The sequence below is a fragment of the Macrotis lagotis genome, chromosome 4, assembly GCF_037893015.1.
Source record: "Macrotis lagotis isolate mMagLag1 chromosome 4, bilby.v1.9.chrom.fasta, whole genome shotgun sequence".
Classification (NCBI taxonomy): Eukaryota; Metazoa; Chordata; class Mammalia; order Peramelemorphia; family Peramelidae; genus Macrotis; species Macrotis lagotis.
This window is the reverse complement of record NC_133661.1, coordinates 173,240,494-173,384,672: the sequence shown is the minus strand read 5'-3', so window position 1 is coordinate 173,384,672 and position 144,179 is coordinate 173,240,494. Positions and strand designations below refer to the sequence as shown.

The 144,179-nt window shown below is 35.6% G+C and overlaps 1 protein-coding gene across 1 annotated transcript; it reads left to right on the top strand.

Moving 5' to 3' along the window:
• The first annotated feature begins 36,571 nt into the window (after window positions 1-36,571).
• AP4E1 (adaptor related protein complex 4 subunit epsilon 1) lies at window positions 36,572-108,879 on the top strand. The gene is made up of 21 exons (XM_074234682.1): window positions 36,572-36,727; window positions 43,054-43,125; window positions 47,370-47,493; window positions 52,773-52,846; window positions 54,904-55,025; window positions 60,767-60,926; window positions 61,986-62,152; window positions 65,590-65,663; window positions 68,696-68,818; window positions 68,919-69,028; window positions 71,497-71,636; window positions 72,462-72,574; window positions 72,678-72,796; window positions 77,783-78,085; window positions 78,893-79,007; window positions 88,701-88,836; window positions 89,915-90,173; window positions 101,735-102,304; window positions 103,541-103,731; window positions 105,889-106,046; window positions 108,055-108,879. Exons 1-21 carry the CDS (start codon window positions 36,578-36,580, stop codon window positions 108,213-108,215), a joined length of 3,441 nt encoding a protein of 1,146 aa, XP_074090783.1. The 5' UTR covers window positions 36,572-36,577; the 3' UTR covers window positions 108,216-108,879.
• The last annotated feature ends 35,300 nt before the right edge of the window (window positions 108,880-144,179 follow it).

Genomic DNA, 144,179 nt, shown 5'->3' with positions numbered 1-144,179 from the left:
TGACTCATTTTCCAATTTTTTAAAAGGTTTGTCAAAGAACAATTTTTGTACACATTTGATTGCATGTCTGATAAATTTATTTTGCTCCATTGATGCACATCCCCCTCACCCAAGTACCAGACAATTTTGATAACTACATTGTAACATTTTAAAATCTCTTCCTTGTACCATTTAATATTTTCTCTGCTTGTTTTTTCCATATAAATTTCATTATGACTTTATCTGGTCATATTTCATTGAAAATATATTCCCCTCCCCTGTACTCTCTTTCAATGCCCTTAGATTGTATCATTTAGATTGGATGGTAACTGTCTTTGTGTTCTGTGGGTCTGCACTGTTAAAAATATAGCTCATGAGCATCCACTGATAGATTGAACTTTAATAGTCATCTAGTAGACACAATTAATTCAAAGCAAAGTTATATACTGAGATGGTATTATAAGAAAAATAGGAATAAAACTCCCCCCACCCCGTAAACCTAGGGTGCTCTCTGTCACAAATACTATATCAAAGTCAAGAAGAGGAATAGTGTACACTAGTTAAAATGGTATATTCATAGCTTTCTTTAGAAACCTGTACCAGGAGCTAGGATGATCTGAGTTCTAATATTTCTTCAGATATTTGGCCTCTGTTTATTCCAATTTCCTCTGTAAAATGGGGATAATAATAGTGTCTACTTTCCTGGGTTATTGTGAGGATTAATTGAGATAATATGCATAAAGCACTTTGCAAATGTTGAAGTGCTATGTAAAGGCTATTATTATTATTATTATTATCATTAGAGTATACTTATAGAGAATCATATATAAATTTTATGTATCTAAGGTAAAGTCATGTCTCTAGTACTGGATGGCCCCAAAGTCTTTTTCTTCCTTGTTATGTTTTCTTGCTGCTACCTGGGTCTCAGTTGGGTAGGTTACTCATTTGGGCTGCCTGTGTCCATTCTCTGTAGCTCAACTCTTTTTTTTTATTTCAATTTTAATTTTTTAGGTTTTTGCAAGGCAAATGGGGTTAAGTGGCTTGCCCAAGGCCACACAGCTAGGTAATTATTAAGTGTCTGAGGCGGGATTTGAACTCAGGTACGTACTCCTGACTCCAGGACCTGTGTTCTATCCACTGTGCCACCTAGCCACCCCTCAACTCTTGATAACTAGGGATATCTCTGTTCTCCATTGCTAGAATTTGCACTCTTCAAGAATACCTTTTTTCCCCCCCCCCAGGGTCAGATTCTTCTACTGGGGAAGCAGTTCTATTGCAAGATACCATAGTATGACCAATGAAGAAGGGGAAGAGATGGACATCCTAAACCCTTTACTGACTCTTCTATGCTGGGGGAAGGAAGGATCATACTTTTGAAAGCTGTCTCCTGCCCTGCCTTCACTGCCTCCAGAACTGGCAAGTCTATTGATTAAAGTCCATCAGGATCACAGTCAAACTGGTCAGTTGACAATTAGCTGCCTTTTAATTTCATCAAGAACTTTTTTACTTTGATAAGGGAATAATGAGGGAAGTCACTGTGGTGGGCTAAATTTGAACTTTGTATGTTTCTAAACCTAGATAATTTTTTTATCTTTATACAAAATGAGGGGATGATATCCTTGCAATTCCCATGTATTTCTTTTCTTTTCTTTTCTTTTTTGCAAGGAAATGGGGTTAAGTGACTTGCCCAAGATCTTACAGCCTGGTAATTATTGTATCTAAGGTTGAATTTGAACCCAGGTCCTCCTGATTCCAGGGCCAGTGCTCTATCCACTGTGCCACCTAGCTGTCCCCCCATATATTTCTAATTATTATTATATGATACTATGAAAATGTGAAGCAGTTTTTTGCATTTCATTGACACAGAGATATAGTGTTATTCAAAGTGTTATTCAAAAGAAAACTCATTATATTCCCATAATACAGTAAAGCCATAGAGGTAAAGTTCATGGTACAAGAATTGTATTTTTTTTTAGATTTTTTTTAAGGCAATGGGGTTAAGTGGCTTGCCCAAGGCCACACAGCTAGATAATTAAGTGTCTGAGGTCAGATTTGAACCCAGGTACACCTGACTCCAAGGCCAGTGCTCTATTCACTGTGCCCCCTAGCCGCCCAAAGAATTGTATTTTTAAAAACAATTAATTTTGATTGATAACTTTTATTTTTATATCAGATTCATTTATGAATACATCCTTCTCTTGCCTCCCAAAAGAGTTACTTAAATCAAGACATCAAGAATTTATTAGCACCAGCCCTGGAGTCAGGAGGATTTGAGTTCTATCTGGTCTCAGGCATTTCACACTTACTACATGTGTAACCATAAGCAAGCTTTTAACCCCAATTGCCTTGCAAAAAAAGAATATATTAAATTGATTAAAGTCTATCAGGGTCATATGCCAGGCCCATATCCTCATATGCAAAGAAAGGAAAAAAATCAGTTTCTACTTTCAAGGAGAGGGGGAAATTCCAGGGTCAGATCTAGAGGGGGAGACTACATAGTTGCAAACATCTGGGTACAATCAAATTACATACAGGATAGATTGGACTTAATCTCAGGGAGAAAGCATTAAGATTAAGGAGGTCTGATCATGTTACCTCCCCTACTCAACAAATTCCAGTGCTTCCCCATTGCTTTGAGGATCCAATACAAAATGCTCTGTTTAGTATTCAAAGTCCTTTATAACCTACCCCTCTCCTATCTTTCCTGTAGTCAGACTGTCCTCCCCAACATATATTCTTCAACCTAATGGCATGGGTCTCTTGGTTGTCTATAAGCAAGACACTTCATTTTTCAGGGGATTTTCTGTGGCAGTCCCCATGTCTGGAGCCTCTGCCTCTTCTGCTCCAACTAACGACCTCTGTGGCCTCCTTTAAATGCCAACTAAAATTCTACTTTCTATATTGAGGAAGCCTTCCCCAATACTTTTTAATTCTAGCGCTTTCCCTTTTGTTAATTATTTCCTATTGATTCTTTATGTAGCTTTCTTTGAATATATTTGTTTGTATGTTGTCTTCCCCATTAGATTGTAAGCTCTGAGAAGGAAGAGAAATTTTTTTGACTCTTTTTGTATCCTAGAACATAGTAGGCAGTTAATATTAATTAAATGACTTCTAGCAGAAGAGAGAACTTCAGTTGAAACTTGAAGTCAGGGAAGACAAGGAGTAGAAATGAGTATATATAGAGAGAGTTCTCGTCATCGTAGACAACTGGTGAAATGCCTTTTTCAGGAGGGAGTGTTTTGTACAAGGAATAGTAGCCAGTACTACTGGACCTCAGAGTAAGTGGAAGAGTTGTATACCAATGGTATCAATCTCCAATAGAAATGGAGCCAATATTTCATACGTAAGGATATTTGCAGACTGCATATTGACTTAATTTTAACATGTAAAGTTACATGTTTTACTATATTTTCATTAATTTTGTTAAATAGTCCCCAATTACATTTTAATCTGATTCTAAGGGAGCCGAGAAGTGTTGTAGACCCTGTGGAGTTTAACTACCCCTTATAACAAAGGATAACATCCCCCCCCAAATTTAGTAAAATTAATTATCACATCAAAGGACTTTGACAATATATGCAATGCACTTCCCTCAAAGTATTACACCTATTCTGGAAAAGATGGAAGTACATTTTCTATTACTTTTCTGGAACCAATTATAATTATTCAGTATTTCTTTCCTTTCCTTTACCCTCCATCTTTCTCTCCTTCCTTCCTTAGGTCTCATTCCATTTAGCTCATTGAAAAAGTTGCATGTCATTTCATGTTGAGTGCCAGTGTGTTATAATGGAAAGAACCCTAGATTAAGAATCAGGAGACCTGGGTCTAAACTTGCCTCACATAACTTGCCTCCCTGTCTGACCTTGGATACTTAACCTCTTTGGATTTTATTTTCCTCCTATGCAGACGATTCTGATTCTAAGATCTCACTCAAAACATTCTGTGACTCTTTATGTTGGCCTGACGAGGTTTTTGTCCTTTAGAAAGCTTTGAAGATAAGAGGGGCCTTGACTTTCCTAAAGGCTTCATTGTTGTCTTGATTTATTCTTGCCATTGAGATTTGGAATTTTAAATGATTTCTTGTAACCTGCTTTAGACAAAAATGAGGTAGTATATTTAAGACTCTGGGCAAGTCACTTCATCTCATTTGTCTCAGTTTCCTCATCTTTAAAATGAACTGGAGAACGAAATGGCAAACCACTCCAGTATCTTGCCAAGAAAATTCCAAATAGGGTCACAAAGAGTCAGACATGATTGAAAGAAGACTGAAAAACAAAAACCCATGTGACTTTGGGGAAAGTGCTTAACCTCCCTGGCCTCAATTTCCTCATCTGCAAAATGAGAGAGTGAACTAAAGGACCCTTTCCAGTGCAACTAGAAGTTTCTTGCTTTTAGCATGCGAGGGGTTTCTTCTAGCTCTTAATCAGATCTTTCAGGTATATCCTACAGTTGAAAGTTCTAGAACTTTTTCAATTACTATCTAAAGCGAAACAATAAACCAGACAGAATGAACTACTCTTTCTCAATCTCCGTGTGCTTCTTTTTCTTTAGTGACTAGTCAAATTATAGGTTTAATTGTAAGACTAAAACTAGACCTCTAGATAACCCAGTATTAGAATGGATTTGGGATCTCATCAGTATAGGTATTTCCTTCAATGATACAAATTCACAACTCACTCATACTTGCCTAGTCTGTGTAGTTCTTGTTCATATTACCCCATAAATTTTTCCCAGGAGCTGGTGGCCTTCCACTTATTTTCCTGACATTGCAGGGATATCAGTGGAGCACATGGTTATTCAATGGCATAGACCTTTAGGTACACAGCAATTACATTTGACTTTTGATGAATTTAAAGTTAAAAGTTAACAACAGTCTATCACCATCAATTAACTTAATGCAAATTGAATCCTGTTTGATGGCTGAAATCCCCTGTTTGTCTTAAGTTTTTTTTTTTAAAGTGTGCTAGTAAGTGAAAGGAACAGTAAAAATGGGAGTTGGGAAATTTGAGTCCTAGGGCCAGCTCTTACACTAACTAGCTTTGTGACCTTGGTCAGATCACTTTTCTCTCTGAGCATTAGTTTTATTACCTATAAAATCTCATCTATGAAAGAGAATTGGACCAGATAATAATGAGACATAAAATGTTAAGTGTGTACTAGGATCAAATGTAAATCCCTTTGTTTGACTTTTGAAACTCTACACAATTTGTCCCTTTCCTATCTTTCCCATCTTCCTTCACTTTACTCCCCTCTATATATTCCAGGGTCAAGTGACTGGTCTTCTTCCATGTTCTTATGCAATACTCCATTTTTTTTAAATTTTTTTAGGCTTTTGCAAGGCAAATGGGCTTGCCCAAGGCCACATAGCTAGGTAACTATTAAATGTCTCAGACCAGATTTAGAACTCAGGTACTCCTGACTCCAGGGCCAGTGCTTTATCCACTGCACCACCTAGCTGCCCTACAATACTCCATTTCTTGACCAAAAGTCTTTTCAATGACTGTTCCACATGCCTGAAATGTTCTCCCTCATTATCTGCACTCCAGATTTTCTTCAAGATTCATCATAAATCCCACCTTCAACCAGAGGTCTTTCTGCTTCCACACTGTTTCACTCTCTCAAACTACAGGTGCTTTTTCTCACAGATTACCTCCCATTTACATTGGCTATATCTTCTATGTATCTAGTTGTTTGTATGTGGTCTCTCCAATTATAATATAGACTTGTTGACCTTTGTGATTCCTTCTTATTCCCAGTGCTTAACATGAAGTCTAGCATATATAATATAATAATATAAGTCTAGCTTATAAATGATTATAGAGAAGGATGAGGATGATAATAATGTTATAAAGTGCTAAGCACCATGTTAGTTTTGGGGATACAAATAGAAGAACTGAAATAATCCTGGCTTTCAGACATCTTGCAATCTAACCTAGGGAGATACTTCTAAAAGAGAGATCAGTTGATAGAATATTTGAACTGGGATCAGGACTGAGTTCAAATCCAGCTCAGACCTTACCAGCTATTGTGATGCTAGGCAAATAATTTAACCTCATCCTGGTTCAGTTTCTTCATCTGTAAAATAAGAATAATAATAGCACCAACCTCACAGAGCTGTTCTGACAATAAATAAGATTTTTTTTGTAAAACTCTTTTTAAACCCTAAAATGCTACATAAATATCATTTATATTTTTTAATATTTTTACTTTTATAGGTATAAAGATATAGAAATTCCAAGAATCCAGAAACAAAGAGTATGGCAAGACCCCAGGTTATTAAGGGTAGATCAGCAGACTATATGACAGTTCCTCTGGGCTCTGGTTGTCAGAGGGAATATTGTATTAGGAAAATAGTGGTGGAGAATATTGTAAGGCTAACTGCTCTTACCTGGAGAATTAGAATTGGTATGGAAGCTTCTCTAAATAGTGAAAGAAGTCATATTGCTCTTTTTTTAAAATGGCTGCCCTTTTTGGAATATAGATTCTAGAGATTAAAGGAAGGGCAAAGGAAAGGCAAGGGGACCTTGCCCAGGGACACCAGATGGGATCTGGAGGAATTGGGATGTGGTTGGGGCAGGGAGTAAAGGGAAGGCAAGAAGAAAGGTTCAATCCTTTAAAGAATATTTCTACCTCCCTATACCTATAAGGTCTGGACTTAGGCTAGATAAGAGATAAAGGCTCAAAAAGTCTATGATCAAATGATATTTAGGCAATATGACTGCTATTGCCTAAGCCAAACCATATATTTGGAATTTTGCCCTACTCTAATACTCAATCTTCTCAGACACAAAAGCTATCTTCCTATTTTCAGAATTTGTACCATTGATTGCACAGGGCTAATGGACACTGGCACAGAACCCACTAGGAGGGGAGAATGCTCAGGACAGTAGGACAAAGCCTCTGGACTTGAAGGAGCTCATGGGGCAGGAGGGGCCCCAGGCAGGCAGCTGAGGTTGGTATAGACATCATGGGGTCGAGAATAATAGAAGGTGGGACCTGGATCTTGACCAAATAGAGCACCAAGGCTACAGAAACCACCAAGGGACAGGTTCATCATGACAGCCTGTTGGGAGCCCACAAACAAGGCCAGTGTGCAAGGCTGATCTAGAATCTGACAAACATCCTGGAATGTTACTGGCCTCAGGCTGTGGCTTGAAGGGAAGCAGGGGGTCCAGGGGGGGTCTGGAGGGGTAGGTCTGGGAGGCATCATTTAAAGTTGGGAATGTTGGAAAGAGGGGAAAATAAAGTTCTCTCTATCTGACCTTCTTTCATATCCCCTTCACCTCCCTAAGAGCCAGGAAAGAACCACCACCACCATCTTGGAAAAGGGCTGGGGGTGGCCTCATAATTTCTTGATGACATCTTTTACTTAAGTTCTTTTCTGAAGTTTTCTCTAGATTATACAATATAGGTTTCTCATACCTACTGTAGACTCTCTATTGCACTCGGAGTGAGATCAATTTTTAGCTAGCTATGTTAATTTTTAATTCTTTAGAGATAATCATTTTTCATATCATTGCAAAATGGCAAAAATGGTAGACTTCATATTAAAAGATGGGTCTTTGTTTTAATGAGAAACTTGAGGTCAATAAAGGAACTTTGAAATTTCCTAATGGTTACTCAGCTCACTCTTCTCCTCTTGCTTAATTTTGGGTCCAACCTGTCCATCTATTCTGTCTGTCCCAAATATAAATAGTGATAAATAAGCTATATATGTTGTCCATAGATTAATGTAAATAAAGCAATAGACATTCTTTATCTACTTGGTTTTTCCTTTCAGGTCATACTTCTTTGAGTGATTGCAGATCTCTTCTAAAAGGCTTTGAAATGTTCTGGGGATTGATTTAATAGGTACATTATTATTTAAAATCTAACCTGTAGGACTTCATCAGCTACATAGAATTCCTCCTCAACTGAGACTGTGCCATCACATCATTTCACCCATCATAGTAGAGGACACCTTTAGTGAGCTACTTGTCTCTTTTATATGTCTTTTTTTGATATTATGACTAGAGATTGTTGAACAGGGTTATTTATATTTTTCCAAAAACCTTGAATTATTTTGATTTTTGGATGAGTTCCTCCTAGCAAAAAACTGGTTTAAAGCAGCATTTTGCAACATCAATCCAAATGCTTGTTTTGTGCCTAACAAACAAGCACTATAGAACATATATTCTTTCTCAGTTAACTATTAAATGGTAAAGCTAGGGTACATTGTTGAATATGGTTTGTAAAACTGCTTTTTTTCTCTACCAGTTCTCTTATTGAGGAAGCCCTCCATGAATGCATCTCATGATTTTATATAGATAAGAGAGTGGACATTGGTTGTATTGATATTCTCTTAATCATCTTTTATTAGTATTAATTAGGCCTGAGATTTTTTTTTTCACATCTTTGAATTCTTCTTTTTATTTCAGTCCCCCCCCACCATGCCCTCCAAACATAATTCTCCTCTCTATACAGATCATCCAATCCAGCTGCTTTTACCATCTCTGCTCTCTTTAGAGCTATTTCTTCTATAGATATAGCCTCTATGAGCACATCCAAGACTGTGACATTAGGGTCCAAGTTTGGAGGTTTCATTGTCCTTGGTGGATAAAATAATTTGTCATGATTATTTTTGCAAATTTTTTCCCTATCTTTCTTCTGTTTGTTGTCCTTCCAATTTCATTTCTAAATTCCCCTGGGATGACTTTGTTTAGCTAGATATCTTGCCAAACTTTTTAAAAATTGGTTTTTATCCTCCCTGCTTCTCCCTGTTTTATGAGACAATGCTGCCCATAATTGTCCATCATTCTTATTTTTAAAATTTACAAATGAGTTTATATTTTAACTCAATATTGCCTTTGGCAGCCATTTATTTGGCAGGTAAGTCAGATGTTTGCTGACTAATATGCTTTCTGGACTCCTTTTGGTCCCCTTATAGTGTTGACTAATTTACATTGGTTAAACTTCTGACTGACTGATGACTGATGTCATTATTTTTATTTTCTGCTTTCTATCTCTGATCATCAATTGCTTGTTCAGATTGTTTAAGTTGTTCGATTTTATCTTTTTTCTCATTATTTTTCATTTTGCTAATTCTGAATCATAACTGACTCAGAAATAACTCCCACAGAAACAAATCTTTTTCTATCAAAATATAATCAATTTTGTTCTTTATTGTATTTCCTTGTGTTAACTTTGGCCAGAGTCTATTAATTTTTTCCCAAAGATATTGTTCTTGATATAATAGCTTGAGGCTTCCATGTCATTTCCATGTCTCTCTTTGTTCCTAAACCATATTTTGTTTTTCAAATTAAATCTAAAATGTCATCTCCTCCATGAGCCTGCCTAGAGGAATGGCATTTCCCTGTCATCTTGGCTATTTATTCTTTTTTTTTTTTTTTTTTTTACCATTTCCTACCCTTCCCCAATTATGTATTTGAATGTTCATTCAGTAGTACTATGTGTAAGACACAATGATAGATGTTGGGGTTAAAAAAACATAATTCTTAAGAAGTTTGCATTCTATTAGATGGAATTGAAATGCAAAAAGATAAATATAATATAAGATAATGAATGGAGGATAAAAGAGACAGTATCAGAGGTGAGTTGGAGGCAGCTCCTATAAGTTGAGAAAACTGATGACTAAATTTCCAGTATACCATGAAAACTGGTAAACACTACAAATCAGGATTGATTTAATGTTTTGTTTATTATCTAGGTTTAAGAAAGAGATGGATAAAATATTAATAATGATTAACTTTTTTAAAAGTGTGTCCTGAATTTTCTTAGTTTTTTTGTCTTTTGTGTATTTATTATTTTACAGCAGAATTGCCCAACACAGATAATCATAACTACCAAATAGTCAGCTTTGTGAAATAATATATTTAGTGCTTAAGGAAAAAATGGGAGACATGATTTTTTTAAAATAAATACTTAAACAGAGATTTATGGTCCTATAAAAGAGCATTTAAAGTAGATCGTCAGGGCAGCTAGGTGGCACAGTGGATAGAGCATGGGCCCTGGAGTCAGGAGTACCTGAGTTCAAATCTGACCTCAGACACTTAATAATTACCTAGCTGTGTCGTCTTGGGCAAGCCACTTAAACCCATTGCCTTGCAAAAAAAAAAAATAAATAAAGTAGATGGTCTAAGATTATCTGCTTCCTTGGACCCACAGCAACTGTTATTTTTTCTAAAAACCAATAGAATCATCATCAGTTCCATTGTGAATAATGTATCACATAAATGAGTCCCTTTTACTAAGGGTTTTTTCCTGGTTTCTCTATAAATATGATCTGACCTAGATAAAACAACAACAGGAATTTCTTAAAGCTCAATGGTCCAAAATGTTAAGTATGGTCAAGTATTCTACATGATCTATTTTTACTGTTTCCATTTTTAGTTGGGATGTACTTAGATTACTTTCTTCCATTCATCACGCAGGACAAGCATGAAAACTCCATCCATGCCTCTTAGAACACTGGATCAGGCATCCTTGAAGAAAGCTTTGCCACCCTCATCTTTAGCAATCTTCCTCCAACAGTCAATTGCCTCAGTGTGAATAATTTCAGCTCCTTTGCATCAAGACTGCATTATCATTCGCCACCTTACTGTATCAAAGAGATAGGAGCCTACACCTGTTACAGCGGGTTGTTCAATTGTTCAATCATCCCACTTACCACAATATATGTATTCTCAAATCTGGGAGCATTCCTTTTTGTTGTATAATAGATTCCAAAGTAGGCTACTCTATAGATAATGATACCCTGTACTGAAACACCAAAACTTTGATACAAGCCACAAATTCCATTAGACTTGGTGATTTTCACAAGGTAATCTCCCAGACTTTGAATCTCTCAGGTCTGGATTTCCCAACATCAGCTGCCAAGTGAGTTCTAAATCCAAGGGATAGAAAAAAGCAGAGAGCTCTGGTTGCAACACCAAAAGTAAGATTGCCAGTAAAATACCTCCAAAATTGTGTGTGCTTGTCCACTCCTTCCCAAAACATCTGCTTATACTTATCCTTAAGGGCAAAGGGACTGGGTGTGGAAATATCCGATGACAATTGCTAAGTTACTCCCCCCCTCCCTCAAAAGAAAAGCATCCTTTGGAATTCCAACTATAAAATCCTTTATGTCTTTATACTGCTTATCTGCAGCTATTTGTTTACTTGCATGCCGCACCTGTAATAGTTCTTGATGGGGCCATTGCAGTCTTAGAGATAGCAGCAATGATACCACCAGCCAAGAAGTCCTTGGCAAAAGTAACAGCCTGTTCCATCACAATTACAGAGGGAGAAGGTGTTGGAATTGGAGGAAGAAAGCAGTAAGAAAGGGTCGAAAACTGAGGAACTCATTGTTATCTGCACAGTGACTTGCTATATAACTTGGATTGAAAAAAAGCTAGTCAGTTGTTAAACATTTAAAAAAAGACCTGGATTAGCCCACCAAATATTACACAAAAATTAGAGGAAGGCAGAGAACACCAGTAACTTGGGATCTAAGAAAACAACACAGGTTATGATGATGATAATGATGATGAGAAATGGCATCTGAGTCAAACCTTGAAAAAAAAATAAGGAATTTGAAAGGTGGGAGATGTAGATGGAGGCCTGTAAAAATTCTCAGAGTTGGGTTTTGTAATGCTGAATTTGAGGAATGCCTAGTAGTCTAGTTTGTGTGACAGACTTAAGAGTGTATGAAGGTGAGTACTGAACACATAGGCCAGAAATGTAGTTTGGAGTTAGATTGTACAAAGTTTCAAAGGTCAGGCTAAGAAATTTCCATTTTACCCTTATTGTTGTTTGCCTTTTGTTTTCGAAGACTAGTGACATCATGGGTGATATCTTGTCTTTTGTGTAAATTAGATTTAAGTGAGGCAAAGCTGCATAAAATCATTAGCCTCCCTTTCTCTTCCAGAATCATTGAAGTCCAATGGCAATACAAAAGTCAGGGCAATGGCCCAGGATGCAATGAATGACCTTGACATCTTCAATGTCTTACCAAACTCAAAGTGTCCCACAGGGTCTGCTTTAGCTGTCTTCATGGGACAAATTGTTCTCATCTACCCATTTTGGGGGTAGATATCCTCAATCTGGTGAGTTGTTTATCCTCAACCTGGGGTGTGGCGGCTGTGCATGCCATAACTTCTTAGAGCCATGGTAGGATAATTGAAAGAACTGAACTTATAGGTCATCTAGTCCATTAAATGCAGAAATCTATTTTATATAACTGTCTACTCTTTGCTTGAATATCTCCAATTACAGGTAACTTATTACTTCATAGATTACTCCATGATTAGTCAGCTCTAATTGTTAGGAAGTTTTTCCTTGTACTGATCAATAATTTTTCCTTCTTCCCATTTCTTTTAATTTTATTCTCTGGACCAAAAAGAAGGATGGAAAGAAAGAATGAAACAAGGCGTTTATTAAGTACCTATTATGTCCTAAAAGCTTCACCAATATTATCTGATTTGATCCTCACAACAACCTTGGGGGGTAGGTGCTATTGTTAACCTTATTTTACAGTTGATAAAACTGAGCCAGACAAAAGTGAAATGACTAGCCCAAGATCACATAGATAAGAATTGTCAGAGGTTGAATTTGATCTTGGGTTTTTTCTTACTCTGGGTCTAATACTCTATCCATTGAACCACCAACTGCCTCTAGTCTCTGGATACTCTCTTGACTTCTTCCCAGAAAGTTAAGTCCAAAAACAAAATCCCAGAGGTCTAGGGAACTCTGGATAGTTTACCTGCCATGGTAACCCATGGGAGACAGAAAGGTAAGGTTCTGGGGGAAGGAGACAGTCCAAGCCTGAGGGATTCAATTCTATCCCCTTTCCAAAAGAGAAAGGGGGGGGGGGGGTAATAGAAAGGAGTGAATATCTGTCAACTCACTTTTTCTTTCAAAGTATCTGCTGATTACCTTGAGCTAGAGTCCAAAGCATGTTTGTAGACAGCAAAGGAAGAACCAGGAGGGAGATACTGAAAATGAGAGAAAGAGAGACAGAGAGAGACAGAGAGACAGAGAGACAGAGAGAGAGAGAGAGAGAGAGAGAGAGAGAGAGAGAGAGAGAGAGAATAAATTTTCAAAGAAGATAAGAGGGAACAGGATAGTCTTGGCAAAGAGAACGTCCACTTTACAGAACTTAAGAAATAAGTAAAAGGTCTAAAAGGATTTATGGGTACAATTTCAATATGATGGTGCAATATAAATTTTGAAAAAAACTGAATCAATTTTAAGCCCCTACCCCTAAGTGCTGTTCTGACTGTACCTGTTCATACACAGCTCTAGCACCTTTGTTGCCTCCTTGCATGCCCCACTACAGTAATCTATTGGAACCTTATTAGCTATGATGAGATATTCTCAAACACCTACAAGAATCTTGAGATCAAGAATTGGGCATTGCTTGGAGGTAGAGAACATGGTCAGTAGATACTCATTGGTGAAATCACTTCTGCTGATTATCCTAAGATTAAAGGATGCCATTTGTAATCTCTGGAGTTGATATTGTAATGGTAGTAGCTGCTTCACAAAAAAGTTCCACAAAAAGTACATCTAAGATAAGATGAAACCTATCTAAGACACATTTGAAGAACAGAAACCAGAGTAAAATCCGTATCTATTATTAGTTATTTATAAGGTCTCTTCCAATAAAATGCATATTCCATGTAGAGAGAAACTGAGTTTTTTGCCTTTCTTTGGATAACCAGAACTTAACTCAATGTCCAACACAATAGAAAGCACTAGCTGATTGACTGACTCACCAGAGACAGAGAATACAGAGGGAATAGACATTGTATCAATGCATGTCCTGATATATTCCATGTAAGCTTGCTTCCAGTTTCAACAGCAGCCTGCCCTCTAGCCTAAAATAGCCCCATATCCCCAGGATCTACAAAGTATGCAAAGGAAAGGGGGAAGGGGATAGGTAGCAGGCTAAGGAGAATGTTCATTAAATAAGGAACTTTGGGGGCGGCTAGGTGGCGTAGTGGATAAAGCACCGGCCTTGGAGTCAGGAGTACCTGGGAACTGCAGAATAAGTCAAATCTAGCTATGCTAATGTAAAAAACTAACACTTCTTTAGGGGGAAGTCTTTCATCCAGGCAGCATGGTGACATGATTGGACTTCCATGAGGATTGTATAACTCCATTTATGATTTTCATTAAAAATGGCTTAGAAATGGAAACAAATTCAACTTGTCACTATGGGTCACCTCTTAATATAACTTTCTGATATTTTTCTCATCTACACAACACTAGCTAGGACTTAGACAAACTTAAACTGTCATTTTCACCTTTGTTCTTATTTTTACCCTGATTTTTTTTTGAAATGGAGACATTGTTTAAAAAACCTGACATGTAGATTGTCTAATATAATATGCATTGGAACAGTTAGGTGGTGCAGTGGATAGAGCACCCTCCCTGGAATCACCCTCTCTGGAATCAGAAGAACCTGAGTTCATATCTGGCCTCAGATGCTTAAAAATTACTTAGCTGTGTGACCTTGGACAAGTCACTTAACCTTATTACCTTGCAAAAAATAAAACCAAAATTAAAATAATTTGTATTTAAACCCATTTGAGAAAATTCCTCTTTGTCTAATTTTTTTAAGTTCAAATTCCAATAATTTGCTACAATGTACCTCAAGGTTCATTGTAGAAATCATTCCCTAGCCTTAGTTTATTTCATACTAAGACAGTCTTTAGGTATAACTTTCTCCAGTTGATTCTTCTAAAAATAGAATCTAAATTCTTTATCTAATTAAATCTGACTTGAATAAGAAGGGGGATGCTCACAAATGGTTCAGCAATATGAAATGCTACTTTTTATATTTTGTTTCTCCATCTATAAACTGAAGTAGAGTTAACTTTGGTAGAGCTGACTGCCTCCAAAACAAAAAAAGCAAATGAAGAAAGGAATGCAAGAAAGAGGGAAGAAAGGAAGAAACAATTAATGAACAAACTGAATGTGACTTTAGTAAGACATAGAAGGAGATAAAATTTTTTACTTATCTGTTATATGTTAATTCACTCATTTCTACTTTGTTAAATGATAAAATTGTGGCAGATAGCTAATATGTTGAATAAGAGGATCAGGATTCAGGTAGATAGTAATAAGCTAGAATGTTGGGCCAAACCTAGTGAAATGAAACATTGTAGGGAGAAATTAAAAGTTAGTTTCAGAAAATCAACTTCCTAAATAAACTATATGAGGAATGGGTAACTTACTGTTAATATTCCTGTACACTTACTCATATCTGAAAAAATCTGGAGATTTTAGTAGATGTCAAGTCAACCAGAAAGTGAGTGCTATTTTAGATTGCATTAGTAACCAGATTGAAGAAGGCAATAGTCCCACAGTCCTCTGTTCTGATTTGAGTATGTCTGGAATATTTTTAGTTTCTATGAGAAAGAAAATTGATAAGATGGAAAGCATCCAAAGGAGGGCAGCAAGGAGAGTGAAGGGCCTTGAGATCATGCCTTTTGAGAATTGGCTAAAGGAGCTAGGAATGTTTAACTTGGAGAAGATACAGTTTAGGGCAAAAGATCTTAACCTTTTTTGTATCATGGACACTCTTGTCAGTCTGGTGAAGTCAATGAACCACTTCTCAGAAAAATGTTTTAAATGCATAAAACCAAACACATAGAATTACAAAAAAACCCCAATTATTGCAATCATCAATATAAAAAAAATAAAAATAAGGTTATAGGGTCTCAAGTTAAGAACCATTGACTTGGCAGAATATTTTTAGATGTCTTTGAGTATTGAAGCATCCTCATGTGGCACAGAGATTAAATTTGATATATTTCAGTCCTAGTTTAATACCCTAGACAGTGAATTCCTTTTCATTCAAAGCAAAGATTAGATGACCACTTACTTATTGGGCATGTAGTTGAAGGGACCTTTCATCTAAGTATAAGTTGGGTGACATGACTTCTGTGGTGCCTCCAAACTCTGAGTTTCTATTATTTTATCATTCAGTGATTCTAATATTTATTTTATATATTTACCTATTTGTTTTTATTGATTGTTATTAAATTCATAATGATTAAACCCCCCCCCAATTTAAATCACCTTTGTTTTGGAAAAGTCAGTTTTTGAGGTAAGATCCACATATCTTAAAAAAAAAATAGAAGATCTATAAACAACTTATCTGAATTACTTCATATCACTCATTCTACTGGAAAACATATTTGACTGGTAAATAAAAGAACAATTCTATCCTTAATAAATACTGTTATAACATCATGTTCTATGTAATGAGTTCATTTCCATGTCTTGGTTAACAATCCTTACAAGCATGGCCTTGTTCCTGTTCTATCAAATGAAAAATCTTTAACTATTTAACAGTTGATTTAACAAAGCTGTTTTCCTTTGGGCACAATTTTTTATGTGCAGTCACTTTACTTGAACACTGTATTATGTATAGCAGAAAGCAGTTTGGCATGATGTAAAGGTCTTAGAATCAGGGATTGCTGAGTTTAATGAAGCTGAAGTAAAGTTTTCTGGCTTAACATAGAGGTGGCAGTCTGTGGATGTGGAATGAGGACTGTAAGACATGGCCTACGGGTTGGCTTGTTTAGTATAACTATTCTTCATTTTAAGGAAGAGATCTATTGCCTACAGAATAGGGGAGTCAGATGGGGGTAATAGTAAAAAAGGAAGGGGGCATTAATAAAACTTTAATTTTTTTTAAAAGTCCTGACCTTTATGACATTTCATAGTTGTGAGATCCTGGGCAAGTTACTGAATTCTGTCTGTGCCTCAAACAATTCCCTAGGATTGTATACTAAATCTGAGATATATTGTAGGAGAGAGTCCCTTTTTCAGACAAAATCACATAATTGTATATAACATTTGTCATTATATTGGTTCTCATTAATATTGGTACTCAAAACAATGCTTTGGAATACTCTTTCTGCCAAAATAGACCGTGCAAAACCGCAAACATCTTAGTACAGAGGTGTTAAACACAGACCACAAGCAATATGTGTTCTATAATACTTCTGAGATAATAATTTAAAGGGAAAATAAATAAAAATAATAAATAAGAATACAATAAAACACTGTTGTTGTTGTTGTTAAGATAATGTTAGTTTTATAGATTAACATATGGCCTTCAGGGACAGCTAGGTGGTCCAGTAGATTGAATACCTGAAGTCAGAAAGACTCATCTTCTAGAATTCATATCCTACCTCAGACACTTGTTAGTTGTTTGACTCTGGAAAAGTCACTTCACCCTAATTGACTCATTTTACTCATCTGTAAAATGAATTGGAGAAGGAAATAAAGAAATCCCCAAGGGGTTACAAAGAGTCAAATATGACTGAAATGAATGAACAATAACAATGGCCTGCAGAGATCCTTATATACATTTTAATGCCCCCTCCCATTTCTATATGAGTTTCATGCCACGTAGCCTTAGTGGAGAAATAGTTTGTGAACATTTACAAAGTGAAATTCTGATTACCAAGAGCTAGTCTAGCTTCATGCAAATTGTGCTAGAGTAATCTAGTCACTTGATAAAGTCTTTCTTGTTATCTTTGAGCTTGGTGATAGTACAATTAGATGGATTTGAGATTGGTTGAATGACTAGACTTGTAAAGTAGGTACAAATGAATCAATATCCACCTGGAGGGAGATCTTTAATACAATATCCCCAGGACATGGGATGGTCAAAGTTTATATCAATGACTTGGATAAAAGCATAGATGTGATTCTCAAATTTGTAAATGATACAAACTTGGATGACTCCTAGCAAGTATCAAAAGGATCTTGATAGGTGAGAGTATTTTGTACAAATCTATTGTACTGCAATTAGTAGGTGTGACCATAAAGTCCCACAACTCAGTTTAAAATAAAACAACCTAGACACATAAATATGGGCTGGGAAAAGTATGACTGAATAGCAGTTTGTGAGGGGAAAAAACCTTGGAATTTTAGAGGATAGCAAACTCAATTTGAATCCTGGGATCTTAGATCTAAAGCTGGATGGAAACTAAGAGGTCATTTATTCCAATTGTCTCAATTTGTAGATGAGGAAACTGAGTCTGACAGAGGTTAAATTGCTTTCCAAGGTCATATAGCCATTAACTGACAGAGGTAGGATTTTATGTCAAGAATATTATATGGCAGCCCCTCAAAGGCTCTCTTAGTCGTCATTGAGAGACATAGTATCCCCCCCAAAAAAGGAAGATAATTGCTCTGGTCAAACTACATCTGGAGTATTGTGTTCAGTTCTGGTTATCATTGACGTCATTGTGCCTTTTGAGAATAGATACTCAACTTTCAAATCATCCAGAGCTGGTAAAATTACAAAATATCAAATAGTACGCTAGCATCTGGTCCAGGAAAACTTTAGAATACTTTAAAGAAAATTTAGAGAAGAAAGAATTTAGTTTTGCTCAAACTGTTGGAGTAGAATGACATGGAGAAACAAGAATGTCTCCAGATACTGGGACCATGCCTTATGGAAATTGCCTGAAGAATTGGAGATATTTGGTAAAGAGATGATTTAATGGGCAATCCTATCAACTCTTTGTGATTCTGTGGACTATAGTACACCAATATTGTCCTCACTATTTTCTTGGCAAAGATATGGTAGTGGTTTGCCATTTTCTTCTTCAGTGGATTAAGACAAATAAAAATTAAGTCACTTGCTCAGCTCATATAGCTACTAAGTCTGAGGCAAGATTTGAACTCAGGTCTTCCTGACTCCAGGTTCAGTGCTCTATTGACTGATCTAGCTTCCTCCAAGGCAAACAGAGTGATTTAATTAAGTGATTTAATAGAGGGTCACATGGCCAGTGAGGCAGGATTTGAGCATTTATTAAGTACCTACTATTAATAAATATTCACTATTCACCAGACTCTGTGCTAAGTGCTTTATATACATTATTTCATTTGATCTCATAATAATCCCAGGAGATAAGCACTATTAATTATTATCTCCATGTTACAGTTGAGGAAACTGAGGCAGGCAGGTTAGGTGACTAAACCAAGGTCACACAGGTAAGAAGTCTTTAAAGCTGGTCTTACTGATTCCATGTCCACTGTATAATCTAGTTTAAATTCTTCCCCCATGAATCCTTCACTTCAATTCCAGTCCCTACTGCTTCTCTGAGGCTCATGCAGTTTTAGTACTATTTTGCTTTCTAATAGTTTAATGTCTGTCAGTTGTTTCTTCATTTTAATGGAAAGATCATGTCATATACTTCGCCCCCATTTTTCTCAGAGCAAGGACACATAGTGCTCTTAATTAAGAAGAAGTCATTATAGAAATTTTCTTAGGTTATGGAGTGCTATAGAAAATTTCTTCTCGCTAATTTTCTAGGCAAGGTATCCAGGGAAGTGATTTGTGAGCCCTGTGATATCAAGGAACTGAAGAGAAAATTGTATTAGCCCTGAATTGGGAATTATATCCAAATCAGAGAAAAGGGGCTTATATCCAAGTTCTGCTCCTTGCCACCTCTTTGACCATGGACAAGTCACTTAATCAATATAATTCTCAGTTTTCCCACCAGTAAAAGAGGGGGTTATGTTTGAAGATCTATAAAATACTTTCCAAATCCAAGTCTATGCGTCTTTGATCATACTTCAAGAATAAAGGCTAAATGAGAAAGCCAAACTGTCCAGGAGTGGTGGTTAGGATCAGAAGCTAAGACTTATATGTTTAGCTGTGCCCAACTGGATTCTTTGACTGTATTATGAATTTGTAAACTGCCTGATATTACTACACTTTTATTAAGGCATAAAAAACATTTTTTGCTAAATAATTACATAAAAATATTAAGAGCTGAGTTATTGCCATAAAGAAAGGATGGTGACTGGCAAGTGGTAGGAACCTGAATGCTTATTACTTTCCCATCAGAAATAATAAAGGCATCCAAGCATGTAAATAGGAGATACATTCTTAAAACCAGGTCTCTGACTTCCACATCAGAATAATGGATCCCACTCACAAAAACTAAGAGAGAACAGGAAAAAAAAACAACAAACAAATCCCATTATTACATCTGACTCTTCACTAATCTACACTTTGCCTTGAGGCAAAGGAAGATGTGGATAACTCAGCCTCTCATTTCAGCTCATGGGAAAAATAACAGAACTTTAAGGCTTCTTAACCTTTGAATTACCAAAGGGAATGAACAGCTGAAACTAGGCTTCTTCTTTTGTGTCTATTTTCCCCACTGAATGCCATCAAACTTGACTTTCAAATTGCACAAGCCATCCCTCTGAGATTATATTTCAGTTACATTGTATGATTTTGTAGAATGTAAGCTCCTTGAGGCCAGGGACCAAGTTTTGACTTTTCTTTCTGTCCCTAATCACTTAGCAGAGTATCTGACACATAGTAAATGATTAATAATTGCTTGTTGACTGACTTCTCTCTGTGTTCTCCCTCTTCATTCTACATTGTAAAATCCTTTCTTGTTGTTGGTCAGTTCAGTCATGTACGACTCTTCATGACCCCATGGGACATAACCTGCCAGGCCCTTCTATCTTCCACTATCACCTGGAATCCGTTCAAGCTTATATTTATTGCTTCCATGACATTATCTAGCCAAGTTATCTTCTGTCATTCCCTTCTCCTTTTGTCTTCAATCTTTCTGAACATCAGAGTTTTTCCAAAGAATTCAGTCTTTTCATTATGTAGCTAAAGTATTTAAGCATTAGCTTTAGTATTTGAAAATCCCTAGCCTCCTTTAAAGGGTCAGTTCAAATGTTGCCTTCTACACAAGTTCTTTTCTTACCCGAATAGTTCAAGGGATTTTAACCTTTTTTATGTATCAAGAATCCCCTTCTTCAATCTGTTGTAATCTTTGGATCCCTTTTAAGAATAATGTTTAAATGCATAAAAGAAAATACAAAGAATTACTTATCTGAGCTCACAAACCCTCTGAAATATATTCAGGGATCCTTTAGGATCCAAAGTTAAGTATTCCTGCACTAAGAGGACAAAAAATATGAGACTAGTAAATGTTGGAGGGTTTGTGGGAAGATAAGGCACACCAGTACATATTTAGTGGAGCTGTGAATCAGTACAAGCATTTTGTAAAGCTATTTGAAATTATGCAAACGTAGCAGCCCTTTTTTGTGGTGGCAAAGAATTGGAAATTGAGGGGATGCCCATCAACTGGATAATGACTGAACAAGTTATGGTACATGAAGGTAATGGAATATCATTGTTCTATAAGAAATCATGAGCAGACAGATTTCAGAAAAACCTGGAAAGAATTACATGAACTGAGAGAAATGAGCAGAACCAGAAGAACCATGTACACAGTAACAACATTGTGTGAAGATCAACTATGATAGACTTAGTTCTTCTCAACAGTAACAGTGATCAAAGACAATTCTAAAAGATTTGTGATAGAAAAGATCATCTACATCCAGAGAAAGAACAATGGAATCTTAAAGAAGTATAGTATTTTAACTTTTTTAAATTTGTTTTTTCATTCTCATGGTTTCTCCCCTTTTAATCTGATTCTTCTTTCATAACATGTTTAATATGAAAATATGTTTAACACAATTGTACATGTATCATCCATATCAGATTACTCACTGTCAAGGGATGGGGAAAGGGAAGGGAGGGAGGAAGAAAAATGTGAAATTCAAAATCTTACAAAAAATTTATGTTGAAAACTTTCTATATGTAATTGGAAAAAAATTAAATTTAAAAAAGAAAAATGTTTCCTATTTGTACTAGGCATAGCATATCAGAATTAGTGCAGGCATTTTTATCTTTATTCTTTTCTACAGTAGCCAGAATAATATTTTGGGGAACAAGATGCAAATTTTACACTAAATATTTTTTAAATGCATTAAAATCAACCCAAAGTCAATCCTCTATGTTTTTTCAATGGAAGAAAGGGAACAGAATCAGTTTCTTATTTTAAGATTTTCCTCATTAGCATTAAAGTACCCAAAAGAAGCTAGCATCATAGCCCAAGCCCACATACAACCTCAGAGTTTAGTCATAAGCTTCATACGACATTATGTAATTTTTCAAATTACCAGGAGACATTTCTGTAGACACAGCATAGAGACCCACCCAGGACTCTATCCCAATGGCTCTATTGAACATACAGCCCAGAGTGAATTCTGCAAAATCACTTTTTTCCAGTTATTCTTTTTTTTTTTTAGTTTTTGCTAGGCAATGGGGTTAAATGGCTTCTTGCCCAAGGCCACACAGCTAGGTAATTATTAAGTGTCTGAGGCTGTATTTGAACTGAGGTACTCCTGACTCCAGGGCCCGTGCTCTATCCACTGCACCACCTAGCCGCCCCGTCATTCATTTTTTAAATTAAATTTTATTTTTTCCATCAGTAAAAATCTTACTTCTCTCTCTCACTGTGTCCCTTCTCACTAACTGAGAAAGAAAAGGGAAAAACCTATTACAAAAGTGCATAAATCAAGCAAAATAATTCTCACATTGGCCACATCCAAAAAAAGATAAGTCTCAATCTGCATTCTGAGTCTGTCATCTCTCTGTCAAGAAGTATGCAGCATGTTTCAACATAAATTCTCTGGAATCTGTAGCTAGTCATGTGTCGATCAAAATCCTTGTCTTTCAAAGTTGTCTTTACAATATTATTTTTGTTGTGTTAATTATTCCCTTGCTTTTGTTTATTTCACTCTATATCAGTTCATACAACTCTTCTCAGGTTTCTCTGAATTTTCTCCTTGGACTTTTTTTTTTTGCTATAAAATAGTATTATAACACATTCATTTACCATAACTTATCTAGTCGTTTCTTAATTGATGGGCAACTTCTTAGTTTCCAAATTTTTGTCACCACTAAAAGAGTTGCTATAAATATTTGCATACATGTGGATCTAGTTACTTATTTTTAAAAATCTCTTTGGGAGTATAGGCCTAGTAGTGATAACTCTGGATCAAAAGGTTTGTTCTTCAATCATGTCCAACTCTTCCTACTCAGTCTGAGTATTGAGTAAGAAGGAACTGGTTTCCGAGTACCCAGTCCCTAACCCTTATTTTTAGTCATTGATATTAGTTGATTTGGATGCCAGCTGGCTGTTCACCTCTCCCAGATTCCTAGGCTCCAACTTTAGTTCCAGCTGGCCTTTCTTTTCCCCAGTGACATTGCTAAGCTTTGTCCAGTTAATTAACCCATTTTGACCATTTCAGCCTACCATTCACTCACTTCTCTTCACTCTCCCCTAGGATTTTTATTTGTTGTTTCCCAGCTCATACTTTCCTTCCTTCTTTTTTCCTTTCTTCCTCCCTCCCTTCCTTTCTTCATTTTTCCTTTTATTATTTTCTTCCTATTTTCTTTCCTCTCTCCTTCCCTTTCCCCTTTCTTCTCATTCCTCTTCCCTCCAATTGTTCCTCTTTTCTTCTCTTCCTTCTGCTTCCCTTTCTTTTCCTCCTTTCTTTATGGCCAGTCTCTTTACCTCAGATCCCAGTCTCCTAATTACAGTTTGCTTATATTTATCCAGGGATTTCCTTGTCTGAGTGCAGGTGAGGGAGAGAGCACTATTATGTTGCAGAAATTTAATTCAATCCAAAGTAATTTATTGTATTATTATTATATATTACATACACTCACTATATACTAAGTACTGTGTTAGTTGCTGGGGTATAAAGACAAAAACAAAATAATTCTTGTCCTCAAGGAGCTTACAATCTGTAGTGCGTGTTGGAGTCTTCATATCTTCATGGTTTGAGGACACACCTCTTGGTACGTGTACTTCTAGATTCAAGGAAACTAAAGGAAAAGTGGGGAAAGCTAAGTGGAACAGTTCTCTGGATATGAACACCTGAGTTAAAATCTAGCCTTAATACTTAGTAGCTGTGTGACCCTTGGCAAGTCATTTAACCTCTGCTTCAATGTTCTCATCTATAATATGGGGATAATAATAATACCTAGATCCCAAGGTTGTGATAATTTTGCCAACTTACAGACTGTAAATTCCTTGAGAGCAAGATTTATTTTGTTTTTTCTCTTCAAACCTCAGTGTTTGACACTATGCCTCATAGAGTGGGTGCATAATAAATGATTTTAAATTGGATTCCTACAGAGTAATAGTTCCCCTTCTCCTACTACATAATAAGTTTTTGCTCAGTCTAGAGTGGGGAGAAATCTGTGGATAGAAATGTGAGATTGTCATCAGGAGATGGGGATCTGTAACAAATCTTAGAGACTTGAATCTAAATACCATACCTTTAGACTATTCTATATCTCATTAGGTAATATCCAGTCCTCTTTTCTGTTTCATGTCTTTTAGCTATTATTTCTAACTCTTCTAACTTGATTAATTTCTAGGGCCTGCAGTGCTCTGGATCATTGCCTATCTGAATATTTAGAAAACTTTCATTATTTCCTGCTAGTTGAATCTGGAGCTGATTTCCCCCCCTCTTATACTGGATAGGGTGGGCTATTGGGACAAAGTCCTTGCAAAGTTTTCCTGGGAACTGAATTTTTTTTTTTAACATTATGTGTGGGAAAATATTCTCAAAGAATTGAAGGGGGACTGTTTTTTTCAACCACTTACTTCTCAAGTTCCATTGGGAAAAGAAGGTAATACAGGTCAAATCCTATTACAGGGCGAGTTCAAATACTTTCATTGGACTGAACTGTTGCTGTGGTGAATATTTCTTGGAATAAGCGGTCCTGAAGATCTTTGGGTTAGATAGAGAATATATTGGTGTTGTTAAGCAGCTGGATCTATAAACATGGATCCCTCTTTGCCTGGGGTACTTACCAACCTTAGCCCAATAGCTGGAATAGGAAAACAGGCTTGTCGATCCTGTCTCCTGGCTAGCAGTCAAAACAAAGGAAGGAAACACAGGCAAAAGTTTCTGTGAACTGAACATCTGACTCACCAAGGGAGAGTAGAAAAATAGCATGTGTCAGCCTGGGATGGTCTTGGTTTGGGCAGTTTCTTTTGGCTAAAGTGTTAGGGGCCCCCTGGAGAGGACCAGAAGGCCTCATTTGACTCTTTCTAGCTGAATTTTTGGATTTAGGATGAAACCATATTCAGTCAAATTCTATCTTCCTCATGAAGAAAGAAAATAGTAGTAAATCGAGGTCCTTATGTCTCTGATTAACTGATACCATTTTCTGAATGAGGGGGTCATTGTGTTAAAATCAGTCAAGAAATCCCCTCCCCCCTCTAGAAAAAACAAAAACCCCAAAGCCTTCCTGGCATTTGGTGCTGGTGATTTTGGCTGCCATCACCCAAGGGATTAGGAGTTTCTATTCCAAAGGCCATGAATTTGGGACGATAGCTTTCCCCTTTTACTTCTGTCTGGTGTTTTCTTTTTTGGTTAGAAATAGAGTCTTGTGTGTTTTACCAACAAAGGTCAGTACTTCCTCTATAATGTCTTAGAAGGTTGCCTAATTACCCATGATTTTTCAAAGGTGGATTCAGTCAGGTCTTCCTGGCAATTAAATACAAAATGAAAATAAAAACAGTAGGTATTTCCTCATAATCCCAAAGATTATCACAAATGCTTCTTAAAAAAGATTTTAAATTAATCAACAAACATTAAACACATCATTTGCGATCACTGTGTTAGATAGCTGAACTAACAAAGAAAAAATAAAATAATTCCTGTTTTCAAAGAATTTATATTCTTTTGAGGATTCTTTTAAATCCATAGTTAAATTCGAGTCTATGAACTTTAAAAAAATTATTATTTGAATAGCTGTGTTTCAATATAATTATTTTCCTTTGTAATTCTATATATTTTATTTAACATATTTAAACATATTTAAAAATATTCTGAGAAGGGTTACATAGGCATCACCAGACTACCATGAAAAAAAAACTAAGAATTCCTGCTCTATGAATGAATATTGAGACCACCTTTCATATAAATGCCATCACAGCACTGTTTACCAATTATTAAAGACACTAACTTGATTATAGTGAACTAAATCCATTATTCAGATTTATTCTTTCATATTTTTCAACTCAAGTACGCTAAAGGTCACTAAATATAGCGCTATTGCCACTATGGTGTCATATTTATGACAATTATTTAATTGGAATTAATTGTCAGTACAAATGTGTTGACCAAACTTCTCTCTGAAACAAAATCCATCATTTTAAGCCTAATGTTCTTTTAGAACATTTCTTAAATACCCCTTTCCCACAACACATTCTCTTAAAAAATAAAAACTGAAGTTCACTCAAAAAGCAATGCAGAGGGGTGGCTAGGTGGCACAGTGGATAGAGCACTGGTCATGAAGTCAGGAGTACCTGGGTTCAAATCCAGCCTCAGACACTTAATAATTACCTAGCTGTGTGGCCTTGGGCAAGCCACTTAACCCCATTGCCTTGAAAAATCTAAAAACAAACAAACAAACAAAAAACCAATGGAGAGACACATGGTAGGCAGGCTCCAGCACATCATAAACAAAAAATTGCATTAAGAATGTTATCAAAGAAATATTAAATCAAAAAAGAAGATAGGCTGGTCATTTGGCCAAAGGGAAGGATAACTATAAACAATCCAGGTCATGCACTATTATCCTTGAGATTACAAACCTTCTGAATTCATATTGGTCTGATTCACCACAGTCAGTTATATTGTGCCTCAACCTCAACAAAATGACAAAATGGTGTTATTTTGGTCCTCTTCAAGACAACTAATGTAGCAATGGATCTCCAGATATTTTATATGTAAACATATTTCACTCTATGCCAAAAATATATTTCTGTAAAATAGAATGTAAATTAATTTTGGTAAGTAAATTTTCCCATTAATTTGCATCATATTTCTGAAAAAATCAGTTTTAATTAATCTTTTTTTATGTTTATTTATTTATTTAAGGCAATGAGGTTGAGTGACTTGCCCAAGGTCACACAACTAGGCAATTATTAAGTGTTTGAGGTTAAATTTGAACTCAGATCCTCCTGACTCCACAGCTGGTGCTCTATCCATTGTACCACTTAGCTGCCCCAGTTTTAATGAATCTTAATAGGCAATAGCTACTGCCCTTTATCTTTAAGGTTTTTTTTATTATTGTTTTTTTTTTAGGATTTTTGCAAGGCAAATGGGGTTAAGTGACTTGCCCAAGGCCACACAGCTAGATAATTATTAAGTGTCTGAGGCAGGATTTGAACCCAAGTACTCCTGACTCCAGGGCTGGTGCTCTATCCACTGCACCACCTAGCCACTCCTTATTGTTTTTTCTTGATTAGCAAATAAACACTAAAATCAGTTTATAGATGAGAAAGCAGAAGCTAGAGAGGACAATTGATGTGTCCAGGGTTATACAGTAAAGTCACAGAGGTAGGATTTGAAACTGGGTCCTCTGACCCAACATACAGAGTTTGCTTTCAATACTTGTTGCCTTCCCCTTACTGGTTATCTTTAATCTTTAATTAATCCTGTATTTTTTGTGATCATACATAATGATTATATGTGATCTTCCACATTAGATTCTAAACTTCTTGAGGGCACAGACTATCGTAAGCTTTTCTTCATATTGTTAGCACTTACTAGAGAGTTAGGTACACAGTAAGTGCCTAATAAATGTTAATTGATTAACTTTCCAGAATATCATAATTTCTCTTTAAATTTAATAATATACACTCCCAATGAAAGAAATTTCTGTGGTGAATACACCTGTGTTTTAGCCATACCTAACCTTAGGTTACTGTCTTTCCACATGTGTCTGCAGGTGCTGCTTCTGTCAATAGCTATTATTGCTCCAGTTGACCAATCAGCTGGGGGATCTCTGAATGGGAGATTGGGGATTTCAAAAATCACAAGGTCATCACCTGGTGAAATCCATCTCTGGATACTTATTCGCCAAAGATCAAGGAAGAAACTAAAGAAACAAAGACAACAATGTTCATAAGACACCGTGACCAGTTGGAGGAAATGCAGCAACCCAGGGCTGTTCTTGCTTCACTTGCTTCCAGGAAGGAAAAGAGACAAAGAGTCATCAGACCATCCATTGTGTATGTGACCTCAGTTCTGACCCAGCATCTCTTGAGTCATTGGTACTTTGCACTCTGTAGCCAATCAGAAGACTTTCATCCATTATAGAGCATAAGACCCTTTATTCATGTATGACTGGAAATAGGCTTCTTAGTTTCCAGTGGTTGGATTGGGACCAAGAAGGAAATTTTTTTTTTTTTTATAAAAGAAAGATTTTATTTATTTTGAATTTTACAATTTTCCCCCAATCTCGCTTCCCTCCCCCCCACAGAAGGCAGTCTGTTAGTCTTTACATTGTTTCCATGGTATACATTGATCTAAGTTGAATGTGATAAGAGAGAAATCATATCCTTAAGGAAGAAAAATAAAGTATAAGAGATAGCAAAATTACATAAGATAATGCATTTTTAAAATTAAAAGTAATAGTCTTTGGTCTTTGTTCAAACTCCACAATTCTTTCTCTGCATACAGATGGTATTCTCCATCACAGATACTCCAAAATTGTGCCTGATTGTTGCACTGATGGAATTAGCAAGTCCATTAAGGTTGATCATCACCCCCATGTTGCTGTTAAGGTGTACAATGTTCTGATTCTGCTCATCTTGCTCAGCATCAGTTCATGCAAATCCAAGAAAATATTTTACATGTTCTTTACAGAACACCTAGAAGGTGTTGTCCAAGCATGTCCAAAGACCTGGTCCTTAGAAGCCAATCTCCCCATTATACATTATATAGGATATATCTGCCCAATCTTTAATGACCATCAAAGATGGTCATTTGTAGAGTATACCTAGATGAATACTTGAGTTTTCAGATTGAGGGTTTATTTAGCTGATTGTTTTTGACTGCAAATTTATTGAGATTTAGCCACAAATGAATTATTACCACGAGTTTACTTTTTTTGTCTCCAAAGTTGGTTTTAAAAACAAAAGCAAAATATAACAAAAAAGACCCTTTCCCCCTATACCCTAAGATTGAATTTAGAATGAATTCAGCTATTCAGTTCAAGTATATATGTCTAGTATTTTCCAAGTGTTTAGAGCTGTTAAGGATCAACCCAAGTGGGAGGTATATCTGTGTGTGTGTGCGTGTGTGTGTGTGTGTGTTTGTGTGTGTGTGTGTCTTGGAACTGAAAGGTGGGGAAGCTCCTGTACTATTACAAAGCAATACAGGTGCACAACTGAGAGACAACATGCCTCCCCAGGCAAAACTGAGCCAGTTCTTCTTGCTTCTGGGTGGGGTTTCAGGTATAAGGTTATAAAGTGAATAACTGGCTCCACATCTTATAATGGAGTTGTGTAATAAATTTTTCTTTGTGATCAGGTTCCAACTCTACTCTGGGGCCTGAATGATATATCTTTAAAGGCTTGCTAAATTGAGTCACTCCTTTTAAGACAGGTGAGGGTTAAAAAGTGTGTTGGTGTTCAGACCTTCTGACCTAAGTACATCTTAAAATGTAGGTTTCCCTGTCCCCAGAGAGGCTAGAAGCAGGGATGTTGAACACCTGGGAAACAGGTATGCACATGCACTTTTAAGTGTGATCTGTGTTATTAACATTTGTTTAAGTCTAGACAATCAAAAAAACAATAAATAAAAACATGATTTGAAGGGATAGATTTCTGACAAGTAAATGCTCACACTGAAACTTTAACAATTGATTCTAAAACCAGTTAGAACTGGCTCCAACACATCCCAGGCTATAAGTCTGATTAAGGGAATAAATATTAGGAGATAATGTTGATCGGGTAAATCTGAGCCTGAATAATAATATGTATGTCTGATATCAGAGAGGATGACTTGGTCAAATGAAGAAAGCAGAGAATAACTGATGAGCAGTCTGTATGCTCTGTTGAATATCTTAGCGATATAAAAAGAAAGTGAGGCAAAAATCATCTGTCATTCTCCATATCATCAACAAAGCCCAGTCAGAAGTTATAGAAAATAAATTCCATTAATAATAACTAAAGAATGCATAAAATAATAGGGAAGACACACAAAATTATATGAATATAATAGTAATCTTCTTTATAGAAATAGAGGAAGACAATAACTGAAGAGATACTAATTGTCATGTCTATGCCAATATACTAAAAAATGAAAATCTTTCCTAATTTAATTTATAGATCCAAGGTTACCAATCAAATTGCAGAGTTACCTTATATAGAGTAAGGGAAAAAATAAATGAAAAGTGAACTCCATTAAGAGGATCACAAGGTGAAGAATTAAAAGTGAGATAAAGGGGGCGGCTAGGTGGCACAGTGGATAGAGCACTGGCCCTGGAGTCAGGAGTACCTGAGTTCAAATCCAACTTCAGGCATTTAATAATTACCTAGCTGTGTGGCCTTGGGCAAGCTGCTTAACCCCATTGCCTTAAAAAAAAAAAGGAGATATTGAAAAAAGTAGAAAGGAAAAATGACCTAACAATATCCACTCTCATCCCATATTAAAAGAAAAAATTTGATTATGTTTAAAAAATAGAAAAGTTGATTTCTGAATTTGATTAGGTACAAAATACTGAGATAAATCAGACTGTAATTACTGGGGAAGAGATTCACATAGGACAAGACTGATAGGAAAACTGGAAGGCAGTTTGTTATATGGGGAGAAAAAAAAAGCCCAAATGTAACTCATATTCTGAAGTTTTCTTGGTTTTCCATTCTACATTTTTCCTCATGGTACTGGTTCTTTCCACTTGTAGAGGAAGCCCATCTATCAGTTCCAAAATTGTGGATGCTTTTTCATGACCTGAGTTTCAAGGTTTCAAGGACCTGAGGGAAAAATAACAACCCTGGCATTTCAGGGCAAGGTTCCTAATATGAAGAACTTAGACAAATAGGAATTAAATAGGGAAAAAAAATCTATTACCAGTACCATAAAGATTATAGAAATACTGAGAAGTATAGCACTCTCATTCCGTCTATTTTTTCTAGATTCATGGAGTGATGAGGTTTGGACTCATGGTGGGCCAAAAAAATATGCAACAAGAAATGACCATGTAGAAGTAGGATTAGAGGTGCTAGCAATTAAAAGGCTCAAAAGAAATGCAAATTAAAGCTTCTCTGAGATACCACCTCACACCTCTCAGACTGGCCAATATGACCAGAAAGGATAATGATCATTGTTGGAAGGGTTGTGGGCAAATCTGGGACACTATTACATTGTTGGTGGAGCTGTGAACTCATCCAGCCTTTCTGGAGAGAAATTTGGAACTATTCCCAAAGGGTAAAAAAAATGAGCATGCCCTTTGATTCAGCAATACCACTACTGGGTCTATACCCTAAAGAGATGATGAAAAAAGGGTAAAAACATCACTTGTACAAAAATATTCATAGCAGCCCTATTTGCAGTGGCAAAGAATTGGAAATCAAATAAATGTCCTTCAATTGGGGAATGGCTTAGCAAACTGTGGTATATGTATGCCATGGAACACTATTGTTCTATTAGAAACCAGGAGGGATAGGAATCCAGGGAAGCCTGGAGGGATTTGCATGAACTGATGCTGAGTGAGATGAACAGAACCAGAAAAACACTGTACACCCTAACATGGGGGTGATGTTCAACCTTGATAGACTTGCTCGTTCCATCAGTGCAACAACCAGGGACAATTTTGGGCTGTCTGCAATGGAGAATACCATCTGTATCCAGAGAAAGAGCCATGGAGTTTGAACAAAGTTCAAGTACTATTCCCTTTAATTTAGGAAAAAAAAACAGATATCTTGTCTGATCTTGTTATCTCTTATACTTTTTGTTTCTTCCCTAAGGATATGATTTCTCTCTCATTACACTCAATTTGGATCAATGTACAACATGGAAACAAAGTAAAGACTGGCAAATTGCTTTCTGTGGGGGTGGGGTGGGGGAGGGAAGTAAGATTGGGAGAAAAATTGTAAAACTCAAAATAAAATATTTAATAAAAAAATTAAAAGGCTCAAAGTTGGAGATGTCAAAGGGATGCAGTGGCAGTGGATTTTATGCTTACCAGAGACTGACATTGGGTTCATTACCCTGATTGGTGATGAACAGAAAAGCACCAACTGTCTATTCTAAGCTTATGCCCTAGGCTTATAGACGTAAATATTGGATTCAGAATTCCTGTACCTTTAGTGAATAACTTTTGAATACATGAGTTGAATAGCAGTTGCTGTATTGTTTTTGTTTGCTCAGAGGAGGGGGTAGAAAAGGAACCAGACAAATTGAGACATATTTCTTATATTAAAACCTGAATTCAGAGTGATCTATCTATATATTTTTTAAATGATTTAGGTGTAGGGTGTAGTTGAGCAGTAGATCCTTTGTTATTTTTTTTTTTTTTTTACTTATTTGAGTCTATGCCAAGAGAAGATAGTACATAGCTGAGCAAATTTTGTCTGTTCCTATGACAAGGAAATAACTTCATTACTGGTAAGGTTACAGTAGGAAGCGTACAGTAGTTGGAGTCAGGAATTAGAATCCTGCTTGAGATACTTGCTGTGTGACCTAAGGCAAGTCATTAAGTTGTCCATACTTCAGTTTCTGAATATATAAAATGGAGATAATAATAGTACCTTCCTCACAGGATTGTTGTGAGAATCAAATGAGTAAATATATGTAAAGTACTTTACAAACTTTAAAATATAATAAACACTATGTATTGTTGTTGTTGTTGTTGATGATGATGATGATGCCAAGTTCACATGACTTGGGCTCAGAGAAATTTGTTCAAGGAGGAAGTGAGTAAGAGGGAGGGGGGCATCTATCATTTGGTGGATCCATCCTCCCTAGCTATTGAGTTGGTACTAACATCCTGTGAAAAACAGTGTTGGGGGATAGAATTGTTGTAATTCATTTGTTTCAGTCATAGTAGACTTTTCATGACCTCTACTTGGGGGTTTCTTGGCAAAGATTCTGAGTTCTTTTCAGTTCCTTCTCTAGCTCATTTTTAGAGATGAGGAAATTGAGGAAAAACTCAAGGTTAAGAGTTTTGTCTAGGAAGGTCACATAGTAAATGTTGGAGGTAGGATTTGAATTTAGGTCTTCCTCACTCTAAGCCTGGTACTCTATGCACTGCCTAGTAACTGTCCTGGAGATAGAATACCATCTATTGAGACAGAAAATTTGACTCTTCCCCAGTTATGGTGTGAAATGACTATCTACCTGCTAAAGTGAAGATGAGATTGGATCAGTATCTGAACCTTCCTGATGATTCAGATTAGGTTCTTAGTTAGTGGACCCTTGTGACGGTTAAAGGATTTTGTTCAAAGTTTTAGGCAAAGGACTTAGTAACTTTGGGCAAGTTTGAACATTAATTTCCTTTTCTGAAAATGAAGGTTTAGAGTTAATGACCTTTAAGATCCCATTCAACTCTAAACCTATGATCCTACGTGTAAATGAAAAGGTCCTAGTCTTGGGGATCAAGAGTCTCATTTAGATTCTGCCCTAGTGCAAAACCTGGCAAAACCAGTTACTTTCATTGTGCCTTAGTTTATTTATCTTGTAAAATGAAGAGTTTGGACTAGTTGAAATCAGAATATGCTACAACTTAAAATAATAGTTTCAAACTTTGTAATCCCAATCCCATCTCCTTATTTTTACAGATGAATAACCCGAGTTTAAAGATGATTATTTACCCTTACTAAGGTCACATGGCTAGTTAATGGAAGAACTGATTCTGAAATCTAGGTTTCTGGACTCCCATTTCAATATTTTTTCCATTTTACTATTCCACTTTCCATCTTCATTAGGCAGGAAATAGAGAGCTTCTGGAAAAGAAGATTTATTCATGAGATGGGGAAAACAAGCTCCAGGGCAGGTATTAGGCCAGAGAAAGAGGGATAGTGGTAGTCAAGGATGCACAACCAAGGAATTAGACCAGGATTAGATAATTAGATCCTAGAGGCATTCCTGGGCTGCAGTGCCTACCTGGAAAGTATTCCTGGTTTGGAGATGGAGAATTTCCTGAGCTTTTGAAGGTCATCACTTTGTTCACCTTGGGAGTGTGGGAGAGAATATTTGTCCTAGTCAGGTGCTCAGGGACAAGAGGGGGTAGTTAGGAGATTGTCTGGAAATGGTGCTGCTGTTACTGCCATTTCCTTATTAATCTTTCAAGTTGAAAACAATTTAAAATGTACTTTATTTGTTGTTTTTAACACTTTCTCTTTCCCTGACCTCTAATCAATGTCATCACGGCCCTTTCTCATTTACAGGATCATGATTTTAGATCTGAAAAGGAGCTAGAAAGGACAGTAGAGGTCAATTACTACAAACTTTCTATCTCATAGGTCGTCAAAGATTAAATAGCTTTCTTAAGGTCATATATCTTAGATCATCTGAGATTAAAGCTAGTTCTTCCATTATACTTCATGCTGCCATCTATTTTGTTTCTCATGTACTTCTTTCTTTCCATTCCCTCAAGCCCATGATTTCTGTCTCACCCACTCCTTTAGCTTCACTCATTCATTTTTATTATTATTCGTCCATCTGTTCATTCATGAAAAAAAGCTAATTTAAATGCCTTCTAATGCATCTTACATTCTATGAGGTGTCCTGTATTTCCCCTTAAAAGTGTTCCATAATGGCATGTGTTCTTTTACATGAAAAAGCCTGTTACTTCTCCTGCCTTAAGTGATCCCTAGTGACTGCCTCCTAACAGATCGGAGGAACAGAAGGACTATAGAAGAGAGTACTGAATATAGAGGAAAAAGAATAAGTTTAGCAATAAATGATGGACCTCATCCAATGTATGGTGTCCAACAATAAGTCAATCAATCAAAAAGTATTTTTAAAGCACCTACTATGTATCAGAGAGGCTAGAGGATAGAGATTAAATCCAATCTATGATACATATTGACTGGACAAGTTATAACCTCTCAGTACTCTCCCTTCAAGGGAGTGTCTAAAAACCAGGGCATTCTTTAGCTTCTGGAATCGAGTCCAGGCCCCATCCTTACTAGATGCCAGGATTAGGAGAATACAAATACAAATACAAAAATAGATCAGCTCCTGTCCTCCAGAAACTCACATTTTTATAGAATAACATAAGATATACCCTGGAAGGTCTTCTACCTAAGGACAGGAGAGGAATGTACCCTTCCAAACTTCAGCGAAGGTGGGGCAACCCAGATGAGGTAGTGGATTGTGGCTGTGGATGTGGACTTTAGGAATGGGGGAAGAAGAGAAGATAGAAATGAAGTAGAAAGAGTACATGAGCCCAAATGATGCTAAGAATACCTGGATTTGAAGGAAGACCCTGGATAAATCATTTAACTCTCTCACAAAACTTTTTCCTTTTTCATTAGTTGCATCTTAGTTTTAGATCTAGAAAGGACAGCCTCATCTGTAAAATGGAATAATGACATCTGTACTCTAGCTCTAGAAAGGACAGCCTCGTCTGTAAAATGGGAATAATGATATCTGTAATTCAAGGCTAGAAAGGACAACCTCATCTGTAAAATGAGAATGACATCTGTACTCTATCTAGACAAGGTCGCCTCATCTGTAAAAAGGAGAATGTTCACTCTAGAGCTAGCAAAGACCAACTCATCAGTAAAAAGAGAATTATGATATCTGTACTCTAGATCTAGAAAGGACAGCATCATCTGTAACATGGGCATAATGACATCTGGACTCTAGCTTGAGAAAGTAAAATGGGAATAATGACATCTGGATTCTAGTTCCAGGAAGGACAGCCTTATCTATAAAATGGGAATAATGATATCTGTACTCTAGATCTAGAAAGGACATCCTCATCTTGTAAAATGGGAATAATGACATCTGGACTACAGCTATAGGAAGAACAGCTTCATCTGTAAAATGGGAATAATGACATCTGGACTCTATCTGGAAAACACTGCCTCATCTGTAAAAAGGAGACTCATGATATCTGTACTCTAGCTCTAGAAAGTAAAATGGGAATAATGACATCTGGACTCCAGCTATAGGAAGAACAGGTTCATCTGTAAAATGGGAATAATGACATCTGGACTCTATCTGGAAAACACCACCTCATCTGTAAAAAGGAGAATCATGATATCTGTACTCTAGCTCTAGAAAGTAAAATGGGAATAATGACATCTGGACTCCAGCTATAGGAGTACAGTTTCATCTGTAAAATGGGAATAATGACATCTGGACTCTAGTTCCAGGAAGGACAGCCTTATCTATAAAATGGGAATAATGATATCTGTACTCTAGATCTAGAAAGGACATCCTCATCTTGTAAAATGGGAATAATGACATCTGGACTCTATCTGGAAAACACCGCCTCATCTGTAAAAAGGAGAATCATGATACCTGTACTCTAGCTCTAGAAAGTAAAATGGGAATAATGACATCTGGACTCCAGCTATAGTACAGTTTCATCTGTAAAATGGGAATAATGACGTCTGGACTCCTGCTATAGGAAGAACAGCTTCATCTGTAAAGTGGGAATAATGACGTGGGCGCCACGTCCCCCTTGTCCCCGCTTCCAACGAGCCCCGCAGGCAGCGGCGCCTGGCGATCCGGGGTGGGGGTGGGGGGCCGCGGCGGCCCGGGGGGGGGGGGGTTGCCTTTCCTCCAGCCTCTCGCGCCCCCCTGCGGCGGCCGCGCGGCCGTGTCCGTGTTCACCGCATCGGCCCAAATAAAGTTTCCTTGTTCAAACGCGCCGGAAGTGCGCGCGGCGCCGGCTCGGCGGACTTCCGGGACGGGGCGGGGAAGCCGCGGGGCCGCGATGAGCGACATCGTAGAGAAGACCCTGACGGCGCTGCCGGGGCTCTTCCTGCAGCCGCAGGCGGCCGGCGGCCCCGGGGCGCCCCGCGCCTCCGTGTCCTCCCGCCTGGGCAGCCTCGTCCGCAGCATCACGGCGCTCACGTCCAAGCACGTAGGTGGCCGCGGGGGCGCAGCCCGGGCGGGGGGCAGGTCCGGGGTCCCTTCCCCGTAGTCAGGGACGCCCCCCGCCACACCCTGCCCCGCGGAGCCCCTCTGGGACCCCCGCTGCCCCCCGAGGCTGGGCCCCGCACCCCGGACTCCCGGCGCCCCCGGCCGGCTTTATGTTTTCCCGCCCTGGTTCCGCCCCGGCGCGACTCCGCGCGGTGACTCGCCAGGAGGAGGAGCCGCGAGCGGGGCTCGAACTCAGGTCTCGCCCCTTCTTCAGGCCCCGGGGGGCGTGGGGCGGAGGAGCAGGGAGGAAGGCCCCGGGCCGGGGAAGCTTCCAAGGAGGGGGGCTTCCCTTCCCGAAGACGGGGTTCAGGCGTTGGCCCTGGGCCCCCGCGGCACCCCCGGGGCCCCTGAATGGCCAGGACTTGTCCAAGCCTAGTTGGAGCACAGCCCGGTCCGCACCGGTGCTTGTCTAGGGCAGGTAGCCCGTGTGCGCGGGCATGTCAGCAGACCGTGCCGCACCTCATCCCGCAGAGAATGCCCAACATCCAGAGAGACTGGCATGTAATCACGTAGCCAGGCACACGGCACGGGTTTAGGGATATGTTGTGCAACGTATAATCTGTAAACACGCTCAAAAAGTAATGCCTGTATATCTGTACACACATACACGTATATGTATAGTATGGTATATAATACATATAATCTTACTTGTGGTTCCAAGAAGCTGTAGCATGGGCAGCAGCCACATGGTAAAACTGTCTTCTCAGATGGCCTAGCCCAGGTTGAAGAAAACCTGCAGGCCTCAGACCCATCAGTGACTTAGCAGGATTTTTTCCCTCAAGTGTATGAAGGCTCTCCCTCCAGAATTACAGCAGCCATGAGCACTTAGAAGTTGGTCAGAAATAGAACACGCCAACCAAGGTCATCCTCTGCATCCTGGGCTGGGGCCGGTCATCTTGGTTATTGTCTTGTTGCTGGTCTTCCACAGCTCTGGATGAGAGAGTGAGGCTGATGATGATGTTTGTCCTTTTTTTCTTAAAGAAGACCATGACATCAGGGAGGTCCTGTCATGGTGAGCACACAAATTGGATGTGTGTGAGGAGGTCCCGAGCTAAGTCACGGACCTCACTTTCTCTGTTGGGATCCACTTAAGTGTCTTGCTCCAAGGTCACACAGCTAGTCGTTGTGTTTTGAGTCTGGATATGAACCCAAGTTCTCCTGACTCCAGGCTGATGCTCTATCCACAGCATCACCTAGCTGTCCTTACTTTTGTAAATTTTATTAACTGTTATTCTACCTTACTTAAAAACCAGTTCACATGCATGTCAAACCATCAGCCTTGTTACATTGTTGGTCCTCTTCAAAAACAAAGGACTGACAATAGCATAAGATAATATTTGTAGATTGCTTTGAAGTTTTACCAAGTGCCACACATATGTTCTCTCATTGGAGACTCAAAAAAATCCTTTGAGGTGAATTTTATTTTTATCCCCATTTTCTAAGTGGGGAAAATGATTCTGAGAAAGGGTAAGTGATGTGCCCAGGGTCACACAACTTTTAAATATCTGGGCTGAATTTGAACTCAGGTCTTCCAAGTTAACATACTTACCCACTGCACCCCCTTGCTGCCAAATGTACACAGAGTGTGGATCTTCCAGTGATGTTGTGAGGATCAAATGATGTATTAAAATTGCTTGCAATTGAAAAACACTATACATATTAGCTATTATTATTTATTAATGATCTTAATAATCTCATTTTTAATTCATTAGAGTTTCAATAGAAAGAGTCCTTGATTTTGCTATTATTCTTTTATGTGCATTGTTCTGTGGACCTTTGTGCAGATGACTAGAGTAACTTTTTGGTAATTTGAATAAAAGTTTTGGAAAGTAGATTTGTTGTTAGGCTGACTGAAAGCTACTTTGGGATGAATACAGTAAGAAGTTTTTAGGCATATCATTCAGTTTGCTCATGGTTGTTATTTCTTCTACCAGGTCTCTATAATTTGAAAACTTTTTATTCCAGATAGCTTGGAGATTATCCACATTCAGTATGGCTACATCTATTACAAATGTTTGGCTAGGTGGAGCAGTAGATAGAGCACCAGCCCTGGAGTCAGGAGTACCTGAGTTCAAATCTGGTCTCAGACACTTAGTAATTACCTAGCTGTGTAGCCTTGGGCAAGCCTCTTAACCCCATTTGCCGTGCAAAAACCTTTAAAAAAAGAAAGAAAAAAAATGTTGTCCTTACATTTTTTTCCAGAGCAATGTTATATAAATTCAGGGGATTGTAGGCAACAGTTTTGTTTGTAGTGACATGCCAATTCTCAATCAGTGTATTTGAATTTTCATAGGTATTTTGAGATCTTTATTGCTTCTAATGTGTAATTTTGGCCTTTTGGTCTTATCTTGCTAGGTTTTTGGCAGATATAGAAGCATTTTGATTGTTATGATTAATTCAGGACAAAGTTAGGAAACAGTTGATGATTTCATTTCATTGGAACTAAAGTATATGTAGGAAGGTGGAGACTTATGCCAGATTAAAGAATGTAGGGAGCCATCAAAGATTTTTTTGAACAGGATAGTGCCATGGTTAAATCTTTGCATTAGGAATGTTGTTTTCGCAGCTGCATGAAAAGATAGGTTGGTGAGGGGAAAGACAGGAACCAAGGATACAGACTATTAAAATACCTCAGATGAGAGATTTCACATATAATACTATGTAGAGCACTTAGTTGAGGGATCTTTCAAGACTTCCAGTGTCTGTTGTGTTAGGTAAATAAAACGAAGGGATCTTGGGGACATTTAAAACTTGCTGAGAAACACCCAATTTTTTGAAGTTTCTAGGAAGTGGATAGGTATGCTATCTTTACTAAATGCAGAAAGATTGATTGGTGCAAAATGCAGCTTGTACAAGTATGAGTCAAGCCTTCCTGCATTAATAAGCTAAAAAGTTATTTTGCTCTTTCATTATTAAAGAAAAACTGTCACTGAAGGAAGTTGTTCCAACTAGAAAAAAAAAACCTTTGAAAAATATCAGACTGGGAGGCTAGATGGTGCAGTGGATAGAGCACCTGCCCTGGAGTGAGGAGTACCTGAGTTCAAATTCGGGCTCAGGCACTTAATAATTACTTAGCTGTGTGGCCTTGGGCAAGCCACTTAACCCCATTGCCTTGCAAAAACTAAAAAAAAAAAAGAAAAAAATCAGAGGAAGTCTGTTTCAGACCTGAAAATCAACATTTTAAGGAGATGATGTTGTAAATTGCTACACTTTGCTGAGATGTTTAATAAGATGTTATTCTGTCCTGACCCCTCTCACAGAGAAGAAAAAAAATATATTTATATGTATATACTTGCTGCTACAAAAAAGAGCAAACTGGAGCAAAATATTACCTTAAGGTCTTTCTTCCAACATGAATTTGTATATACATACATTATCATATATATATGTGTATATATATATAAATATAAATATATATATATATATATATATATATATACGTAAATATAAAAAAGTTGGTAATGGATTAGCTACCAACTGATCAGTATTAGGAAGCAAAGCACAAAACAGGGAGATGTGTTCTCACCAAAAGTATTTGCTGTTATGAAAGTTTTACCTAATGTTCAAATGGGATACAGTGAAGATGAAGTCTTCAAGATGCACCCCTTCATGAATCATAATGTACTGATTGAATCAAGCCCCACAATATTACAATACCTCTTTAATGAAGTTCATGATTATTTGAAAGACATTGGTATTTTTGAATCCATATGCAGTATCAAATGAATGAAAAATGTCTATTCTCCAGATTAGGCCATAGAGTTAGATACTAGTCCTTTAGATTAGTAAATCAGTCCTTACACACACACATGCTGTCAAGATGATGAAATAGGACAGAAAAAATGGAAGCTGCATTTGAGTATCCTATGGAGAGTTATATGAGCAGAACTAGGAGAACAAGGACAACAGAAGAACATAACAAAACGTAACTCTAAATAAATGTAATGTCTAGTCATGATTCTGGTATACTGATGAAGAATGCTGCCTATCACCTGATAAAGATGTGATGGACAAAATATAAAGAATGAGATGCAGTGTTAGAGACAACTGCAGGGGTATTTGTTTTGCTTGACCCGACTTATTTGTTACTATGCTTATTTATTTATGCAAGGCAGTGGGGTTAAGTGACTTGCCTAAGGTCACATAAATAGATAATTATTAAGTGTCTGAGATTGGATTTGAATTCAGATTCTTTCTCCTGATTCCAGAGTTGGTTCTGTATTTACTGTGCCATCTAGCTGCCCCAAGGCTTAATTATTTTTGAAAGGGTAAGAAAGAAGGTGGGCCAGAGAGAAAAATATTGTTTGTTAAACAAGTTTTAATTAAAAAAAGAAAAATTAGTATTGGCAGACAAGAAATTGGGCCTAAAATTGAGTTCGAGGAACAGTGTGGGCTAAATTATTTTAGGGAAATTGCATAATGCTTTTATTTACCCCAAACATTTTTTACAGCTCAGATCTAACCTTTTTTTTAAACACCTGTATTCTTTCAGTGCAAATTTTAGAATACCTCTGTCTCCAAAGAATCAAAGTTACAGTTGACCCAAAAGACAAGGAGTTCGACTATGGTGTCTTTTTACTAATGATCCATAGATGTGGCATAAGGGATAATCAAGAATTACATGACTGACAAAGGATCATGACATCTTAACCTAAGAACTCGAAGGAACCTTAGTGGTCAGAATTTAGTCCTTTCATATTGCAAATAAGAAAATGGATACCCAAAGTAAGTGCATTTTCCAGTGCCAAACTTGGTTATTAAAAATACATGGACTTTTAAAAAAAGTATTTGACACTGTCTCCCCACTCCAATATTCCTGAGGCATGCCCCCAAAGCACAAAGACTGTATCAAGAGTTTGCAAAAATAAATAGGACTTTTCTCTCTCTCTCTCTCTCTCTCTCTCTGACCTCCTCTATGAAGAATTCTCCTAGAATAAATATGGAAAAAGTTTTATGAATTGATGTGAAGTGAAGTAAGCAGTACCAGAACAATATGTGTGTGTGTGTGTGTGTGTGTGTATATATATATATATATATATATATAATCACAGTAATGTAATGAAAAAGAAAACTTAAAAGGAAGCAGAGTAATGGAGTAATTATAATGACTTGGATTCCAGAGGATAATGGGACATATCTCTTTTCCTCTGGGAGTTAAGGTAGATATAACCTTTTTTTTTTAAGGATTTTGCCAGGCAAATGGGGTTAAGTGGCCTGCCCAAGGCCACACAGCTAGGTAATTATTAAGTGTCTGGAGCCAGTTTTGAACTCCTGACTCCAGGGCCAGTGCTCTATTCACTGTGCCACCTAGCCACCCCTAGATATCACTTTAAAATGTTTCACATTCTAACATGTTTCAGGATAATACTTTTGCTTATCTGTTTTTGTTTTTTTTTTGTTATAAGAGAGACTAATGTGCTGGAGGAGAATTTGTATCTGGAAATAACTTATAAAAGTAAAGCATATTTGTGAAATTTATTTAAAACATCACCTATACTGAATTTTCATTGTTTTATTTTCTCTTCCCTTGACTCCAGTAGGGCATCTCACTGTTTATGTAGCAGCGTACCTGGGGAGACGGATAAAAGAAAGGAGTTCTTTCACTGCTTTCCATCTTCCATTCTCTTCTACAAACTTCATTTAAGCTTGATAACCAAGTCATGAGGGCTATTAGAGAGTTTAGTGAAGATGGGAATGACTTATCTGTAATGAGACTTTTAGACTATCCTCTACTGAGTTTGATAGTGAAAATAATATAAGGAAGGGAAGGATGCATGCCCCATAGCTTTCTTTACTTGTAAAATTATTATATAATCCCTGAGATAACAGGGAAACTGGACACTTTTTGTGCCTTAAGTCTTTTTGGTACGAATAATTTGATCAGTTTTCATCCCATAAACTTTCAAATTTATCAAAATAACTGATTTTCCAAGTAGCATTTTAATTTTATTTAAGAACAGGAATAATTTTGAGCACCCCTTCGTTCCATACATTAGAATTTAAAAAGAAAATGACCTTGTTATTTAAAGTCCACTAGGTGGCACTGTGGACTAATGGTAACTCATCTTTATTAGCTGTTATCTCTGGGCAAGCTATTAACTTGCCTTAGTTTTCTAATGTGTAAAATATTGTAAAATGATACCCATCTCATAGTGTTGTTGTGAGGAACAAGTGAGGTAACATGTAAAGTGCTTTGCCACATTAATGTGCTATATAAATGTCAGCTATTATTCATATTTAATAATAATGTGTTTATAATTTTTATAGGAGGAAGAGAAATTAATTCAACAGGAATTGGCTAGTCTGAAGACAACTGTTTCTGCACCCAGTACCACACTGGTAGGTTTGAAAAGTTAATGCAAATAGGTTTTAATGTTCTTTTGTATTTGAGACTGTTGATTGCTGATGTTAGGAGATTAGAACTCTATATATAGCTTATAGTTCACCAATTAGATGAATCCCATATGTCTTTATCTCTATGAGACATTGCAAAGGTACACTGGAGCACTCTGGGGTCTTTATGTAATCCCTTGTTCTTTCCATGTGACCAGCCTCTGCTCTTCCTAATATATAATTCCTTGGTGACATCTTTTACTCCTGTTCTTTGTAGTCTCTTGTGGGTGTATACATATATATATATATATATATATATATAAATAATAGCCTGCTCACACCTACTACTCCTTTCCATTTTTGTTTCATTGTCAAAGCAACATAACTAGAATTTTGGTATTCAAAAAATGGACCTTTGCTTTTATGGAAGACTTGGTTAGTAAAAGAATTTTTTACTTTCCTGAAAGTGGTTCAACTGATTCTCCTTTTGTTCAGCTCTGGGCCCAGTTTGTTATTCTTCTATGATACCTGTCCCAATAAACTCCATTTTTGTCCATTCAAATGCATACTTCAATCTAGCAAGTAGACCTTCTTGGCTTATATCTCCCTGTTTTGTACTTCTTCTGAGACTCATTATTAGAGGATTATTCAAGAGGGTTCTTTCCATTATATCTTCTAAGGACTCAGGAGCTTGATATAGAGGATAGAGCACTGAGTTTGGGGTTAGGAAGACAAGTTACTTAACCTCTCTGTTCTTAGTTGCCTCATCTAAATTGAGGGGCTAGACTTGGTCTAAATCCATTATCCTGTGCATCTTGAATGATTATGATATACAGATAGGAGATACTTTGTTATAAAAGAATCTATAGAGCAGTGTTTTGTTTTTTGAAATCAGCTGCTTTTTATGTAACAAGAATAGTGGGAACATCAATCTTCTAGATCTTTCAGTTTACATATTACTTGGGAAAGCTCATTATTTCCTACTAACCTTCATCAAGGATGCCCCTGGTTTTCATATAAGTGAGTCTCATAAGTACATTGTATAGATGGGAGAGTAGGCATATGAGCCTATATAGACATATAGACCTGTAGGCCTTTATTTTTTTAGGCCTTTATTTGTTTGTTTGCTTGTTTGTTTAATTAACTAATTAATTAATTAAATAATTATGAAAGGCAATGGGGTTAAGTGGCTTGCCCAAGGCCACACAGTTAGGTAATTATTAAGTGTCTGAGGCCGGATTTGAACTCAGGTACTCCTGACTCCAGGGCCTGTGCTCTATCCACTGCGCCACCTAGCTACCCCCTCTATTTTTTTATTTTAAAAATATTTTTCCAGAACATGTAAAAACAATTTTTAACATTTAAAAAAAGGGTTTTTTTGTGCTTCAAATTTTCTCCTTCTCTTCTCCCCTTAGTGAGAAAGCAAGCAACTTGATAGAGGTTATATATTTGCAGTTATACAAAACTTACAAAAAAAAAACCTAAGAAAAATAAAGTAAAAAAAAGTATGCTTCAGTCTGCTTTCAGACTCAGTTCTTTCTCTGGAGATCGATAACTTTTTTTTATCTTAAGTCCTTTGTAATTGTCTTGGATCACTGTTCTTTGGGGCTACTAGTATGACTGACTTTTCTTGTAGATGTGAACAGTTTAATCTTATTGAATCTCTTATGTGTTTTCTTTCCTATTTACCTTTTATGCTTCTCTTGAGTCTTGTATTTGAAAGTCAAATTTTTCACGTCATCAGGGATGCTTTAAAGTCCTCTGTGTCATTAAATATCCATTTTTTCCTCCTCAAGAATTATTCTCAGTTTTGTTCATTTGCCTTCCAAAATATCAGATTCTAAGGCTTTTGATTCTTTAATGTAGATTTGTCTTGTGTTATCCTGACTGTAGTTTTGTGATTTTGGAATTCTTTCTGATTGCTTGCATTATTTTTTTCTTAATTTTTTTCCAATTACATATAAAGATAATTTTCAACATTCATTTTTTTTATAAGATTCAGTCACCCCCAAGAGCTATTGCTGGTTGTTGTGGTGCAGACTGTGCTGTAGTCTGTACTCCATTCTCAATCCAGTGACACAGACCTTTCCTGCCAGCTTCCTAAGTTGTCTTGGGCTGGAATATTGTTTCACCCTCTCCTTTACTTGGTTCTGTTGTTCTGGAATTTGTTTTGAGAAATTATTTTAAAGTTGTTTGCTTGATTACTGTTTTTCTCTATTAATAAGATTGAATATTTTTTCCTGCCTTTGGTATCTTTCAGAGACCTTGAATGTTGGTTCTTCAACATTGTCAGAATTGTTTTGATTTCACTACTCTTCTATAAATACTTGGTCTAAATTGTCTTGTTTTCCCTATTTTTATTCTCTTTAGTGCCATTTTTACCACATTTAGGACTATTTTGTAAGGTTATAGATATGGCAGTCCCTTTGTCCTTGATGAAGAAAACAATTGCTAAAATGTTTTTTGCAAATCTTTTTCATTTTACTTCTGTTTGTTGTTCTACTTCCATTTTCTTAAGCGCATTTAGAATAACTACTCTGTTATGTGTTTTGTCAAACCTTCTTTAAATTACTTTCACTCCTTACTACTTTATGAGAAGGTACTGATTATAATAATCTTTTATCCTTTTTTAGGTTTTTGCAAGGCAAAAGGCCCAAGGCCACACAGCTAGGTAATTATTAAGTGTCTGAGACTGGATTTGAACGCAGGTACTCCTGACTCCAGGGCCAGTGCTTTATCCACTGCGCCACCTAGCCACCCCTGTTTTCTAATTCTTGAATGTAGTTCAGAATTAAGTTGTTGCAGTTGTACGTTGTATCTTTTTTTCATTCATTTTTTAACTAATTTCTGATCTTACCTCAGAAGAGTTGATGGTTGGTTACAAAGAAAGCTGGTGTAGTAACAGGTCTTTTCATCTCTGTTAAAAATGTCATCTATTTTATTCTTTATGGTATTTTGGGTATTCATGGTATGGTGACATGAGACTGTGGTATAAGCTACCTATCCCTTTACTTGTTTCTTTCTGAATCTTACTGTCCCAGATATTTCTTCCATCCTTACATTTTTCCCAGCTTTGCATTAAAGTCAGTAAGTATCAGGATGCATGTCCAGATAATTTGATCTTATTCCTACAATTACCTAACCATTTCATTCTTAGTAGTCTTGCATAAAATGCAGTTATATTCATGGCGATCTTTTTGCAAATATTTATCATTAGTATTGTATTATGTGATGACAAAATATCCTCTAAAGTAATGTTTTCTTTTTGTTGCCTCCATGCAGACAACAAGACCTTCTATATCAACTTATTGGCCTCTTAAAGGAGTGCCTATGAGTCATCCTTCCATTTAGCTGCTGTGTCCTTCTGTTTTAATTTATAGCAAGAATGTCAGGATTTGTTGATAATCTAAATGTTCTGTGATTTTTCACATTTTCTGTCTCCTTTCATGCCCCTCTGCTAGTGTCCCTGCAGTAGTAGAAAGGGGTTGCTCAGGCCTGAGTCATTTTTAATTTTTGTTTGTTTCTTGGGTGACCATGCTCAGAATTTATCACCAGGTGCCTCTCTGGTGTTAGTCAGTTTGGAAGTTGGAAAACATATTCGCTCTATTACAGGGGACATTTTCGAATACCAGAGTTTGTGTTGTATTGGCAGAGTCTTTGAGACTCCAATGTCACCATGCCATGATAAAGCATTGGGGTAGAATTTGGTGGAGAACAAACTAGGATATCATTTTATTAATTTGCAGAGAGAAATGTAGTTGTTGAATGATTTAGTGCTTGCCAGCTGGTCAGAACACTCTCTTTTTAAAAGGAAAATTAACTTAAAATATTCATTTAAGGGAAAGGATTGTTTGGAAAGATAGAACCTAATAGTAGGCAAGCCACCTGGGCACAATTCATTGGTTTGTATGTGTGTATGGGGAGGTGGACATGTGGGCTTATAATTAAGTATATTTTAATACTTTTTTCATAAATGCACCTATTTTAATGCCAGAATATTTGGCCTTTTTTAAAATGACGTTTTATGTAATGATAATTTTTATTCGACAGTTAACTTATAGACTTTAATATTGTCATATTCCTTAATAAAATGTACTATCAATCAATTCTTGTACATTTAAACATATATGATTAGCCTGTAACATTTGTCTTGGTCCTATATCTGGCTCCATCATTCTAAATGATTTTACCATAGATTGATCATAAAGGGACATAATAAGATCCATTAAACACTTAATTTTTCTTTTCAGAGACTGATGAAGGAATGTATGGTGAGGCTGATATATTGTGAAATGCTTGGGTATGAATCTTCCTTTGGCTATATACATGCTATCAAGTTGGCACAACAAGGAAATCTCTTAGAGAAGAGAGTTGGTATGTTTGTAAGATTTCTGTATTTTAATATTATCTTTATAGTCATCCTATCCATTGAATCAAAGCATACATGGTGTTTGTTTTTAGTAGAACCTCTCATATGTTGTAATTTATAGATTCCTTAACAACAGCTCACATTCATGCAGTACTTTAGAGTTTGAAAGCATTTTACATACATTATCTTGTTTTATCTTCATCAAGTATGAGGTAGGTGCTATCAATCATTATACCCATTTTATAATGAAGGAAACTGACATGCATAGTTTAACTTATGTTAATGTTATTCCTATGTTTAAGATTTTTATTAGTGACATGATTGGACAAAGCTATAATTGTCAGATTTATCAAATTTGCAGGAGACAAAGTTAGGTTAGAAAGACAACTAATGGGGGCAGCTGGAATTAGGAGGACCTGTGTTCAAATCCAGCCTCAGACACTTATTGTGTGATCTTGGGCAAGTCACTTTACCTCATTGCCTTATTAAATAAAAAAAAGAAAAACAGCTAATTTTGGATGACAGTGCAATATCCAAAAAGTTTTTTTTTTTTTTTTTGATGAGGCATTGGGTTTAAATGACTTGCTAAGGTCACATAGCTAGTAAGTATTGAATGTCTGACGCCATACTTGAACTCAGGTCCTCCTGATTCCAGGGCCGATGTTTTATCCACTGTGCCACCTATCTTTTCCCCAAAAGGTTTTGGTAGGATAGAATATTGGGCCAGATCTCCTAAGATAAAATTTAATAGGGCTGAATGTCTTAGACTTGGCTTAAAGAATAATCAAGCTTAGTATAAGAAACCTGTGATATGGTAGTCACAAAAATTAATGCGCTTTTAGGCTTAGACGTAAAACACAGGAGAAATATGACCATGGGACAATATGTGGGAATAAAGAAGATGAATCTTGGAGTAACTATATACTAATGAAGCAGAATATGGAAGTGGGAAGAATTGTTAAGAGATTATTTCAGTAATCTAGTTGTATGTGTCTGAAGATCTCAACTAAGATGGTGGCACTAAGGCTAAAGAAGAGGAATAGGATACAAAAGATATTGCAGAGTTACCAAAATTATGTGGTAACTCCTTAAATATGAGAAGTAAAGGAAATGAATATGGAACCCTGAGATGAATAATATTGGTACCACTGTTAGAAATAATGATATAGAAGGGGGAAACAGATTTAAGGTGAAAGATACTAAGATTGGTCCTAGACATTTTCTTTTCAAGGCTAGAATATGGACAAATTGGACTAGAAGAGAATTAGGATTAATCAGAATAAGGATAAAGTTTTTAGAGGAGGAAGTATAAACTTGCAGCTTACATAGAAAATTGTGAAAGAAGTTGCTTGGGACTGGGGAGGTAGAGTGGGGTGGCAAAGGGATCACTTTATTAATCTTAGACAAGGGAACACTTTATTAATCTTAGACAATAGAGGAAATTGGTGACTTTGCTCCAAAGTTCTAAATATTGCTTGTTCTCATTGATATGTCTTCTTTTTTCATATTGCACAATTCTTTAGTGCCTTTTTTCCTGCAGTGCCCATCACAGTGTCCTGGACATAAATGATTGTTGATGATTGACTTAAAATTGTTGTGCACAGCTCTGACTATGATCTGTCTCTTGGTCTTCGTGTAACTTTGTGGCAGGTGATTGCAATACTTTTCCTTAAGAAACAAGTTTCCTGGGGCGGCTAGGTGGCACAGTAGATAGAGCACCAGCCCTGGAGTCAGGAGTACCTGAATTCAAATCTGACCTCAGATACTTAATAATTACCTAGATGTGTGGCCTTGGGAAAGCCACTTAACCCCATTGCCTTGCAAAAAAAAAAAGAAAAGAAACAGGTTTCCATTGGCCACTAGAAAGTGAGATAATTGGAGATACATTTCACTTAGTAATGGAAAGAAATTCATAGTCCACATCAGCAGTTTTGTAATGAACACCCATTGCCCTTGCCATTGCCTTCCTCTCAGGTGAGGCATACCCAGGTCTCTCTACCTTCATTACAAGGCCTAATTTCATTACAAGACATACCTTGAATGGGATGGTGTTTAAGTTAAGCTGAGGTGAATTTTCAGTCAGTCTAAGATCTGAGCTCTGCTTCAAAGGCCCTCTTGAGGGGAGCCTTTCTTTTTTTCTTTTTTTTTAGAATTTTTTTTTTTTGCAAGGTAATGTGGGTAAGTGGCCAGGTAATTATTAAGTGTCTGGGGCCGGATTTTAACTCAGGTACTCCTGACTCCAGGGCTGGTGCTCTATCCACTATTCCACTTAGCCACCCCGAGGAGAGCCTTTCTGACCTTTCATTTCTCACCTGGACTTTATCATTGTCTCCAGAAGCTCATTTTTCTTTCTTTTCTTTTTTTTTTTTTTTTGTAGATTGTTTATTTTTAAAGATTTTATTTTGAGTCTTACAATTTTTCTCCTAATTTTACTTCCTTACCCCTACCCCCCACAGAAGGCAAGTTGCCAGTTTTTACATTGTTTCCATGGTATACATTGATCCAAATTGAATGTGATGAGAGAGAAATCATATCCTTAAGGAAGAAACAGAAAGTAAAAGAGATAGCAAGATCAGACAATAGGGTATCAGGTTTTTTTCCTAAATTAAAGGTAAAAAGTCCTTGGTCTTTGTTCAAACTCCACAGTTCTTTCTTTGGATACAGATAGTATTCTCTGTTGCAGACAGCCCCAAATTGTCCCTGATTGTTGCACTGATGGAATGAACAAGTCCATCAAGGTTGATCATCACCCCCATGTTGCTGTTAGGATGTACAGTGTTTTTCTGGTTCTGCTCATCTCACTCAGCATCAGTTCATGCAAATCCCTCCAGGCTTCCCTGAATACCCATCCCTCCTGGTTTCTAATAGAACAGTAGTGTTCCATGGCATACATATACCACAGTTTGCTAAGCCATTCCCCAGTTGAAGGACATTTACTTGATTTCCAATTCTTTGCCACCACAAACAGGGCTGCTGTGAATATTATTGTACAAGTGAGCATTTTTACCCTTTTTCATCATTTCTTCAGGGTATAGGCCAAGTAGTGGTATTGCTGGATCAAAGGATATGCACATTTTTGTTGCCCTTTGGGCATAGTTCCAGACAGTGGATGAGTTCACAGCTTTACCAACAGCGTATTAGTATCGCAGATTTCCCATAACCCTTCCAACAATGATCATTGTCCTTTCTGGTCATATTGGCCAGTCTGAGAGTTGTGAGGTGGTACCTCAGAGATGCTTTAATTTGCACAGAAACTCATTTTTCTACAAGATTAAATCAGCTCTGAAGCTATCACGTTTTTCAGTATCACTTCTCTGCCCCTTGTCTCTCCCTCCCTCTGATGGGAGAGATTGGAGGGAGGACTTCAGAGAACCCCTCCCAGATCCTGTATTTAAGGAGGGACCTAGAGAAGACAGCTTATCATTTCCTTTTTTTTTTTTTCTTTTTTAGCTTTTTTTGCTAGGCAAATGGGGTTAAGTGGCTTGCCCAAGGCCACACAGTTAGGTAATTATTAAGTGTCTGAGACCGGATTTGAACCCAGGTACTCCTGACTCCAGGGCTGGTGCTTTATCCACTGCGCCACCTAGCCGCCCCTCATTTCCTTCTTGACTGTAGAATTTCATGTCCTTAGCTTGGTGCCCTCCCTACTTTCTCTTCTCAACCCCTTGCTTTTCAACTTCCTTTTATGTGTTGCCTTTCCTCATCTGATTGTGAGCTCCTTGAGGAAAGGGATTGTCTTTTGCCTTTCTTTGTATTGCAGGTGCTTAGCACTGTATCTGGCTCATAGTAGGTTCTTAATAAGTATTTATTGACTGACTGCTTCCTGCAGTTCCACTGTCTCACATTCCTGGCATCCCTGGAGTCTCCACCTCTGTCTTGTCTCATATCTCTGCTATTCTTTTTTCATTTCAGGGCTGATGCTGCCCATTTTGTAGGTACAATTTCAGCTTGTAATGAGATCTCAGGGTGCTTGCTATGTCTAAGTCTATTCTTCTTGTCTTGAGATAGTCATTAAGAGTGGCCAGGTGATTATAAGATTAGGAGAACCCTGGGGTCCTCCATCTATAGAGCTGGAGTCTGACAAGGCATGAAAGGGAACTGAGGATAATAATCAGTGGAACTTGTCAGTGAGGCAGTCTGGTAACTAGTCTTTGTAGGAAGAGTAGAAGAAATAAAATAGTGTGAGACATCTGGATTCATAGGATCACAGACATAGAAATGGAAGGGCCTTTAGAGACCATTGAGCCCAAGTCCTCCATTTTACAGATAAAAATGATGGCAGTGTAGTTTAGTAGAAAGAATGATGAATTTGGAGTTCAGTGAATCTTGGCTCTGCTTGTGTGACCGTAGACATCTGATCTCTTTTTGTTTCTTCATATGTAAACTGAGTGATTGCATTAGATGAGTAATCTTCTGAATCCCTTCCAAATTGACATTTATGTTCTTTTGAGCCCAGAGGGACTTGATAAGGTATATTTGTGTGTTAAGTAGCAGGCTCGGCATCAACCTGAGCTCTTCAGTTTCTAAATCCAGCCTACTTTCCACTATACTAGACTCCTTGGAATATGTTGGTAGAGTTTTTTTGGTTTACCTGTTTTAATTTTTGAATTCTGTAAGTTAAGAATTTTAGTGACATCATGCAGTTTGCTCAGTGATGTAGCTGTACGAATTCCCTAAGCAGTTTCAGTAAAATTTTCTTAGTTCATGCCTAACCATCTCTTAGATTATTTTGTATGGAAGTATAAAAATGTTCCCCAAAAAGTCTATAATGACACTTAAGATTTGTATACTTTTAAAAAACCTTTGAAAAATCATTAAACACATACTATAATTGTGGACTATATAATTGTCAAAGACAGACCAGTTAGAGTGTAGTGGAAAGAACAGTAAGTTTGTAGTCAGACAACCTGGTTTGAAATACCAGCCCCAGTGCTTTACTAGCTATCTGACCTTGGACAAATCCTTGAACCTCACTGGCCTTCACCTTACATATATAAGATGGGGATAATACAACTTTATTTCATAAAGCTTGAGAATGTGTTTTGTAAATTTTAAAGTACTTTGTAAATGTGAGCTATTATAGGAAGAATCTATAATCACTCATTTTACTTTGACTCTAACATTCTTTGAATCTTAGAAAAATGTATAAATTGTTTTATATTTCACCCCTCAATTGAATCACTAATGCTTGAAGTCTGTCATACATTGTTTTTTTTTTGTGGCCATTTTGATTTATTTTTGGAAAGCAGTGATGAAGGGATTTTTTTCTTATTATCTTTTGTAGGTTATTTGGCAGTTTCTTTATTTCTACATGAAAACCATGAACTCTTGCTTCTCCTTGTGAATACGGTTGTAAAGGTACTATTTATGTAGCTAGTTTGGGAAATAACATTAAGATATTAGTTTTCAGAAAGTACATGAGATTTCTCCTGATGACTTTTTGAATAAAGATAATTTTAGAAGGAGTGGAGCAATAAAGGGTAGTCCATATTTGCCAGTTTACTGGATTCTATCCCTACTCTGATCCCCGTTCTCAGTTGATTGAAAGGGTGGAAATATGGGTATTGGTTGGAAGGGAATAATGTAGAAACAACTCCACTATCCATTCCTAGTATAGAATAGATAAGTACTTATATTCTAGAGACTGGAATGAGCCTGTCTACTTTTGTTTTTTAACTGTAAAGATTTTGGAAATTATTCTGTTTGTTGTAATGTCTGTTAGAAATGGCAGTAAATTTTCTATTATCTCTTCTAATGGGGAAAGTAGAATAATTGAGTGATTGAAATCCCTTTCTTTTAGCATATAGCTACTACTCCCCCCCCAAACATTTTTTAAAAAACTACTGCTGATTCTCAATTGATTATTTTGAATTTTCTCTCCATATCTTTCTTGTGTATACCTTTTGATGGATATATTAATGAGCAGTAAGTAGGAGATAAAATAAAATACCTTAGTAAATCTATAAGCTCTTTAGTCAGTTCCTGAGTACTTGAAAGCTATTTTGCTATATTTTTAAAGTCTTATTAAAGTAGCTTGATTGCCTCCAGGCTATATCCAGAAAAATGGTAAATTTGAGATGGTTAGTAAAACCATAGGAAATAGGTAGATGATTTTGTTTCAGCTCCTCTTGTGTCCAGTGCTAATTGTAAAATATAACATTTTTTTTGATGAAAGTTCTTTTTTTATCCAGCCTGTGGATTATCTCTGTTCTACTTCCACCTGCTGAATGTCTTTTGGCCATTTGAAATTTCATTAACACATCTATCAAAAGGTAGGCAGGAGAAGTATATAGAGACTATTTAAAAAATTCACAGTACTTGCTTTTTTAATCCCTTTCCTCCATATCACTTGCAATATGCATATAGAATTGTCCTAAGGAAAAACACTACCCAATAATGTAATATTACCACACATTTTAGATTTAGGATTTAGGGAAGAACAAAATGAAATGGAATTCTCAAGTGAGTATTGTGTTTAATCTGGAAATGAGACTTGATCAAAATGTTAAGGACAGATTCCTGACAACTCCAGTGTTCAACTCTGGAATGTCACTGCCTTAACATTTATTTTAATTTTTCTTCTGAATTCTACTTTTTTTCAAATATTCTAAAGGCTAGAAATGGATTTTTAAAAGTTTATATGCTAGATAATACTGTGAATCAAAGACTGACAAAAAAAATTATTTAGTGGAAAAGAAAATAGTAAAATAGTTTTTGCCTTTGGTCTAGTAAATTACTTAGTATAATGTCTCCCTTTATTGCAAAGGGACCTTCAAATCTATATGTGGATAAAGTAGATTTGGTCCTATATTTGACTCCTACAAACTAAAATCCAAAAGCAAAATAGGTTTTATTTTGAAAGTTATATATTATTCGTTTTTCATTTATTTTCTATAAGAAGGGTTTTTTCAGGTCTTTGGGATGAAGGGTTCGAGAGGTGTCAAATTTGTTTTCATCAGTGCATAAATATTTATCTAAAAATTATTGAGTATATATTAGCTCTTAAGCATTTATTTTCTCATTCAACAGATGCTATTGTAAAACTGATATCATATGAGGGCTCTGTAATTTTTCTTTTGGCCTTTAAAAAAAAGCTCTTTTTCTCATAAAAATGATCAATTACAGTCTTTGTTAAATGGTACTACTTTGGTCAGTATTGGATGGAAAGTACAAATTCCTTTTCTGTCAACTGTCTATAGTCTAATTTATGTTTTGACATTGTAAAAGCAATTAAAACCGGAATTTCCTGTAAAAACTGCTGATAAACTTGGCTGAAATAATGGTGAATTAAAACCTATCAACAACAACAAAATTATAGAATTCATAGGACTTTGAACTGTTTCAGTAGAAAAATAATTCATGGAGTATTTAAATTTGCAACAATTGTAATTTTCTTTGATTAACAATTTTGATAGGACTTACAGAGCACAAACCTGGTGGAAGTATGCATGGCACTTACCATTGTCAGTCAGATCTTTCCTCGAGAAATGATTCCTGCTGTTCTGCCACTTATAGAGGACAAGTTACAACATTCTAAGTAAGTCAATCCATTGTTCAGATACTTAGCCTAGAGACTTTCAAAAGATTGAACTTGAGTGTTTAGGTCATAACTTTAACTTAATTAGAGTCAATGATAAAGGAAATTTGTAATATGAGGTTTATAGATTCTATTAGGATTTGTCAGTGGAAATGGTTGCCAGTCAGTTACACCATACTACATACATACATTCTGCACCATAATGTAGAAATTTTCTAAAGCACAATCTTTTATCTTAAATGAATGTATTTCTTTCATTCTATTCTTTAAAAAAGGAGAGGATTATATAGAAGCTAAATTGAGAAAATGGAAATACATTCATTTAAGTTGCCTTATTTTATATCAAAGATACATCCCCCAGTGTCTATTCCAAAAAGATATATCAAACTAAACATTAACACATGGTCTTTCATTATCTTTCTTTTTCTTGGTATTTAACTTGGACTTTTTTCTTTGTGATGGATATTTTATTTTATTTTTTCAATTACATGTTACGAAAGTTTTTCAACATTCATCCACTTGTATATTTATAAGTTACATAATATTCTTCACCCTCCCTTCCCAACCCCCTCCCTCAGTGGCTAACAAGTCTGTTGCAAAAGTTGTACCTGAGGGGCAGCTGGGTGTCACGGTGGATAGAGCACTGTCCCTGGAGTCAGGAAGACCTGAGTTCAAATGTGGTCTCAGACACAATAATTAACTAGCTGTGTTATCTTGGGCAAGTCACTTAACCCCATTGCCTTGCCAAAAAAAAAGTTGTACCTGTACATTTGTGTTTAACATGTTTATATATATATATATTAGTTATTTTGTGTTTGAGGAATTAGGACTAATGAAAAAGACAAATCATGGGATAGGATGGAAAAAACATAAGACAAGTTTTTAAAAAGTGAACAAAGTATCCATTCAGATTCTGTGGGGTTTTGGGGGGCATTTTTTCCCCCCTGGATGTGGATGGCTTTGTCCATAATGGGTCTCCCCTGTTCTAAATGTTCTAAATATCCTAAATCTCTGTACTGCTGAGAGGAGCTGCACTCACTATAGTTGATCAACTCAGTGTTGTTGTTAATGTGAACAATGTTCTCTTGGTTCTGCTCCCTTCACTCAGCATCAGCTCTTGTAATTCTTTCCATGCTTCTCTAAAGTCCAACCATTCATAATTTCTTACAGAACAATAGTACTGCATAACATTCATATACTGTAACTTGTTCAGCCATTCCCGAGTTGTTGGGCATACCCTCAATTTCCAGTTCTTTACAGAGAGAGCTGCTATAAATATTTTTGAACATGTGGGTCTTTTCCCATTTTTTATGATTTCTTTTGGATATAGGCCTGGTATTGGTATTGCTGGGTCAAAGAGTATGATCAATTTTATTGCTCTTTTGACATAGTTCCATATTGCTCTCCAGAATTGTTGGGTTAGTTTGCAACAGCACATTAATGTTCCAGTCCTCCCACAACCTCTCCAACATTGATCATTTTCCCTTTTTGTTAGCCAATCTGATAGGTTGTGAGGGGGTACCTCATTAACTTAGATTTTCTACTTGAATATTTTTTTGGGGGGGGTGGATGGGAAAGAGGGAGGTATGCTAGGCTAGGCTTTTCAATCTATTTTCTTTCCCTAAGTTTGGAAACACTTCTCATTTATAATACATTTTTCTTATTAACTTTTCTCGATAGAATCTCAGATTTTGCAGTTTTCTATCACATCTTTGTTAATAAATTTTGTAGCTATTAAGATCATATTTTTCTTTATCTTTTATGCTTTTTGAATTGATGCTTCCAGTGTTTTTCTTCTTTATAACTTTAGCCTTTCAAAACCCATTTTGGAAAGTGAATCTTCTCAGCTAAAAAAACTATTTGCTACTGAGGTTCCCTACCTTACATGTCTTAGCTTTATTTTGCATAAAATTAAGATTTTTAACTTACCTAGAATAGCATTAACCATTTATACTAGGGGTATTACACATCATCTAGAATGGTATTAAAAGATTATTTTAAGTCTATTAAAATGTGTCAGTGTCAAGTTTGTAATTATATCAGAGTAAAGAAGTTTAATTCTCATAAGGAGTATCTTTTCCTTTTTTATTGATAATTATAGATTATAATTATAATTATTTAGTTGATAATCACAGCAGTATATGATTATTCCTTGGAAAGGTATTTAACTGACCATGGTTATTGACTGGTATATAGTACACCTCAAAAGGTTGAAAACTTGAAGATATATATATGTTTTTAAAATTATTTTTATTATTTAAGGCAATGGGGTTAAGTGACTTTCCCAAGGTAACACGGCTAGGCAATTATTAAGTTTCTACAGTCAAATTTGAACTCGGGTCCACCTGACTCCAGGGCCAGTGCTCTATCCACTGCTCCACCTAGCTGCCCCTGAGATATATATATATATATATATATATATGTATATAATTTTTTCAATTGATATTTGTCACCTTCCCATTGATTCATCTGTCTTACCCCTATTCTCTATCTACTTTTTGTTGAACTTTGGAAAGTGTTTCTGTTGCAAAAGTCATTGCTTATTTGTCTAGAGCTAGAGAAGTTGGGAAGGAGATGAAGGGAAGGCAGAAGGTTAACCAAGGATTTTAGGCAAGGTTGGGACTAGTTGTTCTATAACACGGACTTCTGATTCTCCATCTGGTGCTGTCACTTAATTTTGCTTTCAACCTGTTGCAAGAACTTTGTTCTTTCTTCCATTCCTTATTATTAATGACACTATTATCGAGCACTCTGGCAGTTTCTTATTTCGGATATGGGGGTGAGATTCTAATCCTAATCTGCTTCTCTCTTGATAGAAAAAGAATTATATAAGTGATAGAATAAGAAATTGGGAGTATCAAAAATATATTAACATTTTTCCTTTTGTATTTCATTCTAATCCTAATTACCCATTCTTGATTGCAGCTGTCTTCATCTGCATTTCATTGTCCAAGGTTGTTACTTTTTCAGAAAATATAAGGTACATAATTATGCTTAGAACACCAACTCTAGGGGCGCCTAGGTGGCGCAGTGGATACAACACTGGCCTTGATGTCAGGAGTACCTGAGTTCAAATCCCGCCACAGACACTTAATAATTACCTAGCCGTGTGGCCTTGGGCAAGCCACTTAACCCCATTCCCTTGCAAAATCTTTAAAAAAAAAAAAGAACACCAACTCTAGTTTCCAATAGGAATGTAAATGCCTTAAGGATGGAAATAGTCTCATTTTTGTCCTTATATTTCCAGCATTCAACATAGTGCTTTTTTATTTTTTAAATATTCTCAAATTGATGAATTGAATTTCTTGGACATAATGGGATAGAAAAGAAGATTCTATAGAAAAATATTTCTCTTTTGGCTATCCCTACTTTCCTTTCCAAATCTTAATAAATTCAGAAGTAAAATGGAATATTTAGTTACCCAGCTGTCACAATGGATATGCCATAAGGAAGTTTTGATTTCACAACAGGAGCTTCTACTTCAAGTTTCAGTTTTGGGTTTAGAAATAGTCTTTCTTTTTTCATCCTCTTTCACAGTTCTGCCTCTACTTTTATTTTATTTTACTCCACAATACCTAATATAGCTTTCTTTTCTTGACTTCCTTATCCCTGCCTATTACTCAGATGGGAGCTGGAATTTAAAAGTCAAACAGCTGGTAGATGAGAATCAGGATAAGCAGTAGCCCCAGTTTTTGGCACTGTTGAGTCTTAGTCACCATTCACTGTCTGGTGATAAGATGGGTCCAACACCTTTCTTATTCCCAGAAGATAAGACCAAGAGTATATCGGGTATCTTAGCAGGTAACCCAGTTTGGCAATTTTTGTCAGAACTTTGTCCTTTTATGCAAAAAAGGTTGGCAGATTTTGTTAGCTTTGCTATTCTAGTCTTTTGGTCAAAGATGACACAGAGGGATGTATCATCACATCTTAGGAATCACTGTTCCTGTGACAGTTGTCCTTTAGTCTCTTGAGTTAGAGGTTATTTCTTAGTGTTGAAGTCTATATTTTTTGACTCATTAAATTTAACTGGATGAGTTGATTTTGTGACTTCATGCTTTGAAAACTTTTTTTTCTAAAAATGTATTGGTTCTAATATTAATTAATATGTCATCAAATTTAGGATCAAGGACCAGCTCTATTATCCAAGGCCTATATCCCAGCCACTGGTATAAAAAACTTCTTGTTCCTTTTCCCCCACAGTACTTTAGAACAGAGAGGCAGTCTGGGCATGGGGCAATTAGATTAGATTTCATTACTACAAGAGACTCCCAGGGTGGAAACTTCTTTTTATCAATGTTTATCTTCTTTTCAAAGTAGGGTCTAAGAGAATTACCTGGAAAGAGCATGAAATGCTTAAATGAATTGACTATGGTTCTATGATCAGTATATATCAGATGGGATTTGAACTTAGATCCTCTTGACCTTAAGGCCATTTTCTCCACTTTACCATGCTATTAATATTAAATAGAAAACTCTTCTCAGAGTCAGAAAGACCTGGGTTCAAGTCCTGCTCTGAACAACTCCTTGCTGTGTGACTAAGTGTCTTAAAGAAACTTTCAGACAGTGGGTTGTAAAACATTACCATTGATTTGCCTTGATGAGGCAAGTTTCCTCTCTGGGAGTATCAAATATGGATGCAATAAACACAGGTCTAAAATAAAACAAAAGGAAAACCCCTTTAGGCTAACTATGCAAAAGAGCCTGGTTTGGTATCACTGTCCAACAAACAGACCTCTTTTTGAGCTTAGTTACATGGACTTCTGTTTTGTTTACTCTTTCCTATTTTTACTTTATCTTTAATTTCATTTTAATAGTTATAATTTGTTTCACAGCTTATTTCAATATAATACATCAATCTTCTTTTCATAACCTGATTTAATTTTCTTTTTGGACTTGGGACCACTTTGAGTGAATAGTCTCTGCATTCCCAACTCCTCTCATAAACTTTCTAGCATAATGCTAGCTTTTATTCTCTGCATTTCTTAACTCTCAAATGGGAATAATAATATTACCATGTTTTACTTCATAGACTTTTTGTGAGGATCAAATTAATGAATGTAAAGTGCTTTGCAAACACTAAAGCTCTTTACATGTCAGTTTTTGTTGGATTATTATCTTTATTATGCTCTTCCATTAATCTAAATGGAATTGGGATCAAAACCTCAGACAGGTGACAAATGCTTATCACCAGATTTGCTATAGAGTGATGGAATTTTTGGCTCTAGAAACTCTTGAAGAACATATAGTAGGAGGGGCGGCTAGGTGGCATAGTGGATAAAGCACTGGCCCTGGAGTCAGGAGTACCTGGGTTCAAATCCAGCCTCAGACACTTAATAATTACCTAGCTGTGTGGCCTTGGGCAAGCCACTTAATCCCATTGCCTTGCAAAAAAAAAACCCTAAAAAAAAAAGAACATATAGTAGGTTGTAGAAGGGTCTCACACTTCATTGTTGGAGGATATATCTACACTGATGTAATCCGTGATATTTAAAGTATTGATCCTGGCCTAGCAAATTAAAATGAATTTTTGCTATCATCCTTTATTTGTTTGAATTATAAGCTTCATATACTTGTGATACTCATGTCTAGGTGATTTATGTTCTTTGTAACTTTCCCAGTGTCTAATATAATTCAATAAATGCATTTTGCACGTTATGAGTCTTGAAGGAGGAGACAGTTTAATCAAGCTCTTGTTTAGATTTTTCATCATTGTCATTTATCATTTTATTTTTTATCATTAGGGAGATAATCCGAAGAAAAGCTGTTCAAGCTTTGTACAAATTCCATCTCATTGCTCCCAATCAAGTTCAGCATATTCATGTTAAATTTAGGAAAGCACTTTGTGACAGAGATGTTGGGGTCATGGCTGCTTCTCTGCACATTTACCTTCGGATGATTAAGGTAAGTTGAAAATTAGTTGTCAGTGTAAACTGATTAGTTTTTTGTTGTTTAGCTTAATAAGGAATTATTTATTAAAAAAATTATAGTAAAATATAATATTAAACCATTTAGGTAGTTGGATAGTATTGTGGCACTTGGATTCAGGAAGTCCAGCATTCTAAACCAGCCCTCAGACACTTAACTAAGTGTATGGCACCACTTTACCTTCAGCTTCCATTTTCTGATCTATAAAAACGAGGAAAACAATAGCACCTACCTCACAGGACTATTGTGAACCTCAAATGAGATAACATATATAAAATGCTTTGCAAACCTTAAATATAGCTTATTTTTTTATTTCTTTAAATTTTGTGTAATTTTTTTAATATATAGATTATTGATAAGACCATATATGTTAGAGGTTAATTATAAAATATAGGTAATAATTCTAAACATTGTGTTATAAAGTACAAAATGTCTGTTGGTCACAGAAAGCCTTCAGATTTTGCAGACTTTTCATTCTTTTGAGTATTTGTATGTGTTGGGCCACAAAGCAACTTGATTTAAGTATGCCAGTTCTCTTTTAATATATTTTGTTTTGTTATAATGACTGGTAAGGCTTACAACTGAGTTTCACAAGAACTTTTTTTAAGTTTTTTTTTTTTTTGTAAGACAAATGGGGTTAAGTGGCTTGTCCAAGGCCACACAGCTAGGTAATTATTATTAAGTGTTTGAGGTCAGATTTGAACTCAAGTACTCCTGACTCCAGGGCTGGTGCTCTATTCACTGTGCCACCTAGCCACCCCCACAAGAACTTTTGAACTGAACTGGTAGAGCTGTTTTTGGGGTTGATTCAACATGAGTTTAGGAAGTTTTAGGAACTCTGTTTCCCTGTGTTGTTATGGAAGAAATCAAATATGCAGAATAGGAGTACTGCATTATTAGGTGCAAAATATTAAATTCAGTCATATGAACTTGAATTATGGAGTTGATCAGTTTGCTTAAGGTACATGGATTATATAAATTTTTTAATTAATAAGATTTTTTGCTTAAAAGAAGTTTTTTCCTCTCTTAATGTAGGAGAATCCATCTGCATATAAGGACTTAACAGGAAGCTTTGTAACAATTTTGAAACAAGTAGTGGGAGGAAAACTCCCAGTAGATTTCAACTACCACAGTGTACCAGCACCTTGGTTACAAATTCAGCTCTTGAGGATATTAGGACTTCTAGGAAAAGATGATCCAAGGTAAATTTTTCTACATAATTTTATTCTTTAAAAATCAGGAATAAGCAAGGGATGGCTTGCTGGATAGGGGAGGAGGGAAGGCTATCTTGAAATAAAGATAAATGACAAATTTTGAAGACAAAACATTTCTAAAAAAGCAGAACCACAAAGCTCAAAACATTTAAAAGTATAAAAATGGCCCATATTTTCCTTGTATCTCAAGAACTTAATAGTATTAAAAGAATTATTTTAAGGAGAATATGAATTCCTTCATTTACTGCATTATTAGTTGTGTTCTCTTTTTTTCTTTTCTGTTTATACAAATTCTGTTTGTCCTCAAAGTCCTATGACAAATCTTGGTCTACTTAAAGTAATCTCTTTGATTCTGTGAAAGCTTATTCTGGATTCTAGTAGCACTTAACATTTGTATTATTTATTTGGCACTTATATGCTACTTTGTTGTTAGTTATGTTTAATGGGTATATATTGGAGTTCTCTAGGTAAACAATATTCTAAATTGTTTGAGAGCAAGGGTTTTCTGTCTTAAATTTATTTACCCTCCATAGTGCTTAGGGATATTGCCTTGCCCATAATAGGTGTCTAGTAAATAATTCTTAATTAATGTAAATTTTTCTTTCAAAAGAAAAAACATTTTGTATAAGGGCATATGAATTTGGGTTCTTAGCCTCTCTAGTCTATTACTTTCAAGAATGTCCTCACTAAGTACTTTATGGGCCTCCATCCACTTGAAAGAATGCCCGGGAAGAAATTGTCTTTATGATATTGTATTTTTCCCCCATGTCTGTGATGTTAACACCTGTTGTTTCTTTGAGTAGGAAACTGTAGTCGTTAGGGCAGACATACACATTAAATATGTCTGCCATAGAACTTAAGGAACTCTGTTAAGGTGTTTCATGGTATTACTATAGTGTAGAAATAGTGATTATTTCAGAAATGCATTTGTATTTATTGAATTACAAGTTAGTAGACTTCTAAGTTATTAGTATAGAGATAACTTGGTATTTGTTGTATTAGAATAGTTGAACTCCTTGTTTACTCTAGCATTAGCAGTCTTCACTTGTGAACCTTGTAATATTAGAATTTTATTTTGTGTAGTTATTATTTATAGTAAGAGTCAGCAAACTAGGGTGAGTGGACCAAATCTTACTCCCTGTTTTTTTGTTCAGTGAACTAAAAATAGTTTTTAAATTTTAGTTTTATTGTATTTAAAGATGTAAGAACTATACTTGAATGGAGGGTTTGTACAGAAACAGTCAGTGGATTGTTCTTTGACAACCCCTGACTTAGAATACATGATTTGATCTATGATACTGCCTGTTTATAATAAAATAATAAAATCACATGATAAGTTCTATGGTAATTAGAAGAAAATAGATGTAGCCAATTTGATGCCTTGGTAATAGACAACATTTTCTTTTTGGGCTATTTATCTGCATTTCAAACTTATACCTGTATGCTTAGTTCTAATGTCATGTTATTTATTGTTTAGAAATGTGTACATCATTCACAAGAATTGTCCAGTTGAACATGAATTTTTTCTTTATGTTTGCTTTAAAGCAATGAAAAAAAAGATTATTTCTAAAGGAAGATGTGAATCTTATATCAAAATGTCTTATTAGTCTGTGACCCATGAATATCTCAATTTTCAAGACATGCCTATTGATTATTTTTCCTTTTAAAGAGAATCTTAGGGGTAAAACTTCTACTTGGTACAGTGTGATTTAGTATATTCAGCCTTTGTCCATGACTGTGAATCTCTTATTTATCTGAACCATTTTTCTGTGGAATCCTTCTCTTTGTACAAAATAATATTCATTTGTCAGCATGCTGTATTTCTAGTAAATATCTGTATTGTTGAATTAGCAGAATACAAGAAGATAATCCTTTGTCTTAGTCTCTTGATTGAAATGGTTTCCTTTTAGAATCTCAGGGTTGAAAGGTTGCTCAGATGCCATTTAGTATGTCCTGTAGCTGAACAAGGATCTCTTCTTACCTTTCCAAGTCATAGTTGTCCAGCCTTCATTGGAAGATTTTTACTTGGGCAGAGCCAGCTGTTTTCTGAGAAGTTCACTATGTTTTGAGACAGCTCTAATTCTTTGTAATGTCTATCACTTGCTCCTATTTCTAACTTCTAGGGCCATGAAGAACAAGTCTAACCCTGTTTCAATGACATAGCTCTTCAAATACTTGAAGAGAGCTAACCTCCTCTTCTATCTTCTCTTCTTCAATAAACATTTCAAGTTCTTTCAGTAGATACTCATTTGGTACCTTTTTCAATTATTTCATTGTTCTGGTTACCCTTCTCTGCTTGACACTCTGCTTTGTTAATGTCCTTCCTAATATGCTGTTCCCAGAACTGATCACAGTACTTTGGATGTAGTATGACCATGGTGGAAGACAGCAAGACTTTGACCTTCCTCATTCTGGATCTTAGGTCTTTCTACTTGAAGCTACTACATGGCATCATTGATTTGTATGGACCTGCAGGAAATTTAGACTTCAGATGTTTTTTTACCAAAGCAGTTGTCTAGCTGGAACTGCCCTATCTGTTCTTGTGCAATTCTTGTGATTTTTGTGAATTCTAGTCTAGAATTTGACATTGCTCTTAATAAATTTCACCTTATTTCACTAGTCATTCTAGATTTTGAAAAGCACTGTTATTACCCAGTCTATGTAAAGTTCATGTTTATCTGATATTGACCATAAAGTCACAGGAGAAGTATGGTTCTATTGAATTAATAGAAGACAATTGCAGAAACTTAATAGAAGCATCTCTAGAATTACCATATTACCAAAAAAGTCTTTGGCTTTAATACTTCTCTGCTGTTAGGGAAAAGGGGAATGTCTAAAGATATCTCCCTGGACCATCTAAATTATTGTGCATCCAAATGAACTCTATCCAGATTAATTTCAGCAAACTTACAGTAAAATTTAAACATGATTTTGAATAAGTATCTGGAGTGATTTTTTTACAAAGTTACCAAAAAATCCTCCAAATAAAAGGCTTGATTTAGTAGTTAATTGGTATATTAAAGAAGATTATTTATATATATATATATAAGCCATTTTATCCACTTGTCAATAATGATAAAATAGATAATCTAATCTGTATATAATATTGAAGAAAAATTACAGTAAGCCAAACTTAGAAATACTGAGTTTTTGCTAATTGAAACAGGTTACTTTGATTAAAAAGATAAAAAGAAACCCAAGGGATTCATTGATTTGTACAGTATTAGAGTTAAAAGGAATTCAGAGATCATCTAGCCCATGCCCCTCAAATCAGGCCTAGAGAGGCAAATGACTTACACCTTAGTTAGTTTTTTAATATTTTTCTGTAGTGAACATAGCCACCATAAATTTTGAAATACAAAAAAGTGTTGTTTTATTGTTTGGAGCTTTTATATTCTACTGTAAATAAATTATTTTTTAAACAGGACAAGTGAATTAACATATGATGTTCTTGATGAATCCTTAAGAAGAGCTGAATTAAGTCACAATATCACATATGGTAGGTAAACATTTGTGGTACTTTTTAGTAACAATATAATAGAATCCATATGTGTCTCATACATAATATTATAGTTTTGCACTAGATTTTACTTTTAATTCAACAACCTCTTAATAAGTGCCTAAAATGTGCAAAACACATTTGTGCTAGGTATTATGGATTCAAAAATAAAGAACCACAGAGCTGCTACTCTTGAGCTACTTTAAGAAAAATAGTTATTAGTAGCCAGTGATTTGGGTAGATCCAGTTTTCTCCCTTTTTCTAAAGTTCTCATTTCAAGGCTCAGCCTCTGAAGGACAGAACTGATGATAGTAGATAAGATTAACATTTTCCTCAGTGAAACTCTGGCCCATTGTGTGGGCAATATAGATCTTGGGATGATTTGGAAGTAAATCAAGTGATCAAAGTCAAGTCTAACTTCTCCCCTCCCCTATCCCTATCATTAACCAATCATAGTTGATTGATTCTCTCAGGAAACACAGTCTACCATAGGTATATAACCTATGAGTCTATTGCCACAATATCTCTTTGAACTAAGAGATGGCCAAATGACTATTCCTTTTATTAATAAAATAGCATTATTAATAAAATGATTAATTACCCAGAAACTTTTTCCTCTTGAACTTTTTATATGTTACAGCCTACAGCCTAATAATTTAAACAGAAACTTTAGGAATTCAGAATTTTGTTATACAAGATAGAAAGCTGCACACTTTAGAAGTTTTATAGTTTAGTGGTGTGGATCCTTTTACTGATATAGAAAAAAAGCCCCCCCCCGTTCCTTAGTAGAGTTCCATGAGTTTACTTCAACCAAAAATATAACTTTTTTGAGCAATTCCTTGGTGAATATGAACAATAAATGTTTAATAGCATATATGACAAGCAGTTTAGTAGAAAGAGCACAGAGTTTGGAGTCACAGGACAAGTTTGACTCTCCCTCTTCCACTTATTTCCTGAGTGACAATTGTTTAGATTCTCTGGTCCTCATTGTCCTCACCTGTAAAATGAAGGGATTGAATTGTATGACTTAACATCTCTTCATATAGTACTGTCCTGGATGATTATACAAACTAGGTCTTTGATTTTTAGAAGATTTTCAGGCAGAAGTCGATTAGACACAAAGAATAAAAGCTTGCCAATTTATGAATAGATAGCAAGGTGTTTAAATGGTTGCACATTCATAAACTTAATTTCCTGTTGACAGTCATTAGGGTCTGTGAGTTGAGTCTACTTTTAGGGCTTTTCTGTTGCTGAAAAGTTGATATTTTAAAATGAAATGCTACCATTCTAAATAAGTAGTTGGTAAAAATTTTCCAATTTTTTTTTTACATCATTGTGGATCTCTTCCTTGTTGCCCACGTGTCCAAAAGGTTGAAAGGGTCATAGCAAAAATGTGACTGAAAGAATATTGTCAAAGAAATACAATGCTACTTTTTTTAAATTTAGATACTGAAATAGTTGATTAACTGTTCAAGTAGATAATTAACTGATGGCAATTGTGGTTAAAGAATTAAGTTTGATAAACATACTTTTTTGGTCTCTTTTGAACTCTGAAAGGACATGAATCATACCTTACTTTTTTGCAAATATTTATGACTTAGCAAGTATTTGTTGAATGCATTAATTATAAAATTTGGGCATAAGTTTCTACAAAGATTATGGCCATGTATTTGGAATCATGAACAGAAACAGCAAAGTCTTTTGATCTTTTAAAGGAAATGAACAAAAATAATACATTTTTGAAGAAAGTGTAACATGGTGACTAAAACATGACATTTCTGTTTTGCTCTGCAAAGGTTCAAGGCCTATGACCTTGTACATCAGAGTCAGAAGTGAAGATGGTGTTAATCTGTTCATGTAGATAAAATTAATATACTTGCAAGATGTGAAATTTAATGGAAATGTGAATCATGTTGTCATGATTCTTACTGATTAACATCATTCCAAAAGTTCAAGTCTTCTTGCTTGTTATATACAATTTTGAAATATTTGAGAGACTGTAGTCTATAAAAGAGTAATTATGATTTTTTTCTTTACTATGACAATGCTCCAGTTCACAGTAAACTTTCTGTGAAACAATTTGTGATCTTTCAAACCCCAGCATCATCATTTAAAATATTCACTGACTATACCTTTGAATGTCTTTTACCTAATCCACTCAGAGAATAAAGATTTGGTATCATGAGATAAATAATGCTATATTTATGAGAATGTGTTAGAATCTGGTGGCAATACAAAAGAAGAGTTAAAAAAATAATTTGAGCATTGGCAACATAATTGAAGTAAAGTTTTTAAGGTGACTTTTAAAAGAGACAATATTCAATTGGTTAAGTTTTGGTATGGTAGTCATAAAAATCAATTTACTTTATAGGAATAGTATTTGCAAAGCCCTGAGACTACTCAGTAAACATGAGGTTCATCTAATTTTAGGAGTTGTATCTAACTGAATGATGGTGATGAATTCTGTATTTTTGATATTTTTGTTAACTGTATTGTTCCTCATCACTACAAGGTGTTTGGCCATAAGGTGATGGATTTTTTGATCATCAAATTCCCAAAGAGCATCTTATATGTTGTAGAGGGGTTGGTGGCCTGTATCTATTCAGAGTAACCCATGTGATAAAAATTATAGATCCTTCAAACACTGAAGTTTCAGGGAGGAGGTAGGTAGGAATTGTCCATATCTGATTGTGTCGTTTTAGGAATCTTATAACTTTTAGGAATCTCAGTAACTTTTGATGCAGATGGAAAAAATGCTCTTCTACTAACAGCCTAAGAGAGACTTTCGTCGACTCTTAAGTTACATGGGTCAGTATGTGCTAGTCTTCTTGATGCTGAGTATCTAAATGAAAAAAAGTAGCATTGTATTTCTTTGACAATATTCTTTCAGTCATGCTTTTTGCTAAGAGAGAAGTCTGACCTTGCTTCAATTGGTTTTATAGTCTTTATGATTATATGTGTACTGTATAAATATGTTCTTATATTTAAATATTTTTTAAAAAATCATTTGCCATTTGATTATTTCCTTCTAGCTATTCTGTTTGAGTGTGTACATACAATTTATACCATCTATCCTAATCCTGAATTACTTGAGAAGGCTGCTAGATGCATTGGAAAATTTGTTTTGTCTCCTAAAATAAATCTCAAATATTTAGGTAAGACAGTTAATTACTTCAGTGGTTCTTTTGAAAAAGTCTGTAAAATTTTGTATACATTTGTTTCAAATCACTTTGTAGATTGTAACTTTTTTTCTAGGACTAAAGGCTCTTACCTATGTTATCCAGCAGGATCCCAATCTGGCACTTCAGCACCAGATGACAATAATTGAATGCTTAGACCATCCTGATCCCATTATTAAAAGAGAGGTAAATTGGTATTTTGAGTAGTGTTTGTGAGGTGTTACCATATCTTTAGCTCTTCTCACTGTTATTCAAATACTGGGAAAAAATTCTGACCTTTGAGCATTCAGTAATGGCATTGGGCACTAATGTTTTTCTTTCTCAATCAATAATGGAACATTTGCCAAAAAAAATTATATCAGTAGAACTGGAGTGTACTTGAATTTTCCTTTTGAATGAAAAGAAGCAGTTATCTGTTGGGTTAATTTAAGCATTGACTTCCCCTTCCCCCCTTTTTGGTAAGAGCACTGAATTAATAGTTAGGATACCTTACCTCTACCATGAATTTTTAGTGTAATCTAGGTTAAATAATTTTTTTTTTTGTGGTTCAGTTTTTTTTTTAATTTGTAAAAGAGATTATTCCTTGCTTGACTCCTTAAACAGGGATATTGAGAGAACAAATTAAAATATCCATAAAGTGATTTGAACTCCTTGGAAGGAAGGTGTATATTTTTATTTCCCCTTTATCTATGCCCTCTGTTAAAGTGCTTTCAAATATGCATGCATATATGTGTGTACATATATATGTATATATTATATGTGTGTGTCTTACTATATATGTGTTTAGACCTATGTGCAGAAACTATTCAGTCTGCAAGTGGGCATTTTTCTACAGATTAATAGATGGATCTAGGTTAATTATACAGGAAAAGCTTATTTACTAACTTTAAAAAACTAATTAAATTTTGATGGGGGAAAAGAACTAAAACTTTTGTTTAATTTTAAATAATGAATTGATTTAAAATCTTTTTAAAATAACTTGATGTGATCAAAAAAGGTATTAGGCATTTTGATTTAAAGAGCTTATTTTTGAGCAAATAAAATTTTTTTTTAAAAAAGGCAAAGTTTCCCTTTTTTCATCTTCATAGTATCTGCTCGATTTTTGGATAGTTCTTTACAATTTTAAGATGGGGTAGTCTATTTGCAAAATGGGTTGGTTTCTGCATGTTGGCCATGTTTTATAGAAAGAAAAAGTAAGAATGGTACTCCTAGCCCACATACTCAAGATAAGGCAAAACTCTCTCTAAGAGAGCAATCTGGGAATTAAATTTCCATTATAAGCTAGATTAGTTTTAAAAAAAAGATGAATGAATAATTTTTATCAAATTTTTCAATTACATTTAGATATTGGACTCTCTTTAAAATGAGAATAAGAGGAAATACTGGAATGCCAACCAAAAAGGTTACTAAAGTAGGGAACAAATTTGATGCACGTTAAAAGTTTCTCTTATTTATGTAAATTATAAGTCTTTAGTTAACATAATGAAAGCCAGTATATTACAATGCTGTAGATTAGGTGACCTAATTTAAATTAGAGTTAGTATTCTCATAGTAATTGCACACTCAAAAAAAATCTCACCCAATTAAAATTTTAAGAAGGTTTATTATCCTACTAGAAGTAATGGTGGTGAGGGTTAAAAATACTTAACCCTGTAATAAATACCTATTAAAAGGTTAATTTTGACAGGACAGGCAATATGCATGCATTCTCTTATGAGTAAGTAAACAAACTGGTTACCATAGAGATTGCTGGGGCTGATACTTTCTAAAATAGAATAAATGCTACCCTGGGAATAGAATAATTCAGTGATATTTTGGTCTTATGCTGCTTTCTGGGAACTTTACTAGGTTAGAAAACTCTTCCCAGGACTTGGGAAAGTTACCCAATGCTTCCTCTACCTAGTGGAGAGCTTTGGATCATGGACTCATCTTCATTATTTTATTGGGTCAGGAAGATAGAACATTAGTGGAAGTACTGTAGATAAGAAACTACTGTTTGGTATTTACTTAGCCTCGATCTTTCTAGAATAAGAAACTATGTAGTGGGAGTCTGAATTAGTTTTTATTCTCTCAGCAAGTGTAATTTTTTTAAGTACCATGGGAAGGTAAGAGGCAATACTATTTCTTATCGGAAATTTATTATTTAGGTTACCAAACATATCCATATGAAAATGAAATGCAAGATAGAGGTATCTTTAAATTTTTGGAAGAATCTTAAAATTTTTCAGTATTTTTTTTAGAATTTATAATGACCACTAACTTAGATGCTTCTGCTCTTTATTGTACCAAGATGCTCTTAGTTACCAATTACTAATAGAGAGGTGATATGGCATGGATTATTAAAATGCAGTAGTTAATGTAAATCACACATACATATAAATGTTTTAGCAATGTTGTTAGCTCTTTCTAATCATGTTTTGCTTAGACTATTACAAGTTAATATACATTCATTTAATATATTATCTGAGAGCTCAAAACTTTTTGGAAAATAAGTGGATAATTAAAAAAGTAGGTTATCCTCACAAGGGTAAACTGTTACAAAACCAATACGATCTGATTAATTTTAATAGTCCAGTGTGCCTAATTATCTACTTATAAGTTGACATAATTATGAATAGTTTGGTAATAATTATTTATTTCCATTTTTTAAATAGACTTTGGAACTTCTTTATAGAATTACTAATGCACAGAATGTAAGTGTTATTGTCCAGAAAATGCTTGAATATTTGCAACAAAGCAAAGAAGAATACATCATCATCAGTTTAGTTGGCAAAATAGCTGAGCTGGCTGAGAAATATCCTTTTCTGGAGGGGGTTAAACTGCACATTACCTTTAGTGACTTGACATTTTTCCTCTTAGAACTGAATACTTTAAAGTATTTATGGGCATATTAAAGTTTAGGATGCAAGGCCTTTTTGAATGATGCACTCTCCTGAATTCTCTATCTTTAAATTGAGTAATATTAAGTGTAAAGATTTTCAATATTTTAAGCTTATCTTATTCTGTCTTTCATTTCTCGTATTCTTAAATCCACTGGATGAAATTCCTATCCACCACAAGAGCAGGAAGGATCCTCTCCGTTAGGATAATCCTTAATTACTCTTAATTTTTGTGCTAGAATTTATATATTAACGTTCAATTTGGAACATGATTCCCCTTTTAACTCCTTACATTTTCCTTCTGAAATTTTAATAATGGGACTTTTTTTTTCCTGTTACTAGGGTACAGGAGATTGTTATTTCCAAAGTATAATTTACTTTGAATCTAAAAGAAAAATGGTGAGTGAAAAGACTGAAGGATTGAGTAGATGTGTACCTAAATCAATTATATATTTGTGTTAAAGAGATTGTAATATATGACCTTTATGGTATACATGAAATTTGATATTTAAATTTTCAGATAATAAATCTGAATTCAGATAATAAATTAGTTTTATTGCAGTTCATGCATATTTTACTTGCAAGGCACTGTGTTACATATTGATACATTACTTATAATTTGTGTTTAAGATTGTTCCCTGGGTTTAATAGAATCAATTTTTTTTGAAAAGATTCCAGAAGATAAGATGATTTCAGTAAGTAGAGTTTTGAAATTCACATTTTCTTAACCTTGTGGCTACATATGCTCCTGATAATGAATGGTTTATCCAGACCATGAATGCTGTATTTTCAGTGGGAGGAGATGTGTTGCATCCTGATATCCCTAACAATTTTTTGAGACTCCTGGCAGAAGGTTGGTAATTTTCTGTAAAAAAGGAAATTAAAAATTAAATATATTTCATTACAGCATCCACATTTGGTTCAGTGGTGATATAAATGCTGTATTATTTCTCTAGGTTTTGATGATGAAAATGAGGACAAACAGCTAAGACTTTATGCAGTCCAGTCTTATCTCAGCTTATTAGAGATAGAAAATGCATTTTATCCACAGCGATTTCTGCAGGTTATGAGCTGGGTGAGCAAAGTACATTATTGAATACTTTGATTAATCTTAAAAATTTATAACGTGGGTTATTATGATAGCTATGTTGTAGTAGCTCTATATGCTTGTTTTGTTGACTTCAGTGTCCTACTACTTTCAGGTATCATTCTATTTCTTCCTTTTCCCTCACTGCCCACCACTTATCTCTCTATTCACTTCTTTCTCTCTTCTGCCAATTCCTGAATTGTCTCATACTGAATGTGTGTGTGTGTATGTATATGTATATGTATGTTCCTTTTCTTTATTGTTGTTGTATCAGTATTGTCAAACTTAAATAGAAACATCCTGTGGGCTACATATTGATTTAGAAAACCTAAATTATCATGTCATTTTTATTTATTTTGTAAAACATTTCTCAATTATATTTTAATCTGATCACAGATCAGTACTTGAGTTTTTGCAGGCAGCTAAGTTTGACACCCCTAGTCTATGAAATTGTATATGTGGTTATCAGTAATTGTTTGAATTTCCTGTGAACTTCTGTGCATTATTCATCTGTGTATAGGTACCTGTCTTATGGATGTATCAGGCTATGCATATTTATAGATCATTATTCTTAATCATTATACTTATCTTAACATTTTTGGAGATTTTAAAGCCATTAGAGATAATTCTGGGGGTGAAGAGGGAAATGATCATTTAAAAACTACTTTCAATGCATTATCTTTTTAGCTTTACTTACAGATCTCAGGTCACTGTAATTTTTTTCATAAATGTTTTGTGTACTAAATTTTAAAGTATTGCTTGCTCAGATAATTGCAAATCTGTTCATGAAATTTACTTGTAGGTGTTTTTATTTTTCTTACAAATGGTAGCTATAAGTTGCCAAATCTTTAGGATTTTAGCATATTTTTTTTCCTATTTATAAGAAGCAGACAGAGAGCTTTTGGATTTGAAGTTGATCAATGTTTGATAAGTACCAGGCACTTTGCTAAGCATTGGAATATAAAAATAGTCCCTGCCCTCAAGGAACTTAAAATTTACTAGGGAAAGGCAGTACACAAGAAGAAGCTGAAGACGAAGGGGCATGGGAATGATGTTCAGAATTGAAACCAAGTGGAGTCAAAACTAAGCAGTCTCTCTGGAAAAGTGAAGAGTTACCTTGAAAATTCTTAGCCTTATCTAAAGAAAGATTTTAGGATGAGTTTATTGTTCTGCCTTCCTACCACTTCCATAAAAGGAAGGGAGGAGGGAGCCGAGAAGGTGTTTGAGTGGCGTAGAGGAATCAATCTGCATGATGAAATTTCAGGTAATGATCTCATTCTGAAAGGGTCATTAATAAAGCCAAGCAGATGGAAAATGAGGAGCAGAACTTAAAAGAAATATCAGCTTTATAGTAAAGCAAAATTATTTTCATGGATGTAATCTCCACAGAAAGTGCTTATTTTGAGAACAGAGCTGAGGAAGAAAAAGAAAAAGTGGAATTAGGGAGCAAAAAATATAAAATACCCTGAATACTGATCTAGCTGATCTCATCAATTTGAGTTACCAATTTGAGTTTTGTTGATTTTTTTTTTCCTGGTATTTCATGTGTGGTATCTTCAATGAACTTTTTTAAAGACTGAAGATTTGTCCAGATTGAAACAATGTTCTTAACCTTTTCATCTGTTTGTTTAAATTATGATTTAGTATGACTGTGTTAGGTAGTGTGGTATAGAGGTTCAAAATCTGGCCTTGGTGTTTTGAAGGTTAAGTCACCTGCTCTCGCATGGAAGAGCCCAGGCAACTTTCTAACTTCTCTGTAGAGAAACTGGTGGTTTGTATTGGTAAAGGAAGATTCCTGGGAACCTCTGCACTGTGAAATTATGGGTCTGAGACAGCATGAAAGCAGCTAATCCTTAATGTATAAGTATTATGGGGCGGCTAGGTGGCACAGTGGATAGAGCCCTGGATCAGGAGTACCTGAGTTCGAATTCCACCTCAGACACTTAATAATTACCTAGCTGTGTGGCCTTGGGCAAGCCACTTAACCCAATACCTTGCAAAAAAAGTATAGGTAGTATAATATTTTAATATTGCATTTAGCTTTTCTTTAAAAATTATTATATAGTTTTTCTTTATTTTTAAAATTAAAATTTTTTTCAATCAATAAAAATATGCCTTATTTCCCCTTCCTACCTTTTTGCCCTCTTCCTTTAAAAAAAATGATAAAACCCTTATTGCAACCATTTCCTGCTTGGACATGTTAAAAAAAAGTCTTAATCCACACTTTTGGGACTGTCACTTCTCTTTCAGGAAATGGGTAACATTACATTGTGAGTCATCTGATCATTGTGTTGGTCAGAGTTCTAAGTCAAAGTTTGTCTTTATGTTTTTGTTACTGTTTGTATTGTTCTCTTGGTTCTACTTACCTCACTAAGTCTTTCTTTAAAAAAAATTATTTAAGGCAATAGGGTTAAGTGACTTGCCACAGTCACACAGCTAGGCAATTATTAAATGTCTGAAGCCAGATTTAAACTCAGGTCCTTCTTATTCCATGGCTGGTGCTCTATCCACCAAGCCGCCTAGCTGCTCCCTCATGTAAATCTTTTTCAGCTTTTTCTGAAACCACATAATAATTCCATCACTTCCATGTACTATAACTTGATTTCAATAGAAAGGGCTATTATAAATAGTTTTGTGCACATGCGTCTTTTTCCTCTTTCTCTAATCTCTTTAGGATATAGGCCTGGCAGTGGTGTTGCTGGGTCAAAGGGTATGTACTGTTGAATAACTTTTAGGGCATAGTTCTGAATCACTTTTCAGAATGACTGAACAAGTTCATAACTCCATTAAGAATACATTAATGGGGCAGCTAGGTGGTACAGTGAATAGAGCACCAACCCTGGAGTCAGGAGGACCTGAGTTCAAATCCAGCCTCAGACACTTAATAATTATATAGCTGGGTGACCTTGGGCAAGTCACTTAACCCCATTTGCCTTGCCAAAAAAAAAGTATGTTAATAGCATGACAGTAACCACCCTTCTTTTTTTGTTTTTTTGTTAATCTTGCTATTGTAATAGTTTGGTGTGCTTGTGTGTCTGTGTGTCTGTGTGTTGGGGAGGAGTTGGTGCCTCCTCAGTAGTTTAAATGAGCATTTCTCTTAATTATTTTTTATTTGAAACATTTTTTTTCAGGTAACTATTGATAGCTTATTTTGTTATTTGAAAACTACCTGTTCATAGCTTTTGATCATTTAATCTGTTGGGGAATGAGACTTAATCTTAAAAATTTTACTCAATTCCATATATATCTTATAAGTGAGAACTTATCAGAGAAACTTGCTGCAGTTTCCTCCCCATTTACTTTCTTCTCTTCTAATTTTAGCTACATTTATTTCGTTTATGCAAAAGCTCTTTAATTTTATGTAATCAAAATTGTCTATTTAATCTTCTGTGATTCTCTTTTATCCCTTGTTTATTCATGAACTCTTCCTCTATCAATAGATTTGACAGAAAATTTCCTTCCTGCCCTTTTAGGTTGCTATTGATGTCATCCTTTATGTCTAAGTCATGGACTCATTTGGAGCTCATTTTGGTATATTGTGTGAGAGATTGGTCTATATTTAGTTTCTGCCAGACTCCTTTTTAGTTTTTTCTAATGGTTTTTGTTAAACATTGAATTCTTACCTCAACTGCTGGGACCTCTGAGTTTATTTTTAAAAAAAACCAAACACGTCTGCTGTGCTAATATTTGCTTCTTCATAGTATGTGCTTAATCTGTTCCACTTAACATTTCTTACCAGTATCAAATTGATAGCCACTACTTTGTAATATAGTTTAAGATCTGATATCAACAGACCCCCTTCTTTCCTATTTTTTTCCCCTTGAGATTCTTGTCTTTTTGTTTCACCAGATAAATTTTATTATTTTTCTGACTCTTATAAAGCAAGCCTTTGGTAGTTTGATTCATGCATTGTTTTATTATGTATTTTTATTAATTATTTTACATTATCTACAGTTATTACATAACTTGCAATTAATTTTGAGGAAGTAAATGTCAAGTCACAATATATAAACATCTAATTTTAAATCTTTTTTATTAGTTACTTAAAATTATATAAATATCTTCCATTTTTTTCCTGACTGGTGTGGGGTGGGCAGGAGGAAGTCTTTGGAGCAAAAAAGCCATTTTTTCTTCCATCTTTCATTTTTCTGTCTCACCACACCCTTCTCCCTCTACTAGGCTTGATGATATTAAATTAGAAATATGCAACTCGGGTTGTTTCTGGTCTTGGAGGAACTCTATCAGTCATAAATGGACTAAAATCACTTGATTTTTGTTTTTGTAAGGCAAAGAGATCAGGGTCACACAGCTAAGTAAATATTGAATATCTGAGACCAGATTTGAACTCAGGTCCTCTTGACTCCAGGGCTGGTGCTCTATCCACTGCACCACCTAGCTGCTCTGAGTAAATCACTTACAAAAATAATGTGAAGGGTAACCAGAGACTAACTTGCAGACTATACTTCAGTCTTCAGAGAACCAAGCTAGCCAAGTTCAGAGAGACTTGTCATCAAATTATCTGTAAGACTGTAATTTTCTTTTCGGCTGCAACTCTTAAGTCATAAAGGAGTTGCATTCTGCATTACTGATCTGTCCCACTTAAATCTAAGGTTACTGGTATACATATAGATTCTAGAATAATAATAATAATAATGAATTGCAAATATGCTGATAAAATCAGTAGCCAGAACTTATTAGTCTGGAAACTGCAAACTTGTAATGATGTGCTACAAAACACATTTAACTAACTAAATGATGATGTCTGAAAATTTTCAGTATTTAGTTCCATTTCTTAGTACATTCCTCATTAAAATGTGCCAGTGGACCCCAGTCTTAAGAGTGCCTTCACTATTAGAGAGTGCCTAATGTAGATAAAGTCACTAGTAAGGAAAGGTGTATTGTTTAGTTTTCATAAAATAATTTGTGGTATGACTTGATGTATGTATGAATGTAATTATCTTTTTATTCTCACAGGTATTAGGGGAATATTCCTACCTTTTAGATAAAGAAACACCAGAGATCGTAATAACAAAACTCTACAGGTTGCTTTTGAATAAATCTACCACTTCAGAAACAAAAGCCTGGATTATGGCTGCAATGACCAAATTGACACCCCAAGCACTTTCCTCTAAAATAGTTGAGAAACTAATCCAACAATTCAGTGTTTCCCTGGACACTTGTATGAGACAACATGCTTTTGAATTAAAACATTTGCAGGAAAATGTGGAACTTATGAAAAACTTACTTCCAGTTGATAAAAGTTGTGAAGATTTAGTGGTAAGACATCTATACTTTATTAAAAGTTTATATTTTAAAATATAACAAGGTTTTTAGTTATATTGTTTTTAATATTTAAAATAAAGTGTTTGGGATATCATAACAAGAACCCTACTCAGTTCATTGTCAAAGTAATTATTGTAGGGAGATCATAAAGTATTCAAGATTATACAATTATTTCTTGTTATCTACATTGGGGATTATCCATTTTTAGATGTTTGATACTATTTAGTCATACATTAATTTGGATCTGAGGTAAGGTAAACTGCCTACTTAAACATTTCTCCATTATAACTGTTTCTTTTTTCCAACTTCTTTCACTGTTTTTTACTCTCATTCCTTTTGTTTTCTCTTTTTCTTTTCCTTTCTCTTTCCTTCTGAACTACCTTTTCATTACAACTATAATTAAAAGTAAAATCTTTTTGAATTCAAATAGCATAATTAAATTGATGCTACCATGCCTTAAATGTTTCATTAAGCCATTCTGTTTTGTTCAGTGGTTTTGCTGAGACTTTCATTTTCATATTGTTGTGTTAATTATTATTTTCATTGACTGAATTTCTTTAGAGGTCAGTAATTTGGGCAGTTGTTTTGGAATTTAGACTCTAATTAAATTTCACTCTAATTAAAAAAATGAGTAGAATTTGAATGTATTATTGATATGGATAATTTGAATAGTATTTTATTCATACAAAAAAGATCTTATTTTTGTTTCCATATCAAATTAAATTATTTAAGTTAAAGGATGATTCCCTGAAAGCTTATGTTTTCAAAGAAACTCCCAATTTTATTCTCTATTTAATATAGGTAGATGCTTCTTTGTCTTTCCTGGATGGTTTTGTGGCTGAAGGACTAGATCAAGGAGCAGCGCCATATAAACCTCACCATCAACGACAAGAAGAAAAGCTTTCTCATGGAAAAGGTGATTATAGTTTGTATAGAATCAGACTTTTTGGGTGATGCCTTTCATTTGGTCATTGTTTTTAATCACATCATAAAACAACTGCAAAAATTTAATATTTTCATCCCATTTTGTTTCTTTTACATTGCATATCCTGATTATATATCCAGAAGCGAAACATGCTGGATTATATAACTAGAAGTAAAACATTCTGTCTCAAAAATATGTGAATCACAGGACTGCATTTATGAAATAGATAATTCACTGATACAGTATGTGTCATGGAGTTTGGAAAAAAATGGTGTTATGATTATATTAGTCAATATCCTAACAAATATAATAGTTGATAAATGACTCCTGTGCCAGGCATCATATATTGTAATTCCATAAGAAATGATACAGAGATACCCTAGATTTGGGAGTCATACTACCATTCTATTCAATTCAGTAAATATTTATGAAGCACCTACTCTCTGTTTGGCACTGTGCTAGGCACTGGATATAAAAGAGGCAAAAGATAGTTCCTGCCCTCAAGAAACAATCTAGTTATCCTTTTCTCATTTTGATACAGGAAAGGGACTTGTAAGCCATTGTAGAAAATACCTGCTTTATGAAAATTGTTTCTTGTGGTACTCTAGCCCTAAAAATCAAAAACTATGCAAACAAGTTTTGGAAACAAAACAATTTTACTCCTATTAAGGATGGTGGTGTTTCTGTATTTGGAATATAATATAGTTTTGATTGCTGTACCTCAGAAAAGGAATAATGGAATTAGAAAAAGATCCAGAGATCCAGTATGAAATGGCTCATCTTGCCAAGGCTAAGCAATTAAATTGATCAAAGAATAAAGGAACTGCTATATGAGGAAAGAAAAAAACTGAGAGGGAATTTGGTCACAGACTCTTAAATGTTGTGTGTATGTTAAACAATAACATTAACCAAACCATGATATATTGAAACTATTAACCACCATAACCTTGAATCACAAACAACTAGGCTCATTGCAAGAGGTCTGCATAAATTGTTGCTGTCTTCATAGTTTCCAGCAGGAACATTTAAGAAGCATTGTACTCAAAACTATTATCCTGTTCAAGTCATTGCTTTCTTATGTCTGATCATTCTTAGATAGAACTTAGACAGTAAAACTTTGAAAATTGGAATGTATATTCTGAATCCTGTTTATCTGACTCCTTTCATAGTAACTGTTCTTAACCTCCTTGCTCCTCAAGATCCTAATAACATCCCTGCTTCCTTCTCAGCTGATGAACCTTTCCTTTTTTTTTTTAAATTTTTTGTTTGTTTTTTGCAGGGCAATAGGGTTAAGTGACTTGCCCAGGGTCACACAGTTAAGTAAGTACTAAGTATCTGAGGCCGGATTTGAATTCAGGTCCTCCTGAGGGAGGGGGCTATATTAAGTCAACACCTCACTTTCCAGGCTCTATCCATTGTACCACCTAGCTGCTTCTGATGAATCTTTCTTAATGTTATTTATCAAGAAAATTGAAGCTAAATAGCATCCTCAGCTCTTCAACTTAGCCTCCTTTATATACACCTCATAATCTCTCTGACTTTACTCATCCTATCTAGTCTCACAGTATGAAATGGCTCATCTTCTTGCCAAGGCTAAGCCCTCCAGTTTTGTTTTGTTTTAAATTGATACATTTTATTTTAATGTAATAATCATTTCACAAAAAAGTTCCTACCAAGTTTTGTCCCTTTAAAAAAAGGAGCGAAACAAAATCATTTCTGCTCTTAGGATTTACTGTTTCTTAACAGAAGAGAAGTATATTTTGATATCAGTCATCTGGAGTCATCATTGGACTTTGTATTTGACCTGAATTCTGTTTAGCCTTTTAGTGCTGTTATCTGGTAAATTGACTTTTTGTCTCTGCTTTCTTCATTCTTTATCAGTTCATTATAGGTTTATCATTATCTTTGAATTCTGCATCATGTTCATCCTTCCTTATGGTACGGTAACTTTCTATTATGATTTTATGCGACAAATTCAGGCATTCACTGCCCCCTCTAGGTACAGTCTGCTAGCAGATTTTTGCGTCTTAGAACTTAGATTAGTATTTTGATACTTTAAAAAAAAACTTTCTTTCTGTTACTAACCTTTTTTGTTAACCCAGTAAGGTAACTCAGCTGCTTGAGCCCTTGATCTCATTCCTACCCTTTTCCTTTGGTATCTTACGCTGTATCATACTTCTCACCCCTCACCTTCAGCTCTTCATATAGCTTTAAAATCTTCTCTTTTACCAGCTTATGCTCTTGTTACAGACACACTTGAATCTCTCCTATTCTCTCAAAAAACAAAAACCCTTCCCTTGACCCTGTTTGGTGATGATGATGATGATGATGATGATGATGATAATGGTGATGGTGATGGTCCTTCGTTCTTGAAAACGACCATGACATCAGAGAGGTGATACCATAACAAGCAAGTGAATTGTATTTGAGTGAAGCGGTTCTGTACTAAGTCACCAACCTTACTTTCTTCTTTCAACCTTACAAATATGGGTCCAGTGGCCAGATATTGAATCAGGATGACTGGAGATGGTCCTGATTGCAAGGCAATCAGGGTTAAGTGATGTGCCCAAGATTACACAACTAGACTGGATTTGAATGTGGGTCCTCCTGTCTTCAGGACCTGTGCTCTATCCACTGCACCAGCTAACTGCTCCTGACCCTGCTTATATCTCAATCTACTGTCCTGTAATTTTTGTCCTTTTCAGCTGTAGGTATCTTCAAATTATCCTTTTGTCCTAGTGTTTTATCTACTTCCTACAGACATGCTTGAATCTCCTTTGCTTGACTCTGCTTATCTCTCAGTCTATTATCCTATAATCTTTCTCTTTGCTGCTGATCTTCTAGAAAAAGTTGTCTGAACTGACTACCTCTTTCTCACTGCCCATTTTCTCTTCAGCTCCCTGTAATCTGGTTTCTATTCCTGCCACTCTGCTGACATTGCTCTCTCCAAAATTACTAATGACATCTTAATTGTCATGTCCAGTGACCTTTTCTCATTACTCATCATTCTTGACTTTTCTGCATCGTTTGACATTATTGACACCTCCTCTTTTCCCCTTTAAGAATACTTCCCCCTAGACTTCTTCAGTTCTTTCCTCAAATTCTGCTGAAATCCACCTGACTGTATTGTTTCATTCTTCTCTATTAAATCTTTTCCTTTCTCTGTCTTTTTAAGTGTGAGTATTCCCCTAAGGATGAATACATTAGGATACTTCTCTATACTCTTTCTCTGTACATTTCTTGGAAATCTCATTTATTCTCATTGCTTTATCTGTTCTGAACAGATGACTTCCAGATTTATATATCCAGGTTCAGTCTCTCTTCTCAGCTCTAGTGTAAAACATACTACTTGCTGGGCAATCCTACTTTCTGGTGGTACCTCAGACTCAAGATGTCCAGCACTGAACTGATGAATTCTTTCCAAAACTTCCAATCCTTCTACCTTTCCTATTTTTGTTGATGGAACTGCAAACCTTGGAATTGAAACCATGGAATTGTTTTTGCCTTTTTCCTCTTTCTCACTCCATTACAACCTCACTTAAGCTTGATTCTCATCTCTCCAGTATTTCTTGTACCATTGTTCTAGTTTAGGCACTTTTCAACTCTTGACTTGGCACCATTATATTAAGACTCATAACTGATTTCCTTATCTGTGGTCTTTCTTCCTCCTTCATATAGCTGTCAAAATAATCTTACTAATGCAGAGATCTGAAGGGATGGGAAGGAAAAGAAAAGGAGGAGGAATAAGCATATATATTGGTTACTATATGCTAAGAACTTTATAAATATTATCTCAATTTATCTTTACAACAACCCTGTGCAGTAGGAGCTTTTATTACCCTCATTTTACAGTTGAGGAATCAGAGGCAAGATAGAGAGATTAAAGGACTTGACCAGGGACACACATCTGAAAACATCTGAAGTGGGATTTTGACTCAAGTCTTTTTGACTCCAGACCAGTACTTTATCATCTGGGCCACCTAACTGCCTCTAACAGCTAGAAGTATGTGTGATCATGACAATTTTTGGCTGAAAACCTTTTAATGGTTTCTAATTCCCTATAGCTTTAAATTCAGACTTCTTAATCTCATTTAAGACCCTTCACAATCTGGTGCCAACTTACTTCTGTAGCTTCTTTTTCCTTTTGTCCCCTTCCTATATTTGGTGTTCTAGCTAACTGGACTATGAGCTGTTTAACTTGCTTTTGTTCTGTGTTCTCCTAGACCCCCCTGTCTCTCTCTCTACCCCTTCCCTCAAGATAACTGGATTATACTCAGTCTGCTTTTCTTCAGGTTGAAATCCTTTTCTTCCTTTATGGATAAATTTAGGTGCTATTTCTTCTATGAAGCTTTTCCTGACCCCCTAACTGAAAGTGATCTTAGCTTTGTCTAGATCTTTCCATTGTTCTTACATGATTCACTTTGTATTGTGCTTATTTATTTATATGTGTATGTGTGTGTGTGTGTGTGTATATATATATATATATATATATATATATATATATATGATTTATCCCTCCTTTGAGATCATAGATTGTATTGTTTTTCATCATCATATCTCCTGACCTTAGCACTGTGTCTTATAAATAAATATTAGACACATAATAATTTATTGAATTCATGATTATAATGATATCAGATACTGTCTTCAAGGGTATAGATCTGTTTATGCTTTACATCCTTGTTTTCTCATAAACATTTTATATAGGATTTACTCAATGTCTTGGAGGCTATCATCTCCACAAATCTTTTTACTTTCCATGAGTACTAGCACATCCCTTTGGCAACTCATCTATTATCACTTGCTCTTGGTATATGAACAACCCACCTCTTCTGTGACTTTACATTTCTTGAATATTAACTTTTACTTTACTTTTTTAGGCACAAGTTATTTTTCTTCAATAATTGTAGTCTACTTATGCCTCCATATGATTCTTTAGTACCTTACAATTTTAATTCTTTGGTGATTGTATATTCCAAAGTTCATATAGAATCACCAAAAGAATATTATGTTAAAAAGATGATTTTTGTGTCAGGGAGCTATTTGAAATTGTTGAAAATGATATGTATTTTGCCAAATGCACCCTAGTTCATCTTCTTTCTCTTCTTTAATTCTCATAGTACATCTCATAGTACATCTTTAATTCTCATAGTACAATTCTCATTGTACATAGTACAATACATGTGCTGATGATGGCCTGACTCATTGAGCCATCCATTCATCTATGTTAATAGAACTTCTCAGTGCATTTTATTTTACCTGTATTGATGATAGACTAGTCTCTTGAGTACTTATGAATTTTTTTCTGAATATCCTGAGGCTTGATGCAATTAGCAAGATATTATTTCCAAAAAGAAGTATATATAGAGGATATTGCTCCTCATGTAGGGAATCTCTTTTCAACTTGAAATTTGTAGGTTACCTCCATGAAGGCTGTGAACCTTCAAATATGTCTCCCTGATTTATGTTTTATTTGATGTTGATAATTAGAGTATCTCTGTAGTTACAGCTAGACATTCTGCATCCTACACTGTTCAGCACTTTCTCAGTGATTTTGATGAAAGCACAGATGCATGCTTATCAAAATTGCAGATGTCACAAAACTGGGAGGAATAACTAATGTGCTGGATAAGAGAGTTGAGATCTAAAAAGATGTCAGTTGGCAAGATTGGACCAGATCTAATAAGTTGGATTTTAATAGGGATAATTATAAAGTCCTATACTTGGTTCTAAAAAAAATCAACTTCATTATTTACACAATTCCAAGGAACAAGATCTGGAGGTTTCTATGGACAATAAACCCTGTCAGTGTGTCTAACAGTGTACCATGGTGGTCAGAAAAATTAAAGTGATTTTATACTACATTAAGATGAGAAGAGCAAAGGAGGTTGCATTCCCACAGTTCTCTACCACACTCATTCCAGACTATAATCTTCAGTTCTGGGCATCTCTTCCTTTCCCCCACCCCCTCTACTTTTCTCTCCCTCTACCTTGTTCCCTTACTCTTCTCTTGCTGTTTCTTCATCCTTATGCCTTCTTCTCTTTTTCCTTTCCTTCTCCTTTCCTTCCTTCCCCCTCACCCTTCCTCTGTTTAAGGACCAGGAGTACTTGTTGGTCTTGACCCCATGACCCTCTACTGGTCAACAGATGGTAGAAAGCCACTGGAGTCCATATTTCTCTGAATTTTTCATATTCACCGTATCTTTATGCAAGTAATATTCTGTTGCATTCATATAACTCCTTTTGTTCTGCAACCACTAATCAATGGATACTTGTTTTTTGCTTCCTCAAAAAGCACCATTCTAAATATTTTGGCAGATATATAGTCCTCCTTCTCTTTTTGACCTATAATGTGTATATTGGACACACCATATCTCAGAAAGGACTTTGCAAACTATAGGATACCAGAAGTGGGTGACCAGAGTTGTAAGGACACTGGGGATCTTGTGATTTGATGATCTGGTTGAAGAATTAGAAATTCTTATCTTGAAAGAATAGTCTTAGAAAAGACACATAATTAGTATCTTCATATATTTGAAGGGATGTCATGTGTGAAAGGATGAGACTTGTTTTGTTTGTACCCAGAGGGAAAAATTAACCCAGCCACCTGTAGAATTTTGCAGAGGCAGATTTTGACTCACGATATGGAAACTTTGATAATGATTGGAATTTTCCACAAGAGAATGAACTTCCTTAGAAAGTAGTAGATTTTTCATTACTGCGGGGTCTTCAGGCTAGGTGACCACTTTGTTGAGTGACAATAAAATATTGTCAAAGATATGCCCTTTAAGATTATATGGTGGAAGAGATCCCTTTCAACCCAAAGATTCAGTGGCTCTTTGGGCCTTAGTTTTCTCCATTGGAAAATGATCAAGTTGTAGGGAGAGGTTTCCCTCTAACTCTAAAATCCTGTGCTTTTGGTTTCATTCCATGCTGTTTTCCATTTTAAAAAGGTTTTTAATTATGTTGTTTAAAATATTTTCGTTGCATTTAATTCCCTTAACAATTCTTGGGGGCAGCTAGGTGGTGCAGTGGATAGAGCACTGGAGTCAGGAGTACCTGAGTTCAAATCTGGCCTCAGACGCTTAATAATTACTTTGCCCTGTGGCCTTGGGCAAGCCACTTAACCCCGTTTGCCTTGCAAAAACCTAAAAAAAAACACAAAACCAAACCAATTCTTGACTGCATTCTTTTGAGTGTTTCTATTGTTCAGCTTAACCCACAGTTTTTTTGGTATGTGTGTTGGTTTTTGATGCAGCTTTCAGATATACTGTTTTGGTATGGTATGCTTTTTTCCCCTCCTTTTCTTAAACTTTAAATATCAACTTTGATTTTCTTATTGTTTATTTGACATTGTTTCTTTTTGATTTTCTTGTAAAATTACTTTTAGCAGTTTTTATTTTCTGTTTTTACTTTTAGTCTTATCAATGTGAAGAAAATCACTACTTTGTTACCTTTCATTCTTCCAATTTCCCAAATAACTCCATATCTTATTTTTGTAAAAATCACCATAAAAATCAAAAGTATAATTTGAGAATTTCTTTGGATCATCTAAGTTCAAATTCCTTTTCTTAGTAGACTTTATGTGAGAAAATTATAGACTCATTGTACTTCAAGATCTTTCCAGTAGTAATATTCAATAAAGATATTCTTAGACTTTTCTAGAATTCTTTCTAAAAGCCACACCCTCCTACCACATGAATTAAGTAGTCTTCCTGCCAAATATGCTTTCATTCAAGTCATTAAGAGACCACTTTATATGCTGTACTCTGGATATGAAAAGGACCCTTGTCTTGAATCTGGTTTTGAACTAAATAGTCCAAAAGGATGATAAAATAAGTACAGTTGCGTTTGTTAGTCTCAGAACCCAGAGGAACCAGAGATAATGACTGTCTGCATTTGTTCTGAGTCAGTAAGGGAGACTTCCAGGTTGAAGTAGTTTTATATGTAGAAGATGTAGAACCCCAGTCCTGTAAATGTTTATCAACAGAGATTTCCTGCACAGAAATAGGGTCATCCCCTCAAATCTTCTTGAGTATTTTTATGTAAACACAATTTTGACAAGAGACCCAATATGTTTTTGGACCTATTTTCTTTGTGACTTTAATGTCACTAAGGATTCTTGTCTGCATTTTAGGTTTACTACAAGTATTTGAAAGTTTTGGTTCATTATAGATTTTCTTCTGCTCATCTTGTTAATGAAAGAAATCACTTTAAGACTAGGAGTATATGTGGGTTTATTTTATGTCTTGCTACTTTGCTGAACTTGTTCATTGTTTCAAGGAGTTTTTTAGATGATTTTCTTGGGTTTGCTAGGTATGCCACCATATCATCTGCAAAGAGTGAAAGTTTTACTTCCTCATTTGATTCCTTCAATTGCTTTTTCTTCTCTTATTGCTACTGCTAGCATTTCTAATACTGTATTGAATAGTAATGGTGATAGTGGGAATTAACTTTATACTGTACTATATGTGAAAAACAGGAAGGAACAGATAAATTTTGCATTAAAAAGCCTTTAATCATGTGAGGAAACTGTATTTGGAGAGGGAGAGGGAGAGGGGGAAAAAAAGCGATTGTGTACAAGCACAATAGATTTAAAAAAGATGTAACACTTAGTCAGGAGTACTTTGCTTTGAATACTGCTTCAGACATCTAGCTATGTGACCCTGGTCATGTCACAAAATCTCTCTGAACTTCAGTCTCCTCATTTATAAAATGAAGGACTTGGATTCAGTGACCTTTAAGGCCCCATTTGGCTCCAAAGCTATTATCCTAAAAAGGAGCAATAGAGTAGGAAGATATAGAAGATAATATGAAATTCATGGAAGATCCTTCACCAGATTTTCATGAATTTCATATTATCTTCTAATAGAAGATGAGGAACTGGAATTCAGTTTAGAATATAGCTCATTTTTATTGTCATGAAAAAACAGTAACTTTACACAACATTATAAGGAAAAAAAATTCAGTATTGATGCACGGAAGGTCTCTACTATATTAATTTGGAGATGATTAAGTTGTACTTGAGACTTGGCCATTTATATGGAGAAAAAACATATTTTGGCCATTTTTTCATATAATTTCTTTTATTTTGAACTTAGACACCAAATGATATGAATATTTCCATTTCCATTGTGGAAGGAGAAGATTTTACATGAAACTGAATGCTTTGTAGAATTTGCTTTTTTTTTTTAAAAAAAAGCTTATATATAAATTCAACTTGTAACTTTCAATTGTTCTTGTCTGTGATTCTTTCTGAATGCAAGTGATATTCTAAAAGTGAGGTGGGAAATGGCTGTTTGTACCATGTGTCACCCAGTGGTTCTCCAAATGTAGTCCAGAAACCCTTAGGATTCCCAAGATGTTTGTGAGATCAAAAGTTTTTCCATAATAATAGTAAGATTAAGTATAATAATTTTAACTTCTAGCTTGGTAAATGTTTATATCTATAACTTGCATAATCAAATGCTCTTTAATAATTTTTTGAGGGTAAAGGGGGACCCAAGACTAAAAAGGTTAAAAATCATTGCTACAACCTGTCTGGTTCTGAAATGCTTCCTTCTATAAAAGGAATCAGCCTATGCCAAGAATTTAATTCTCTGAGTAATTAAAGGTAACTTTGCCCCCCTCTTTTTTTTTTTTGCTTTGTTTTAAATTTGATCTGTTATCTTTTTAAAATTTCAGTTCTCAATTTTGAACCATATGGACTGTCCTTTGCTTCAACTATGTCTTCATCTGGTTGCACTGGACGGCAATCTCCAGCTGGCATCTCTCTTAGTTCTGATGTATCTGGGAATAGTGCTGAAACAGGACAGAGGGAGTAAGTTTCTTTCTTGTTGAATTTAGATGCTAGTGAGAACATGTAAATCTTTAAATGTCTGTCTTCCAGTGTTCTATTTATTTTCCGCTTGCTTACTTCCTTGGTTTATTTTAATGAGTTTAGAATGATTTCTAGGATTCTCATAATTTCTCTTATCTTCAAATAATTCCACCTCTTCAAGACAAGGAGGATATTGTTATGGTGCCATGCAATATCTACAAAATTGAGTGTATCGAGTTAGAACTTGGTTACTTTTGCTAGCCAGGGAATAGACAGCAGGAAGAGAGTAACAATATTCACATTGCTTCATCACTGTTTTGATCTGGGAAAAGAAGTTTATCTTAGATTTCCTTAAAAAAAAAAACTACTGTTCTTCCTTCCTGTATACCTCTTTCTTTTTCTTAAGAACTTATCTAAAAAATTTTCATTTTAAAGTTATCTTTATTTTTAGAAAATGATCTTTAGGCCTATTCATTTATTCTAAGCCCTCTGAACTAAAACTGAATCTAAAAACAAGCTCCACATTTAGAAAAGATTTTTTTGTTTCTCAGAATGATTCCTTCAGTAATATGTGGTGGCTTTGGTTTTGGTCTGACCCTATGCTTTCATTGGTAGGGATCTCATTACTGAAGATCAATCAGTAACTTGTCTGTAACTTACAGCCTTAGAGAGTTCTCTGGGAACTGGGTTTAAGTGACTTTCCCATATTCACAAGGTATGTGTCAAAGACAGGACCAAATCCATGTATTTTTGACTCTAAGGTCTGTTATCTGCTGAACATTGTTTCTCAAGTATTGTATTGAAGATCGTTAATGATATGACAAAAGAAATTGTGATTGAAGTCATTTGTTTAATGAAGTATCTCTGGAATGTCAGTAGTGAATTATCTCATTTTTTGAAACTTTCAGGTATACATTTATGCATTAAAATGAAGGCACACACACAGTGGGTTATCTAGAATATTATGTCCTTTTCTGGCTATGTCGTGTCACTTGCCTTGTGATGTTAGTGCTAATCTACTTTAAGGAAAGTAATTCTTTGGTCTTGAATTGACTTCACTCATTACCATTTTCCTTAGGACAAACAGCCTGAAGTTAGAAGGTGTGAAAAAACTATGGGGAAAAGAAGGTTATCTTCCTAAAAAAGAAAACAAAGCAGGAAATAACTCTGAGCTTCAACCTGTTGCTCAGGACAGTACATTAGTAGAGAATGTAGATCAGACAATGACCAAGAAGGATCAATCCCAGGCTCTTCATCATTCAGAGGAGGAGGCAGAAAAACAGCGCCTGGCTTCAACATTATTTGTTGGTCTAGGATCAGAAAGTGCAGTCAGTTTGGTAAGTAGTTTGTTTTATTTTACTTTGTTTCTATATTATCCATGCTTTGGGCAGAAACAGCATACTCTGTTGTGGAACAATCATGGATGGACACAAACACTGGCATGCTATCTGGGTTATGAATGGAAGAAGTTGATGCTGAGGAACATGAGAGGAATATATAAAATTGAATTAGTAGAGAATGTGATAGAAGAAGAGGATGCTAGCTGTTGTAGTAGACTTTGAAGAGAGGTGTTTGGGGACCCAATTGCCCAGGAGAAAGGCAGGGGATGCTTGTAGTAGTAGAAGTAGTAGCCAGTACATCTTAAGGGTAGGTCACATTTTTGCATTCTATTAAGGAACTGAGGGTCTGCAGTCTTGTCTTATTTAGCTTCCTTGTAGTTTGCTTAAAACCACAGCAAAATAGGGATTTTTGAGAGGGTTTAGCACTGTTTGTTATTCAACCAGAGATATACCCTGAACCCATGCCATCAAATAAATCATGTCTGCATTTGGAGCTACATAGAACTTTGAGTGTAAAATCAAGATACCAAATCATATAATATTGAGGATATAATAATAATAATATTAAAGATATTAAGAATTTGTGCAATTACTATCCTAAAGAAAAGTATCTAGAACTCTCAAAAAAGCAAGATTGTATATAATTAAATATAGAGAGTCAGTGAGATTATTTAGAGATAGAGCATCATGTAGTGGAAGAAGAAATGGATCCAGAGTCTTGAGCCCTTGATTTGAAGTTCAAGTCTCACTTTTTGGATGTGATGAGGCACCTTGGCAAGGCATTTAAATCTTTCTAGGCCTTAGTTTCTATTCTGTAAAATGGGAGTGATGGTAATATTTACACTTCCTTTCTCACAGGGTTATTTTTAAAAGCACCATATATGTGTGAATGGACAATGTTGTTAAAAAAAATTTTTTATTTATTTTGAATTTTACAATTTCCCCCTAATCTTTCTTCCCCCCCCCAGAAGGCAGTCTGTTAGTCTTTACATTATTTCCATGATATGCATTGATCTAAGTTGAATGTGACGAGAGAGAAATCATATTCTTAAGGAAGAAAAATAATGTATAAGTTAACAAAATTATATAATAAGATAGCGTGTTTTTTTTTTTTTTTCAGTTAAAGGTAATAATCTTTATCTTTTGTTTAAACTCCACAATTCTTTCTCTGGATATAGATAGTATTCTCCATCACAGATAACCCAAAATTGTTTCTGATTGTTGCACTGATGGAATGAGCAAGTCCATTAAGGTTGATTATCACCCCCCATGTTGCTGTTAGGGTGTACAGTGTTCTTCTAGTTCTGCTCATCTTGCTCAGCATTAGTTCATGCAGATCCTTCCAGGTTTCCCTGAATTCCCATTCCTCTTGGTTTCTAATAGAACAATAGTGTTCCATGACATACATATACCAGTTTGTTAACTGAAGGACGGACATTCACTTAATTTCCAATTCTTTCCCACGACAAACAGGGCTGCTATGAATATTTTTGTATAAGTAATGTTTTTATCCTTTTTTTCATGAGCTCTTCAGTAGTGGTATTGCTGGATCAAAGGGGATGCACATTTTTGTTGCCCTTTGGGCGTAATTCCAAATTGCTCTCCAGAAAGGTTGGATGAGTTCATAGCTTCACCAGCAAAGTATTAGTGTTCCAGATTTCCCACATCCCTTCCAGCATTGATCATTGTCCTTTCTGATCATATTGGCCCCAATGAGAGGTGTGAAATCTACACCACTTTTTAAAATGTATTGAATCAGGACATGAAACCACTCATGGTGCACCTAAGAGAATTCCTTTATAATCTTCAGTTAGGGATGGGATGACTTGGTGGATGATGAAGTGAAGGGCCTGCTTCAAGAATTGTAAAGTGAGCTTTTCCACCATTTCCTTCCTGGCATTTTTATGAGCTACTCTCTGAGATACTGTTGTCCTCATTATTCCCCTTCCTGAGATACATAATGCCCCATTCTAGTGTCCTGTTAGGGACCAGACAGGCAGGCCTGGAGTCAGAAAGATTCATCTTCTTGTGTTTAAATCTGGCCTCAGATACTTATTAATTCTGCAACCCTGGATAAGTTACTTCACCCTGTTTGCCTCAGTTTCCTCATCTATAAAATGAGCTAGGGGAAAAAAATGGCAAACCACACCAGTATCTTTGTTTGTTTTTTGTTTTTTCTGTTCTTTTGTTCTTTTAGGTTTTTGCAAGGCAATGGGGTTAAGTGACTTGCCCAAGGCCACACAGCTAGGCAGTTATTAAGTATCTGAGGTCAGATTTGAACTCAGGTACTCCTGACTCCAGGGCTGGTGCTCTATCTACTGTGCCTCCTAGCCGCCCCCTACCCCAATATCTTTGCCAAAAAAATCCAGAAAAAACAAATGGGGTCACCAAGAGCCAGACACAATGGAATAACAATTGAATAACAGTAAGCTATAGTCCCAGCTTTTTTCCTCCATTTTTCTCTCCTTAAAAAAATAAGTTGCCAAACTTGAATCCCGTTTCTTTAGGGCCTTGCTCTCTGGTCGGAATTTTACACACTACTTCAAACTAATGTATTAATAGATGATAATGGCTTAATGTTATCCCATACAACATCTGCAACATAACAAGTACTTTCAGTGCTTCAACACAAAGCAAGAGTGACTAATGTGGAAATTTCAAGGACCAAGTTAAACCAGTGATGAATTATTTTTGGTGAGAGCGACTGTTTTCCCAAGGCTTTTCAAGTCATAACAGTCTAGATATAAAGTGGGCTGTAATGGGGAAGGGGAAGAGAACAAGCAAGCATTTGTTAAGCTTCCACTTTGGGCTAGGCACCTTACTTAGTTCTTAGTCCAAACACTCAGCTATCAGTCATATCAAAGGTATTCTAACTCTAAAAGAAAAAGTGATGCTGATCAAATCTCCAGGATACTGCTGTGTGAATCTCAGTGTAGTTTATTGATTCCTTTAAGCTCTATTTTGTTTGTTGCACAGCAGCCTGCCATGATTTTCTTGGTGCATTTAGAATCAATGATGAATTTAGTATGAGCACAAAGAATATTTCTAAAGACTGTAGTTAAACTTATTAATTCATCATTTTTTCTATTACTCCATCATCCTTAGAAAAGTCAAGGAATTTACCACACATTTGTAAGTTATTATTTATATATTAGGCTGGAGTAAAAGAAAATTAAAATTTGTCCTGATCTTGGAGTTTGATAGGAGGGACATAGAGTCCCTTCGCAAATACTTACTAAATAATTTTCTGAAATTTAAAATAGAAGCAAGCTAATAACTTCTTGAGAGACAGGTAACTCAGTGGATGAACTCTGGGCCTTGAGTCAAAAAGAACTGAGTTCCGATCTAGCCTCAGACATTTACTGGCTGTGTGACCCTGAACAAATCACTTAGCTTTTGTTTATCTTAATCCACTGGAGAAGGAAATGGTAAACCCCTACATCTTTTCCCAAGAAATCCCCATGGACAGTTTTGGTGTGCAATGATCTACACAGGGTCATGAAGAGTTGGATACAACTGAGCAACTGAAAAGTAACAATGATTCTATGAAACATAAATACATACTTTAAAAAAGAAGTCTAAACACTGAAAAGGGAAGATAGATGTAGAGGATAGAATAACAGACTTGAAGTCAGGAAGGTTCATCTTCTCTGAGTTCAGATCTGGCCTCAGACACTTAATAGCTGTGTGATGTAAGTCACTTAAACCCATTTTTGCCTCAATTCCTCATCTGCAAAATGAGCTGGAGAAGAAAATGACATACCTACTCTGGTACCTTTGCTAAGAAGATCCCAAATGAGATTACAAAGATCTTTACATGACTGAATGGACTGAGCAACAATAATAAAACACTGAAAAAAAAATACAAGAAAATGTGAGTTCTCTTGGCAGAAACAACTGACCTGGAAAACAGATTGAGGAGACAAAATTTAGGTATCGTTAGAGTGCTCTCAAAAGCCATGACATCATATTTCAAGAAAACTGCCTGGATCTCTTAGAACCAGAGGACAAAATAGAAATTGAAAGAATTTACACTAAATTTTCTTTTAGTAACCCTTAAAATGATAATCCCAGGAATATTATAGTCAATATCTAGACTACTTCCAGATAAAGAATAGTAAAGCAGCCAATAAAGGATTCAGATATAAGAAGCCATAGTAGGATCATAAAACATTTAGCTGTCACCATTTTATTTTTAATTTTTAATTTTTATTTATTTTTCTAACTACATGGAAAGATAGTTTTTAATTGTCATTATTTTGTAAGGTTTTGAATTTCACATTTTTCTTCTTCCCTCCCCTTGACAGAAAGCAATCTAATATAGGTTATATGTATATAACTGTATTAAATATACATCCATATTAATCATGTTGTAAAAGAAAAATCAAACCAAAGTGGGGGGGGAACTTAGAAAAATCATAAAGTATGACAACTTTTAAAAATTGAAATTTGTAAGCATTGCTCTGCCTTTAAACTCCATAGTTCCTTCTCTGATATGAATGGTATTTTCCATCACAAGTCCATTATAATTGCCTTTGATTATTGAATTGCTGAAATGAACAAGTCCATCAAGGTTAATTATCACACATTGTTGCTGTTGGTGTGTACATTGTTCTTCTGGTTCTGCTCACTTCACTCAGCATCAGTTTATGTAAGTCTTCCAGGCTATTCTGAAGTGGCATCTCTCATGATTTCTTATAGAACAATAGTATTCTATCACATTCATATACCACACTTTGTTCAGCTAATTTTTGGGCATCCCTTCAATGTCCAGTAGCAGTCATCATTTTAAAGGAATAGCAAGTTTGGAAAATATTTCACAAGGCAAAGATTTTGGTTTACAACCAAGAATAACTTGTATAACAAAATGGAGTATAATCTTATAATGAAAAAAATAGAGCTTTAATGAAATAGAGGACTTCCAAGCATTTCTGAAGGGAAAAAAAACAAACCTAAAACAACTGAATAGAATTTTTAAAGAGTGTTATATGATAGACTTAGAGAATATTGAATGGAAATAAAAAGGAATATATATTTCCTAATAATATATGGTACTATCACAGGAATAGAATATATATTAGAACATAAAAGCACACAAATGCAGAAAATTTGTTTAAATTTTTAAAAATCAACACTAATGGAATAAAAACTTCATCCAATAAAGGGCTTTTGGAAGAAAGACTAAATAAAAAGAAACTAAATAACTTAATCCTAATGAATAAAAGGGTCAAAGAATAAATTATAGCAGTTTCAATCAAAGATAATGACAGAAATGAGACAACATAATAAAATTTCAAAGAGAACAAACAAATCAATGAATTAGAAATATATGCAACTAAAACCACTAGAAAATTACCAAATTTTTAAAAATTAAAATTTTAAATTAATTTGTTAATTTGTTGATGACAGATTTTTTTTCTTCATTTTCTTTTTTTTAATTTATTTTTTATTCTCATTTTGTACAAATGTTTTTTTATATTAATAAAATATTCTTGTTTACAAGTAAACAAAATACCTCTCCTCCTCCATGAATATAGATAGACTTGCTTGGGCGAAAAAAGTAAAGGGGAGAGAAAAAAATTAAAATAAAAAAAATAATAGTAATAATTGTAGGTATGGCCAGGTGGCGCAATGGACAAAGCACCAGCCCTGGAGCCACGAGTACCCGAGTCCATATCCAGCCTCAGAAACCCAACAATCACCCAGCCATGTGACATGCAAGCCACCCAATCCCCACTGCCCTGCAAAAACCAAAAAAAAGAAAGAAAAAAAAAGACCCAAAATAAAATAGTAATAATAGTAGGGGTGGCTGGGTGGCAGACAGAGTATTGATTGGCCCTTGAGCCAGGAGCACCTGTGTCCAAATCCGGCCCCAGACACCCAAAGATCACCCTGCTACATGGCCCCAGGCAGGCCATCCAGCCCCACTTGCCCTGCACCCTCCCCCCAATAATAATAACAAAAAATGTGCTTCAGTCTTTGTTCCAACACCAACAACTCTCATGGGTGGATCTCATTCTTTATGATAAGTCCATCACAAAAGTTATTTCCATATTTTTCCACCATTGCCATTGCTGATCGCAACTCCCTCCTTTCTTATTTCTCCACTACCATGTACTCTATTTTCTCTCTCCTTTCACTCTGACTCTGCTGTAGGGTCACTGAGTGGCGCAGCAGACAGATCCCTGGTCTTGGGGCCAAGAAGCCCTGAGCCCCCATACCACCCCTTAGGCCCAGAATCCACCTGGCCCTATGGTCCTGGGCAGGCCTTCCAATCCCAGCCCCTTGCAAGAAGAAAGAAAGAAAATGTGTTATATCTGGCCACTGTCCCCCCACAGTCCATCCTCTCCTCCTTTATTCACATCCCCACCCCTTCCCCCTGCTCCCCCCTCCTTCTTACTCCAGATGTCTATACCCCATTGAGTATATTTGCTGTTTCCTCTCCTAGCCATCTCTGATGAAAGCAAAGGTTCCCTCATTCCCCCTTGCCTCCCCCCTTCCATATCATTGCAATAGCTCATTGTAATAAAAAAAAATCTTATTATGTGAAATGTCTTGGACTATTCCCCCCCTCTTCTTTTTCTTTCTCCCATTCCATTTCCCTTTTTTTCTATTGACTCCATTTTTACACCATATTTTATCTTCGAATTCAGCTTTCTCCTGTGCTTCAACTATAAAAGCTCTCTCTACCTGCTCTATTAACTGAGAAGGTTCATATGAGTATTATCAGTGTCATTTTTCTGTGCAGGAATACATGCAGTTCATCCTCATTAAGTCCCTCATATTTCCCCCCTCTCCTCCAATCTCCATGCTTCACCTGAATCCTGTATCTGAAGACCAAACCTTCTGTTCAGCTCTGGCCATTCCAAAAGGAACCTTTGAAATTCCCCTGGTTCATTGAAAGTCCATCTTTTTCCCTGGAAGAGGACATTCAGCCTTGCTGGGTAGTTCATTCTTGGCTGCATTCTAAGCTCTTTTGCCTTCCGGTATATTGTATTCCAAGCCCTGCGAGCTTCCAGTGTAGCTGCTGCTAAGTCCTGTGTGATCCTGACTGCAGCTCCACGATATTTGAACTGTGTCCTTCTGGCCGCTTGTAATATTTTCTCTTTGACTTGGGAGTTCTGGAACTTGGCTACAATATTCCTAGGGGTTGGTTTTTGGGGATCTCTTTCTCTGGGGGATCGGTGGATTCTCTCCATTTCTGTTTTGCCCTCTGCTTCTAGAGTAGTAATTTCCTGTAGTAATTGATGTCAAGGCTCTTTTCCTGATCATGACTTTCAGGTATTCCAATAATTTTCAAATTATCTTTCCTAAGTCTGTTTTCCATATCAGTTGTTTTTTTCAATGAGATATTTCACATTTTCTTCTAATTTTTCATTTTTTTTTGTTTTGAAGTATTGATTCCTGATTTGTTAAATTCATTAATCTCCCTGAATTCTATTCTTTGTCTGAAGGATTTGTTCTCCTCAGAGTTTTCTTATCTCTTTTTCCATCTGGCCAATTTTGCTTTTTAAAGCATTCTTCTCCTCAATAACTCAATAACTGTTTTATCCATTTGACCTAAGCTGGTTTTTAGCATGCTATTTTCTTCAGCATTTTTTTGGATTTCCTTGACTAAGCTCCTGACTTCATTTTCATGTTTTTCTTGCATCTCTCTCCTTTCTTTTCCCATTTTTTCTTCCAACTCCCTCATTTGATTTTCAAAGTCTTTTTTGTGCTCTGTCATAGCCTGAGCCCAATTTCTGTTTTTCTTGGAGTCTTTAGATGCAGGAGCTTGTGCTTCCTCATCTTCAGACTGAGTATTTTGATCCTTCTTGGGCTCATTTGCAAAATACTTCTCAATAGTCTTCCTTTTGTTTCTTTGCTTGCTCATTTTACTGGCCTGGGCCTGGTTTGGGGTGCTTCCTGAGCTTTTGGGACACTCCCACAAGGGTCTCAGTGTATGAGGCTCTGTCCTCCCTCCTGGTCTGTGAATGACCATATGCGCCCCCCTCTGCCATGGGGCTGAGGTGGGGGGCCCCTGCTGTTCTATGGGGGGGGGGGCTAGATGGGATCAGGATCTGAATGTGGTCAGAGCCCCAAAGTCCTGTTCCAGGGGCAGAGGACAGAGCTCTGCCTGTTGATGACAAATTAACAAAATTTTTAAAATTTAATTAATTTGTCAATTGTAATTAGTCAATTAATTCTAATTAATTAATTTAAATTTTTTAATTTAATTAACCAAATTAAAAATTTTTAAACACCAAAATAAAAATCTTAAAAAAAAGTCAAAGGAAAGAGTAAAATTGAAAGCAAAACAGCCCTTCTTCCCCCCCCCCAAAAAAAATTAAATTGATAAGTGGAACTGGGAGCTGGCTTTGGGGGGGGGGAATCTGTAAAATAAAACATGCCAACTTTTTTTTTAAAGGGGGGATGGGGGGAGGGAGGGAAGTAAATTTACAATGAAGAAATTTAAAAAATTATGAGGAACTATTTTTCCCAAATGTGTGCCAGTAAAACTGATAATCTAAAGGGAATTAATTAGTATTTGCAAAATTATAAATTACCCAGATTAATAGAATAAGAAGTATAGTCCTTGAATAGCCTGGTCTTAGAACAAAAGAATCAAGCCATAAGTGAAAATACCAAAGAAAACCTTCCAGAACCAGAAGGATTTACAATAAAATTCTACCAAATGAATAAAGAACAATTAATTCCAATACTAAATAAATTGTTCTAAAAATAGGAAAAGCAGGATTTCTATCAAATCTTTTTTTTTAAACAGAGAGTAAGGTTAAGTGACTTGTCAAGATTACACAGCTAGTAAGTATCAAGGCTGAGTACCTGAGGCTGAATTTGAACTCAGGTACTCCTGGACCTGTGCTCTGACCACTGTACCATCTAACTGCCTCTCTATCAAATCTTAAGACAAGTATACTCATGATACTTAAACTAGGGAAAGTGAAAACAAAAATAAAACTATGAACCAATATCCCTAATGAATGTTGGGGCAAATATTTTAAATAAAATAATAAGGACACCATATCAACTTAAAAGAAAGATTTTGCATTTTGACCACATTGGATTTATACCATGAATGTAGAACTGGTCCAATAGAATTAAAACTTAAACAAAATAGACCATATTAATGACAAAACTATGTGGTTATATCAATAGATACAGAGAAGGTTTTTGAAAAGATATTAACTACCACTCTAGTTAAAAACACTAAAAAAGCATAAGAATGAACAGAACTCTTCTCAAAATGATAATTAGTATCTAATTTAAAATAATTAGCATAAGCAAAATAGAAGGAAAATTATCATTTTTTGCACATAATAGAGAATGCTTTAGAATCAACCAAAAAGGGGTGGCTAGGAGGTGTAGTGGATAAAGCACAGGCCTTGGAGTCAGGAGTACCTGGGTTCAAATCCAGTCTCAGACACTTAATAATTACCTAGCTGTGTGGCCTTGGGCAAGCCACTAAACCCCATTTGCCTTGCAAAAACCTTTAAAAAAAATCAACCAAAAAAACCAGATGAATGCTTCAGCAAAGTTGCAAGATATAAAATATACCTCACATAAATTATCATTGTTTTTGTATGTTGTCAACAAAATTCAGTAGGAAGAGATAGAGAAATTCCCTTTAAAATAACTTATAGTATAAAATACTTGGGAACCTAATTGCCAAGTTACAAAAATTATATGAACATGATTATCAAACATTATACAAATAAAAGATCTAAACTAGAGAAATTTAATTACTCATCTGTAGGATGAGCTAATCTAAAAATGGTCATACTTCCTAAATTAATTTATTTAATCATTGCCATATCAAGCTACCAAAAAATTATAGAACTAGAAAAACAATAGCAAATTCATTTGGATGAACAGAAAGTTAGGGAATTAATGAAAAATATCATTAGTGGGCAGGAAGGGATCCTAGACGTAAATGACCTCAAAGTATACTATAAAATTATAATCATCAAAACAGTGTAAGATAAAACAGTAGATTGGTGGAACAGATTAAGTTTCCAACATAGAAGCAAATAAACACATTAATCTAGTGTATAATAAAACAAAAGAATTCTCTATTTAGCAAAATACTGCCAGGAAAACACTGATTAAAACTATGTCTAAATCAACATCTCACACTGTATATCAAGACAATCTCCAAATTTGTAAATAATTTTGACATGAAGATTGATATCATAAAGAAAACTTAAAGAGGATAGAAGAAATTATCTGTCAGATCTATGAATATGGGAAAAGTTCATGACCAAACAAGAGTTAGAGAGTTCATGATGGGAAACATAAGACAATTTTGAGTACATAAAATTTTAAAAGTTTCACTCATAAAACCAGTACAGCTAAAATTAGAAGAAAAACAGGCCAAAGGGAAAAACAATTAGCTAATCTCTCTAATAAAGATCTCATTTCTACTTCCAGATAAGAGATTGAATTTAAAAAAAATATTGAATGAGAGAGGGAATGATCAAAGGAGAGAGGTCCTTGATATGCACATTGAGAATGGGCCAGGTGTGTCATGTGTTCTAGGTATACTGCATATGGATAATTTCTATTTACATATTATAGTATTTTGAGGGTTTCAGTGTGCTGACAGTGACTGTAAACCTAGGTAGTGCAAGCATTATTTCCAGTTTATAGTTGAGAACACTGATAACTCCAGAGATTTTGTGACTTGCATAGGTCACACAGTTAATAAATGTCATAGGCAAGTTTTAGGCTCCTATTTTTTTTCTATTACTCTCAAATTGAATTTTTAGTATTTCAATAAATTCTATTTATTATTTCCTGACTGTGTATATGTATGTGTATCTGCATGTGCATATACATATATGTTAAACACATTCAGTCTTTTAAATGTTAGGTCTTCATTTTCATTAGTTGTATTTTGTTCTAGTTTCAATTTTTAACATTGATTCTATCTGTACATGATTTTTATGCCATGTTACATTTTTTTTAAATATTCAAAATTAGAATATATGTTTTTATCATAATTTGATTAACTTTTCTACATTTAATTATTTTTCTTTTGGACTCTCATTTTGACATTTTTAGATTCTGAGAATTTTTTTTCCATGCATCACTAACTTGGTTTTTGCTATGTTCTTAACTGGGGCTGTAAGTGTAAGCAGTATCATTTCTTATTAAAATGTAAGCAGTGTTATAGCTTATATAAAATTAAAGAGTTATCCTTCACAGGATTCATTTCAGTTTGTAGTAGAGAACTGGACTGTTTGGTTTTAGAGTCTAATGTGGCAGAATCCAGGAGATCTTCAAATTTATGTTAAGGTTGGCTTTCTGACTTCAATTCTAATTTTGAATAGTTGAAAATAGCAAAGAAAATTTAGTAAACTGTTCTAAGCTGTACAGTTGCAAGAATAAATTTCTGGACTTGTTTAATTTTCTGTGTTGTGATTTTTGTAGTTTCTGCTTTGCAGTGCAGAACCTCTCCAGACTAATGAAATTCGTTTGAACTTGCCTAGATTAAGCCATTATTTTTTAGAATACGTCAAAACTCATGATTGATAGAGTAGTTTCTTTTTTTTCTGCAGCTGGGCAAAACAGATGCTGTCTCTCACAAATTCCGAAGGAAAACAAAAGTTAATGACACCAAAAATAGAGAAGTTACCAGTGCACATAACGTTAACTACTCTTCTTTCAGTCCTTTGTCAAATGCACCTTATGAAGATAATGATCATCTGAACAATTTCCAGGACAAAGGAGACACGGGATTAAAGAAATGTTCTCTTGGTTCAGAATTTTTGGAATCAGATTTAAAATCTGAGTCACTCACTGAACTACATTTGGTTGATCATCTCTCAGCTTGCAGCCTGTCTCTACCTTCTTTGTTTGAAGATAATAGCCTGGAGCTTTTTCATCCTTCTCATCCTACTCTTTCTTCATTTGCCAATGAAATCTCTTTGACTTCTTCCTTATTGGAGGAGCTAAATGAACATGAATATTCAGATTTAGTGGAAATCTGTAACAATGAAATGTTAAAAGTATCTTCTTGCAAAATTTGGAAAGATGATTGCTTATTGCTGGTCTGCTTGGTTGCCAACAAGAGCATTTTGGAATTGAAGAGTATGAATTTAGAAATTACACCTACAGAAAATTTCAAGGTAAGAAAATTGATGCTTTGTTAGCTTTAAAGAGATAGTTTTTGCTTATTAATATTTTTCTTATAGCTCACAAACTTATTCCAACTACTTGCTCTTAAGTCTCTATAAAAAATTGAAAAAGGAAAAGAACTGTCATAATTTCCATATTTTGAAAAAAATGAAAATGAGAACATTGTAAGAAAATAAAACACATATTTTCTTCAGATTAGAAGATCCAGTTAGAGAATTGAATGACTTATAATCAAGAGGTTAATGGGGAAAGTGCTAAATATTAAAATTGGTTTTAAATTGATGCTATCTCTTTAATAATTACTTTCAGATAGCCCCATCATTATTATGAAAAACCCAGAAAACACTTACCTTCCTACCAAGACAGAATAAAACATGCATTAAAAATCTATGAGGAAGCCTGGTGGCCTTGGGCAAGCCACTTAACCCCATTGCCTTGCAAAAACCTAAAAAAAAAAAATGAAAATAAAAAATCTATGAGGAGCAAAATGGGTGAGGCAGCTAGTTGACAGCGTCCTGGACCAAGAGTCAGGAAGACAGGAGTTCACATCTAGCCCCAGACAAATCATGTAACCTCTACCTCATTTTCCTCATCTGTAAAATGGGAATAATAATAATAATAATAATAATACCTCTTACCTCCCAAGGTTGTTATAAATCCCTTAACAAAATTCCTGGCACACAATAGGCACTTAAATTAAATGCTTATTTCCTTCACTGAAAGATAAATAAATGAATAATAACCCCAACTCTTTCCCAAGTAGTATGCAAGGCATTTATTTTAATCTCCTTATTTATTGCCTTGCATTAAATGACTTGGTGTTGTTTTTGTTTATTCTTTGGTTTTAACATTGCAAATGTGATCTATAATAATATCCGTACTATTACAACAAAGTAATTTGGAATTTGTTGTAATGGGATTTGAATTATTTTATAGAACAAGTTATCTTGGACTGACCAAGGGCTTGAACTAAAGTTTTTTTGTTTGTTTTGAATATAGTCTGGAAAAAGTGAACTGCTAGCTAACATTTGATAATGTTTTACAAAAATTTTGGTTGCATTAGTGTTTTTTATTACAGACTTTAACTCCATTGACTCTTGATTATTTTTCCTTGTAAAGGGGAAATTTCCAATTTTCAAAAAAAAAGAAAATGGCAAGTGTACCATGTTAATTCTATTGATATTTTTTCTCCAAGATTTTCAGTACAGTGTCATATTGTTTTACAGATCCTTGAGCATCCTGGCTTCTGTTTTCCTGAAATAGAAGCAGAAAGCACCAAAAGTATCCAGCATCATGTGCAGATGGAAAAGCCTTTTACAGAGGAGAGTCTTTCTGGTTATATTAAGTATCAGGTGGAAGAAGATCCATATATTCAGCTAGAATTTTCAGTAACTTTATCACTGTTGGATTTCATTAGGTAAATTGATTTTTCATTTGGAATAGCAGTTTAACTGGATTTGGTTAAATCTAAAATTTCTCATGTTTATCTTTTACTTTTTATTTTTTTTTTTTTAGGTTTTTGCAAGGCAAATGGGGTTAAGTGGCTTGCCCGAGGCCACACAGCTAGGTAATTATTAAGTGTCTGAGACGGGATTTGAACCCAGGTACTCCTGACTCCAAGGCTGGTGCTTTATCCACTATGCCACCTAGCCGCCCCTTGTTTTTTCTTTTAAAGCAGTTTTTTTCCTTCATATCTGCATAAAGATGAAACCATCATTTATCTCATTAAATGTTCTTTGATCCAACTAATTCTTATGGCCCAAATCTTTTTATAGAATATTTAATTTTTTTATCACTAAGGATAAGTAACACTGAACATTCATTGTGTTCAGAGCACTGTTTTGAGTTATGTGAGAGAAAGACATAATCTCTAGCAAATTCAGTGTTGTTTTTTTAATTTTCAAATATATCATTCAGGTCAGTATTCTTTCATGAAGATTATCTGAAGATTGGAGAAGAAGGAAATACCCAAGGAATCCATTTTTCAAAAAAACCTACAAAGCAGCCCTTTAAAAATCTCAGACTTACAGTTGTGTTTGATTTTTACAATTCCCGCCCCGACTTTAAAATGTTATAGTAATATGTTATTAAATGTCTACCTGAGTTTGACCTTATCTATTATAAGATACAGTCCCTGACTTCAAAGAATTCCTAGTTTTTGTCTTTGAGTATGTATAACAGCGAGCAGTAAACAACAAAAGACTAAGCAAAGTATTTTTTGCAAGGGTCATACTTTATTAAAATTCTTGCTTGCTTTTGACCTAATCCCTGGTATATCATTGTGTTTAAGTATTAAAATGAATGTTATTTTATTTCTTTCAATTACATGCAAAGATAGTTTTCAGCATTCATTTTTTTGTAAGCTTTTGCATTCCACATTTTCCTATCACCCTCCTTCCCCATGAAAATAAGTACATCTGATATAGGTTATATATGTATAGTCATATATAATGTATTTCCATATTAATCATGTTGTGAAAGAAGATTTAGAACTAGAGAGGAAAAAACCATGAGAAAGAAAGAAAAAAATAAAGCAAATTTTTAAAAGTGAAAATAGCTGCATCCAGACTCCATGGTTTTTCCCTCTGGATGTGGATGGCATTTTTCTATCACAAGTTTTTTAGAATTGTCCTTGATCATTTGAACTGCTTAGAGAATCTAAGTCTATCATTGTTGATCATCACACAGTGTTGCTGTTAATGTGTACAATGTTCTCCTGATTCTGCTCTAAGTATTAAAGTGAAAGTACATCTGGGGGGTGGCTAGATGGCAGTAGATAAAGCACAGGCCCTGGAGTCAGGAGTACCTGGGTTCAAATCCAGCCTCAGACACTTAATAATTACCTAGCTATATGGCCTTGGGCAAGCCACTTAACCCTATTTGCCTTGCAAAAACCAAAAAACAAAAAGAGGGAAGTACATCTGAAAGAAAACATTTTGAAGGTTTAATAATATTAATCATGAGATAATACAAAAATCACACTTTGACTCATTGAGAAATCCAAATAAACGTATCTTCAGTGGGGTATAAACTCTAGCAGGTCCTTCTAAGTTCCATATATCTGAAGTAAAGACCTGGTAGTGGATTATGTGTCATCTAAGGCACCTCCTTAATTCATTTTGGAGAGGTTTAGCATGAGAAAGTTGGTCAATAAGTGATGAAAATTGTTTTGGCCACAGCAATTCAGGAAGACTGTTTAGGAATAGATGGGTTATTACATACATTGTTGAAGAGGATACCTACACTGATGAAATATTGATATAATGTTTATTTATAATTATTGATATAATAATAGGTTAATATAATAATATAATAGGTTAAATTATTCACTGAGGTCTAATCAGCAATGTATGTAAACTGTGAATTTGGAGCTGAGTGACTGCACATTTCCTGATGCCAGTATTTTTTTAGCATCAAATTAGAAGTTGAAATTATAATTTATCATTAGAATAAGATTTCTTTGCTTCTATAATTATTAAGATATTTATTTTTATTTATATCTGTTACATTTGAAAGTTTTTGTTTAGAATCATTGAATTCTTTTGGATTATATACTAATAAAAAATAATTTCAGACCAATGAAGATTTGCACCGAAGACTTTGGCAAACTTTGGCTATCCTTTGCAAATGATGTGAAACAAAATGTAAAATTCTCAGATTCTCAAGCTAATTTGCCTTTTGCCTTGAAGACCCTGCAGCAGAAACTAAGACTGCACATCGTTGATATTATAGGTTTGTAGAATAATTAAAACAAACAATATTTTATTTATAATGTCTTTTATTTTAATCTTTTTTCCTCCCATGTCACATAATTCTGTGTTAAACACTTAAATATCATCATGGTGCCTACAAATGACCACTGTTCATCATAGACCTCTAACAGCTGACTGCAGCACCTGGGCTGTGTTCTTTTGGAACTAGCTGAATTGCTTAGGACTGACATAGCAGAGACATACTTTTATGGATTTTCAATTAATATTTTAGAAGAAAGTACATAATTTATCAGTTCTGAAGTCTTAAAAGCATATTGATTTACTACTGATTATTATGTACTTGAAAAGTGGTATCATATGATTGGTACTTAGAATTTGATAGTCAAATGTACCCATGACTCCATTTATATTTAGTTTTGTTTTTTTCTGTTTTTAAAATTTTGAGCTTAACAAACATGAACTAAAATGAGCATTTTTTGGTGTTGTTTTTGCAAAGCAGTAGGGTTAAGTGACTTGCCCAAGGTCACACAGCTAGATAATTATTAAGTGTCTCAGGTCGGATTTGAACTCAGGTCCTCCTGACTCCAGGGCTGATGCTCTTAATCCACTGCACCACTTAACTGCCCCCTAAAGTGAACATTTTGACAAAAAGAGAGTATTGTTGATGAAACTACAAATGTTTGTAATAACTTACTTTTCTTTTGTAGTATATGATAAAATAGGGGCAGCTAGGTGGCACAATAGATAGAGCACTAGCCCTGGAGTCAGAAGGACCTGGCTTCAAATTTGGTCCCATACACTTAATAACTCATCTAGCTATATGACCATGGGCAAGTCATTTAACCTATTGCCTTGCAAAAGTCAAAAAAAAAAATTCAAATTTCAGTAAAGTATATTTTAAATAAGAGAAGACTGTCTTGCTTGTCCATGATTCCTTCTGACTTTCCTTCTGTTCTCTTCTGTGCATTTAAATAACATTAAATAATGTTGTTGTTTTTTTCGGGGGGGAGGGGGTATAAATCTTTTCCCTAGTTCTCTCTGTATTTCCCTTTCCTTCTCTGAGAAAAAAGAAAAACAAAGCTTTTATAACAAATTCATAGACAAGCAAAATTAATTTCTATGTTGTCTATGTCAGAAAATGTGTATCTCAATTTGCAACTTGGGTCACCTCTGTCAGGAGGACCCATGGAACACTTACAAATAAATTATAGAGTTGTTTTGGGTTTTTTTTAACTTTCTGACTTTGTAAAATTTAAAAAATTACATTAAGAATGTTATTACACTAAACTTTGAATATTTTGTTGTAGAGTAATAACTAGAACTTTTCATTTGATAATGCTTTGTTTTTATTTTACTTATAATCATTTTATTTTTATTTATGAAAAATTAAATTTAGTAATATTTACATAATTTATTTTAAAACATTTCATGATTTTATTTATAATTCAATTTTTTCTATCCACAGAATAAAGAAATGGTTATAAATTAATATGTTCTCTATAATGACAAATTTATTGTGGTAAAATATAATACGGGAAGATCATTATCACATTGATCGAAGGCTTTATTTTTTTTTGACAATAGCCAGTTTCATTGACCATCTAACAGGGATTAGAAAAGTTATTATCTGAGTAATGGAAATGATGTACTAGCAGGGACTTCACGGTTCCTTACATGGCAATAAAGTAACTGAGATGGACAAATATGATTTTATAACAGTGGCATTTATCTTGGATCATTTTCCATTCAAAACAGTGGCATTTGTCTTGGATTATTATCCATTAAAAATTGTTTTTTATCTTGACTTTTCTTCTCAAAAACAAAATTCAGAGTTTTAATGTTTGATTATTAATTATTAAGCACCTAGCCTAGTGCTTTTCCCAGAGGAGTTATTGGTTGAGAGAGCAGAAAGGTGTTTGCTCAAGTGAAAAATCGTAGACTTGTACTTTGTTTCATTTGTGGGTTCTTGATTAAAAGGCTGCTGAATTGATTGAGACTGAGAATATATCATTTTCTTTTTGTTATAGGAAATGAAGGAATACTGGCCTGTCACCTGCTCCCATCCATCCCCTGCTTGTTGCACTTAAGGGCTTATGAAGAAATGGTAGCTCTGTGGTTCAGATCCTCTTGCTCTACACTTCCAGATTATTTACTGTATCAGTGTCAAAAGGTGATGGAGGAATCCTGATCAAAGCTCTGCTTGTTTTCTACTTTAAAAGTTTACATAGATAAAATTATTTACCAAAGTAAAATGAACTCACGGTACATCTAATGAAAAGAGGAATAATTTGTTTTTCAAGTGTTTCCTAAAAGGACTTCTTAGATAAGAAAGAGCTCCATGAAACTATACCTTTATCACTTTGCTCAGGATTTGTATAGTATTTGGGTATCCAAAAGTGACCTATGTTAGCATTTAAAAACTGTTAATTAATGGTTTAACATGACCTAGGGTTGGGAGACTGAACATATTTATTTTGTAATAAGCAGTTTTTCTAGTTAGCATATTTACTCTAGGACTAGTGTGGATTTATAGCTAAGTTTAAGTCTTAGTTATCTCCATTAATGGAGAGAGAAGTTAGTGGATAATCCCAAGTGTAATTAATATTTGGTTTTGAAATGCATTGTCTTTTCTTAAACTACTTTTCCTCTTGATTATGTTTTATTTAGACCAGTATTAAAATTAATTTACGCTCTTTGAACCCATACTAATCGATCTTTGTGTTGGGCATCCAGAAGCATATTGGGTGGCAAGAGGAAGCCATCTTGATCTTCACTGTGTTATACTTAATCCACACATGTATATCTGAGAATTGACCATAAAATCTGACAGTTATTTTTTCTCTCAAAGTTAATTTTTTAGCTGAAAATTAATTGTTGTGCTGACTATTTTTTTAAAACTCACTTAAACACTTCTTTATAGAAATAAACTACTTAATTGGGGATACTATAAAAAAATGTACTTCATTTATGGGTAATATTGTAGCATCATTTGCTAATTAAGACATTTAAGCTAATTTATCTTTAGGAGTAAAATGTATCCATGTTTGATACTTTTTTAAAACACCTGAGTAGCAGCAGCACAGATAACCTGTATAGGCACTACAGTAACAACATGCTATTTTTTCATTCTCAGGGGTCTTTTTACTCTTCAACCATTATATAGCTTCTGAGAGTCATTATCAAAACTGTAACTTCTACTGGTATGAGAAACTTAGTGCTACACTGAGTTAATGTTTCCAAAATTTTATGATTGTAGATTAATGTCAAAAACAGATAATATTTCACAGTCTTAAATACTTTTTGAAGTTTTTTCACTTTTCATACAGTTCACTGGAGATTCTTCAGGTAATATTTTAAATCACAGATAGCAGTTAATTAGTTATTTAATTTACACGGTCACTCACTTTTAAGTCAAAAGAACTAATCGTAGCTTATAAAAATATTAAGAGATTTTCTTAGTTCTGACAAATTTAATTACTGGATGCCTCTGTGGGAATAGCTTTAGAGCTGATGCGTCCAACCTTTGGTTTCCTTAGATTTGCCATTTGTTATTGTGCTCATTAATGGTGTGGATTGAATTGTATTCATGAATGGTTATTGAATTTTGTTTGTGGTCCTTGAGGGATTTTTGTTGGACTTTGCATGACCCAGAAGAGTTAACAGATTGGACACTCCTATTCCTAGAGCATGCCTTCCAAACAGTATTTTTCTTATAACTTATTTTTAATTTGCTCATTTCTTTAAGCTAACACTTTTGTTATTACCTATTCACTTAAACATGTAGTAGAGTTCTGCTTACAACAACAGTGTTAAAGGACAAAAGAGTCATCAACATTATGAACTTTGTGTGCTGTGATGAGGGAGACATTCCCCTAATCCGTCCCAGCCTAGGCTGGGAAGAGAGGCCAGTGATCTGTTTCTTCTGGGGTACAAGGCAGCAGTCGCATGGCAACCTCCCCAAAGGCTCTCTTCCATTCCTGTCCTAGTCAGTGATATAGTTATCTCGCCTTTCATGCTATTTCTTCTTCTGCTGCTACAGCCATTGTAGAGAAGGAGCATCACTCTGTCACAGTGCAAAAGTATATAATACCATATGGGAACTTGGGATCCCTCCCTCCGTTCGCTAGGATAAGCTTAGAAGCCCATCTGGGATCAGTGTTTGGAGTATTCATCAAGCAGGTAGGGAATACTGCAAGCCTGTCTTCTTTCCTTGCTTATAAGGGGTACATCCCTCTCTTACTCCAGCAGTTGTTACAGCAGTAGTAAAGCCGAGGGATACATGCTGTGGGGTACAGAAAACATTGAGTAGAGATAGGTAAAGAAGGAATAGTTGAAGGATTATCACACCATTGTTGTTTCTGTTATTTGGAGTTCTTCCATAGGAGACAGACTTCCCTCTTTTAGCAACTAAATCTAATACAGCACTGCTTTTAAGACTTAAAAAAAAATTACGTGTGATTTCAAAAGCAAATGTTAAAAAAACAGCTTATGAACACAACTCACTGATTTTTAAGTATTCACTAACAGTGTATATGATGCTTATTTTTATTGAATATTTAAGTCCTAAATCAGGGATTATCCTCTTTATATTTTATTCAGTTTGACTATGATGGAATGAGACGGATTTTATGTGGGACTTGTGAAACCAATGTTATTGCTTGCATAGTCAACTTTATGTACTAGGTTTAGGGACAACACTAAGAATGTTGGGCTAGTAATGGTGGCAGGGGAACTTGGCAGTGTGAATACTCTTCATACTGGGGATTACATCAGGCCTCTTCACTGGAATGGGAGAGGCAACAAATGTGAGCCTGGAATGGATAAAAAGAAAGGCAGTAATGATCTAAGGTCAGTTGTGGTGGTTGGAAATAAGATGGTGTGGTCCTCAGTGGAGGCACTTGTACGGAAAGAGAAGTCTGCCATCTTAGAAGAGGCATCCAATAAAAATAAATGAATAAATTTAAAAAAAGAAGAGGCATCCATTAAGAGTGTACCTTAGGGGTGGCTAGGTGGGGTAGTGGATAAAGCACTGGCCCTGGAGTCAGGAGTACCTGGGTTCAAATCTGGTCTCAGACACTTAATAATTACCTAGCTGTATGGCCTTGGGCAAGCCACTTAACCCCATTTGCCTTGCAAAATCCTTTAAAAAAAGAGTGTACCTTCGAGGAAGAAGAAGAGAGGAAAGAATGAGAACTGGAATAGAGGGCATAGGTAGTAATCAAGAAATGACTGGAGATGCTAAATAGCCTGCCAACCTGTGGTTAGCATATTCAATATTGCATAGACCTATCTCAAATGCTTAATGTTGTCCAGGAAAATTTCTGTGTGGTAGAAAGTATTTTATTCCCCTTACTCACATTTTATTTAATATTTTGATATTTTGAAGATGTTGAACTATCTTTTTTTTTGCGGAATTATCTCTTTTCATGGATTGAAGCCATTTTTGTCTTGTTATCAGCCAGTGAATTACTGAAAGTGCACTGAATTTACTCATTTGTCTGTATTTTAATGTGTTAAACTTTTAGAAGAGAAAAATGAAATGTATCTTAACAGGCAGTAATTTTCATGTTTTGGAGTTGGGTTCTACAATTTGGAAAAGTTCAATTAAATGTATAACTGGCATAAAATTGTTAATACTTCTTACTTGTGGTCCATGTATTTATTATTTTGTAAGCAGTTAAAAAACAATCAATGCTAGTGAAGCTAGTGGCATTGACTAAAAGAGAAAAGGGTACATCGGAATAATTTACTTGTTCTACCACAAGAGTGGTAAATTAGTAAAAATTATTTTTGTTTCCTTACTAGAGAAAAAGACAATTTAGACTGAATTAATTCCCATATTTCCTCTTCAAATGATGGGGGAAGGGGCAGCTAGGTGGCGCAGTGGATAGCACCGGCCCTGGAGTCAGGAGTACCTGGGTTGAAATCCGGCCTCAGACACTTAATAATTACCTAGCTGTGTGGCCTTGGGCAAGCCACTTAACCCCATTTGCCTTGCAAAAACCTAAAAAAAAAAACAACCCAATGATGGGGGGGAAATTCACTTGAACTCATTTAATATCATCATGTTCAAAGAAGCAAGAAAATATAAATTAAACTATACTAAAATATAGTTAAAATGAATACTTGATTAGAAATCAGTATTGTTACTAACACTGGCATTTACTATCTGTGACCTAAGGCAAAAAACTTAAACTTTCTGTATCTCACTCCCTTTATATATAAAATGAGAAAGTTGGACAAAGTGACTCCTGAGGTCCCTTCCAGCTCTGTGATCCTATGAAAATTCTTTAGGGATCAGCCTTTATTCTGACTCTTTCATTCCCCTACAGATCTCCAGTTTAATCACTGAGACTGCTTAATGGCATTTGGAGACTCATCATTGATTTTCAGGGTTTGAATAAGCCATACTTTCTGACTCCAGTTTGTAGCTTTCTTCCTGTATTACTAGATAACTCTAGTGGGTTTTAGACTCTCTCCATTCATTAGGAAAACCAATGGAAAACTGTGATTTGGAGAGGGCAAAAGTATATATTTAGACTTATTTGCCTTTGGAATTCCATGACTTCTCAACTTTTTATTTAACTAGAATCTTTGAAACATTATGAAATTGAGATGAGATAGCAGGCTCTATTTGAGATAGAATCTAGTGAAAATAAGAACAGAAAGGACATCTGAAATGATACAATTCAAACTTATCTAGCAACTGTCCCACCATTTGCAGTTCTTTTTAGTTGAAATGGGTTTAAGCCAAGAAGTCACACCACACTACAGTGAATGGACAGTTTTTCCACTGTCATTTGTCAAGATTGAGCTCCAGGAGAGCTGAATAAATAACATAAAAAGGGCTACAAAGTATGCAGTCAGTCCCTTGAATAGTAGTTATAAACCCAGGAACTTTTGGTGATGGAAGTGGTAGAAGACAGGGGGAGTATACAGAGAGAGACTGTAGAAAATAACTTTGACAGGAAGATAAAATTTTATTAGTGTGTAGTTACTTAGACTATTTCTTGACCTGGAATTTGGGGCTATGGAGGGGTCACACACAATATTCCAACTTTATTTACAATTTGTAACACATCAAAGTGTATGGATGAAAGTGTGTGTGTGTGTGTGTGTGTGTGTGTGTGTGTGTGTGTGTGTGTGTGTGTGTTTAGAGAGAGAAAACTTAAATGTCCAAATTTAGCTGGAGTGGATGGTACTACATGTGGTAGCTATGGGATTAGGAATTTTAGGTCAAGAGGCATGAAGCATCACTCAGATAAAATGTGAATTCACATTGCTCAATTAGATGGGAAAGATACTATTCAATCAGATAACTAGATGGGAAAGGTGCCAGAAGAATGGGTAGAAGGAACAAAGTATTTATAGTTTAGACTAGTTGAGAACCAAAGACAAGTGATCAGTGTGATTTAAACCTCTCTTGAATGAGATAAAGCACACTCAGCTATAAAGTGGTCAGTGAACTCCTTTTTAGGAGAGTGAGCAGTATATGTGTTGCTTCTCTAACTCATTGCTTACATTCAGTGCCATATAGTTTCTTTCCATTTAGCAGAGAATCTGGCCTATTGAATTGATACAAAAGAGAAAAAAAACATGCCCAGAAATTTAAAAATCTCATTGTTATGAGTATTTACCTTAGAGAAATCCTACAAAGGAACTGATTCTTTTCATTCTATTACTGACTTTATCAGTGTTTTCCTCCAATCCCTAGCAAAGCAAACCTTGGAGTATGAGGTGGAACAGAGACCCCAAGAAGTAGAGCTGAGACCCAAAAATCACCAATAGAAATTATCAGGTATAAAGAGGGCCAGTTGTGCCCTCTTCCTGGACTGCCCCTGGACTAATAAATAAACTCATCCCACCTCTTTTTCTCCCAGTCCTTGGGATAAATTAGAGCCACATATCAGTAAACTATGTCCTTTCCTAAATTCCCATCCTTTTATCATCTATATTAATCTCACCCTTCCTATGACCTATTACAGCTCTGCCCACCTTTTTATGTACTGACTATATTTTCCTTCACACTTCCTGATTCTATTTCTAGACTTCCCCTTTGCCAGTATCACTCAGCAGCCTCTCCTAAATTTATAACCCATTTAAGATCCTAGAGAAGTGTCTATGGACCCTCAGGACATTCTCCCTCATTTTCCAGGTTTAGTATCTATCTTTCTATCTACACTCCTGCTTTATATATATATCAGGCATAAGAATGCCTAAATCTTCACCATAACTACACACAAAGATGGTTACGTCCTTGATCTTACTATCACTCAGTAGGGTTCCACTTCAACAGTTAATTGTTCCAAAAAAAATTTTTTTTTAACCAGATCAGACCCCTATGTATTTTCTTCTCTTCCTTTGTCTAACCATTCCTAAACTTATTTTTTGGAGAACTCTAGTCACTTCATCCCTTAGTATTCTCCTTGCCTGTAACTCCTGCTTCAATTTTGCAAATTATTCCTTTTGAAAGCTGAATCCTCTAGTTAGTAGTCTACTCTATATGGTTCTCTGTGCTCAAATCTCTTCCTCCTATGCCTATTTGATTCTCGCTTGAAACCTTAACCCCCGGATCATTCCTACCTTCACTCCTTGTTCACTTGTTCCTTGTTGGAAGAAATCCTTCAACCAAACTGAGTTCACTATAGATGTTACCTAATCTCTCTCACCTGGACCCTCACTGCAGTAAGTCAGTGATTTCATTCTCTTAAGTTGTGTTTCCACTATCCCACACTTTATAGTGATAATTTCAAATCTGTCCTCAAGCCTCCTATGGCAACTCTTACTCTCACCTTCTCAGCAGAGAACTTCATCTCATACTTTATTAAAAAAAAAAAAGGTCATTTTTTGTGAGCTTTCTCTTTACTTTTCTTCCTATCTCATATTAATTCCCCTATCTTCTTCACTCCTAACATGCCAAGGCCAAAATATTATAGGCATCCTGTATCCTAACTACTTCCTTCTTCAGAAGGAAACATATCCTTGTTTCCCCTTCTTAAAACCCATCACATGGACTTTGATCACACTGCCTGAATGAGAGGCAGGGTGCCTACTCATTCATTCTATTACTAGGATTCTTATTTAGATAGAATGATGATCAAAAACTACAGTAAGTTATATCTTCTACCTCTAAACTAAATAATCATTATTAAATGCATTTGCCAATAAGAAAGAGGGTTCCTCAAGCAACAAAAATGGCAATGTGACTAGAGTTAGGACAAGACTCTTATCAAGATGCCTAAGAGGGGTTTTCTTGGATGGGAACCTTGGAAGCTCTAAGGAGTGGCAACCATCAGTAAATAGTAAGGATCAATAAGATGCTGTAAGGTAACACTTAGATTAGGACAGCCTATACCCCTAACATTCTGTCCTGAGATGCTAGAAAGTACTTTGAAACTAGCATTAAGCTTCAGAGATTAAGGGGGGCACTAATAGTAAGAGATGGAAGACTATGTAAGAGCAAGGGTAAAACCAAGCTAGACCTACTACCTCACTCAAAAGTGTAGCAGGGAAGAGAACCTAGCCCTGGAACAAAGCTGTAGTCGTAGAACTAAAGATGGTGATATGAGTAAATCAAAAACTATTTGCAATTAGGCTCAGAAAGTTCTTAAACTTAATAACCTTTGAATCCATTATAGTACTTCTAGGTCTGTAACCCAAGGAAATCAAGGAAAAAGGAAAAAGTATCTCTTATGTCCAAAAATATTTATAGCAACTCTTTTTGTGGTAGCCAGAAATTGAAAACTAAGGGGGTGCCTTATTGAGGAAAGACCAAAAAGAATTGTAGTATATGAATACATTGGGATGTAATTGTGCCATAAAAGTAATGAAATGGACTATATCAAAGGAGTGAAGTAAACCAAAATAGAATGACCTGTACAATAACAGAAAAATTAGAATTCTGATCTACACAATGATTAAGCAAAATTCCAAAAGAATAAATGTGACATTTCTGGCACAGAAATGATGGACTTGAAATGTAAAAATATATATATTTTTGGACATGGCTAATGTGGGAATTTATTTTTCTAAACTATTCAAAGGGCTTTATTTTTCTGATTTTATTTTTTGCACAGTTGTGGGGAGGGGAGTAGTGAGAAGACAGATTAAAACTTTAAAAATGCTTGTTAAAGTATGTTTTAAAAAGCAAATCATGGGCAGCTAGGTGGCGCAGTGGATAGAGCACTGGCCTTGGAGTCAGGAGTACCTGAGTTCAAATGTGGCCTCAGACACTTAATAATTACCTAGCTGTGTGGCCTTGGGCAAGCCACTTAACCCCATTGCCTTGCAAAAACTAAACAACAACAACAAAAAAACAAATCAAAGACATGCCAACCAATATGCAGTTTTTTTGAAAATTCAATGACATAAAAACTTCAAACAGAACTCAAAAGACATAGCTTTTCCACAAATATTACATGAATACATAGAAGTGAAGGGGGGGGTGAAATAAAAGCTCTTAAGACAACATTTGGAAGGCAAATGAGTAGCTTTGATGAGAAAGTGGTAAATTTTATTCAAGAAATGGAAAACTATGAAAACTAGAATAGACCAAACATAAATAAATGACTCTACATAGAAATAAATAGGAGCCATTAATGTATACATAAGGATCTCTTTGCGCTGCTTCTTGATATAGTTTTAAAATGTAATGCTATCTGTTTTAATGCATTTTTAAAATTTTATTGTTTCCCAGTTATATTTTCATCTGGTTCAGGCTGCACTTAAGAGTGTTGAGGTTTAGTAAACCAGGAAAATGTGTTGAAACAAAATCCTAAGACTGAATTCTGATCTCAGAAACAAATAACCTGGAAAACAAGTCAAGGAGAGATAATTTAAGTGATTGGATGACAAGAAAATGATGAACACATTTTAATCTCTCCTCTTATTCTTTCTCTCCCCTTCCAAATGCCTACACATAAATATTTTGAGACAACTTCAATGGAAATAGTCCAGGTTGATTAGAGTCAGAGAATGGCCAAGAAAAGGTAGAAAGAATTCACTAAACATCTAAAGGCATCCCAAAAAGAAAAAATACAACCAAAATCTAGAGCTTCCACATTAAAGAAAAAAAAATACCACATAATCCACAAATAAGCAATTAAGTACCAAGGAGCTACAGTCAAGATCACACAAAATCTAAAAGCTTCTATTGAGAATGAGACATCTTGTATATAATATTCCAAAAGGCGAAAAATACAGACTTAAAATCAAGAATAAACACTGTATAGTTGGATATAATTCTAAAAGGAAAAAAAAATGTTCCTTTAATGAAATGTGCCTTATAATTGGATGTTCAATGATATGCAAACATGGAGAAAAGGGTGAGGAGAATACATACCAAATGAACCTCATTCTTAACTGAAACAGGCACAAGAGAATTGAATACCCATGCAAGCAGTTTGATGTAGAAATAGATCAAAACCCATGAGGATTAGAGTGGTTGAAGGAGGATGATACTGGGAAGGAAATAATTGAAAGCAAAACAAACTTCCTGAATCTGATGGAGGTGGAAAGAAGTAAGTAAAGAAAAGAAAACAGCCAGACCTTTTTTTTTTTTTTGCTTTTTGCAAGGCAAATGGGGTTAAGTGACTTGCCCAAGGCCCCCACACAGCTAGGTAATTATTAAGTGTCTGAGATCAGATTTGAACCCAGGTACTCCTGACTCCAGGGCTGGTGCTTTATCCACTGTGCCACCTAGCCGCCCCAACAGCCAGACTCTTAAGGAGCTGCTTTAGATTGCCTATTAGACACTTGAATAATGACTGAACAAATTGTGTTTTATGAATGTAGTAGAATGTTATTGAGCTATAAGAAATTATAAGATGATTTCAGTTAATCTTGGGTAACATGAATTGGCAAAAAGTGAAGTGAGCAGAACCAGAATAATTTATACAAGGACAAAACCATTTTGAAGAGAAACATTTGAAAGTCTTAGAAGGGCTTTGAACAAAACAGTCATCTACCTTGTCTTTATTTCCCACTTGACTGCACTTTTTTGGACTTTTTTTAATCATGCCTCGAGAACAGTCCTTTCTTTTTTCCCCCCCTCTTCTCTCCTTTTCAACTTTCTTTTGTATTATCTTCATCCTTGAGATTTTAAGCTTCTTGAGAACTTTATTATTTTCATTTTGGTGTCCCCAATTTTTAGCACAAAGTGGTACATAGAAAAGACTTAATAAATATTTATTCACATTTGACAGGATGATGAAACATGTTACCCACCTCCTGAGAGAGAAGTGATGACATAAGGCACATAAATTTTGAGCATGGTCATTGTGTGGATTCATTTGTGCATGATACAAAAAAAAAATACCCCTTTTTAATTGTGGGGCCGGGGTTTTAAGCAGCTGTGATTCTAGTGAAACTTTTTTTTAATACCCTAAAGAAAACAGAAACACAGAGAAACCAGGCAGTAGTGAAAAAAATACGTGGACTTCATTATATTCTTTTTTTAAAAAACAATTTAAGTGAAATGAGCACTCATGGTTTCATACAAAATCCTCTTTTTGTGATTTGTTGTGTGCATGGAAATGGTCTTTTTTGATGTTTAAGTTTGGGGTGTAAAATATAATTTAAAAACTAATAAAATAAAAAATGGAGACACCATAGCTTATTCATTAGTTCATTCTGGGCCTTTTGAGCTGGAAGTTCAAGGTGGGGGTAACCTCAAGGTCAGGATCAAGTCTTAAACATTTCAGGCTCAGAAAAGTTGATTTTATCAGCCTATAGGGAGGAGGTCAGACTCTGGGAAATAATTCTTGGTAACCAAATTCATAAAAGATGGATTAATAAACTAGAATTCCAATTCATTAAATTATGGAAAGATAAAACTGCCAACATAATCAGAAATTTAAGTTGATTGATTGGTCAGCATATTCTCTTCCCATTAGCAAAGTCCACTTGAAACACCAAATTAATAATAATAATTTGCTAAACACAGACACTAGGTAAAGAGAACTAAATAATCTTAAAAAAAAATAGAACCCTCAGAATTTGGCCAAGTGACAGTGCTATCAACTCAACAGGGGGCCCCACTTCCTCTAAAGGTGCAAATAAACATCCTAACTAATTCTTATTTTTTCACATAAGTCTGACTAGGGTCATTTCCACACCCAATAAATTCCACTGGCTCCAGATTACCTCAAGACTCAAATAGCTTCTCTGTTTAGCTTTTTATTTTTCTTTAGGTTTTTGCAAGACAAATTGGGGTAAGTGGCTTGCCCAAGGCCACACAGCTAGGTAATTATTAAGTGTCTGAGGCCGAATTTGAACTCAGGTATGCCTGACTCCAGGGCCGGTGCTTTATCCACTGCACCACCTAGCCGCCCCTCTATTTAGTTTTAAAGCTTGATTCCAACCTACCTTTCAAATTTTTTTTATTCCCTTTTTTAAGATTCTAATCAGCACCATTATACAGCTGAACTAGTCTTCTAGCTGTTCCTAATCCAGTTCATCTCTCTACTAGTTATCCCCTCCCACACCCTCCCACAACTGGCATGGACTTTTACTTCATCTCTAACTTGTTTCCTTCAAATTTTTTCTCACTTGCCACCTTCTAGGTGAAGTTTATGCAGATAGCCAGCTATTAGCAACCCTTCTATTTTACCTTGTCTGTCTTTCTGACAGCTATCTACTCAACTCTCTTTCTTGATATGTACACATAAACACACACATACATATATATATATATATTATATATGTGTTTGTGTGTGTGTGTGTGTGTGTGTGTGTGTGTGTTTGTATATCTCCTTGGTCATCCATTATATCCTGGGCCATTGCCAGTTATTTTGATGTAGTCCTGCCACTGGACTTAGGAAGAGAGAGTAAGGCAGATGACTTAGTGTAATTCTGATTCACTTAAATCCAGATCACTCTTAAGTCAAGACATAATCCTGTGATGTCATTGGTCCTCTGAAAAACTGAAAAATGAATAATAATCTGCTCTTGCTAGGATGTGTGGGAAAAAAAAAAACAACCAAGAAGTTTGGGAAATGTCATTAACTTCCTAAAAGTTCACTTCACTTTTATGCTTTTAAAATGTCATAAAACTGGCCAACAAAACCACAAGCATGGTAGTATTGTAATAGATGCGTGTATGTGTATTTATGAAGGATTAGAATGGGTTTTCTTTTAGCAATGGAAGAATTGTTTGGCCAAGTTGGACTGAACTGGGGACTGAGTTCAGAGGAGCATGAAATAGAACGGGACATTTGACCTTTTCACGTATTGAAAAAGCAGAAGATTCATTTCTAAAATATACAGAGAACTGAGTCAAATTTTTAAAAAAAAGCCATTCCCCAATTGACAAATGGTCAAAGGATATGCAAAAGCAATTTACAGATGAGGTCAAAGCAATCCATAGTCAGATAAATTACTCTAAATCATTACTTATTAGAGAAATGCAAATTAAAGCTTCTCTGAGATACTACCTCACACCTCAGACTGGCCACTATAACAAGAAAGGATAATGATCAATGTTGGAAGGGATGTGGGAAATCTGGGACACTATTACATTGTTGGTGGAGTTGTGAATTCATCCAATCTTTCTGGAGAGAAATTTGGAATTATGCCCAAAGGGCAACAAAAATGTATATACCCTTTGATCCAGCAATGCCACTACTGGGTCTATACCCTGAAGAGATGATGAAAAAAGATAAAAACATCACTTGTACCAAAATATTCATAGTTGCCCTGTTTGTGGTGGCAAAGAATTGAAATCAAGTTAATGTCCTACAATTGGGGAATGGCTTAGCAAACTGTGGTATATGTATGTCATGGTACACTATTATTCTATTAGAAACCAGGAGGGATGGGAATTCAGGGAAGCCTGGAAGAATTTGCATGAACTGATGCTGAGTGAGATGAGCAGAACCAGAAAAACACTGTACACCCTAACAGCAACATGGGAGTGATCAACCTTGATGGACTTGCTCATTCCATCAGTGCAACAATCAGGGACAATTTGAGGCTGTCTGCAAAGGAGAATACCATCTGTATCCAGAGAAAGAATTATGGAGTTTGAACCAAGACCAACGACTATTACCTTTAATTTGGAAAAAAAAATCTTATTGTCTGATCTTGCTATCCCTTATACTTTATGTTTCTTCCTTAAGGATATGATTTCTCTCTCATCACATTCAATTTGGATCAGTGTATACCATGGAAACAATGTAGAAACTGGCAAATTGCCTTCTGTGGGGGGTGGGGGGTTTGAAGTAAGATTAGGGGGAATATTGTAAAACTCAAAAATCTTTAAAAAAAGAAAAGAAAAAGAGCAGGAGATTAACTATACCTGAGGAACTGGTATATTGATTCTTTTTCTGTAGTATAAGGGAGTACTGCCCCTTTAATATACCATTTTTCATACAGAGCAGTTTTTAAAAAACATTTTTTGCTTTTTTTTTAGGAAAAAAGCTATATAAATTGTTAAAGAATGTAAAATATTGCTTCTGCTATAGATGGAACATTTTATTCATGAAAGAATAAAATAAATAATTTTTTTAAAAAGCTTTTAAGATATATATAGGGGCAGCTAGGTGGCGCAGTAGATAAAGCACCCGCCCTGGATTCAGGAGTACCTGGGTTCAAATCTGGTCTCAGACACTTAATAATTACCTAGCTGTGTGGCCTTGGGCAAGCCACTTAACCCCATTTGCCTTGCAAAAACCTATATATATATATTAGTTTTCAGATGAGATTTGAACAGTTTGGGACAGAAAGTGAACTGTGGTATAAATTTAAAAACTTAAAAGTTTGAGATTTTTAAAGAGGGCAGAGAAGGAATTATTAAAAACTGGAAAAATATAACTACAAAGAAGTAATTAGACTGTGTTAAGAACTTGGAGCTTTAGGGCATTTATGGTCTCTTGGCTCATCTGTATATTCATAAGTATTTTAAGACTTAAGATGACAAAAGTTAAAAAAATGAAATCATATAACTAATTTGAAAATATATGATTTAATAAGGTCTATAGATTTTATTTATATTTCTGAGTGTGAGTCACAGAGTGCCAGGAAGCATTCCCCCTTTTAAACTACTGAAGGAAAGAGGCTGAGACTGAGTGTAAAGAATAAAGAACCTTTCAGATGAAGATTGAAAATGTTAGATGTTTTCATGATTTTCCTGCATTACCCTCATTTCTCTTCCCAATTTTTCTACTACCTCCTTTTTTGAGCTGATCCATAGCCTGAGCCCAATTCATATTTTTCTTGTAGACTTTGAATACAGAAGCTTTGACTTCATTATCTTCTGAGTATGCATTTTGATCCTCCATGGGACCAAAGTAATTATCTGTGGTCAGATTCATTTTTTTTTCCTATTGTTTGCTCATTTCCCTAGCCTGTGACTTGATTTTAACCCTTTATTAAGGTAGGGCTCTGCTTCTAGGTTGGAGGACACACTGCCTCAAGCTTTTGAGGATTTTTGGGATACCCTTCCCAGGGACCTTCAAGGTCTTAGGAGAGGCTCAGGCTGCTCTCCTGATCTGTGCTCTAGTCTGTAGATGAACATAAGCACTCTCCTCTGACTTGGAATTGTGAGGAGGGTCACTTCTCTGCTATGGCAGTATGAGCCTCCAGACTTTGACCTGGATCTGAGTATGGGCAAAGTAACAGAGTCCTGTCCCAAGGAGAGCAGAGAGACCTATGCAGGCTCCCCCAACTCTCTTATGGTCCATGAGCTGAGCACTCTGGAAACAACTGCTGGGTTGCTCCGCAGGTTCCTGGGCTGGGGATCTGCACTGAGGCTGTGTTGGCCTGGACTCAGTGCTCACTGGTACAGCAGAGTTTTCTCACTGACCTTCCAAGTTGTCCTTGGCAATCCTTGAACTGAGAGGTCTGGAAACTACTAGGCTTCCATGGACTCCGGCGTCCCCAGGGACCCCACTGTTTCTAGATGGCTGTAGCCAGTTTGCTTGGACTGTGCTGCAACCTGGATGGAACAGACCTTTCCCTCAGATCTTCCAAGTTGTCTTGGGCTGGAAAATTGTTTTCACTCAGTCTTTCTGAGGGTTCAGACACTATAATTTGGTTAGAGTCACAAGGTATTTGGAGTGGTTTGGGGAAAAACTTCTGGGATTTCCTGCCTTCACTCTGCTATCTTGACTCTGCCCCCCAAAATGTTAGATGTTTAAAGAGATTAGTAATAGAATAAATCTATTGACAAGTAGACTTTGACCTGCTAGTTCCTGATTGTCTAAATAAAGATTGAGGGTTCTAGCTTTTACCTTTCAGTGCCACCTAGAACTTGAGTCAAAAACTACTCAGAAATTTCCCCCTCAAGTTTGAGAATGAAAAATTTAAAGAAGAAAGACATTTGACAGTTCCTTTGTTGTATAGGAAGACAATGATATTTAATTGGATAACAGTACAGGTGAGTGAAGATGGTTTCTCTAGCTCAGAGAGTAAAAAATGAGTTGTTTCACTGCAAGTTCTGTTGGCTACATTTTGAATCTACAAGATAGCATCCTGGTAAGTGTATAACTGATTAGTTATCAGTCTTTGGTGCTGAGAGGTGAAAGGACAAGAGTGATAAGCTAGTTCTTATCTAGTGAAATATAGTTCTTAGGGAAGTGCTATCCAAATTAATAGAATTAATAGGAAAATTTTTAAAATTTTTTAAAATTAATAGAAAATATTTTTCTTATGCCCTTTTAATGGTGATCATAAGTTGAAAGCACTTGTAAATGTCATGTCTGGGGTGGGGTACAATCGTCATTTTGTAAGGCATTTTGTAATGCCCAAGGTCATACAGCTAAATATTAAATATTAAGCATCTGAGGTCAAATTGGAACTCAGATTCTCCTGACTCCAGGGCAAGATGTTCTATCCATTGTGCCACCTAACTACCCTTTTACTTCTATTTTTGAGAATTAGAAGAGAATTTGCTAAACTGGAGAGCATTGAGGACCAATACAGAAAAAATGGATTGGTGACATCAAAGCCTGCAGCCCAGAGTTATCAAGATCACTTGAGTTTTTCTTCCTAGTGTGCTTCTTTGCCAGGCTTCTAGAAATTGTGCTCGTCTTCCCCAATGAAATGTAATGCATTGGGGAGAGTGCTATGCAGATTTATGTGAATATTGTAATACATTTCCTTAAATATATGAATATCTGTGACATTTTTTGACTAAGTTTTAATTGGTTATCTTCAATATCTAAAATTATCATTGTGAGTGTTGTGTATAAATGGAAATGCATCCACTTTAGTTCAGGAGTTAAAGTGGTAGTTAGAAGAGTGTATTTTCCCATAACATGTTTATCCCTAGACCCCCAAGAGCATTTGATTCATGGCCTTTGATAAATGTGAGAGCAAGTTGGAATAAATAAGCAAACCTAAGGATGAACTTTATAGTTCTTTGGCTTAAAGGGAAATTAGTTTCTTACTGAGGTGTAGAGCTTTAAAGTGGATGGCCACCTCTTGTACAGATATTCTGTTAAGTTAAAAGCAGAGCTAAGGACAGCCACTTAACCCAAGATCAATTTCTTTATTGGCATGGCTCCTTTTGAATTTCAAAAAAGACCCAGCCTCCAAGAAGAAGGAGAAAATCAAAGGGTCCAATAGGAAGGCTTCAAATTTGAGCCTGTGTGCCATTAGACTAAACATTATCAGCCTACCCTAGAGGTTATCAGCATCCCCTAGAGGTTAGATGATCAGATTATTTTATCATCTTCTATTGAGGTGATTACTGGGATAGGATCTTTGATTTAATAAGTACTAATAAAATAATGGGGAAACTCCCTCTGCCAATGCAAATCAACGCCTTCCCTAAAACTTATTGTCTTAGAAAATTGTCAAGGATACTGAAATATAAATGACTTGCCCTAGGTAGTAAGTAGCAGAGCTAGATTCAAACTCAGGTAAAATTCTTATTCCAGTTCTTATAACTAATATATTAGATGACAGGGTGAAAAAAAAATCTCAACAAAAAGATGAACACAGCTGAGCTGTAAGTTGGACAGAGTGACAGGGACTTTCCCCAGGAACCAAAATGTTGAGATTTACAAAAATACATGCCAAGTAAGCATCTGTCCCCCCAGTCTACTCCCTTAGCACTAACCTGTTCCAGGTCTTTCTGATTCCAAGACCAGCTCTCTGTTCACTATGCTATGGTACCTCCTGAACAGTCTTTTGAAATAATAATGAGTTTTGACTTATTTTTCTTTTAATGCAATGTACTATTATCAATGGTCTTGTGTTCTGATGATAAATTCTAGTGTATAACTCTCTACCATGTTATTGCATTCTGTTTGCTAAGGTTTTATTTACTTTTATTTTTATGCTTATGAGTGCAGTTGATCTATGGTTTCTTGTTGGTGTTGTCCTTTTCAGGTTTGAAGTTTAATATCATCTAAACTTTGTAAAATGAATTGGGTATCATTCCATTATTTTCTGTGGTTTGGAAAATTTTATGTTTGTAAGAATTATTTGAAATTTTAGAGATGGCTAGGTGGAGCAGTGGATAGAGCACCAGCCCTGGAGTCAGGAGTACCTGAGTTCAAATCTGGTCTCAGACACTTAATAATTACCTAGCTGTGTGGCCTTGGGCAAGCCACTTAACCCCACTTGCCTTGCAGAAAAAAAAAAAAAAGGAATTGTTTGAAATTTTAGAGAAAATCCTCTGGTTTATTCATCAGGTTTGCTTTCTGTTTCCTATTTGATTAGTTTTTGCATCTTTTGTTTTTGTAATTTAACCATTATATTCTAAAGACAAACTCTGTCAAACAAACTAGGAGATTATATTTTAACCCCTGACTTCCCACTGACAAAACTGTATGAAATAAAAGGTAATGTGAAGATGGCTTACAGTTCTTAGGGAAGTGAATAAAAAAAAAGAGGAGTTAATTTGCAAAAACAAAACAAACCAACACAATAAACTTAAGTACTTAGTAAATACAGAAAGGTAGAAGTTCTATGTTCTGCATTCTTAGAAAACAACACATAATATATTGTTTTACTATGTTAAATATTGCCTGGGTCAGGAAGGAAAGTCAAAACAGTAACAAAATATTTTGAAAATGACCAGAACAGAGACACCACACATCAAAGTGCATGGGAAACTGCCAACCTGGTACTTAGGGAGAAATGTATTGTTCTAAATGTCCAAATGAATAAGAACAAAACAGAGAGAAACAGCATAAATTAAGTCTGCCTTAAAAAATCCATGTTGGAAGCAAAAGGAAGATCAAAGAAAGAATGAGACCATTGCTCAGTGATGATGGGACAAAGCTAATGAGTGATGAGGAAAAAGCAGAACTACTGAACTCTTACTTTGTTATTGTTTTTAATTGCTGAAGAGGAGGATTTCTGGATTAAGCAGGAGAGAGCAAAAATGGTTAATATGAGTTGACCTCCAGGATAAGTGAGGAGCTTGTTAACATTTATGTAATGCTTTGAGGTACCTCATTTGACACGACAACCCTGTGAAGTACATGCCATTATTAGGGATCATAGATGTATGGATAGAAAAGAACTCAGAGGTAATTGAGGCCAAACCTTTCATTTTTCAGAAACTATTGTTGTTTGTCCTTTGTTCTCAAAGAAGACTATGACATCAGGGAAATGTTGCCATGACATGCAAGTGAATTGGATTTAAGTTGGGGGGGAGCGGTGCTGTGCAAAATCACCAGTCTCATTTTCTCCCCCAGAGCCATCTGGCCAGATATAGATCAGGATGACTAGGGGTGGCCCTAGATGAAATGGGGGGCTGACTTTTTAAAGCTAGATCTTTTTTCCCACAGTTGGACTGTGGCAATGCCAATTCAGTCATTAAGGTTAGGTAAAACAGATGAGAAGAGGCTAAGAATAACCGCTTCCCAAAAAAAGGGGGGGGGATTGTTTAGAAGGTAAGACCTTTAGGATATCTCAGTGATTAAGGCAGGTGAGAAAAAAAATCAAGGCATCTGTTTTTGCATAGTCAACGAAAAAAAAATCATTCTGGAAGGGGAAGACCCTCAGAGTTTCCTACCAAAACAGAAACAATTGCTCTTTGAATTAGCCAGTCAGAGCTCAGTATTGGGCAAAGAAATGAAGTTATTTACTTAAGTCATATCAGAACTGGGATTACACCATAATATAGGGGGAAAGATCTCAATAACCTAGAAGAGGATGATCCCAGATGAGCCTTAAGTATGGTAGAGTGAAAAGGGATCAAAATGTTAGAGGGTATAAAAATGTATACCAAGTGAGCATCTAGTCCCACCCTGCTCCCTAGCACCAATCTTAAAGTGTTTCCTTACCTCCTTGCAATAGGTATATTTCTTGACATTTGCTCCAGGCAAAATCATTAGTTATGAGATAGAATCTGATGATGATATTTGTCCTTCATTTTTAAAAAAGACCATGATATCAAGGAGGTGATGTCATGACAAGCAAGTGAATTGGATTTGAAGGGGGAGGGGGAGCCTATACTAGGTCACCAGCCTCACTCACTCACTCACTCCGGAATCATCTGGGTCCAAGGGCCAGATATGAATCAGGATGACTGGAGATGTATTAAGGTCCTCAGACCGGGGCTGTGTGTGTGTGTGTGGGGGGGCACAGAAGAGGGGGATAATTCAACTCAGGAGGAAAATGAAAGTCATACACAAGCAGGGTTGCTAGCAGGGCAATCTAGCAGATCTGTTTGTTGTCCAAAGAGTCAGAATATTTAAAGATAAAAACCACATCATTTACATATGAGAAAATAAGTCAGAATATCCCAGGCCCTGCTCAAGGCCGAGACCCTCGACTCAACATTTTCCCCAGGAAGACCAGATGTGTCTTTATCAGGCAGGAGTTTTGATAAAACAGAAGTCCATGGAAAACTTCAGCAGAAGGGTCATGTCAGGTTGACCTCTCCCTGAACTCCTTCAGCTATTCTCAACAGAGATGGCCCTGGATTCGAGGCCGTTAAGATTAAGAGACTTGTCCAAGATCACACAGCTAGTTAGTATCAAATCTGAAATCAGATTTGAGCTTAGGTCCTCCTGACTCCAAGGCTGGTGCTCTTTTAGTTTGATGAACGCAAAAGAGGAAAATGTAAAATCCTATACTTGGGTTCCAAAAATCAGCTTCATAAGTACAGGTTATATAGAAGGCATAATTAGTTCCCTTCTCTCCTCTCCTTCCTCCCTAATTCTGACTCTTCTTTCCCTCTTCCTCTTTTGCTTTTCCTTTTTCCTTCTTCCTCCACCTCTCCATCCCTTCTCTCCTTTTTATTTTCTTCCTTGCCTCCTTTCTTCTTTCCCTTTCTCCCTTCTTCCTTCCCTTCTCACTTTTTTCTTCCTTTCTTCCCTCCTTCCTGCCCACCTTTTCTTTCTTTCCTTCTCTCCCTCCTTCCTTCTTTCCCATCTTTCTCTCTTCAATTTCCCTTCTATACTTCACAGTACTCCACATTCTTTATGATGGCAGAAATCTTGTAACAGTAACTGAAATGTTACTGTTAGTGATGCAGAGAATTATGAATGTAGAAAGTTTATTCTTAGAAACAAATTCTATAATCTTTTATGCTGTCAAATTTTGTTAATTGTAAGATGTGTGAGATGTGTGAGATGTAAACTGACCCCATTTGATTGTATCATCTCCCCTTGACCCTGTTGTTTGTATCCTGTCTCACTTCATTCCTCCTTCACCCAACTGCTGGTTCCCAGTTACTTGACCTTGCCTATTTATGCCAGCGTGACAGGAAATAGCATGTTGAACCTAGAGGGCACCCATCTTGGGACAGGAAGGACCATCGCTTCCCACTGGAGAATACCTGGCCCAAATGCTAAACCACTCCCCAAGCACCACCCTTTGTCCAACCTACTCCAGAAGTGTATTTAAGAGGAAGCACCACCCCTTGTTGCTTCTTGATTCTTTTTCCACCTTGCAGGATATCTGAATCTCTCTTTCCTTCCTAAACCATATGACCCTGTGGTTCACCATTGGGTCCCCATGCCACGCAGCCAGGGACTGTCTGTTTCTGTCTGTCTGTCTGTCTGTCTGTCTGTCTCTCTTCAACTTCAACTAGCTATCCTCAAAGTACTCACTGCTTTTCTAGGAGTTTTAACCTGTATACATTATAATAATTTGTAATAAAAATCCTAAGTGGTTTTAAAATCCCAGGGAGCACACTAATTCCTTAATCTTTAAGTAACCCTCAATTTCTGTCTTTAATTTGTGATCCCAAAATCCCATTGTCATCATTAATTGATTAGGACCTTAAAGTTGAAAAGGATTAAATAGATGTTGATTTTTCCACAATTATAATAATCCATTTCAAACCTCTTTCCAATTCAGAGGGCTAGAAAATGGAATGATTGCAATTCTGCAAAGAATTATTGGGCATCAGGACATAGGCTGAGGTTTAGGGTATATGGTAAGGGACAGTAAGTGCTAAAGCATGGAAGGAGAAACAGTGATAGTGGCAATTAAGAAAGAGTAAATTTAGAGGTTGGAGCCCACAATGTAATATTCTAAATTTTCATTTTGGTGTAAGAAGATGTGTGTAGAGAGGTACAAAATCTGAATGGTAGTGCATTCCTGTAGTTATATGGTCATAGTGGTATGAGGAGAGAATACATATACAATGTCTACCTTTTGGGATCTAGCAATGATGAAGGTTGCATAGCTTATTTAAAATTTCCATTTTCTAAAGAGTATTTTGAGACTGAAGGGTGGGGAGGGAAAGAGGGGAAAGAAGAGGCAGAGTACCAGGCAACTGGCAACTGGCAACCTGAGAATTATTCTATTTTTACATTTTTAAAAATCAATTTTGCATTTAGAGAATGAAATTGAATAATGATTTAGTTATTGTATTTACCAAACTAATTGGAGCACATACTTATGGAGACACTGCATGATGAATCATCTTCAATTCAACAACTTAATTGTGGGTAGTTGGCTATTTATGGGTATTTTTTGCCATGCTGCATTAGGAGGATAAGCATCAGCATAAACAAACATTTAAATTGTTTGGTTTAATTGAAACAACCAGCTTATGTATTCTGGATATTTTTAAGAAATAAAAACATTTAACTATTTTTAATAAAATAAATATTTTAAGATAAATATCTGTTTTTAGAGGCAGCATGGCATAGTAGATAAAGGACCTACTCATAGCCAGTAAGCCCTGGTTGTGAATCCTGCCTTTGCTGCTGAGTATGTTACCATGAGCAAAGTCATTTAACTTCTCAATGCCGCATACAACTTTCTAATAATATAAATTACAAAGCAATTATTGACCTGCCTTGGAGGAAAGAAGTTTCCACATAAGTAGTTTTGTACACTAATGAAATTTTAAAAAGTTCAGATCCCCTTCTGTGCAACACAGCACACAGGTCTTCATGTTTTATTTTAACAAAAATAATTTAAAAAATATTTTAAAATAATTTTATCCACTCTACAAATAATTTTCAGGTTAGTTTCTTTTGTTTTTTTTTTACTTAAAGGTTTTATTTATTTTGAGTTTTACAATTTTTCCCCTAATCTTACATCCCTCCCCCCACCCCCCACAGAGGGCAATTTGTCATTCTTTACATTGTTTCCATGGTATATACATTGATCCAAACTGATGAGAGAGAAATCATATCCTTAAGGAGGAAACATAAAGTATAAGAGATAGCAAGATCAGTTTTTTTTCCCCTAAATTAAAGGGAATAGTCCTTGGTCTTTGTTCAAACTCCACAATTCTTTCTCTGGATGCAGATGGTATTCAAAATTGCCCCTGATTGTTGCACTGATGGAATGAGCAAGTCCATCAAGGTTGATCATTGCTCCCATGTTGCTGTTAGGGTGTACAGTGTTTTTCTGGTTCTGCTTATCTCACTCAGCATCAGTTCATGCAAATCCCTCCAGGCTTCCCTGAATTCCCATCCCTCCTGGTTTCTAATGGAACAATAGTGTTACATGACACACATATACCAGTTTGTTGAGCCATTCCCCAATTGAAGGACATTTACTTGATTTCCATTTCTTTGCCACCACAAACAGAGCTGCTATGAATATTTTTGTACAAGTGATGTTTTTATCCTTTTTCATCATCTCTTCAGGGTATAGACCCAGTAGTGGTATTTCTGGATCAAACATTTTTGCCCTTTGGGTGTAGTTCCAAATTGCTCTCCAGAAAGGTTGAATGAGTTCACAGCTCCATCAGGTTAGTTTCTATTCCACTATATCTTACATAGAATCTAAATGCCTGAAGAAATAATGCCTTTAAAGGGGATGTAATTTTAAAAGAAAAACAAACAAAAATAGCAAAAAACCCTGCTAATTTGTTTATTTTAGCCCTAGCCTTTAACTTTGGATGCTTCTCTGGGTTCTTTTTTCTTCTATTTCTAACTCCTAGATTCTCTCTTCTCTTCCTTAGTATGTTCCTTTTTTGTGTCCTTTATTCCCATCACTTACCATCAGTCTGGTTGCTTTTTCAGTCCCAGTTCATTCATTCACAAGTTACCCTTCCTATCCCACTCAACCCAGATCCTGGGCCTCCTTCTTCCTGCAACAACCATCCTTGTGGTCCAGCCTACTAAGGCAACAGAACATGGCAACTAAAGGAGTAGAGAAGGAAGAACTGGCCCTTACACTAAGGAAGAAGGGACAGAGGACAGCTTCCAGATCTGAATATCAGATGTGCTTAAAATAAGAGGTGGAAGGACCAGTACTACTTAAGGTGGAAGAAGAGAAAAAAAATCTTGGCCTTTGCATAGGACTATCTTTGAGGTACTCCAAGATGGAAGGAGAGGAGACAGAATACCTGTGGAGAGATAGGGCTGAGCCCATGAAGAGATAGAGAAAGGAGAAAGCAACTAAGAGGTGTTTGAGGGTCAGACATAGGTGGTAGAGGGAATAAACAATGCTGACCATTTTTTTTTAAATTTATGGAATAAATCATTTCCATAACAGTATAATAAAAAAGATGATTGTACATGAAACTGTAAACCTACTGTGTATTGCTATTCTTTTCAAATGTACAGGGTCACCCGCACCCCAGAGATGGCTATCATTAAACAAATAGGTGTATATATAAAAGTAAAATTATTTTATACATATTTAATTAATTTATTTCCTATGCAGATTCTTATACAATATTGAATGATATAACAATGAGCATCCTGATCTTTCACACCTGATCTTATTATTGAAAGGGCCTTTATCCCTATTACATATAATGCTTGCTGATGGATAAATGCTTTCTATCACTTTAAAGAAAATTCATTTCTATAACTACATTAACAATGCCTTCTTTTTATTATTTTTAATAAATTTATTTATTTTGCCAACTACATGCAAAGATAGTTTCAGCAGTCTTTTTTTTGTAAGGTTTTGGGTTCCATGTTTTTCTCCCTCCCTCTCTTCACCCCCCCACCTTCTCCCTAGACAGAAAGCAGTCTAATATAGGTTATACTTGTTGGTGGGTTCTTGTTCTTTGTTATCAAAGAAGACCAAAATAGCATCACTATGCTTGAGACAAATTTCAGTGTATTCATCTGTGGCTGATCAGACCAATATGAGCTCAGAAAGCATTGTGCCCACAGGCTGGACACAAATAGTCTATGTGAACAGAACACATGGGGTGCTTACTCTAAACTTATATGTCATGTTTCCTTTGAGCTGCTTCAATTCTGTCTTCCTCATAGAGTGCAGCACCCTCACTGATGAGGGTATGCAAAGCTGGCCAGTCCTGTGCCATTGTCTGTACAATCACTTCTAAAGTTCTTCAATGAGACCTCAGTATCTCTTCTTCTAATCCCATTGTGAGTGCTCCATGTATGTGAGTTCTCCATAAATTAATTTTTTTGGCAAGTGTATGTCTGGCACTCTAACAACATGTCCAGCCCATTGTAGTTGAGTTCTCTGTATAATGTTGGAATGCTAGGCAGTTTAGCTCAAAAAAAAGGATCTTAGTGTCTGGTATCTTCTTCCAGGTGATCTTCAGAATTCTCCTAAGACAATTTAAATGGAAGCGATTCAGTTTCCTGACATGGTACTGGTAGACTGTCCAGGTTTCACAGGCTTATAGCAATGAGGTCAGCACAACGGCTCTGTAGACCTTTAGTTTGGGAGTCAGTCTTTGCTTTTTTTTTTTTTTTTAATTTTTTTGCAAGGCAAAGGGGGTTAAGTTGCTTGCCCAAGGCCACACAGCTAAGTAGTTATCAAGTGTCTGAGACTGGATTTGAACGCAGGTACTCCTGACTCCAGGGCTGGTGCTTTATCCACTACGCCACCTAGCAGCCCCGACATATTGTTTTTATGAGTGACTCACTAAGTCAATAAGTATTAAGTGTTTGTGAAGAATAATGTTGGGAAGAGTTGCCACCTTTATAAAAGGGATGGTTAAGTAAATAAGGTATGCAAATAGAACAAATTCTTTGAAAATAATCTTCCAGTTCAGTGCTTCCTAAAGATATAAATAAATGGCATTTGGCTGTATCCTAAAATACTAGTGTTTAAGCCTTTATGTACATAGACCTTTATGCTGTTAAGTCACTGTTCTTTATTTAAATGACAACTGAAAATATTCATTTACTATTGAGTCGTCCCATAATTTAAATATGAGAACTGTGCCATGTGTGTAGTATAATTCTCTAAGAGAAAAGCCCTGAACTCTAGTGAAGTGAGGAGACCTGAAACCAAGAAGACCTGAGTTCAGATCCTGTCCCAGGTAGACCACTAAATCTTATCTACCATATTATAGAGGAGATAAAAATTGGAATTGATTCTATTGAGAAGTCGAATTGCTCCAGGCAACAATAATCAAGCAAATTCTGAAAACTTATTCATTGACTTTGGTAAATACCACCAGGGTGGCAGAGTAGGGAAGTCTCTTTTTCAGAATCTCTGGGACACAAACTGAAGATTGTTTTGTAAATGGGCATATTTAATAATAACAAATATTTATATTGCTTAAAGTGAGCTATGTGTAAAATATTTTTCTAACCTTGAAGTATAAATATTTGCAATTACCAGTCATTATTGTACTTTCTTAACAACCTAGCGAATGAGGAAAGTGGTTCAAATATTACATTTTACGGATAAGAAAACTAGGACTCATGGTTGTGACCTGTTAACATCAATCAATATTTATAAAGTGTTTATTTAGTGTCGAGCCTAGTATGAAAAGCTGGTTATATACAAAGACAAAAAAGAAAAAAGAAACAGTCTTTGCCTATAAGATGCTTAGATTCTCCTGGGGAAAACATATATTAGTATGATATATAATAAATAAATGCAAAGTAATTGCATTACTAACACCTGGAAGGTTGAGAAAATTACAGCTGGAGGGGTCAGTTCTTCTGACTCCAAGACCAGGTCTCTTTCTTCTGTGCCCAGATATTGAGCTTGGCCTGGAGTTGGGAAACTCTGTGTTCAAATCTGTCCTCAGACCCTTACTAACTGTAGGACCCTGGGCAAGTCATGTTAACCTCTATATGACTCAGTTTCCTCAACTGTAAAATGGGCATATTAGGCTCAGGCTGGTTGTGAGGATCAAATGAGAACATTTTTGTGAAGCAGTTAGTTGGGTGTCTGCCAGCTGCTTCTCAAGTTGCATCATTATAAATAGTTTAATACATAAAAGTAATGGAAAATGGAAAATAACTTATCGTTTTATTTTTTCAATTACATGTTAAGATAGTTTTAAGCATTTTAAACATTAATTTTTTGTAAGATTTTGAATTCCATATTTTTCTCCCTTTCTCCATTTCCTCCCCATTCCTCTTCACATCAAGGGGTCAGATAGATTATACATATATGACTGTTAAATATATTTCCATATTAGTCATGTTGTGAAAGAAGAATCAAAGTAAAAGAAAAAAACTATGAGAAGGAAAAAAAAACATGAAACAAAATTTTAAAAGTGAAAATAGTATGTTTTGGTCTGCATCCAGACTCCATATAGATTGTGGAAAATAACTTTTAAATAATAGCCACTAGTAATTATTTTAAAGGAGCAGTTTTCACAATAGAGTTAAGTAGTTTTGGAAAGAAAATGAACTTTATAAAAGCTTTAGAATGATGACATTTTTATTTGATGTTTTAAAGAAGCAAGAAAAGAAATTTTATTTGTCAAAAAACTAAAGAATTATAACTGTAAAGATATCCCCCAAAATGATAGCTATTAAAGATCTTGTTTAATTTTTAAATTTTATGAGGCTGTGTCTATGTTGCTCAGACTAGAAGTACAGCAACCCCTCTTAGACCCGATTCCACAAAAACTTACCTATTCCTGAAGGTTTTCCATTTGCCTATTGGCTTAGCTCTATTATAGCTTAGAAGCCCCAGGTTCAGGGATGCTCTGTCTTGCTAGGTATGTGTTAAAGACTTCAGAGAAGAGGATCATGATACTTCAGTCCATTTGCAAATAACTTTTATTACCAAAGGGTAAAAAGTAAAAGAAGAAAGAAATCATACAAAAATTTGGACAAAGAGGTATGATTAACAAAATATTACTGATTTGATGGGCAAAATTTGGGGAGTTGAATCATAAGGCTTTCATTTAAGTAATGAGGTCGATAGGAAGTGGACATAGGAGTCAGAGGAGAAGAATTTAAACTCCAACAAGAGGGCTGAAAGGCCACTCTGTCACAGCTGCATGGTTTTTAAATGGGTAGCATAATAATTATAAATTATCATAAAAAGTAATATAATGGGGCAGCTAGGTGGCACAGTGGATAGAGCACCGCCGGAGTCAGGAGTACCTGAGTTCAAATCACACCTCAGACACTTAATAATTACTTAGCTGTGTGGCCTTGGGCAAGCCACTTAGCCCCATTGCCTTGCAAATAAACCTAAATTAAAACAGTAATATCAAGAGTTTAATTGATTATCAAAAGCTTTGGGCTGCAGACTTCTATGTTAGAGTACAAAAGTAAACTGGGAAAGAACTTTCCTAGGCAGCAGACTGGGGGGGGGAAATATAAATTAGGAGTACAATATGTTGTTCATTCTTTGTTTTGAAGAGGATCAATGACAGGAGGATGTCTTGAGTGATTGAATTGTATTTAAATGAGGCAGAGTTGCACTAAATTGTCAATCTCACTCTTCCAGAGATTTCAGTGCAGAGGCAAGACAAAAAAAGAGAACAATAGGGTTAAGGAGACCCCTGTTTTCTAGTGCCTCTTCCCTGGAGATCACAGCTACAAGATGAAGCTAGGGATTGTAGAAAGAAGAGGAAACAACTCCCTGATTCTGTTGTCCATCTGGATAAACCCAGGTTAGGGTGGCTGAGTGGTACAAGAAAGGGGTGACAAACTTCCCCTTCCTGAGTGCTGCTGAACCACGTATAATAATAATACATGATACATATAAATAAAGTACAATTGTTAATTTGGGGCTTTTTAATTCAATATTAAGTCTGCAGGGATTCCTTTCTATTTTAGTTTGGCTCCACTGGGATAATGAACCATTTTAAGATTGTATTTTGTGTTCAAATCTTACTTCTGACATCAAACTTTCTCCTCATCTCATTTTATCAGACCCTCGACCAATGTAAGAGTTTCTTTATTTCTGATGTGCTGGGATTCAAACTGTTTGAATAGTTACAAACAAAAAAAAATTGGTAATGGTTTGATGCCCCCTGAGTATCACCTCCTGGGACTGTAATTGGCCTTTACTTAGAGTTTAACATTTTTATAAACAATTTGGATATAGATACTAGGATTGAACAGAGCATGCACCAAGATGACTTTTCTATTTGGCAGATCTTACACATATGTGACTTTGCAGGGGTGGGGTTATGTGAAGGGGAGGCTTGGTGCTTTGAGGATGACAACCTGCTGCGTCCTGTCATTCGTGTGTGACTCAGCACTTTGGGGCCTTCGGAGACAATGAAGCATTTCCCTTTTTGACTACTGAGCAGGAAGAGCCAAAGACTCCATGAACCTTTAAAAAAAAAGAATGACTTGTCTTGTTGGGCTTGTGAGAAGAAAAGCATACCAGTACATTGTTGGTGAAGCTATGAATCAGTATAACTATTTTGGAAACAATTGGAATTCTTTATGTAAAATACCTAAAATGTGCACCCTTTTTTTTAATTTAAAATTTATTTTTCTCTAATTACATGTAAAGATAGTTTTCAACATTCATTTTTTACAAGATTTTGAGTTCCACATTTTTCTCCCTCCCTTCTTCCCTTCCCTCCCCCTTCCCAGGATAGAGAGTAATCTGATATAGGTTATAATCATATTAAGCAGATTTCCATATTAGTCATGTTGTGAAAGAACAGTCAGAACTAAAAAGCTAAAAACGTGAGAAAGGAAAAACACAACAAATTTTAAAAAGTAAAAATCGTATTCTCTGGTCTACATTCAGGCTCTATAGTTCTTTCTCTGAATATGGATGGTATTTTCCATCACAAGTCCTTTAGAATTGTCTTTGATCTCTATATTGCTGAGAAGAGCTAAGTTTATCATAGTTGATCATCACACACTTTTGCTGTTAAGGTTATGTCCTGTGATCTGGTTCTGCTGACTTCACCCAATAGCAGTTCATGTAAATCTAAATTTTTCTGAATCTACCTGATCATGATTTCTTTTTTGTTTGTTTTTTTAAAGTTTCATTTTTATTTGAGAGAAAGCTTACAAATGATGAGTGTTAATGCACCCAACAAACTCAAGAATATATATTACAATAGGTTATTGAAGATTTGAATTTCTGTTTCTTCAAGAATTCTTTCATTAGTGGTCATTTGTGACTTCCTTCTGCTGCATTACCTCAGCCATTCCTTTGGTCACTCCAAAGGCTTCAGGTTTGAACATGGAAGCCAGGAGTAGAGACTTTCATTTATCTCTCTTTGTTCTAGCTATATTCCAGGGCTTACTGTGCATGCTCAAACCACTCTGCCACCTGCCATGTTTTTCAGCAATATCAGACAAGAAGCTTCTTTCAGTTTCCAGCACCTCAAATATCACTCTGATGATAAGATTCAAATCCACAGCAGTGCCTAATGTATCTGACACCTAATTTGGTTTTGTTTCTGTTTTTCCACAAAAAAGTGTATGCATAATTTTATAACCCCTTGAGCAAAGCTCCAAATTGCTCTCCAGAATGGTTGGATCAGTTCACAACCCAATAGTGCTCATATCTTTATACCCAGGAATTCCATTACTAGGCTTATACTCCAAGGAATCTGTCTCTTAATAAGAAAGCATAGCTCATATATAACAAAATATTTATTGCCACATTTTTGTGCTAGCAAAGGATCGGAAATGAAGTAGATCCCCAAATATTGTGGAATGGCTAAACAAATTATGATACATATAATTTAATGTGATATTACTATTCTGTAAGAATTGACAAATGAGACAATACAGAGAAGTATGAAAAGATTTTCATTAACTTATGCTGAGAATGAAGTAAGTAGAGCCAAGAAAGCAATATGTAATGACTCAAACAATGCAAATGGAAAGAACCACAACCACAAAACAATCAAAAGTGAATGTTGTAGAGTTGCAAAGAACTCCCCTTACTCTTCTGTAAACATTTGAGGTCCACAGATGTAGAATATCACATTCATTTTTAAACTTGATGTATTGACTGATTATTCCCCCTTTTTCTTTCTTTTTGCCTTTAAAAATACTATTTATTAAGGGATGACTTTCTGGGGAAGGGAGAAAGGATACTAGAGGAAATTATTGTGATGTCAAAGAACAAATCATAAAAAACTTTTTTTAAAGGAATGATTCTGCCCCTGGTCTTTCTTTTATCAGCACTCTGCAGAGTATCATGTGAAAGAGCATCATCTATTCCTCCCAAAACAGATATGTCTGGGCCTGGAAGCTGCTTTGTGAATTTGAGAGGTTTGGAGGTCCAAAATCTGTTGGGTAGGGCTGACTTGAGGAAGGAAAAGAGACTCAATCCCTAGAATGACTTGCCAGGGACTTAGAGGGAGATAGTATCAAGCTGCGGTGAAAAGTGAAATGCATAATCAACAGGTCCTACAAACTTATCTATGTGAAGATGGTAGCGACCTTCCAGCAGAGTATGTGTCACAGAATTTAGGACTGCTACTGCTGACAGCTCTGAGAGGTATATACTATTTTCCCCATTTTACAGTTGAGGAAACTGAAGCAAATAAAGGTTAAGTGGCTTACTTGCTCAAGGTACCATAGCTAATAAATGTTAGGCTAGATTTGAACTCAGGTCTTTTTACTCCAGACTCACAGTCTATCATTGTACCCACTTGACCCATTGTCAAGGATTAAACTCAATTTCACAAAAGATTCATTGTAATTCATCATAAAATGAGTTGGCTGGTAGCATGGTGGGTAGAGCACTCATTATTTTTATTATTTTTATGTATTTTTTAATTTTAAGGCAGTGGATTTAAATGACTTGTCCAAGGTCACAACTAGTTAATTATTAAGTATCTGAGGCCAGATTTGAACTCAAATACCACTGACTACAGCACCAGCACTCTATCCACTGCACCACCTAGTTTCCCTCTATTTAATTTTATCTCTAAATCTATGGTTCTCTCATTCTTACTATCTGTGTGACCTTGGTAGTTATCTTTTCTTTAATTTAAAACAATGGGGTTAAGTGACTTGCCCAAGGTCACACAGCTAGGCAATTATTAAGTGTCTGGGGCCAGATTTGAACTCAGGTTCTCCTGACTCCAGGGCTGGCACTCTACCCACTGCGCCACCTAGCTGACCCTTACCCTGGGTAAGTTATAACCTTACTGGGCTTCAGTTTCTTCATCTGTCAAATTAAGGTGGTTGAGATCCCTAGCTATAGCTCCATGATCCTTATGATCCAATGGATGGAAGTTGTAAGATTTAAATATAAGGAAAAATTTCCTAACACCTGTCCAAAAGTGGAATGGTAGTATAGACTCTACCTGACTCCAAATGGTTTGGTAGTTCAGATTCAGGACTGGAATAAAATGAGACACTCCTCTGTTACCCAACAGTTAGCAAGAGGTTTAGTAGCTGTAACTTAGAAAGGATATTATTCATTGAGGATATCATTGAGTCATTTGGGCCCAGCTTCTCTGCCTCTGTGTTGGCCATGTTGGTAAATAAATCTGAGGGAGTGCTCCTGACTTCTTATGGTTTGGCTTGTCCCCTTGAAAAATTAAATCTCAATGGTGTTTTTAGTACCTTTTAAGGAAAAACTAGCCTAACTTGCTTGGATAGAGCCTTAGATACCATTCCTACCATAAATGGACTACCTCAGGTACTATTGGATATGTTGTAGAATTTCTGTTCGGGTACCAGTTGGACTAGATGGACTCAAAGAACTTTTTCAATTCAGAAATTCTGTAATCAGAAGTGTAGCCTGTCCAACCATAAATTCCATTTTTTAAAATTTGTAAAACAAAATTTCTTACATTCTCTTTTCATTCAAAGCTTCCTGGAATTGAATTTTGGTTGGCATTGTTACCTACTTAATGATCCAAATTGTGCTGCTGCCCTTCAAGCAATAGCCTCTGTTTCCTATGCTTCTTTCATACTTCATATTTATTATTTTGAAGGACAGGTAGAAGACAAGTGTGATATTTGTTTTGACACAGTTTTGGGGAGTTAAAAGTTCTAGTCTGTCATCTCTTACCTTTAGGAAAAGTTATGCTCCACCCATTTTACCAAAAGATAGATTGAATAAAAAGATTATTTCTTTTTCAGAAAAGAAGTCTTTTTAACCACACATAACTATATTCAAGAAGCTTGTCATTCTCTTTTTTCTTTCGTTTTGGAAGATATTTTGTTTGTTTTATTTTGATTTTTGTTTTGAAAGTTGTCATCTTTTGTCACCCAGGCTGGAAGCACAATGGCCACCATTGAGCCCAACCCTACTGCTGAACATGGGAGTTTTGACCTGCCCTTTTTTTGTACCTGGGTTGGTAAATTGGGGGAAATTCTTGGTTCAGGAGAGTCTGGTGGCCCTCTGTACTCAAAGGCTCACCATATTTGTACCAAACTTAATGTGCACACCAGATTGGCATTAGTCCTACAGTAGCTCAGAACTCCTAAACTCCAGTGATCTGTTACTCTTAGCCTTCCCAGTAACAGGGATTTCAGGTATTACTACTACACCTAGCTCTGTTTTCTTTCTAATCCCTTCCTGCCAGTAAATCTGTTTTTCCTGTTTCTTAGTAGAAATGAAATGAACTCTTCCTGTATTTAGTATTTTACTAGATACTTTGGAGATATCATCAAAAACTCCCAATGATTGGGAAAGGAGATGGGATGATAGTAAGAGATAACAGATGGATTATCTGAGTGGGACACTGGTATCCATATAACATCAAAATACTCATAGAAAGGTGTTGGATCGATTCTAGTTTTGAGCCTTACTAGCAGTTAATATCCTTATTCTTCAGTCTCATCTATTCAATAGACATACTATCTTATCTTGAGATTGCTATGAAGAAACATCTTAATAGACTTTAAAGGGCTTTCCTTTTTGAAGGACTTATGGAAAGAAATGGACAAAAATCATACAAAGACAATTACAATGGATGATTATAATAGTATATTATGAATATAATTATATTGGGTTTCAGTGATGAGATCGTGGATCCACAGGAGTGTGAGGGTTCACAAAGGAAGGAGATATAATGCCTCCCCTCACAAAGCTTACAATATCATAAGGGTAACATTACAAATACAACGTAAAATATCAAAACCCAACTGCAAACACATAGGTATGCATTTGTAATAGGCAGGAGAAGAGTCGACTCTCAGTAGTGAGAACCCGAAACTATTCCCAAGGCCGGAACCCTTATTCACATGCCACAAACACACTGTTTTTCTAAACACATTGAACTGAGGTCCTGCAGTTATTGTGCTGAGGCAAGAGACTTGGAAAAGAACCAAAGCTTTCTAGTGGAGGAGTCCAAAGTCTCCCATGATAGAAATAAAGTGAGAGGGTGAGAATCGACTTGTTTGTATTTCAGCTGGGACTAGGATGGAAAATCTTATTCCTCAATTAGGATTTTTACTCTGGCATTACAAGGTGGGGGAGGGAAGGCTCAGGGGAATGCTTAATTAACAGCTATTTCCTTTTAACACTTCCAAAGCTAGCAGCTATTAGTAGTCTAATAATAATAATAATGATTATAATAGCAACAATAATAGCTATTAATATAGTGCTTTAAGGTTTACAAAACACTTTATTCATATTATCTCATTAGATTCTCACAGCAACCCTGAGACTTTGGTATTATACCATTTTACAGATGAGGAAACAGACTGAGAGAGTTAAATAGCTCGCTCAGGGTCATCAAGTTACTAAATGTCTGAGGTAAAGCTTCAGGTCTCCAAGTCCTTGACTAACAGATTCTTAACACAGAAATAAATCTTTGGAGTTGGGGAGGGTGAAGGAAGGCATAAAAGAAGAACTTCTAAATATAATATGTGAAACTCAGGATTTCTGTGCCTTTATAATCCAAGAGATGAAAAAATACTTATGTCTAATGACCTGGGAATTCAGATGTCTCCATCTTATGCCATATACACAGTGAAGAGAGGGGGAAATTCTTGGCATCAGTAATAGCTGACTCAATCATCAAGAGTAGTAATAATAGATAATGATAACTAGCTTACTGTGTACTAAGAACTTTACAATTATGATCTCATTTCCTTAAAGTAACCCTGAGAGGTAGGTATGGTTATTATTATCCCCATATGAGGGAACTGTGGCAAATAGAGATTAAAGTGTCTAAGATTGAATTTAAATTCAGATTTTCCTGACTGGAATATCTAGCTACACCATAGTAGGAATCTGCACTAAAACCAATTCCAACCCTTTACTAAAACCCTGTCATTGCTGAGGATAATGTTGAGTGTCTCCATGAACCAGTCTCTTAACTTCTCTGGTCCTCAGTTTACTCATTGGTAAAAGAAATGACAATAGTGCCTGCTCCTTCCCAGAATCGTTGTGTGGTCCAGAGGAGATGATCAATGTCTTTGCAAACTTTAAAGTGCTGTATAAATGCTAGCTATTATTACCATTATGTAGGAGGCATATGCCAAGAGGATGCATGCCAAAAAGACCTTAAAGGAATTGGGTCAATCCCTCCCTTCCTGGATGTACTGGCCAGAATAGGGACTGAGCCCTCAATGAACGATGGGAGTCAGTGGTGGTGCTCGCTGCTGGGAGGAGTGCCGATGGGGCTCCTGGGCCAAGCTAGTAGAATGGGGGACCCGACTTAGAGAGGGTGGAGCCAAGAAAAAGGCAACTAATTTTGGAGTAAAGAAATGAGCTGATTTCATGGGGCCTCAGGAGAGCAGTGAAGGAAAAGCAAGATTGACACTGGACATATTCTAGGAACTGTGTACAAGGCAGGAACTTGACTAATTGGTAATATGAGTTTAGGTGGGGGGCAGACCTTGAGAGATGGCCATTGTTATTTCTTTTTATTATTACTATCAAAAGAAATAATATAATCAATAATAATAAATAATAGAAATAGCATTTACTATATGCTAGGCACTGTACTTTTTTTTGTTTTTTTTACTATGTGCTTTACAATTATTATCTCACAGAAGGTGCTATTTAATTATCCCCATTTTAAAAATGAGGAAACTTGCAAATAGAGATTAAATAACTTGCCCAGGGTTACACAGCTAGTGAGTATAGTAATAAAGTCAAATTTGGGAAGTAATAAAACCAAATTCAATTGCAAGTTCTTAAAAAATCTGCTGAAAACTTAGTGAAGAGTGCTTATAAGGGGCTTAGTGCTGAGAGGGCTTAGAGACAACAATAATAATTAACATTCATATGATTCTTTAAAATTTGTAGAGCAATCACTTCTTTGTGAAATACTATTATTATCATCCTATTATCCTATTTCCTGTGAAAGAAATTGAGGTTGAAAGATAGGTACTAGCCTAGAACAAGACAGCTACTAAGTCTGAGGCAAGGTTTGAACTTAGATCTTGCTGACTCCAAGTCTAGCACTCTATCACTATGGTACCTAACTGAATGTCCCCGGTGGGTCCAAGATGAGCCAAGCCAATGTTATTAATATATCTTCACTATTAAAAACCAAAACATGAGCCAGAAAAATAACAATTAAAACTAGTGATTATAACAATAATAATCACATTTATGTGATACTTTTATGGTTTACAAGGCATGTTCCTTACATAACAACACTGTGAGATATCATGCAAGTATTATTACCATTTTATTGATGAGGGAACAGTCTTAGAATGCTTAATTGACTTCCCCAAGCTTAGCTATC

Bases quoted from the DNA above. Each gene is read 5' to 3' on its own strand.
- AP4E1 (XM_074234682.1), top strand. From the start codon at position 36,578: ATGAGCGACATCGTAGAGAAGACCCTGACGGCGCTGCCGGGGCTCTTC. The intron at 90,174-101,734 runs GTAAGTAGTTTG...TTTTTTCTGCAG, and splicing joins CAGAAAGTGCAGTCAGTTTG to CTGGGCAAAACAGATGCTGT. The intron at 106,047-108,054 runs GTTTGTAGAATA...TTTTTGTTATAG, and splicing joins GCACATCGTTGATATTATAG to GAAATGAAGGAATACTGGCC.